General features: G+C 31.3%; 4 protein-coding genes across 12 annotated transcripts in view; 2 read left to right on the top strand and 2 right to left on the bottom strand.

The window, feature by feature from the left end:
- Window positions 1-19,741, top strand: part of LOC148619823 (FAD-dependent oxidoreductase domain-containing protein 2-like) — a 19,838-nt gene extending 97 nt beyond the window's left edge. Inside the window, exons 1-11 of one of the 3 annotated variants that reach the window (XM_088580148.1) lie at window positions 1-23; window positions 4,993-5,185; window positions 5,643-5,826; window positions 8,051-8,179; window positions 9,178-9,308; window positions 9,811-9,931; window positions 16,731-16,967; window positions 17,628-17,782; window positions 18,148-18,319; window positions 18,528-18,772; window positions 19,419-19,741. The exon at window positions 1-23 is cut by the window's left edge and continues 97 nt beyond it. In XM_088580148.1, the coding sequence (XP_088436274.1) occupies window positions 5,029-5,185; window positions 5,643-5,826; window positions 8,051-8,179; window positions 9,178-9,308; window positions 9,811-9,931; window positions 16,731-16,967; window positions 17,628-17,782; window positions 18,148-18,319; window positions 18,528-18,772; window positions 19,419-19,654 (1,767 nt within the window). In that variant the 5' untranslated portion in view covers window positions 1-23; window positions 4,993-5,028 and the 3' untranslated portion in view covers window positions 19,655-19,741. Of the gene's footprint in view, window positions 24-3,042; window positions 3,399-4,992; window positions 5,186-5,642; window positions 5,827-8,050; window positions 8,180-9,177; window positions 9,309-9,810; window positions 9,932-16,730; window positions 16,968-17,627; window positions 17,783-18,147; window positions 18,320-18,527; window positions 18,773-19,418 lie in introns of those variants that run through there. The other 2 variants (XM_088580149.1, XM_088580147.1) reach the window with 2 other exon arrangements.
- Window positions 19,742-33,929: 14,188 nt separating this feature from the next.
- LOC148619822 (bifunctional methylenetetrahydrofolate dehydrogenase/cyclohydrolase, mitochondrial-like) lies at window positions 33,930-46,663 on the bottom strand. The gene is made up of 7 exons (XM_088580146.1): window positions 46,524-46,663; window positions 42,891-43,078; window positions 40,804-41,079; window positions 39,234-39,341; window positions 38,055-38,273; window positions 37,472-37,620; window positions 33,930-36,779 (listed from the first exon to the last, which is right to left on the bottom strand). The coding sequence occupies exons 1-6, from the start codon at window positions 46,622-46,624 to the stop codon at window positions 37,502-37,504; spliced, it is 1,011 nt and encodes a 336-aa protein (XP_088436272.1). The 5' UTR covers window positions 46,625-46,663; the 3' UTR covers window positions 33,930-36,779; window positions 37,472-37,501.
- Window positions 46,664-49,996: 3,333 nt separating this feature from the next.
- Window positions 49,997-100,924, top strand: LOC148619820 (RUN and FYVE domain-containing protein 2-like). Of its 7 annotated transcripts, none has more exons than XM_088580133.1 (17): window positions 49,997-50,195; window positions 59,784-59,954; window positions 60,644-60,761; window positions 61,093-61,197; window positions 61,678-61,801; window positions 63,580-63,650; window positions 64,576-64,647; window positions 65,791-65,962; window positions 66,268-66,291; window positions 67,526-67,642; window positions 68,394-68,561; window positions 80,713-80,810; window positions 81,877-81,963; window positions 93,306-93,435; window positions 95,153-95,247; window positions 96,346-96,472; window positions 98,278-100,924. In XM_088580133.1, the coding sequence occupies exons 1-17, from the start codon at window positions 50,015-50,017 to the stop codon at window positions 98,419-98,421; spliced, it is 2,004 nt and encodes a 667-aa protein (XP_088436259.1). In that variant the 5' UTR covers window positions 49,997-50,014; the 3' UTR covers window positions 98,422-100,924. The 7 variants fall into 7 exon arrangements, with proteins under 7 accessions (XP_088436259.1, XP_088436260.1, XP_088436265.1 ...); XM_088580135.1 differs by lacking the exon at window positions 49,997-50,195 and adding an exon at window positions 56,752-56,915; XM_088580134.1 differs by lacking the exon at window positions 66,268-66,291.
- Window positions 70,574-72,380, bottom strand: LOC148619821 (prepro-gonadotropin-releasing hormone-like protein). The gene is made up of 3 exons (XM_088580145.1): window positions 71,962-72,380; window positions 71,462-71,530; window positions 70,574-70,747 (listed from the first exon to the last, which is right to left on the bottom strand). Exons 1-3 carry the CDS (start codon window positions 72,271-72,273, stop codon window positions 70,700-70,702), a joined length of 429 nt encoding a protein of 142 aa, XP_088436271.1. The 5' UTR covers window positions 72,274-72,380; the 3' UTR covers window positions 70,574-70,699.
- Window positions 100,925-102,350: the final 1,426 nt, after the last annotated feature.

Genomic DNA, 102,350 nt, shown 5'->3' with positions numbered 1-102,350 from the left:
GTTTAATCATTAAAAGTATTCAGGTAAGAAGATATATATGTGTATGTATAAATTTCCATAAGAACCAAAATATACGAGAAAAAAATAATCTAAGTCACGTGATCTAAGTATAATGCTTGAATTTTACTACCAAACTCAGGAGTGACAAATACAATACTTGTCTGCTGTAATAAACACTTTTAAGGACATGATTCTCATGAATAAATGCAAGGTTCAGCAATAAAGGCCAATTCGTCTTAATATTTTGTAGAAAAATGCAAAACTTTTGATGAATTGTGAATTGCCAATTAAAAAACTTATGTGCTTCATATGTTCAATTGCCAATCAAACAAATTCACTATAGCTACTTTCGATAACGTGGAAAGATAGATAAGTGTTTTTTTTTTTAATATAAAATACGATAGCCGGTCCGACACAATTGCTACATTGTTTCCTCTCACTTTCCTCTGATTTGAACAAAAATCGACTCTTGCACTAAAATGATTGTCTTTAGATATTGAGTTTCAACCGCGGTTATCCAATTTCCAACATCCTTTTACAGATGCAGTGTCATAATCGCAATTTCCTTTACAGCTTCATTAAATTGAATTTTACTGTATCAAAATTTCACATCCAGGCTTAATACAACTTTTAGGATTGTTTTTTTGGTAATATTCCGAATGAGAGATGAACATCTTGTTTTAAGAATAAGGCAAACCTTTGAATATAAATGCTGATATAGTAACTAAAACACATGTCAAATGAAAGTACATACTGGACTGGAAGACACAGTAGTGTTAGAACCCATTATTTACAGTTCATTGTCCGAACTAATGACCGACAACAAAGTATGTTTCCTATTTAGTAAAATATAATTAAATATACATAAAGTACCTCACTTGATGAAATCTCAAAATATGGAAACACGCCTTTCAATTTATAAATGTCTCATTAATGTCCGATTCTCAATTTATAGTTGTAATAAAAGACCAATTTCCTGTGTAATAAAGTAATGATTGACTATTAATCCAAAGGCAATATTTTCGGTTCTGGTGAATTATTCCATAATAGCATTTTTTTTTTCTTTTTTTGTTTCATTACACGAAAGATTGATTTTATCATTAGATATATGGATTTATATGACGGAATATAACGAAGTTGTTTCATAATAGGGTATGTAATTTTCGTAACGTGACTCCGTGGTTTCACGAGGGTCCAAATCTACCACTCAAATGCGCGGAAATTTGTCATTTACAGAGCATCGGGTCCATTAATAAAAATAAAACATCTTTCATTGTGAAAATAATTATAGGAAAAAAACAAAAATATATTTCTACATGATAAAAGTATTAAGCAATGAGTAAAAGACTTTGCATTGAAAACAGCATTTTGCGGTCCCGGAAGTAAATAATTAGATGCAGATTGGTCCTAAGATTTCAATACCTTTTAGATCAGAAATTCCGGTAAGTAAAATCGAACTAGAACGAACCATATGAAAAATATATATGAAGTCAGTATTAAAAATATGAAATCAAGGGTCATCACGATTAGAGCGAATTCAGATGAAAGTAGAAATTGATTCAGTTGTATCGACATGAGCTACCACTTGTAATATTTGACCAATTTTACAAAATGACAAGAGGAAATCAAGGGAAAGGACTCAAAGGGGAATAAAAAAATATTAGGGTAACGACTAGACAAGAAAAATAGGCGCACGCAATAAAGAACATGAAATAAACAAAATAACACACATAAAAACACAAGGAAGTGAACAACCCAGAATCCACCAAATAAATGGACCAGACGTCGATTTCGCAAAAAGTCGTTAGTGTGAAATCGTAAGTTATGACGTCACAAAGCTATTTTTGGTTGTGACGTCATTACTTACGATCAACTTTACACTTACGACTTTTTGTGAAATCCACGCCAGTTGCACCTGTTTGGTTCTTTTCTAAAAACACAACTTTTTGAAATTCCTGGTGTGGAATATTTTGTATGTGTTATATTTTACAAATTCTTGTAAGATAAGAAGTTCTTTGCAAGATAATGTGATAATTATCATCATCTGAGATATCTCAAAAGAATTAGTAGTAACGGAGGTGCATAGGTTAAAAATAATGAATATAATGACGCCGGATTCACATAAAAAGACAACAGACGAACAAAATCAACAACAAGCAAGATTTTAAAAGTAAACACAGAAATACAAATATAAACCAAATAATAATTAGACAGATATAGGTTCTTCTGAAAAAGTAAATATATTTGCTGTGCAAGAAACCCCGTTTTGGACATAGATTGCTTAAAAGGAGTGTAAAAAAATGATACGTATATAGAGATGCAACTTTGGTGCTCTTTGGCATGCCTTGTGACCATTGAAACGCCATCACAAAAAATCATGTCTTACAAATATAATGTCCACTTAAATATACAGCATTATAAAATTTCGTTATGTGTATGTCAAACTATCACAGAACTCTAGCGTTTTTTTTTAATATTATGATTTATTGATTTTTCAAACTTGTATTTACTTGTTTTATTATTTTATTTAGTTTTCATTTTATAACAAAAATCCAGAACTGACTGTTTAAGAAGGTAGACCCGAGTTCGAATATTAACTAAATAAGTAAACTTTAATTAAGTAGATTTATGAATTTTTTGTATTCAAAGGATTAAGCCACAAAAGACATACTGTCTTCTATTCTCCATTATTTATGAGCCATGACACAAGTAAAAATTGTCATCAGAAATGCCATTTAGAATTCACTTGACGTCTTTTCACCTATACAACTAATTTAATAATCGTATTAAGGAGAGTTATATTCTTTAATAAGGAGACAACCCGTCCTGAAATACTCAGTAAAGATTCGTCTGAGCATTACAAAACATATATTTATCAGTCTCTATAAAAGCATTATGCCAAGACAAGTACCAATTCTGTTTTTCTGAGTGTCGCTTTTTTTTCCTGAAAAAGATATTTATCATTGAAATAAAGTTCAATCGATTTGGTCCTAGACGTTTTTTTTTCAGAGAGGAATAAAATCGAATAAGTGCTGAGAATGGATTAAAATGCAAAATAGGATAGATTTGTTAATAGTATGGATATGTTCAACTTTTTCCTTCCAAATAAAACAATATTCGCACATCCCATTAGTTCGGAATCAATATCCTGATGATATTAACCTTAATTTAATTGAAAACAATATTTGGCATCCGGCTTTTGTTGTACTTCGGCAAATTAAATATACATCATAAAACTGGTTACGAAACCGAACGGAAATGAGTGTCGCAGATGGGAAATGCATCTGGTAAATAATAAATGAAGTAAGAGACTAGAGGTTATAGTTTTCATGTTTGTCCTTACCGTCATATAACTTAACAACAGGACATTACAGTTTTTGGACATAAGTTCCCTAAAGGTTAGTATTAATAACTGTGAAGATATATATCTTTTTTTATAAATACTGTATTATTTTCTCTTTTTTTACACTTTTAATTTGTCGACTGCTGCACTTAAATTTTTAGCATTTCTTTTTTCTTTTCTACGTGAATTTTTAAAAGATATATTTAGAGAAAAAAATGTTTATTTTATTATCCTTAAAGATAATTGCTTATAGAGCGTACTTCCACTATTGTTTCCAGGAAACAATCTTACGAGTTTAATTTATCATCTTGAGATAAAATGATGCCGTATATTTAGATGCCTGTCTTTGCTAAGTTTTCACCAAAGTTAATTAATCCTTTTTCTAGGTTTTACACTGATGTGGCCTTAACCCAATATTGATATTCTTTTTTTGCAGTCATGAGTATCATCTACAATTTTGTTGGTTTATTGTAAATACAAAAATACAAAAACATATACTTTCGTAAGAGCAAAAGCATTTAGATTGGTCTTCGAGTACCAATATTTACCGAACTTTTTATGTTTAAAACTTTGAAAATTAATTTACAGCATTATGTCACTATTTCGTTTACGATTACATTGTTATTATTCCAGACCATACACGTATGGTGTGAAGTTTATAACTATTTTATTTCTTTAACGATCAGATCTTATCTGTACGGCATGGCCGAACGATCTAGCGAACATTTGTGTCAAATATTAAGTAGCTTTCTTTGTAAGAGTCATGCAAAATCTGAAAAATGTGATACACCACAAAAAGGCTACATATTTTCATTTTTGTAATTAAGTTGTTTTATAGGTCTATATAATGAAATGTGTAATTATTCCTTCAAATCTGTCTGCTCTTAGGAGATAATAAAATTAAAAATCCAATAGATTATTTTGTATTTGAGTGTCATTTTCAGAGTTATCTCCCTTAATTTTGAAATCTACAGTGCATTCTATATAATTTCAATCTCCTATGAGCACGGGTTATATGAAAAACCAAATGTAAATTTCTGTTCACTAAAGCATTTTAAACGAAATATAAAAAATAAAAATTTGTAGGCTTTCCAACCATGTATTAAATTTTGCATGATTCTTAGCTGGAGTGCTACTTAACAAGAACAAAAAGGGAAGTTTTCTGTGTTTTTCACTTACTTTATAGTTGTTAATGAAGTTCTTGTACAGAAACAAACGACTATTCTCAATGCATTGATTACTGTGCTTTTAAAATATTTTCGCTATCTTTGATTCTAATTACATGAAGCTTTGTTTTTACCACGAAATTCTGAGTTTTGAATTTCAAAAATTACTTTCTTTTTAGCATGAAAGTTGCGAGTGTTAAAGTAAAAGAATTCTTGTGACAGATTATTTCTATGAAAATGAAAAAGCGATTTTTGTACAAATATCCGTGTTGTATATGTTGCAGCATACTGTTTGCTTATAAATGACCTAACCGCCGATGTACGTTCAATGTTTTGAATACATGTTATATTATCGTGAATTTTCAAGAACAAAGTATGCAACTTTTCACAAGAGAAAACAATGTAATATCAAAGAATACAAGTCTTTTATTTACCTCGAGAGGAGGTTATCGAATTAATAACATTACTTTGCTTTTATTGCAGGTAAAAAATAAAAACTGGTAAGTTTTTCCCAAGGTGATGCTCCTCTACCTTTCACAGTTCCTGTGTTTGGTTCCATTAGTTTTTTCTGTCAAGTACTGTATCATAGGAGCAGGACCGGGAGGAGTACAAATTGGTTATTTTCTTGAAAAAGCCAAACGGGATTATATTATATTTGAAAGGTCTGAACATGCAGGTAAGTATGATAAATGTTCTGAAAAAAATTACTTGAAATCTAAACGAGCACTATTATGAATATTTGAACAAATATTAGAATAAAGGTCATTGTATCAAGAAATGAAATAAACTACCACAAATACTTTTTGAACACACATTTATACCTCGTGCAGTAAAACCTGTCTTAAGTGAACCCCCTTTGAAATTTGTTCGGTTTAAGCAGGTTTTCGGTTTACAGCGGTTCAAAATACATTTAAAATGATGTAAAGGAATTTAGACAATGTCGGATTTAGACAGGTTTCCGGATTTTTCATGGTTCGGTTTAGACAGCTTGTTCTTTTTTGTCTTAACACACTTGTCTTACGAATCAATTGTCTTACGAAAAGAACAAAAGTTAAAATTAATTTAAGGTTCACAAATTTAATGACTACATTTAATCAAAATATCATATTTAAAAAAAATATTTCACTTTTAAGGTAGTTTCTATGATAAATATCCACGGCACCGCAAATTGATCAGTATAAACAAGAGATATACAGGAAGTACCAACAAAGAATTCAATCTACGCCATGACTGGAACTCGTTACTAGGAGACAGTGACAAAATGCTGTTCAAAGAATACTCTAAAGAAATGTTCCCACCAGCGGAAAGCTTTATTCAGTAAGATACATGATTTTGCTCTGTTAAATATATAATTACCAATTTTGGTGTGGTTTAAAACATGATTCAAAAAGTAACCTCCAAACTGTAGCATAAGAATCATGTTCTTAAGACATTATCCAATGCAAATATATATAGAAGAAGTACCTTACTAAAAACTAAAAATCTCGAAATAGGAAACCAAAGCCAGCAACGACAAGTTCTACCATGTATGTCAAAGGAGCTACATCATTGTAGCAGCGATGTTCATTAAAAGGTATGAAGCTTCGGTGTTTTAGGAGTTTTGTGATAATTAACATTTGCGGAATGATTTATGATATGTAGTTAATGGTTAGAAGAGTAAAATAGAATGACATTAAAACGTTATTCTGTGCATTGTATGTGTCCTACCTGCTTTTCTTATTACCGAACTCAGTAATATGTTTGCTGTTATTATTTAAGTGCCATTCTGTGTAAGAGTAATCAAGGGAACCAAGGTTATAGCGGTAATCAAAAGAATGTAATCCAGGGACAAAGACCAGACATGGAAAACAGACATACACAACAAAGAACATACAGTAACTAAAATCATACATACAAAGGAACAAAAGCAAATGAGCAACTTGGACTAAAAACTGGAAGCATGGACCAGGTGCACCAGTAGGGTAAGCGTCCTCTGCTTTTCTAGAAACACCCGCCGAGTTGCTCATAAAAAGTCAAGTCCGGGGTAGACAAACGAGGAAAGGAAAAAACTATGACCCGTTGAATAAATCAGTTTTCATGGTGCAGATGGATATACCATAACGATCCACGAGTTCATGATGACGACCATAGAACTTCTGTAGTGATGACTTCAATCTTGTAGCAATATAACCCTATTCCAGAAGCCTATTTGTTAGAGTTCTAGTGCGATGAGTTGTGATATGAACACTCCATACGCAGGTGCTGAACGGATATTGACACAGATGAAAGGAAAATTGACAATTCTGAATGAAAAGTCATCACGTTTGTCGTAAAGTTTGGTCAATAGTTTTCCTTTACCATCAAGTGTAGGTCAAGATATGAGGCTGACTTCACAGTGTCTGTAGTATCCTTTTGGGTAGATGCAATGTATCAAATCCCCGAAATTATTATTGTTTAAAGATAATACGTCATTTACATCGCGGAAACTGACATTGAAGTATCTAGCCAAACGATATTCGTTCTTTCTGATCAGATCAGCTATAAAGTCAGCCTCATAAGAGTGAAGGAATAGGTCAACAAATAAAGGAGCACAATTTGTTCCCATTGGAATGCCGACCGTTTGTTGAAAAACACGTCCACCACACTGGACAAATATGTTGTCGATTAAAAATTCCAGCATTTTGTAAACATCTTTCTCTGTATATTTGGAAGATGATTTTGAATTATTTCTTACAAAGTATGAGGAATCTCTACCAAGAGCTATATATTTGTATCTAGGTTTACCATCTTTTTTGGAGAAACAACGATGTATAATGTTTTAAGTTGGGATTGTGATTGAGTATGGGGAATAGAAGTATACAGTGTTGCAAAAATCATAGGTTTTAATGCTATTATATTCAGATAATCGTCTTGAACTAATTGTTTCCAAAAGATCTTTCGAATTTTTCAGGATCCACATTGAATTAATACCACTACGGGAGTAACAAGTGTTGTGGTAGGACTGTAGACCCTCTTTGACAGTTGTGAGTATAGAAGTTAAAAGTTTTTAAAGAGGTTTGGTGGTACATTTTGCAGATGCAGCCATGAAACGTTGTTTGTATGGATTATTGTGGAATTTAGGCAATTATTAGGAATTAGGCAATGGGTGGCACATTATTTTTAACAATTTGGTCTTTTTGCTTCAAATATACATCTAGTTTATAATCAAAAAGCTATTTAAGTTCATCCTGGAACATCTGCGACGTAGATATTTTATTCGTATTATAGGGAAAAACTGCAGGAAAATTTCCCCGCCATTTGGTACATAGTGCATTTCAACTAAATTTGACCTATCAATACCTTATAAATGCAAACTTTACAACCATTTTGATGATTATTTATGGAGATTACAAGGCATAAATATTTTAACATTGCAATAAAATCTCTGTGTTTTTCCTTCATGTGCCATAGCTTGTACACATTTTACCCGATCCTTAGACGGAAAAGTACTTAAATATCATTAAAAGCCGGTACAAACTTTCTACCATTTCCTTTAATTTGTTACTGTAATTTTATTTTTTAGGTATATCAATGCTTATGCAAAATTCTACAACCTTAATATCAAGTATAACACAGACATAAAAAGTGTTAAGAAAATATCTAGTAAATGGTTCGACCTCCAGGACCAGTTCAACGATACGCACCATTGCAAGTTAGTTAATTACATATAAAGCACAATCTTTTGTAGCCGTTCTTCCTTAGCAGTCACCTGCGCTGAATTCCAATTACTTGTGATTTAATGTCACTGATTTTATATTTATAAAAGAAATCTAAGATTGAATTTTGTGAATGTCACAGTAAAATATCTTGTTTTGTAGATTGGCAGCTTACGATTGAAATTTTGATTTTCTACATTGGAAACATATATGTCAAAATAAAGCACCCGTTTGACAAAACACTATTTAGGAATTTTGACAAAACTTCGCATTTTCTTGCATTCCTTAACCGAAACTCGAGCGAAAATCAATATTCCAAGAATAATGACTAGACAGTGAATAAAAACACACAGTTCAACGAACATAACATAACCAAAATAGCACGCGCAAAGAAAGGAAAGTAAATGTACAACCTGGACTCCACTAAAAACTGGGAGCATGGACCAGGTGCACAGATAGGGTAAGCGTTCTCTGTTTTTCTATAAAATCAAGTCGGATTTCTCATAAAATATCACGTCCAGGGTAGGCGATAGAGAAAAGGAAAACTATGACACGGCGAAAAAAATCAATTATGAGATGACTACACCATTTTAGGAATGGTCGACATATGAAACTGCCTACAAATTTAGTTCATATTTGATCCATACGTTTTTAGGTTGCCTAAGTCTTTGAATCACAAATAGAAATCACACAATCTGTGTAAAGATTACCATTTTAGATCATATAGGTTGAATTCCATTTAAGTCAAATTCGGCAATTTCTTGAATTTGGTTAAACAACATATATTCCAAAGTCTTAAAAAAAGTCCATATTTTATGCATTAAATTCTGATCTATTTACATATGGTTTGATAATGCATAGTCTATCTTTGATTCAAAATTTTAATACGTCTTACGATGAAATAAAAAAAATTATTACAAATGTATTTATTAAATAAATAACTTGTTCCTCTATTATAATTACAATTCCTGTATATATATTATATATTTTTCAGCGTCTTAATTGTAGGAACAGGTTTATCAGTACCAAAAATACCAAATGTATTAGGTATTGAACTTACAGATGGTTACGAGAGCATCTCCACTAATGGTTCGGACTACGAGGGAAAGTCTGTTCTTATTTTGGGTAAATATAGTTATATGTCAAAGTGTGTCTTTTGTCATTGACTGCTTATGAGTAAACAAAATCTGTTGTAGACACGGACGTGACATAAATGTATTTTTTTAAAAATGTGTTATCGAATAAACGATCGAAGAAATTGGGTGAGTGACATTAATATCTGTAGCATAAAAGAAAAGAAAATATGCACTGCATGTTAGAAACTAGAAAAGCGAAACAATCTAATTTCAAGTGGTACATGCTCAAAATTTTTAGTGGAGTCCGAGTTGCTCATGTACTTTTATTGCTTTGTACGTATAATTTTGGTTATTGTATGTTCTTTGTTGTGTCTGTATTGTTTTTCTTTCTGGTCTTGGTCCAAGGATTACATTCTTTTGATTTCAATCAAGTAGAATCGTGTTTCCCTTGATTACTCATTCATTTATTTTTTGTTTACGTATTGCTTAAATATGTATTGGAAATTCAAACAAATAAAACACGTCAAACATGACTGTTTCTATCTTGATAGGCCGTGGCAATTCTGCTTTTGAGACAGCCCAGGCTATATATGACAAGACAAGCTATGTACATATGATAGGACGTCACCGAATCCGTTTGGCCTGGGAGACCCATTATGTTGGTGATATTAGGTAAATAAAACAAGTACTATATAGTTTTTTTTTTCGAACGCCACTAATTTATCAGTATTTGGACAATCGGGAAACTGATATGCGATCAGGTGACTTGCGTTTCCATAGAAAAACATCTTTAAGGTCAAAGGGTAAAACGCGAAATTATACCGACTGCGTCAGAAAAAAGGAACGGATATGATGAAATGTAACAAATGTACCAGACTATAATCTTAACACAAAATAGTAAAGTCTCTAAGAGATCACCAAAAGGTATTCAAATCCAAGTCTCTCTCTCTCTCTCTCTCTCTCTCTCTGTGTGTGTGTGTGTGTTTTATTCGTGTCTGGACTTTGTCCCTGGATAGCATTCTATTGATTTCTACTAGAATCGTGGTTCCCCTGATTACTCATTAAGCTCTTGAAGGCCCAGAACAAAGTAATCAAATCCTTGGTAAATGAACGATGACAATTCTTCTAAATCACACTATAAGTAATATGACGACATATAAGTTTTATGTGTATTTCCTATACTCGTTTCGATGCGTCTAACATCTAATCACTGAGTTTGGCGTTCTATATATACCTTTTGTCAATAATAAGGAAAGAAAGCATACACATGACCAGTAGAAAATAAATAATTAACATAAAGTGTCCTCTGTTAGTAGTTTTACAGTACGTTTTAAGGGTTTTACAGTGCTGTCTCGTTCCAAGTCAACATCTTGCAATTTTAAGTTTTTCAACTATTCTTAATGAATTATTTTTATTTTTATTTTATTTTATTATTTTTTTTATCATTATTTTGCGGTTTTTCTTATTCACATGTACATCCCTTTCTTTTTCATAACTGTTTTTCGAGATTGCAAAATATCTGTATATACTAATTACGCGTATAATCATTTCAATTTTATGCGAATTTTAAGTAATTACTGTAGTGAAGCTCTATTATCACGTGACATACTTCTTCGTCTGAATAAGTATGTCACGTTTGGCGCGGCACAACACAGTCGTTTAATAGCGATGAGACTACTTATGTGACATTAAACTTTATTCAAAATTGATTCCAAATCAACAGATCTGTTTTTAAGCTTATCAATTTTACACAAAAATTCCCACAACTCGCACAACTCACACAAGTGCATATTTGCTAATCCAATATGAAACGAAATTATATGAAATACATTTTTAAAAAGATAATACATTCTTTGTGCGACTTGTCACCAGTCTCTCCTGTCTTTTAAATAAATAAATAAATTTCCTCCTGATACTTAAAACTGAATATGTTTGTTTGCATGTACATGTAGATTGTTAGAATATCTGTTTCCTGCTATTTTCAGTGAAAGTGCGACAAAACAAGTATCATGCAAAATAAAAGACATTATGTGCTTTTTATATTCCCAATCATTTTAACTGATTGTCTCCAGCGGTAATCAAAGAGTAATCAAGGGAACCAAGGTTATAGCGGTAATCAAAAGAATATAATCCAGGGACAAAGACCAGACATGGAAAACAGACATACACAACAAAGAACATAAAGTAAGTAAAATCATACATAAAAAGTATCAAAAACAAATAAGCTACTCCACTAAAAACTGGGAGCATGGTAGGGTAAGTTTATGTAAAATGCTTTAAACAAACGTTCTCTAATGATTTGTAAGAGTTTTGTCCTATACCCTAGGTCTACCTCCTTAAATGTCTAACATAAATTCAATTATCATCATTATTTCCTAATTTTATCAAATGTGGATAAAATCTACGTATTATGCAAGTGTTGTGTTGTCTTTATAAAAATCCATGTATTTTATGACATTATGAGTTGTCTTTTAAAGAAAACGAACATTACAGGTAATCATGTGAATTTATATCCCAAAATATTACTACCGTTTTTTTCCAATTTAGAAATATACTGTTATAAAAAAATATACATGTAAGAAAATTCTGGCTTGTTGTGTCCTATAACTTAATGGTTTCAGTATTATTTGATTAATTAAGATAATATATAAAATTTATCCAAATTGACTACGTATACATTTTTTCCCTTAAACTTTTACCGTAATATGTTCAAAATAAAAATAATCATTATATAAAATACATTTATTATCAAATATAGACTGCGTATTGCAATTTTTTTTAAGGTGTAGTTTGGTGTTGTTCATGTAAATCAGTGTAGAACTCCAAAGCACTTATTGTAAGTTTGCAAGCTACTTACTGCACGTTAAGACCAAAGGTCAAAGGTGAAGGACATATAAGGGGCAAATGGTAGAATTGTTTTCCCCGCATTTAAAAATGTCCGGTTATCTGGCAACATCTTTGGTGGACGTATAACGTGGACATGTTTTATGTCCTAACAAGGATTGTTCGATATACTATGAATGTATGTTTAGAAAATACGTTTTGTATGTAGAAGTATGTTAGACAAAAAGGTGTGTCATAATTGGAGCTGACAAGTCAGGCATATCCAAGAGTATAAAAATAGAAAAAAAAATAAATGTTTGTTTATTCCCTTATTAAAATTTTATCTTTACATGCGATTAAGCATAACATAAGCAGCTGCAGGTATTCGAGCATGAATCGGTCAAAAATTAAGAAATTATTTGAGATATTTTCATAGAAGCTTATAATAAACTATTTAAAGGAAAGAAATATTTTACTAATCATTCATTGACTCGATTTCAAATGCAATTATAACCATTTATTAGTAATTGCAAGATTCTTAAATATTTGACTGTTACCAATGAAAATAACCAGTGACCTTAGATAGACATCAATTATCAAGTTTGTAATTAGAGAAATCACGGAGAGATCAAAACAAGTTACATCACAGTAAATATGATGACATGATCAATATTCAATTTACAAAACAAGATGTAAATGGCTTTTCATGGAATAATTATAGAACAATTCTGAAATAATTTGCCATTAACAAACCATCAATGCTGTTATTAAAAGAAATGATCCATTTGGGCACGAAGTTGTAAGAAATATTTTTCTGTTAAATATTTATGACGGCCTTTTTATATTTCATAATAATTAACAATTATTCGTAACAGCGATAAAATCTTGCATAGAATAGAAACTGAAGATGGACTTGTTATCAGACAGAAATTGATCATTTATTGAATTTTCAGTGTCACAAATAGAGAAAATGCAAGAAAAAAAGAAGGAGAAATCTAAGTCGAAATCCTTTCTGAGTGGAATAAATCAATATGATTTTTTGATTCAAAAACATATTATTCTGCATGAAAGGTCAACGAGCTGAAGAGCCACATATAAAGACCATGACGTTGTTGAATACTTTTAGTAGTCCGTTGCTTGTATTCATTTTAGGTTGTTAATGTTTTCGTTAGGTCATGTACTTGGGTTTGGATAAATCAGAATTGTCCTATTATTGACGCTGTGGTATTATTTGGTCGATATTTCGACTGCCAATTCCCTTTCTCTGCTTTGTGTCCATTTTGATAGTTGTGGAGATTGGAATTAAATGTTGTTGGCAAATTTGCTACGCTAGAAGCGATAAATTCATTCATTCAAATATATATTATTATAATCTATAGACAAAAACGTTAAATCGGTTGATAACAATAACGTTTAGCAATACATTTAATTAAAGTCTTGTGTTTATATCTTCCTTTGTATTTGATTCTGATGCTTCTGTTGAAAGGTTACTTCTTGTAGCACATGTACAGCATATCACCATTTGCAGTACTAATATGATTGGTACTTTGGTATTTAGGGAAAAAAATTCACGATAACCTTTAATTTATCTAAATTTTTACCTTCTATTTGTCTTAACTCTTCGATTGCTGTACTTGCCAAATCATTTCCGGAGTTTTAATTATGTAACTAATGCAGCAATTTTACGTTAAAAGCAATCGGTCATTGATGGATTATATTCCAAACTTTGAATTTATACGTATTGTCTTATTACAGTATTTACATTCATAATCTAGAGATGATTTACGCTTTATCGAACTAACAAGATAAACCCTGTATCATTTCTGAAAATAATTAATGAACATTTGCAAATTCAGATTCCACTTTCCACTTTTACATCATTTGCAACAAAGAAATATTTAAACACGAAAACAGTTCAGTATCAGAAATTTTCATTTGATAATGTCTATTGCCGTTTTGTGTTGTGAGCAACAGTAATAAATTTCAATATCTTTAACAGTAGTGAAATATTTAAAACACTTTCATGTAAATATAACTACTGTAACACATGCTTATCACGTATGTGGTCAGTCAGGTTGTCAGTCATCAGTAAAATATCGGAAAAACCGTTTACAAATTCAGGCTTAGAAACACCATTGTTATTACCTACATGCTTCAATATGAATTTATCTCTGTCCAATGTGTTTAAATACTAAAATAATGTATTTAAATGTACTCGCAAAATTAGCCATTATTGTACAGTAAAACCTGTCTAAACCAAGCCCTTCTTTGGACTTTGGACTTTAAAATTGGTTCGGTTTAGACAAATCTGATTAAATTCAGCTGTTATAATGCGTTACACGGGGAGCGTATGGCAGTGTAGAGTATCAAAACAGCTGATTTTAATCAGATTGGGTTTAGACAGGTGTTTGGTTCACCAAGGTTCAAAATACATTTACAACGGTGTAAAAAAATCTTTAAAAAATGTCTATTTTAGAGAGACAAAATTGTGATTTTTACTACTTATCATAAATACTATTTTACTATTAAAAGGTCAATTGTTCCAGAACAATTGTAAGATCTTTCCCACCAGTTCTCTACTGACAACAATCATGTTCATGAGAAATGACCTTTGCCTCACGGCTAATGGCTTATTGTGTTCTAGCCTGTAGAGACTGCTCGATCGACAGTATTTATTTTTTGTGTATATTTTAAAAGGCGAGGTTTTTGACAATCATTAAATTTGCAAAATAGTTCTGATTCTTATAAGAAAGATGAATTCTGTAGTAACTGTGTTGTAATAAACAATTTTTTCTGTCAATTTCAAAAAAACATTTTTGACCCAGTTTTTTACCATTTAAACAAATGACCTTTGACCTTTGACCTTGGTATTTTTAGGTAGCATTGATGCTCCTGTTCAAGAATATATATAGTTTGGAGGTACTTTTATTGAAATCAATTGAAAAATTGACCGATTCTATCAAAATAGCATTAAAAATTAGTTTTTGGGCCATAGCTCTTACAATTTTGAAAATGTTGAATGGACACCTATACTTTTCTTGTAGAGCTAGTTATTCTGAACATTTTTGTCATTTATAGTAAAACATCTGCAAAACTTCACCAAAATACCTGTTTTGGGGCGATAACATCAAAACGTTTAGGTTTCTCATACCAAATGTAGATCTTATTTAGATACACATTTTATGTGTCCATCATTTTCTTCTATCTGTAACGGTTTCGGAGTCCATCCCATAACAAGGCCAAGGTCAAATTTCAAACAGAACTTTTACCTTTGATCTTGACATTTTTAAACATACAACATATCATCAAAGATCAAAAATGAAGGTCCCAAGTCTCTACAACTTACGGTTTTAAAGTTAGATGACCAACCGAATTATAAGTCGCGAAATCTCAGGGAAACCTCAAATCTTTACGAAACCTTGTCAAATAGTACTGCCCCTTGTTTCTGAACAATATGAATCTTTCGTTTTGTGTGTATCTAGAACGGTTTAAGAAACTTTCCCAAAATTAGTTTTTCCGCTACGGAGCAGATAACTCTGGAACGACAAATGATCACGTCTCTCGGGGTGAATTCCAAAGTCTTATCTCAGATTGCAAAAGATTGTCAAAATCTTGTCGCGATATGATTTAATGAGAAGCGGAGAAATTGGGCGGCAGAGAAAAAAAGAATAATAATAATCGGAAGAAATACAAGGTCTTCCCATTGAAATGGGAAAGACCTTAATAAGTCAACGTAATGTTAACCAAATCAACATAAACATGCAATTACTGATTTTATAAATAATATAAAAGTTTTGCAAAAAAATAAATAGCATTGCTTAATGTTTTACCAAAAAAAAACCTGATGATCCCAAATCGGTTATTTAACCTTCTTTCCATATTTCACGATGGCAATAAAATTAACCAAAGCAGATCTTTGGTCACAGCTTACAGGCATCCTAAGGAAAAATATACGGAAAAATATAAAATTTCGTTCATATGCACCATCGGCCTGTTGTAAAAAGCTTTACTATCGTACATAACAAACACCACTTAATACCTTCCAAGGCCATTCAACCACTTCCTACTGATACCATCCCCGTATCTGTGGATCCAATTTCTCATCATTTTGACGGTATGTTGTATACGTGTAAATTCGTTATAAAAATATGCCAACAAAATGCGTTGTTGTATTGCTGACTATCGGTCTTCAACACAACAATCGAATTTGGACTGTTTTCGCTTGAATTTAATAAATTAGTGGTAAAAAATTTTCGTAACCCTAATATGGATTTTTCCAACAACTTAAACTTAGCATTTCGACTGTTGTTAATTGTTTCTTAATTTATTTTTCTTCATAGATAGCAAATGGTTCTTTTCTCTGATAGAGCATCAATTGGTTTATTATCTGATTTGAAAAGCCTAACTTCATATAAAGCTATAATGGTCTACGGTATAAGCATTGTTTACCGCGATTATGGAACTTATGCCTGATCCGCTTGCGTCAATGTCCGTAAGTATGTGGTAAGCATTCCTATCTAGAAATGCGACATGTATGTACCGAATTTGTTTATGTTATCGAAACTGACATTATATAATAAAATAGAATCCTAAATCCTCCGTCCCAGTAAAAAAAATAACTTGAACAGTTTCCCTACCTATGTTTTAGGGCTGTGAACAATGAGATTCTAGACACCTATCAACTTAAATCTTTAGACGGCTTTCTGGAGGTGGGTAGTATAGAAGACTACAAGATAGTTCGGACTAGGGACGGATTATACCTGGCAGACAATGAAGAAGCTGACGGCACAGTCTGGCAGCAGATAGAAAATGACCCTTTACAGAAACCTTATGATTTGATCATCCGATGTCTTGGATTTCAGTTTGATACATCTATTTTTAACGCGTAAGGATAACGTCATTATATTTTATATACTATTTTAACAGGTTGGTAGATAATTTTAAACCATTTCATGAATTGGTTTGCGTAACAAAAATATTAATACAAACCAAAGGTCTTCTCCGCCATTTTTTAAATGTCCTATTCACATACTGTTCTAATGCAGTCATAATGATTAATTATACGTATGGCAAAAAAACTTGCAATGGGTTTGTTTTTTCAATATACGATTTTGCAAGGATACGTTTTGCTAGAGACATGTTTTTTTTATTTATTATTGAGCCTTAACAGTTTCTAGTTTGCATGAAAATAATTGGTGTTAAAAGTTGAAAGTACTTTTAATCAAATTGTTACATACATTAATTGTGATACTGTGGTACCATTCGTTACCATTTCAATGATAATTGACAGAAACGGAATGAATTATGTTTAAATAATGAAAAACCTGCGGTCTATTTCATAAAAAAATGTGAAATCAATCGTAAGTTATGACGTAACACTACTTTGATCTTTAATGAAGTCATAACTTACGACTAATTTTACACTTATGATTTTTTTTTTTTTTTTTTTGTGAAAAGGGCTGTTGATTATTGTCGATAAATAAAAAAATACAAAAGACTCATTCCTTTCTTTCTTTGTTCTTAATATAAAAGTATTTATTTGAAGTCAGATAAGAAGAAGGTACAAAAGAAAATATCCTGAAATTACTCCGGACTATCAATCTGTAGACCTACCCGGAATGTACCTTGTTGGAACTGCTACACACTCACTGGATCACAGAAGGTCGGCAGGGGGTTTTATTCATGGATTTAGGTATACAGGTTTGTGATATTTCATTATTTGAATGTTAATTTCTCATGATATGAACAAATAATAACCAGTCGGCTAATGTAAGATTAATGAATATTACAATAGAATTAACATGATGTTGCAGTCGTTTTCATGCTTAGTATACTCTCAAACTCGTACAGAGAGACGAAATCGGACAGCAAACAAATTTGCCATTTATATTAAGCCGCAATACCAAATTTTAATGAGTTTGTTCAGTAGTGGTAGATGTTTTGTAAACTTTTTGGATGATCTACAAGAGCAAGCTCTAAATTCATATCTGTAAATTTAAATCAAATCTATGCTGGATTATGTACAACGATTCTATTTTGAAATCACGTCACTTGGTATTTTTTAGCTCGTGCCTTACATAGTATCTTGTCATGGCGATATCACAAAGAGCAATGGCCGTCAGTAACACACACTGTTTCTCAACTCCTTCCCGTCACAATTAAAAGGGTCAACGAAGCATCCGGAATTTATCAAATGTTCGGACAGCTGGTTGACGTTATTTTACTGTCAAGGATAAGGTAATATTCGTTCACAGATATACATTTTTATGACTTTGGTGCTTGGTTCTTTCTTCTATTTCAAATCCTATATGCATAAGTCCTTGTGTAGTATCAAATTTGGAATTAGTGTTCATATTTATTCATTTTCTTTCAAATGTTCAAAATAATTATTTGATTTTTTGAAAAAATGCTTACATCAATTCGAATACTTCTAATTAATTTGCAGGAACACCTTCCAGTACATAGAAGAGTTCCCACTGAATTTGATTAAAGATTTTGAACCCATATCAGGAATATCTACATCCAATACAAGTATGATAGTTGTCGCCCTTGAGTACGGTGAGGATTACCATGGACCTACTGAGGATGTATTTAGAGAAGATAGAGCTGCAACAGAAGCGAGATATGCACATTTATCCAACTTCTTACATCCCGTGCTTTATTTTTACAAACAGTCACCAACTCGTAAGTGTAAGTAATATATTATTATCTTTGAACCGAATAGCTCTGAGCTTTATTTCAGCAAGCATCCATCTTTTAAGACGTATAAGTCATTGAATGCTACCACCAATGGCTTGAATACAGTGAAAACATTTGACATATTTTTAAATTAAACTGAAATACGAATGTACTAACAATTATAACCGATTGTGTGATTTATCAAGAGACAAACGAAGGGTAAAACACGGAAAGAGTAGAACAAACTACAATGGCATTTATGTAGTATTTGCTTTTAAACTAAAAGACTTGCTGTGACAACCACTGAAGGCCTTTCAAAAATTTGACAAAATATGAGCAATTATTAAACGCCCGTCCGAAGGCATTTGCCATAGCTGTTATTCATATAAAAATCCAACAGATCAAATTTCAAAACTTGTAGCAATTTAAAAGCGTCCTTAGTGACTACCCTAGCTGATGACGAAAATGTCAGATGAAGTAGATCAAAGGCAATGTCGGGAAGTATTCAGTAATGTTTCCGGAGCGATATGTAAGCATTCACTAAAGTTAGATGCACGAATTGCTCAGTCTTGAATATGTGAATTCAAGTGTTTATTTTTACTATAACTTTCCTTAAATACACTTAAAGTTATGTTAAAACCACTTTATTGTGTTTTAGACCTTGATGGTAACTCTGAAAGATCTCTACCACGCCCAGACAGACTCTTACACTTAGTTGAGGATTTCCATACCAACTGGCATCACAATGAAACCCATGTTCAGCACCTGAAAGCCTTCTTTCAGCATTGTGTTTCACAATCTCTTGACCAATATACAGATACTAATTGTTTAGCATTTACATTGTCAAAACAAACAGTGCCTTTATCGTGTCTTAGCTATTTAGAATCTTCCTGACTTAAATTCTAAAATATTGATCTCGTTCATGCTGTGTAACCTGGTATATTTACAACATTTTATGCTAATAAATTAGCGCTTAACACAGCACTTCTTTCATTGGACTTTCTATCAATGCTTGGCTATGTTTAAGAGGAGAAAACATTTCAATGAAATGAATCAAAATTAACGCCTGGTTTTATCTATTACTCATATGACGTAAAATGTGTTGTTTTTTTGTAAAGTGACGGCTGTTTGCAATAGTAATCAAGGAACCAATATTATAGCGATAATCAAAAGAATTTAATCCAGGGACAAATACTAGACATGGAAAACAGACATACACAAAAAAGAACATAAAGCAGCAAAAATCATACATACATAGTAACAAAAGCAAATGAGCAACTCGGACTCAACTAAAAACTGGGAGCATGGACCAGTTGTACCGGTAGGGTAAGCGTCCTCTGCTTTTAGCGTGTTGTTTATTTAAGTTTAAGATTTTAAAGTTGTTGTGGCCGCAGCTGTCTTGTGTCTGGGAAATATCAACTGTATTTAGTATTGACCTATCGAATTTGTTTTGGATGATACTGTAATGTTCTTATGGATTAAAACAACATTATCATCATTGTGTTTTTCCTGTCTAATACGAACTTTGTAATATGTATAATGATGTTAGGAGAAATCTGTTTTCAGCAGCATCGGGACCAAATACATAGGAAGTCTAGATTAAAAAGTTAATATTCTACAAGACAAACCCATAACTGAACAAATTGAAATAGAAAGCCTAATACAGTATTAAATTAATCTACAATGTGCAATACAATAAGTATAGCTAAGTTTCGTTATTTTGTTTTATCGTCATGTTTTAATGCGTTTGAATTGTCCAATTGAGGTCGGAGATAACGTAAGAAATCTCCGTACAATAAACAACACGCTACAAATTCACCTACACTTCAAGTAAATTAAATTTCAATATGTAAATTAGCTAAATTTCGTTTTGCCAAATAAATTCACAAATATCATTTTTTTACAACGGCGATATTGCTTTTTCTTTTAATGTTTGTAATATTACATTAAATCTTGTGAAATATCATAAATACTTTCCCGAGTTTTTAAACATATTGGAACACAACTACCGCATTTTTATCACTTGATTAATATGGCGAAGACACATGTATATAAGTTGGACCTTAGGTTCTACATTAAACGTGTTATCGGAATATTAGAACCCCACATTAAGTAGCTCTCTTTGAAACAATCATGTAAAATCAATCTGAGAAATGTGATACACCCCCCAAAAAGGCTACATATTGTTATTTTTTGTAATTTAGTTGATTTATGGGTCTATATTATGAAATATGTAATTATTCATTCAAATCTGTCTGCTCTTAGGAGATAATCAAATTTAAAATCCAATAGATTATTTTGTATTTGAGTGTCATTTGCAGAGTTATCTTCCTTAATTTTGAATTCTACAGCGCATTCTATACAATTGTTATTTCCTATGAGCTCGGGTTATATGAAAAACCAAATGTTTAATAACTAAAGCATTTTAAACGAAATATCAAAAATAAAAATATGTAGGCTTTCCAACCATGTATCACATTATGCATGATTCTTAGCTGGAGTGCTACTTAACGTTTAACATCTTCAATGCGCTGTAAGCACTTGAAATGTTTTATCAATCCGTAGATACTATTGTGGATCACTGAAAGCTATTCTTTTATCGCATGTCTGCATTTAAATATGAGCTAAAAATCCACTAGTAATGGACACGGTGCACTTGTTATTTCCTATAACATAAACGAATGAACGACTCTTTCACCAAATTATTTTGTTCTCTATTTCACCGTAGGTAATTTTGATTTAAATAAAATTATAAAGTTTTTGCAAAATTTTCCGAATTAGCCGTAATTATCCATCAGAATTGAGTTATTTTTAAAGATGTTACGTTATCCTATTTTAGTATTGTTTTGTATTCAAAATTCCACATTGTATCTACTTTCGCATTGTCTTTTATTGATAGAGATATAACTAATTTAATGAACGGACGTAATGTGAATAGTAATAAAAATATATTCCAGTTATCTTTCTTTTCATAGAAATGTCCTGAAGTAGACAAGTTCTAGATTAGGATACGAACCTTCTTGACGCAACAAGTCCCAAATTTACGTTCGATTTATTACCATTTTGTTAGTTTTTTTCAAATAAGTTAGTTTGCAGATTGCGTACATTCCGAGTACAATGCAAAGGTAATCAAGGGAACCAAGGTTATAGCGGTAATCAAAAGAATGTAATCCAGGGACAAACATGAGACATGGAAAACAGGCATATACAACAAAGAACATAAAGTATCTAAAATCATACATAAAAAGTAACAAAAGCAAATGATATGTGATTTGCATGCAAATAAAGGGTTCAAACTATGGTGAATAATTCAAAGGGATAAAATTTTGAATGAGTTTGATTTTTCTCAGAAATCTGTTTACAGGGAACACCTTTTTCAGAAATGGGAAGGGGTAATTAAAAAGAAACACCAACTATTCAGGATTGGAAAGTGTCTCAAATTTCTAATTTCTTGACTACAAACCTTACGAATGGTTTGTAGTGGTAAGGGCTGGGATTCATTTAAAAGAAATTGGTCAAGTTGTAAATGTACTTTAAATGGGGAAGGGTGGGGAGGTTTTGTAAAAAAAAAAAAAAAAAACAACAATGATTTATGGCTTGTCACCTAGTTGGTGCCTCTCTTCTTTAATGGATTCCATTCAAACCATGCTGAATATTTAATAGCAATCAAAACTTATTTATTCATAAAGGTAATAACGAAATTGCAGCATGCATTGGTTTGAGGGGTTGGCATTTTGTATCTGGTAGTAAGTAATGAAGTGATAACGTGATATGAGCAACCAATATACCAAAAGTAATAAAAAAACATTACATAAAACATAATAAAACTAACAAAGCTAATCATAGTGGTACACTTTACAATTCTCTACATGGTAAAAAAGCATTTGCAATGACATTGCAATTAAGCTCACTCTCGGTGACATAACAAAACAAAACATAACAAAAACATTTAAAGCATATAAACCTGTAAAAGCAAGGGGTATGTCCGTTACCGCATCATGCTGTCCAGAGATGTTTTTTTAAGTAATGAACCTCCATATATCGGGTAAATAGCGAAGTTATATGATGTTACTCCATCTTTTTCCCCCGTCCTGATCGTTTCTTCCGAATACAAACTAATGCAAGGTCAACACAAGAATTTAAAAAAAAAACTCCTGTACACTTCTATATATGGCATCAAAACATACAAGTTGAAAAAGGAAATACATTTTAGAAGGGAAACTTTTATTTAGGTAATTTTATTTTAAGATCTATGTATTGCAGTTTGTGTTTAACTAGTTCGCGATGTATGCTTGCAAATATATTGATTTAAGGTTTCTAAACATCAAATTTCCGGTCACAAGAGACTGTCTTGTCCTTTAACATTAATTGATAACCACGTGTTATATTTCTTTGGCTTTAATCTATTACCAAAGTAAAAAATTCCTACACATGAATCAAATTATATTTAAACTCTTAAACCTAATATTGATATGAATTATTGTTAATCAATTTCTCATGTTTAACTTTTGTTTTCCAAAATGAAACTCTTACCAACCTTGTACACAATTTTACTACATGTACTCATTCTATTTATAATTTATTGTATTCTCTAACTCTTAGTGGATTCGATGTGATATGCGGTTTTGTTTTGCATTGGAAACATTCTTTTGGTTGCAAGTATATATCCATATGATATCGCTCAGTCATAATGGGTAATTGTTTGGAGGCAGTTTTTTACAGAGCAGCTATAAGAATGTTTTGTCACACGGATCGGAAATCAAAAAAGGAGTTATCTATAAGCATACAGATATATATTACCAATTATAGACTAACCTACGTTGTTCTGATTTATCTCGCTATTGGCGCTTGCAGGTATGAAGTCCAAAGTAAATTCCGTATTTCTTTTATATGTACTACACTTTATTCTTCTTATTGGAAATATTGAATTAAATCCTGGTCCCGATTTTGCTGATGCTCACAATATTTTATTTCAAAGTAAAGATTCGTTAACCGACAAATCCACCTACATTTGTAACCTCAATGTAAGAAGTATCAGCAATAACACGGCATTTCTAGAAATTGTTGGTGATGAGTTTGATATTCTTGTAATTACAGAAAGTCATCTTGATAGCTTGATAAAAAACGATGACATGAATCTAGATTTTTTTAATCCGATTCCACTGCGGAAAGATCGAATTATGAGGCTGACTTTATAGCTGATCTGATCAGAAAGAAAAAAATATCCTTTGGCTGGATTCTTTAATCTCAGTTTTCGCTATATATATTACGTATTATCTTTAAACAATCCTAATTTCTGGGATTTGGAACATGGCATCTACCCCCAGACACTGTGAAGTCAGCCTCATACCTTGACCTACGCTTAGAAATCGATGGTAAAGGAAAAATAGTGACCAAACTTTACGACAAATCTGATGACTTTTCATTCAGAATGTTCCTTTCATCTGTGGCAACATCCCTTCAGCAACTACGTATGGAGTGTTCACATCATAACTCGTACGTTATGCCAGAGCTTGCCGAAACTACGCAGACTTTTTGTATCGCGCTAGAATTCTAACAAATAGGCTTCTGGAACAGGGTTATGTTGTTAAAAGATTGAAGTTATTACTACATAGGTTTTATGTTCGTTATCATGAAATCGTGGATCGCTATGGTTTATCCATCTGCACCATGAAAACTGATTTATTCAACGTGTCATAGTTTTTCTTTCCTCGTTTGTCTACCCCGGACTTGACTTTTTATGAGCAACTCGGCGGGTGTTTCTAGAAAAGCAGAGGACGCTTATCCTACCGGTGCATCCGATCCATGTTCCCAGTTGTCAGTGTAGTCCGAGTTGCTCATTTGCTTTTGTTATTTTGCATGCATGATTTTAATTACTTGGTGTTTCTTTGATATGTGTCTCTGTTTTCCATGTCCGGTTATTTCCCTGAATTACATTCTTTTGATTGCCGCTATAACCTTGGTTTTCTTGATTATTCATTACTGTTACGGTCTATCACAAAAGGGAGATAAGGGAGATAAGTATAATTTAAAATACTAACTTTTCTGAGATTTTTTTCGTTGGTAAAAACGTTAGGGACATACGTTAGTTAATTATCTGATTATCTCTATAAGTCGGTTTCATTTTGTCCCAATTTGATTTTACTGGGATTGTTAAAAAAAAACATATTCATTATGCCGTGTAGAAAACAAAGGTAGGCACAAAATATGGGATTTATACAAAGTAATTAGTCATCCAAAAATATTTTAAAAGACAGGCAAATGCAGAAATTTCGATTGGGATGGATAAAACCAACAGCAAAGTTACGGACCCAGCAAAAGATCTATTTTGTAAAGTTTGCGGATGCTGGCGGATCCCAGATTGTTGGTGCCGTAAACTGAACATGTAATTACCGAACGGAGAAAAGGCCAGACATTGGTACCCTTGTTTCGGATATTTAGGTAGTTCTAAATGGTTTGGTCTCATTTTGTTGCAATTTTGTTGCAATAAAGCGGTTTAAGGCAGTCCACACAGACATTTTAAGTGTTTTGTTCATATGAAGTACATATTTTTCTTATCCTTTGTGTGGAGTTTCAAGTAAATTTGTGATTATTGCCATAAATTCAGTAGCCACTGAAAAAAATATGACTGACTTTTAATACAAGTCATTGGTTCCTTTCCAAAACAAACAGATAAATATTATGTTTTATAGTATCTATACACAATTTAAATAATTTCATGTTCATTTTATCATCCACTTCATGTTCATCGCCTGAATATAGCTGAAATATTGTTGATCGGGCGATAACCCCCAAGAAACAAACAAACACACAATTTAAATTAATCATAATCATATGTTTATTTATGCTTGACATACATCCATATTAAAAAATCAAAGCATCGACATTTTTGACAGTAAATTTCACCAATACTTCTTAAATTAAAAATCAATATGGTCTTATATACAATGCAAACGTCTTCCCTAATATAATAAATGATTATTGACGGAGCTTTTGACTTTTGTTAATGTTTAAATGAACTGTTCGATCGAACAAATTTCAAACCATGTGGTCAACTTTTAGTACCGTTATAGAATTTATAAGTTTCATTTTTCTCACCGGAATTTTCGATGTAAAATGTATTGAAATCCAAAGACCGATCAGCATTTTATTGGTTACTTCCGGTATCTCTGAATGTTGCATTAAAATTTTTTTTCTTTCCTTTTTATTACTTTCCTCAACAATTTCATCATATAAATATATATTCGTCATTTTTATCGGTAATTTTGCACAGATAGATGCTTTACGTTTGATTTACTCATTGTTCTGTTAATGTATTTGAATGATAGATTAGGACCCATTTTCCTTGAAGCACGGAGTCACATGACGAGACTTACATACCCCATAATATTTTCTGCTTTCTCTTGAAACGAGAATATCTTACATGAATAGCTTTGATCTGTCTTAATTTTCATTCAAACTTTTTTTTAAATTTTAAGATCCTAACACTGTTTAGGAGAAATGTAGGGAACCACAGTTAAAACGTGGATAAAAGCAAAACTCAGGGAGCAACGGAAAGACATAAAAAAATTATCTTAAATTCTTTAGATATTACGCCAGTCTGGACCGTTAGGGACAATAAAAATGATGTCCTGTGTTTATATGCAAGAAAAAAATGTCAACAGTTATCTTTAGTTGTGACCTTTTCTATTGTTGTGATTAAAAACAAATATGGTATTAATGTATTTTGAGTGGTTGTTTTTAAGTACCACTCTGTGAACGAATCAGGCAATGGGTGGCACATCATAATTCTCAATTTGGTCTTTTTTGCCTCAAATATATTGAATACATATAGAAAGCAAATGAAATACTATTTAAATTTATTCTGAACCTTCTGTGACCTAGAAATTTTTTCACTGCTTATATAAGGAAAACGTGTGGGAAATTTCCCACCATTTTTCCATAGTGCATTTCAATTTAACTGATCAATATCTTAAAAAGGCAAAATTACAAACACTTAGATGGTTATTTCTGGAGGTCATCAGAAATAAATACCTGTAGTTGGTTAATGCAATAAAATCTCCTCGTTTTTTTCCTTCATGTGCCACACCTTAAACACATTTTGTCTAATTCTTAGACGGAGAAGTACTTAATACTTCCAAGTCGTCTTTGAAGCTTCAAAGACCGTTATTAGCCTAAGAATTCGACCTGACGTCATATGTGATCGTTATGCAGCACCAAGAAATATGTCATAGCTTTCCCTCTCTCTCTCCAAATAATGACTCATTATAATTGAAACAAACTAAGAAGGAACTTATAATTTGAAGAAATAAAAATAGAATTGAAGCATTTAATAAACAATCGTTTAATACTTTTGTGCCTTTTTTTAAATAGAGATCTTTTTATCCGTTCTTTAGTTCGCCAAAAAAATTCATGTTTTCTTTTTTGTTTTGACTCTGCATAAGAACATCGATTTGACAAAATATGCTTTTATAGATCTACGGAAAAAAACTACATATTTGTCATCCGTTTTATCCTTATTTACATTTGTAAATAATATTGTCTATTTGGTTTAATATGAAAAAATGCATTTCCGTGGAAGTGTCCTATGTTGAAATTGAATTCAAGGAAACAAGAAATGGAACGGTAATCAAAACATAATTCAGGAAATAGAACACACGCAACAAAAAAACATGAAATAACCAAAATATCACGCGCATAGAAACAAAAGTAAACGAGTAACCCGGATTACATCAAAGTCTGCGAGCATAGTCTAAAAGCATCAGAAGAGTAAGCGTTCTCATATAATTTCTAGAAACAACCACCGTCGAGTTCAAAATTTTTACGCTCACTGGCTACTTTTAAGGAAAATTGCGGACAAAACAGAGGCTAAATATGTAGATATGCAGTTAAAATAAATACAATTGATGTCATCATTTCTAAGCTTCTAATATTTTGATTTTCAAAAGTTAAAAAACAAAAGTTTATGTCCAAGCGTTTCAAATTTGACAGAGTTGCATTTTTTTTTTATCGTCGATACGCGCTTCGAGCAAATGATATGACAATGATATTTTAAACTAGCAAAATTTGATTCATTACAAAAATGCTTTACTGTAGATTAACATCATTATCTTAAACTTTCAAACAACAAAGTTCTGCATTTTATCTTTAAACCGTTATAGATAAGAAAACTATTTACATAAATATTTAAATATAATACACATAAGATATTATGCCAAATTACCTCTCCTTCCTTTACATTTAGGTGGTTCCCTTTCAAGATCCCAACATCATCTCTGAGAAAATAAAGACTCGTTACAATGACCTGTCACTACATTCAGTTGCACACAACAAATAACGCTCATAAAATCTCATTTTTAATACAGACTTCCAAAACAAAAATGACTATATATAAAATATAACGGCTGACTATGGATAACTTGTTCAACTAATGTTATAAAAGTAAGACAGTATTCTAAAAATAGTAACAAAACCATTTAGAATTATAAGAATTGGTAGAAACTGCAAGGCTTATATGTTAAAAGGTAATAGACCTATTTCCTGCAGATCCATCTTTTATTTTTTTTATTAAAAGCCAAGGGATTTGTTAAGCCACCCATAAAGTAGGGAAATTTCCTTCTATTTACGAGTAAAACGTGTTTTAATGTACATGAAGTTAACAAAATACAATCTTTTTTCCAGAAAGTAGATTTTAAAGAAGACAGTATGATAAAGGGTCTCATTGGCCTCCAATTTTGGATATAAAAATGTCAAAAAAAAAACCAACAGATTTACGATTCTCAGCAGTTAAATGACGTATAATTGTGGCACTATTATGATATCATTACAATGAGTTAAAGCCATTATACATTATTTTCCTTAATATTTGTATATTTTACTATGTTATGAACAATTTTTTATGCTATTACAACAAAGCTGAAATTTTGGAGCAATATTCATAGCCTAATGCCCCTATACATTTATCTTAATTCTTAAACACCAATCTATAGGTCTAATGCAGATTATTACTTATGACCCTGAAAGCATATTGAGATAAAGATCGTCATATGAAAATTTCAATTCATAAAAAATACTGGTAATGCTGAAGTGTAATACGTTACTGCCATTAGAGATCAATGATTCTTATTACAAATATACAACAAAAAATATTTAAATGATGTCAAAAAAGTTCAGATACGACCTAAAATTAGAGATCATCAGTTCTTTTTTTATGCTTGATATTATGTTCCTAAATCTCTTATGGTGAAAGTTACATACATGTATAACAAAGCTAGCCAATTCAAGTCAAATGCGATTCTCTAAGATAAAAACCATAAAATACATTTTGAAATAGAAGAAAATTTAAATGAATACCTACAATATTCCATCAATTAAGAATGTGAACCAGAGAAATATTTCATAATTCAAAAAAATATTAGTAAATTGTCTCCGACATGTGATTTGGAATTCACAATGTTTCCTACGCTGCTGATTAGAAGTAACTTCTTGAAACATGTAAACAACATATCAAAATATTTTTTTCTCAGTAAGTTATCCCTTAAAGGAAATTCTATTCAGAGACAATTTGTTAATAGGTAAGAAATTACCAAAAACCCATCATAATAGTAAAGATACAAAAGCCTGGGTAAATATATTGAACATAAGCAGATACAATAACATGATTCCATTGTTTATAATGGAAAAGAAATCAAAAATAAATATCAAACAAACAACCCATTAAGTACTTCTCCGTCTAAGAATCAGGCAAAATGTGTATAAGGTGTGGCACATAAAGGAAAAAACACAGAGATTTTATATCATTAATCAAGTATTTATACCCGATAACCTCGAGAAATTAGCATCAAAGTGTTTGTAAAATTTGCCTTTTTAAGATATTGATAGGTCAAATTTAGTTGAAATGCACTATGGAAAAATGGCGGGAAAATTTTTCTACACTTTTTCCTTATATAAGCAGTCAAAAAATATTTACGTCCCAGATGCCTCAGGATAAATTTAAATAGCTATTCAGTTGTTTTCTAGATGTATCGAATATATATGCGGCAAAAAAAGATCAAATTGAGAAATATGATGTGCCATCTATTGCCTGATTCTTACACAGAATGGTACGTAAGTACTAGTCCACATAAAATTCTGACATTACCAATGGGTAAGCGATTCATGGTGTAGAAAAACCTACTAAACAAACGATGCTTTTTCAGTCTACAATTGCTATACAAACACATAACGAAAATCATTTCTACATTCAGGTTTGCACTTTTTATCATTAATCTCTCACTAACATCAACCAAATTAAGAACAATAACTCTTGCAAAATGCCAATTTCATGTGCAATCTATATAATTTTTATATCAAAACCGCAACTCCCAAATGAAAAACTACAACTGTTTAGGTGGTCACACACTGTTTCTGAACAAAAAATAAAACTGAAGTCTGTGGGTATTTGATATGCATGACTCACCTTCTGTCTGAACATTATAAAGACTGCTACTTAAAAATATCAAATGTATATTAATTAACAAAAACAAATAACTCTTCAAATAGGATTCATTTGAATTTCGTAGTGATATAGAATAACTCCAACATTACAAAATAGCTAAAGTTATTCATACATTGGGCAAATTATCCAGCAAAAAATTAGAACAATTACATTTCAAAATAAGACAAAATGTATTCTTTATACAAAAGTATCTTTTCCAGATAAATATACTTAAGAAGCAACCTGAATGTTTCAGGTGATCAACTAAATCATATTTTCATATCAATATTACCAAATTACATACTGTCAAAGAACTTTTATTCATGGGTACCAATTTTTGTGGTTAAGGAAAAATAATTAGTTCATAGCTTCTTGAATTCATGGCTTTCTTTATTTCTGTTTTAACAAGGGACTCAGACCTTTTCGAACTGATTTAAGGTTTAATTGTGCTATATTTTTCCACAGTGGGTCAGATTTAAAAGGAGGAGGGTTGTGATAACGCCAAATTACTTTAACCCTGCCCCATTTTTGCGCCTGTCCCAGATCAAGAATTTCTGGACTCTGTATTATTTCATATTCACTTACAGTTTATTTTTCATGTTGCTGGAGTATATAGGGGCAATAATTTCCGTGTACTTGTGTATAATGTTTGTTTTGGGGAGCGCTGCAACCTGCCCTGTGGTAAGAGGGTTTCCTCGTCGTTCATTGGAGACCCATGGGTGGCCTTCAGCTGACATTTCGACATATTCACAATTTCCATTTTCGTTATTACAAAACGGCACCACAGTTTAAGCTTGAATTATCTATGTTAACATTCATGGATTTATTGAATTATATTTAGTGAGCTTGTACATCTCATATGCTCATGTGATGTAAAAAAATGTATCTTTAATTAATTTTAAAGTACCTTTTTTTATCATAAACCTACATCGTAACCTTACAAACATTTTCCTACCCTTTTGATAGGTAGATGAGATAGAAATTCCGAAGTATGCTCATCCAACATTATCCCTCAGGAAAATGCAGACAGCTGGTCTTACTTGCATCCACAAGTATATGCCAAAGACGGACAAATAGGTTTATTAATGCAGCAAACTTGTTACTATGTACCGTCACTATATTCAGTCGCACACAACAGATAACACTTATAAAATCTCATTTTTAATACAGACCTCCAAAACAAAAAAACATGACTATATATAAAACATAACAGCTGACTATGGATAATTTGTTCAACTAAATATTATAAAAGTTTGACATAATATTCTAAAACAGTAATATATCCATTTAAAACTACAAAAAAAAATAGTAGAAACTGCAAGATTTATATGTTACAAGGTGAATAGATCTATTTCCGGCAGATCTTATCTTTTATTTTTTAAAGAAACCCACGGTTTCGTTTAGCCATCAATGGGAGTAGGGATATTCCCTCCTATTTACAAGTTTAATGTGTTTAAACGTGAATGAAGTAAACCAAAATCATAGTCCTTTTCCGGTCAGTTCACTTTAATATAAATTCATTGTAATTCTTTATCGCCAATCTATAGGTCCACCTCATTCACACTCCCAATAAAGATACCCTACTTATGACTCTGACAACATATTGATGATAAATATCATTGTCTAAAAATTTCATTTTATAACAAATACTGGTAATGTAGAAATGTCATACAACTTAGTTACTGTCATTATAGATAAATGATTCTTATTTCAAATATACAAAAAAATATATGTATTTAAATGATGTAAAAAAATTCAGTGTACCTAAATCTCTTATAGTAAAAACTACATCTTTAACAAAGATTACCAATTCCAGTAAAATGAGATTCTTTAACCTAAAAACCATACATGCTAAGAAAATACGCTACCTGGCTCACTGTTGTAATATCATTATATCTTTTCATGGATCAAAAACAATTGTGAGGAGTAAATTATAAAAAAAATACTCGAAACCTTATATTAATTTACTTAGTACCCTTAATATTTGTCAAACCACAAAATCCTGCAAACTGTCCACCAGTAATTTATTCATAAAAACCAATTGGCATCAATATGTGAAATAGAAGGAAATTTACATGAATAACTACAATATTCCATCAATTAAGAATGTGAACCAGAGAAATATTTCCAAAATATTATAGTAAATTGTCTCTGAGGTTTAATCAGGGTTTGCCCACGTTTAATTACACCAATTACCAATTAGTTAAATAAACAAAAAAGACAAAGGGTTAACTGACCATGAAGTTGTACAATCTGCCTTTTCCAAATATATAGGTGTCATATTTGTATGTTTCTGTGTATATAGAAGACTTTGTTTTCACTGAGTAGTTTCTTTTTAATATATAAATGTGAAAAAAGATGAATAATATATCTTTACTGTTCACATTATGTCACTTATAAGCTTGCATACTGAACAGTTTTATTTTTAAGATAAAATATGAAATAAATAATAATTACGCAAATAAAAAATTGTACCAGTTTAGTTTGAAATTAAGCATATTTTATTAGAAGATATTTCACCAAAAGCATAGGGTATTTTGGCAAAAAAAAGTTTTATTTAAAATAAAGCTTATTTTGTAAAACATGTTAAAGATATTTCACCAAAACCATACATATTATAGCAAAGTTGTAAGGTTTTTGTCAAAATTGTATAAGTGTTATTCAACATTAAGCATATTTTATTTAATATTTTAAAAAAATTTCTCCAAAATCATACATATTTTAGCAAATTTGTAAAGTATTTTGTCAAAATTGTATAAATTTTACAAATTTTGTTGTTAAAATTATGCTTAATGTTTACAGTTTGTGAAAGATTACTGTTAACATGTGCATATTTCACTTTATTCAATGATAAATTATAGAATTCTTTATAGGTAAAATATGTAGGTACATTTCAGAAACAAACTTTAATCGTTAAACCAACATAACCCCTTTTATTTAATTATACCTGTAATTGAAAGTGGGCACCGTCTCTGACATGTGATTTGGAATTCACAATTTTTCCTACGCTGCTGATTAGAAGTAACTCCTTGAAACATGTAAACGGCATATCAAAATATTTTTGTATTCAGTGTGTTATCCCTTAAAAGAAATTCTATTCAGAGACAATTTGTTAATAGGTAAGAAATTACCAAAAACCCATCATAATAGTAAAGATACAAAAGCCTGGGTAAATATATTGAACATAAGCAGAGATAATAACATTATTCAATTGTTTAAAATGGAAAAGAACTCAAAAATTAATATCTAAAAACCAACCTATTAAAAATCTCAATTGTAAATTAATTGACGAAAACAAATAACCCTTCAAATAGGATTCATTTTAATTCTGTAATGGTATAGGAAAACTCCAACATTAAAAAAATAGCTTGAGTTATTTATACATTTGGCAAATTATCAAATTATCCAGCAAAAAAGAACAATTACATTTCAAAAGAAGACACAAATACATTTTTTTATACAAAAGTATCTTTTCCAGATAAAAATACTTAAAAAGTAACCTGAATGTTCTGGACGATCAACTACATCATACTTTCATCTGCAATAAATAAATGAGAAATTTCCTTTCCGTTGGGACCCAAATTTTGTGGTTTACCAAACCCACGAAAACCATGAAAATTGGTACCCCACAAACAATAATACTTTCACAGTATGTCAAAAATATAAAGTGTGTTTCTTATTACACAATAGATATTTCTTTTTTAATTTTGAACAACCAAATAGTTTACATTGGCACTATTTAGTTAATGCACACAATATTGGCACTAGTGAATATACCAAAACACATGATAAATAGAGTATCATTATTTACAGTCAGATCTGTCTACTATAGGTAAAATCTTGAATTAATTTGTAACAGCACACAGGTATATATGTACATTTACTAGAATTAGGAGAAACTGATTTATGATGTTCACTGTTCTGTTCAAGAATAAAAAGGATTGTTAAGGATAAATCAAGAGAACCAAGATTCTAGCAGAAATGAAAAGAATGTAATCAAGGGACAAAAACCAGACATGGAAAACAGACACAGACAACAAAGACCATAAGGGTTGTGTAATCTTTTAAGATCTTTCACGCTAGAACAACATAAGTTGAAAAAATTGATGGTTCTGTATGCTTCTTTTTTGAGATATAAGAATTTGAAATTTTAGCGAGAAAAGAATTTCTCTTGATTTTTCATAGGTTTAGTCTTATTAGGTTTTATCTTTCAAAAACAAGGGTTTCATTAAAATTTCTCAAATGACATTTTTAAGATGTATTAAATGAAATTATGAAAAGAAAAGTGGGGGTCACTGAACAAATATTGCTATGGAATAGATAAAACCAGAGGAGTCTGAAAATCTGACAAAATAAGTCCTTAAATAGTTAAAGATGATTTTAGAAATACTTTGAAAATTTACATTACTTTTTCATAAATAACATCAAACAAATCTTCAATACTCTGCAAGTTAGTTTTTAAGAAATCATTATTACACATATGTTATACACAACAAATAAAATAGATAAATCTTACAATCCATATACCAAAACATGTACTTAAAAGAAAAATTCAACGATTTACTCTTTTTTAACCATTAAAATAAGTATGACTATTCTAAATACAAAATAAATCGTATATCTTATAACATACAATGCAAAACCTAACAAAATATTAAAATCGAGGACATTATGTCACTGAACAATGTACATCATAAATGTTTTATTTGGTTTCATTATTTTAATGCTGTACTGAGGTATCGAGGTTTATAAACATAAGTGAGAAAAGGGAAGTCTACAATAGGAAAACTTTTCTGAACTCATCAAAAACTTTTCAGTCTTAAATGGCAAAAATTTTGCATTTACGGTCTGAAGTAGCTATTGATACTTCTAAAAAGACTATACTCTTATTCCTTTAATGGTGCAAACTACTTTGCACCATTTTATATCTTAATGGCACTTCAATTGCAAAGATGAGGTTTTTTTTCAAATATATTTTGATATAAAGAAAACAAAGAAATTCCTAAATCATTTCCAATATCAATGCAGTTTTACTATATCATTGATCGAACAAGTCACTTGGGAACAGGGTGAGGGTTGTTCGATTTTAACAGACTATAAGATAGATAAAAGAGACACAAAATGTACACATTCTTATGTCATTTTAACACAAGAGGGGAATACAAGTTATATTTTTATAAACAGAATTTTCAGTGAAAACTTAAGGTACATTTTAAGTACTTTTCCTGGCAATCCACAACAATAAATGACACACTTAATAGATAAAATAAATAAAAAAGGTAAGTTTATGTTTAACCAACACTTTTACAAAAATTGAACAGAATTCATTGTAAAAATGTTTTTATTTTGGTATTTATCTAGATCCCGAATCCATCATATTTTACATTTACCCTTTTTGAGAAACTTTCATTTTCTTCCTGTGGACCATTCATTTAGGATGCAAATAAAAAATACAAGACCTTTCACCCTGGAAAGTGAACTTGAATCCCTGAAGTTCTTAATCCCCAAAAGGCACTTAAGAATAAATGATACAATTTCTTTAAATTGATGGTTTTGTCTAACTCAGGGTAATCTCAACTCTGAGTGTGAAAAACTGAATTCCTGCTATTTTTTTTTTTGAATACCTCAACTAATGCAACAAAAGACTAAAAAAAAGCTCCTGCACATACATAACTAAAACTTAACCAGAAAATATAAACAATTCCATAAAACTGCCATTGAGGTAATTAGATATGTGCAATACAAAAACAAAACAGTATACACACCAATCTCACTGGCAATCATACCACATCTTCTATTCTTTGTTTATTTTCATTGAGATACTCTTTAACTTAGTTCTGAACAAATTTGAACAGCATGTTGTGTTGATAACTTGATGCCATATGGAATGTTGGATCACTTTTAGTTTGACATACAGCCAAATTTTGTTTCATAATTGTTCATGTTTCTGAGATGACAAAATGAGTCAGTGAAAACTGTGATACATCTGGGATAGTAACTGATGGTGGATGAAAATATATTTTAGTGGTTGTGACTCACCAAAACTAGGTCAGATGGCAGGAATGACACAGGCATACTCATAATCAGCAAATACAACAATTTCTAACATAATAAAATGGTACTGTATAGCAAAACATGTCTAAAATTGTTTCTGAAAAATTAACAGTTTTTGACATTATTTCATTATCATTGAAATGATTAAAAATCAATCAAAATATTCTTCTTGTCAGCTAAATTATTCAGCAATAAAGACATGATTGTATTCCTTAAATCATTCAATAAGTAAAAGTATCAGAACTCCATTGTTAATTAATTTACATGTGTTAAAACATAGGAAAATAAATCATAAAAACTCCTTTTCCCTAAGCAATATTGATAGCAAATATAACAGACAGTAAAAACTAAGACAAAACAAAAAAAACTGATGTTCAAAAATCAAAAACCCAAGTTAAAAAGACATAACAAATTTTTGCTGACAAAAAGTCCAATCTCAAAGAATCTTTAACAAACATGACTCATCACTTCAGGATAGCTGCCATTAATCTGAAAAGAAAAACCACATTCATAATCATGTGACTTCAACTGACTGAAAGAAAACAATAGTAGAACATGAAATGCAAATCCCTGGGGTTATAGTTCTAAATGTAACAAGGATAAGCTAACGAAAAAACCAATAGAATTTTTAAGGTAATCCTATAAACACAGTTTTATAAAGGGAGATAATTTGACTTAAAGCCAATTGGAAAATGTTTGTGTATTCATAACTCTGTGTTATCACTGTTCAAAACTTAATTCAAAAACCATTTTCATTTAAAGAAACTAGTGTTTTCTACCAAATACAAACAAAAAATATGAAGTTTTATGGACAGAATTTTTTTCCTGAAAATTTAAATATCGTTTCTTCTTATTCATTATATAACAAGCAAATCCAACTAAACAAAGCTAGTAATCTAATTTTAAAAATGAATCAGTTAAATGGTTATAACATAGACAAATCTCACAAATTTGAAGGAAATTCAGAGACAAATATTTTCTTTGAAGGGCCTGTCTCTCCTTAATCCTTTTTAAATTTGCTGAAAAGACAAGAAAACCTGACAAGCATAATACTCAGCAACATATTGAGTGCAAAACTACAAAGTAATTTTGATTTTTCCCAAATCAAAGCAAACATAGAAAAAAGATTGATATACTTTTTGTACTGATAATAATAAAGTTAATAAAAATATTAAACATACCAATAAAAGCACCTAAAACAAGAGTCAGCATCAATCAAAATCAATCTCCTTTTTGTATGCCATCATTGTGTTCTTTATCAACATGGCAACAGTCATTGGTCCCATACCACCAGGTACTGGGGTAATGTAACTGGCTTTCTTGGCTACCTCTGTAAAAATTTAGGAACTCTTTATAGCTTCTATTCTAAATATATATATATATATATCCTTGAGGCTATTTTGATGATAATGTAACATAACTGTGTTGTATATTAATTCAAGTCTACATATCTACATTCAAACTTGCTTTTAATAAATATCAATGTCTATATTCATAGAAAATTTATTTTTTCACAACAATTAACATATCAATTGTCTTCTTCTTTTAAAATGGGCAGAGAATAGACACATTAGTTATTTGTGAGGTAAACGTAATCAATTTTTATTTAAAGTCTGGTTGATGAGTACGTTTAACAAATAACTTAAGCTTTTAGGAGCTTTTATATTGCAGTGAATTTGTATTAAATTCTTACACATTGGTGCAAATGAAAAATTTTAAAAAATCATCATATCAGTATTTTCAATGAGTTAATTAGCACTTTACCTTCAAAATCAACATCTCCGACAAGTTTTGCCTTGCCTGTTTTCTCATCTACAATTCTGTTAATGCCAATATCTATAACAGCAGCCCCCTCCTTTACCATGTCAGCAGTAATTAGCTTAGGTATCCCAGTGGCAACTACTAAAATATCAGCAGTCTTTGTAAACTTGGGGAGTTGATCTGGAGGGGTGTATCTGTGACATATTGTTACTGTGGCATCACCTAAAACAACACAAAATGTGCATGTATTTATAATTTATGTATTACTAATGGTATTTCAAAGATAGAATAACTTTTTTAAAAAAAAATTGCATTCACAAGACTTATTATTTGCAAAATAGAATTTTAATTATTATTGGAGTGTGATTTTAAACAATGTCATGTATCAGGTGTGGATTTCTTTTTAAAAAATCTCAAAACCTTGATTTTCTTCACAACTCTTCAATGACAGGTTTTGTTAAAACTATGAGTAAAAGAAAAATTTTTATTTTAATTTTATTTACCAAGCCAATCAATTACGATTTGTTAGTTTTCATTGGAAATTACTAATCCAAAATACTACAGAAAAAAACATATTTAACACTAGTTCTATAGTCTCATATTACTTTTATGCCAGTGTTTGCAATAAGACTTTCCTTCATAATCTTCTTTAAAGCCCTGTATCCAGTGCTATGAATATCTTTTTGACTCAGATGCCAAGTTATTTTCAACTTGCTTCTAATTTTATGTAGTCTTCCCTTCATGTTGGTTCTCGTGAAAAATTTTGATAAATTGACTTTTTCTAAGGGCAATTTACTCCAGTGATCTAGTTATATCACTTAAGGGGATAGACCTGGGGTAAGTGACATAAATCAGTGATAAGTTTGTATCATATTCAATTTCATCAAAGTCTTTCAAGCGAATGAAACCATTCCAAGTTACTTTGATGCTTACATGGTAAATGCTGAATACAAACTTTCTTATGATTTGTAAGAGTTGAGTCCCTTACTATAGGTCTACCTCCTTAACTTAAACAAGGATGTGGCATTTATTTCCAACACTATGTCATCTACAGTAAGACTTCAGTGCTTAAAAATACATGTATTTACGATTTTGTATAAATGTTATACACATTTGTTGCATTCACCACATCTGTTCCTTTTTCAATTAATACCTACATTGTATCATATGAAAGGAACTTACCTGCATTTGTTTCATATTTCCCATCTGCATGTAACAACATGGCAGCTGGCATGCCAACATTTTTGGACCTGCCACAAACTACAGCATTTTTACCAAAAGTTGGAATTCCTGGAAAATAAATAAGTAAGTAGATGATGAATAAATTTTTGCATTTATGCATTAAAGTTCTACAAAACATATATTGAAGATCCAATTACAGCACTGAGGTATTTCCAAAACAAGCATTATAATAAGCAAGAATTTAAACATTATCAAAATATTCATTTTGGAGAAGTCAAACATGTGACAAAACAAAAGACAAACAAGTGTTCTAAAATATGAATTTTAGAAGAATTTACTTGAAAAAAAAACAAAAAAAAACCAGAGGTTGCATGCAAATGTTGTGCTAGAAATTTCTCCACAGGAAGTTGTGCTAAGGTGTAACTCAAACCAGAATTGATTAATGAATTGCATTTCTATGTTCTATGACAGATATTTCATACATTTCACAACAAGAGCTTTTGATCAAACAAAACAAACCATGCTTTGTATTAGTTTTACATGCTTAGACAGACTACCCATTTTGAAGGTTTCCCATGATAACCAATGACCTCTTACACTCAAGCTATCATGTTGCCACTGAACTACTAAAGTAGCTAACCCAACAACTAATTATGTCAAAACAGTACCAGATCAGAGACGATTAACAACTTATTATGTCAAAGAGTAATCAAGGGTATCAAGGTTATAGCGGTAATCAAAAGAATGTAATCCAGGGACAAAGACCAGACATGGAAAACAGACATACACAACAAAGAACATAAAGTAACTAAAATCATACATATAAAGTAACAAAAGCAAATGAACAACTTGGACTCCACTAAAAACTGGGAGCATGGACCAGGAGCACCGGTAGGTTAAGCGTCCTCTGCTCTTCTAGAAACACCCACCGAGTTGCTCATAAAAAGTCATGTCCATGGTAGAAGAAAGAAGAAAGGAAAACTATGCTATATTGAACAAATCAGTTTTCATGGTGCAGATGGATACACCATAGTGATCCATGAGTTCATAATGACGACCATAAAACTTCTGTAGTGATAACTTCAACCTTGTAGCAACATAACCCTGTTCCAGAAGCCCATTTGTTAGAATTCTAGCGTGATACAAAAAATCTGCGTAGATTCGGCAAGCTCTGGCATAACGTATGAGCTGTGATATGTGTACCAAATTTGAAATAACTCTGCCTTATAATCATTACAGTAAGAAGTTGAAAAAATAGGACCGATTTCTTTAAGAAAAACATGACTGAAGAACAGACAGCCCCTCTCAAGAATGATGGTTAAAATAACTGAATATTTTAGCAATAGAGTAGACTTTTGTTTTAAATTAAGTAGTGCAAAATAAAGAGAATTCTAACCAATGGATTTTAATCTCTTTCACATAATAGCCATTAAGTACTCTAGGTTGGTATGGTTACCAGTAACACCAAATTATCCAAGTAGGAAATAACAATTGCTTTCAATGGTTTATCTACGAGAATTTTAATGTAAAAATACAAAGTATTTTTAAAGGTTAAAGAATAAACAGGTACCTGTTCTACGAATGACCTCCATCACGCCAGCTGGGGTCGCAGGTATAAATGTCATCTGATCTGAACAAAATCTCCCAACATTTATCACATTGAAGCCATCAACATCTTTACTTGGAGTTACAGCATTACACACTTTTCTTTCAGTGATATGTTCAGGAACAGGAAGCTGAACAAGTATACCATCAATACTATCATCCTTATTTTGTTTATCGATAATACTTAAAAGTTCTGCCTCACTTACATTCACAGGTAAAATAATGCTGTCACTTTCTATGCCTGGAATATGGATCAGAAAGATATACAATTTCTAAATTTTATTTCACAAATACAATTTTTGACAATGTGTTTATTGAATGTACAATGTACTTATAAATACATGGTGTTATATCATGCTAAAATTTATTTTGTGAAGCTTAAAATTTAAATACCAGTCCATCTTAAGAATCACGCAGAGGGTGAGTAGTCCATATTTTTTGTCAACTTCCTAAATTGTACCCATTATGTCTCATTAGTGATTTGAGAACCATTCAACATAATGAAGGAGATTGGGAAAGTGAAGGAAATAATTGACAGGTTACTCTATGTAATGAACTGTAGTAAAAAATGGTTGAAATTATTTTTCAATGGGCAGATTGAGAGATGGTAGACAGGAAGGAGGGGAATTCGAGTAAAACAACTGAACCACCTCCAATCCTCTGCCTTGCAAAAAAGGGAAAGTTGCATTTGTTTAACTTGCAGATGAGGGCATGATATGCTAGTTGGCTGATATACCAAACATTCATCATTTCTATTAACGCACGAAAATCCTTTAGTTTGGTGGTATATGCTGAAAGCCTTTTTCAGTAAGAACATGAAAACAAAAAACCATCCCCCTTCTTTTATATAAAAAAAAATGCTACAAATTAAAAACATGATATTAAAATTTTATAGAAATTAGAAAACAAAAGGAAGTCTGTGACCATGGGTACAAATAATATCTCAAAGTTTAGTGACCTTGGCTTAAAGCATTTTTCAGTCAAAGCCCAAAAATGGAAAAAAATAAACACCCCTTTTTCAACATGCAAAAAGTCCTATAACTCCAAAAAATTAAAAGAAGCTTACTTTCATCAATATAAATAAGCGACCAAAGTTTCATTGAAATGGCTTAAAGCATTTTGGAGTTATATTACAAAGTCTTGACGACAGATTGACGGACAAAATTGACAGACTTATAAAAGATTTTTAATTTAACACAGCTACATATGCCCACAGGAGTCATACCCTGAACAGATACGGCAAATATGAACACAAAATTCAAGCTTGAAATAGCTCTAAATTTTGATTGTGATTTAAAAATGTAAAACACAGATAATAATTTGACCAGAATGGAAGCAGCCAAATAATTTAAAAATTAGCAGTAAGAATTTTAAAATATAACACAAACACACAAACAGACGGACGGACAAAATACCTTTTATAAATCCGAGAATTTGTTTCTGTAGGGTATGATAAATGAAAATCAAAACCCTAGGTCAAAAGAAATAAACAATTCACAATAATGTTATGGCATTTCGTGAAAGTTTTTTTGAAATAGAAGTCCAAAAATGAAAATGGGAAATCCACCCATATTTGAAATAAAAAAGTCCCAAAACTCAAAAATGTAATTTAAAAAAAAACATATAGCAAAAACAGGAAATCCCCCCTTTTTTAACAAATAAAGTTTCAAAACTGAAAAATTAAAAAATATAGATATTATAATAATCAAAAGGGAGCTCACATCAACCAAACTAAACAATTCCAGTTTCATGAAAATAGGTGCAACCACTATTGACTTCCAGTTTGACAACTGCGAAATTACCCACTTATTATGAATTAAGTCCCATAACTCTAAATCGTTAAATTACAAATTTCCAAAAAACTGAAAGGGAACTTTCTTCAGTATAAATAAATAATTCACCAATAAAGGAAAAGGCAAAACAATTGAACATCATAATTTTAGATCTAACTCAGAAAAAAATCAAAAACAGATAATTCGAAGTTAGATCTAAGCAAGATATTTTTGTGTAGCAGTTCTTAATGTTTGCATGGTATACAACTGTTAACTTTACCTGTATATTCACAAGCCTTAATTTTGTTTCTCACGTAAGTTTTACTGGCAGGGTCTTCCCCTACTCGTATAACAACAAGCTTTGGTCGACGCCCACCTCCAGCAACTATTTCATCTATTTCAGCCTTGACTTCATCTTTTATTTCTTTGGCTAAAGCAACACCATCTATGATTTTTGCAGACAGAAGTCTATAAAAGAAACATCATGTTAAAAATTGATATTAATTTTACTTAATTAAGCTCAGAACAAAATTTCTCATTACTTTGTCTTTAAAAAGTTCATATTGCAAATTGAATATCCATCAATTATCAATCCGCTAACCTTATCCATGTGTTGTGAAACTTAATAAAAAAAACTTTGGCAATTCAGCTTACTTGTGATTTATTTCAAAACAATTTCCACATGTATGCCAAACAATATAGTTGAGGGCTAATAACTAACCCACTTTTCACAGTTTTCGGTAGCCTCATTAAACATTTGGTCACATCTGACAATTGGTTGAGTGGCTGTGTCCAACACTTGTTTAAATATAAAATATTTCCTTTATCTAAGGAAAACTACACTACACTCAGAGTGGAATGGTTCTCTAACACTCAAACATACAAGTCCGACCTGAGTGAAACTGTGTTACATCAACATATTGAGTGTTTAAACACCCAGATTCCACCTAGCCAACAACGATCGTTTGTATATTGTAATAGTCATAAAATTCAATCAGGCATAACAGGGAATTCATTGTAAAATACATTGTATATTCTGTTTCTGTTTCTCAGGTAATTCAGAACACTCCAGTGAAGATAAAAATTAAGTCATGTCATCAAAAATTCGGCATCATCTATTTTTTTATATTTTGTACATATTTATCATTTGCTGATGTGTAATTTTTATATTTACAGCTACGTCCAATGAGTGGGAGATTTCATGTAGAAATATCACTTCGTATTTTCATCAAGTAATAATGCAGTCTTTTGATATTTTTAATTTTCGCACTTTTAAATTGATAATTACTATTAATGATTATAAATAAAATACTTTGAAAGTATTGATTGTTGTAATTTGATTCGAGTGATAGACTTGTAAAAACAGTCCAATGATGCTTTAGTTTCTAAAAGTTTTAATAATTGAACAATTTTTTCAGAAATAAAAAAAAATTAATAGCACATCCCAAGACCAAGGGTCCGGAAATTATGACAGCCCATGCTGGACATTTTATCAAACTTCAGCTGACGTTTTTGTCAGTCTTTTACATGCTCAGATCGAAAATAAACTTTAAAAAATTGTTTGTATGTAGTTATTTTAAGATAAATATTGGAAAGTGTGTTATTTCAACACATACTCTGTCTTTTACAAAATATCAAAGCGAGTGAAGGCTACAAACCACTAATTCAGATTCCCATTACTCTCTATGTTAATTTGCTCATTTTCAGGGGATCCTCAGTAGTTTAGCTTAAGTTCAACCTAACCAAAACCATATATCACCTGAAACATACACATGTACTGCTATGTCACACAAAATTTCACAAGGGGTTTACTACCTTGCAGTGCAGCACTGACACTCGAAACTCATCTACCCTAAAAATAACCTGGGGAATCCTAAAAATTCTTTATTAAGACCATCTATATTTATAGTTCTACCAAATTAGTTTATTTAATTTTGAGGCAGCATACTTTGGGCTCAAAATTATTTCAATAAAATTCCCTTTTTGAAAAAAGTTCATTCATTCAAAAAATATTGTCAACTTCTTTTATAATGGCATGCTAAAGGGACTACCTTGTACCTTGGCATAGGATTTTTTTTGCATAAGTTCCAAACTGATGATGCAATTGGTGGTATGTAACCTGAACAAGTTCTGTTTCGATATGTGGAAATTCTACCATGTAAACAAAACATCGTATCTCTCGGACTTTCTCATCACATAGGCAAAGAGCCGAAAACTTCCAAGTGATGAAAAAAAATGTTGATTATTTAGAAAGAAAAACACGAACATATTTTGTATATTGATTTAAATGGTATGTTGACTTCTGTGTTAAAATGATTCAATTGAAGAATTAATAATTACAAACTACATGTACAACAGATTCGTAGTTCCAATTCCATGTGCTTTCGTTACCTCAGAAAGATTAGCAGGAAAATGGTGGACTTGTCAATCTTTTTTCTTAATTAATAAAATGTATGAAGATTCTCTGAGTTACATCAATTAATTTGTATAGGCAATGGGGCTGCATGTGTACCGTTAATTCAATTATGCAATCAACTAATCTGTTACAGGTAAATCACAGTCACAGGTGGCTGCACATCAGCTAAAATTGACACACACCTGTCAATTAATTTCCAATAAACAATCAGGAGACTGGTAAACAGAATGTTTATACACTAATAAAACCTCGCAGACTGTAATTTATAAGGGTTGAAAATTTTTTTATGTCCGATATTGGAAAACTGTCGTCGGTCATTTGCAAAATTTGTTGGTCAATGACCGGCATTTTTTACCGTTTCCAGATCCATGCCCAAGACATCTATAAAATGTGTACATAAGAATTGTAAAGTAGAAGCCCTTGATCAGGACTGAGAACATTGTCAGTAATAATTATAAGTCACAATATGTTGTCTAAACAAGGACGAGTCGTTTTTGACCACTAAAAATGCTTCAAGTTAACTCTGAGACATTTCTGATTTAAAGTACATTTCAAATACAACCTACATATATCTTTATTTTAATGACAAGTTTTGTTAAACGATTTTGAACTTCCATTGATGCCGACCGATCTAAATAAAATACATTTTTAGTAGTATAAATACTTCCTACATCATTAAAATGTATATTAAATAAGTTTTTTCATGACCAAAGTTGTTTTCATGCATATTTCAACACTTAATAACTACCCAACGAAAGTCTGTAATAATTAATATGGCATTGGAAAGACAAATGACTAATTTCAAAGTACTGGCCCAAGCAAAGTTTTGGAATATACATTAAAAAATTATTTTTTTCATGAAACACTTACTTCAAGTATATTTAGTTAGCTTAACGAACAATTAAAACACCCAAAAATGTATTTTATTGAGGTTTTCGGATATATGCACCAGGTTTTTGGTTAACACTTTTCGGTTAACGAACTACCCTGGTGAAGCTCACAGTGCTCACTTAAATAGGCAATAATCTATATATGGATTTTTAACATTGTTACTTTTAAGTACAATGGACTAAGCTGAGAAAAAAAAATTACAGAACATCATTTATTTCTTTAAAAAAAAATTGTTACAAATAGTTCTCTAGTCATCATGTTCAATAACTGTAACCAACAGCATTTCCCAGGGACTGGAAAGGAAATTTTGAGAAGGGACCATTTTCAGGTTTTTTTTCAAAATTTGAAGGGGCCATTTAGGCATTTATGAAAAATAACTAATGTAAAATTTCTTTAATGGGAAGGGGCCATTTTTCAGCCAGAAAGGACAATGGTCCATGGCCCCTAGTATTTCCAACCCCTGAATTTTCGAAAAAACTATCTTAGGAAACTTTTTCCACTTACTGTGATTACTTCATGAATATGCAATTCGGAAAGTATGAGTGGAAAGTTTGCAATATTTTTCGAGTTACAAACAGTTTTTCTATCAAGTCATATCTTTTTTACCTGTTACATGTCTGGAAATGTCTTTTGTGCAACACAGCTCGGTGACTTTTTGTAACAGATTGCAAGAATTTTACAGAAAACGTCAAAGCTTTTCCAGACATGTTGTTACCGTAGCAGACTTCAAAAGGTCACGATGTGGGTCAATGAACATGACAGATTGTATAAAAAGAAAGTCTTAGCCGGGATAAAAACGTGAAATTTCCGGAAACAAAAAGAAGCCAATTACTATCATGTAAAGACAAATCGTCAATAACCATATAATCGTCAATATTCAATAAATCCTGAGAGATAAATGAACTATTTCATGTTTTTAATGTAGATGTGTTTTCATGTGTTTAACCAATTTCCAAGGAGGATTTATCTATATTCAACTTGCAATTACACAGTAATTTTTCGGTCAACCGATATCTTGCGTGTTCATATGGAATATGTATTTTGAATGAAAATTACAATTGTATTTGTTATGGTATGAACAATTTATCTTTTAATTAAAAAATATTCAAATGAACTGTATTGCAAACTTTCAAGGGTGAATTCGCTAACTCATGCCAAGAACTACCCCAAAAAATTTCTGGTCTGCCCCCTACAGGCACTTATTATCTTTGGTAACGTGATAGAACAGATGTGGTCATTATCTATTATCTCAGCAGGGTCTAAAGTTGGATTTTGGAGCGGTTTGTCTTGGCATGTAATGTTTCTTCAACCCCCCACCCCCTCCCTGGATAAATTATGTCGTAATTAGACGTGGCACATAAATATTAAATTTTATATATAAAAACTTTCGTATATTTACCCATGCAGGGATTTGAAAATCATTATACTATTGGTGTATAAATGGGTTATACATCTACATCTCTGATTATACTACAAATAGTTAAACCATATTGCAAAATTATTTGTAATGTAACGAAATGGATTGGTCATGAGAAAAATCCAACGGAAGTCCTTTCCGCCAAACCAGTTATACATATCAGAACATGACAAGAACGTGCAGAAAAATTCAATATACGTTAAATGTACAAGAAAAAGAAAAAATAATAAATTTCTCAATAATTGCTGAAAGAGTAATAAAGGGAACCAAGATTCTGACGAAATCAAAAGAATGTAATCCAGGGACAAAGCCCAGATATGGAAAACAGACCCACACAACAAAGAACATAAAATAACCATAATAATACGTACAAAGTAATAAAAGTAAATGAGCAACTCGGACTCAACTAAAAACTGGAATGTCTCTCGTGACCATGCTAACCACGTGTGGTTTTAAGTAATTAAGTAATTGAAAATCTTTTAGATCTCTTGATAAAGTCAAATACAACAAACAGTAAAAAAATACATTCCAAGTGCAAATCCATGAACAGGAGTGTCGGGCGTACGCCCTCCCCTGAAATTGGGGGAAAATTATGGCCAAGTTCTTTGCATGGAATCCTGATTTTTCACAAATTTTACTTCTCAAAATGTTCATGCCGCGCTCTGCTCGGAATTCTTACAACACCTCTAACCTAAAATCCTATATCCGCAACTGCATTATGTTATGTGTTATAATTAGTTTGACATTTCCTCGTGTAAATGTTTTTAAGTCTATGTTTATCACATTAGGTACCCAGCTACTCCTACAACGTAAGCGGTTGGAATTCCGTTCCTCCACATCACAGTTTTGGACGGCATCAAGTCAGAAAATAGCTTGCATGCCAGACAAACTCGAGCATTGTTGGAGTATGTACCCAGTCATTGTTACTCGTAGCTTTGTAGTTTGTAATGAAAACTATTTTCTGATGAGACCGCATCAACATGATAGATATAAAAAAGGATATTTGCTCTAGAGAGACATCGACCTGTAATATAATTTATTTATTATATTAATGAATATTAATGATATACTATGATCGTAGAAACAAAATCAATAAAATAGGCTTGTATATATGACACTGGAAATTTCTTACGAGTGGTAACACCAATTTCCTCCCCATCACAATGACGCAATTGTTTCTTTTGTTTTATTTTAATTTATTTTTATTTGTTTTGCTTTTTGCTAATAAGAAATTTATGGGTGTCACTGCCATAACCTTGGTCCCCTTGATTACTTTTATTAAATGAGTACTTAAATGGTCTTTTGTGTTACATAATATTAAAGTAGTTAATATATCGCGTTGATGACGAATACACTAAAATTTATGCATCTAAGCAGGAAAAGCATGCCCATGGGCTATACTCTATAGCCCATCACGTACAGTGATATATAGGGAGTTTACGTTAGGACACCCTCTAATAAGACAGACTTCATCCAAAACTTACGTACTACAGCAAAAATAAACCGAAGTTACAGCCTCGGCTATGATGGTATAAATTATTATCACTGATCATACCTAATATTTCTAGTAGATAAATTTTCTTTTTTTATTTCAAAGATGACCCTGAATGGACATACTTTAGCATTTTAATATATAAAAAAAAAAACATAGATCACCGAATTAATATTGAGATAATTGAGCCTTATCAAAGCCACTATTTTACTACATCTTATATATGGATTCTGTAGGGAATTTTCGATATTTCGAAAACTTCTAAAAACTGGTCAATAAAATTTCTTATAACTTTATATAAACACTGAACTGGCATTCTTTCACTATTCTAATCGAATATTGGAGGTCACCGGACTCTTTTTCTTGCAATATGACAAAAAAAAAATTTCTATGCATTTTCCCGCCAATTATCTCCCCTTGAAAGAGGCCCTTTAAAAATAATGTTTTTAATTTTACCATTCTAATTTTTCATGTAAAAAATCATTTAATATAATTTAAATATGTTATTTTTACATAATTTCAAACACTATTACTTTATAGTAAATATACATGTCTGTATTTTGCAAGATGACAGAAAAGAATGCTCCGTGTAATAAATGTGATCTACCTAGAAAGCGTATATAAAGTCTCCAGATCTACTTTATATTAATAATCTTCGAATTTGGTACGTGTATAGGGTACATTTCAAAGAAATCTAACTCATCAACATATTCATTGACTTTAATTTTCTCATTGTCATGCAGCTATAATCGTTTCCAACATGTATGCACTAGTTCCAGCTGCTCCAGTGTATGGAGTATTTTTTGTCTCCCAATTCATGAATATCGTTTTGATAGAAATTTAAAAAAAACTACATCGACAAGGAAGTTTCCGTTTTTAAATTACTCTTCATAACTAATACACAGAATATGTTACACCTTAGACCCATAGATTTCTATAAAAAATTTCAAAATTGCTTAAAATTAATTGTACTCCGGGAAAAATGCTGAAAAAACTGACATGTGTAAATCATATACTTGTCACGATTTATGAAAGGGACCAGTTTTTGCCATGATTAATCAGGTACTTTATTTTACAAATATTTTATAGCCCGTGCATAAACATAGAAATTCATGAATGCAAGATAGATACAGCATAAATCGAAATCAACACTTTACCTCCGATGACTGGAGCTCCTCCTACCAAAACATGGCGGAAGCTGAACCAAAACAAACTTCTTTGCAAGATGAGTTAGCGGCTGCAGAGAAGCGACCCAGACCTGGATCAACAGATTCTGACTGGCCACAGCCAATTTTGGCCTCTATCAAAGCTGTCACGTCGGTTTTATCTGCTCCAAAACAGCCAGTATTGAAGAAAAAATTAAGGCAAAGTAAGACTTTAATACAAAAGGCCATAGACCACACGACATACATGCACTTGTATGATGAATGTAGATAATATTTCTGCAGAGGTTAATTGTTATGCATACATTGGAATCTCCTTTGTTCAGAGGTTATCTCCTGTTGATCCACTCAGGAGATGAAACTGCCCTTTAAAATGTAAATCATAAGAAAAAATAAAATATTTTATTTTTTTTCCAAATCTTTGGGCACTTCAAATTCTAGGAGTTGTAGCCAGTTGGTGCTTTAGTAAAAGTCATCAGAACCTTGGAATTTCATTTAAAATCTGTTGCAGCCATATTTTTTTTTACATAAATCTAAATAATTAAACTTAAAAAAATATGTAAAAATAAATGATATATTCTACTGGTGAAGTAGTATTTCTCACCAGCAAGTAATTCTTGCCAACCATTTTTTGTCCCCTCCTGTGAAACCAGTTCATGACCAAAATTAAAGAAAAAATTGTCTAACAGATTGTTGATGTTTTGCTTTTAAATTAAATTTCATACAACAATTTTCATGGAGGAATGTAATTTTGGTGACCAGATTGGAGAGAATTACTTCTATCTTGAAATTAACATGATCTTATATGGGTAGGCATTGCCTAAATCAGTGAGCACTGTGAGCTTTACCATACATGTACCGTCTGTGCAAGACTCATAAAAATAATAAAGGACATTACAAGAAGGGTGGTCAACCTGGATGAAAATATTTACTTCGCAAGTACAATATTTTTATTTATATTTAAGCAGCAAGCATAATCAATATTTCTATTTGAAAATCAGTCTTGTTAATTAACGGTGGAGTTTTTTTTTCAATAAATGAATAAATTGAAAATTTATTTTTTCCAAAATTCCATCCCTCCTTTCCCCTCACTCTCAAAATGGTTGATAACTTTATAGCACTTCCCAATACTTTACATTTTCTAACCTTTAAGGGCATCTCTAGCAACATCCATTTCAGTTTTGACCAGTCAGGTAAATCTGTACAGATACCGGAAATATAACAGTTCTCCACGGATGGTGGGAATATTTTACACATATCATGTGACGTAAACAAAATTCAGACGACAGCTGCAAATTCCAAACAAGAAAATGATTGCCTTTCCTATCTAAGAAAAGCTATTGTTCGATTTTGATAATGTAATCGAGTTATATTTGTTTCCAAGGCGGGTTAGGTTCTTGACAACAGCGACAGTGGAACAGATGAGATATACGTACATTCATGTGTTTCCCAAACTTTTTCTAAAAACATCATAATCACTTCTTTTTATAAGTAATAAAAATAGAGAAAGACTCGAAAACTATCAGAAAACATAATCTAAACCTATGTATTTTTATTTGTTTGGTTTAAGGAAGCAATGAATTTTCTCGGTAAGGACTGTCACTTTTGGTTACTTCCGGGACATTACTTTTTTTTCGTTAGTACATGTATTTTAGGGAACCTTAAGGGAAATTTAGATAGTACATGTAATAGCTGTATAGCTAACACTACTTCGTGGTGCTCGCTTTAAAAATGTACATTCTGATCAGTATATAGAAATTTCTATATTTACATTTGAAAAAGAAGGATGTGGCCATCTCAGCATATCAACTTGCTATTTCCAAATGTCTTCTGGTTCATTTGGGTTCATTTGATTAACCAATTATTTAATGTGTGATGTGACATAAAATTTTGAATGTCAAACAATTGATATTTGGGATTCGAGTGGTGTCAGTAGATATTAATTACTTGCTCATCTTTTGATGGCTATTCCATTTTCAAAAATAAGTGAACTCTTGCAAGTTTTCATCAGTCTGCCTGCAACTTTTTCTTTTTTTCCCTGCTACTTAAAATACTACTGATACCATATCCCTGTGTTCATTATCGTCATTCGTAACACAAACCAGGTATATTAGGCTTCTTTAAGGTCATTTAACAAATTAACTGTTTTTAGGGGCCTACAACATGTATAGTATATGGCCACATGGGGAATCATCCGTTTGCACCAATCAAATAAAAAAATTGTAGTATAATTGTGCCAAAATTATTTCTACCCCATAATTAAATTGTGCAAAAAAAATGTCTACCAATTGCACCAGTTTACCTGTAAAATATCTTTATTAGAGGTGGTGATATCGAATATTTCACAAAAAATATTAACATAAAATACAAGTTTAGAATATATCTAAAAATGCCTAAAAGATGTTATACCCACTTGACAAGATACATTTAGATCTCCAATTAGTATTAGTTTGACTCCATTGCACTGATCTATATACGAACAGTGTACCAGTATGTGGTCCCAAGCCCTAATAAAACAAGGAGGGTGTATGTTCATATGTTTCAATATTTGTATGTTTCCTGATATGTTATCAATTCACATGTGTGGGTTGTTAGTTTTCCAAGGTAGCCTCTGTTATGATATTCTCAATATATTGAGGATAAGGTGGATTAAAGATTAATAATGGGAACCAAGATTATAGCTGAAGTCAAAAGAATGTAATCCAGGGACAATAACAAAGAACATAAAGTAAATGAAATAATACATATTCAGTAACAAAAGTCAATGAGCAACTCGGACTCCCCTAAAAACTGGGAACATGAACTAGGTGCACCGTTAGGGTAAGCGCTTCTTGCTTTTCTAGAAACACCATGTTGCTCATATAAAGTCAAGTCCTTGGTAGACAAAAGAGGAAAGCAAGATACAGTCTGTATTGACAAAGATATTGAGAGAGTTTAATTTTATTGTCAAAATTTGTCATAATGTTTTCATGCAGAAAATACAGTTTTTGTGAATGAAACAGTTGATTAAAGATTATGGCTTCATCTCTAGTTGAACAATATGTGCTATTTGGTTCCAGAGCTGACTAAAAAAGAATTTAAACAAAGTTATTGTCTGCAAAGACACCAACAACAAACTGAAAACAAAACACTAAACAATGTACAGAAACTGACTTATATAATGGCACAGGCATGGTACAGGAAAAGGAACATTCAACATTTTTATCAGAATATTAAAGTGCAACTAACTAAAAATATCCTTTTTAAAATCTCTGGTTCTGAGATTTGAAATTCCGAACAGAATCAAGAAATCTCTTTTCTGAGCGGGAGGGGGGACATATGTTTTTGCACACGCAAACAAACTTTAATTGAGTTATGATTTCATTGAAATGCACTGAAAATGAACATTTCATGGGGAGATAACTCTGTCAAAAATCTTATTTTTCTTACATTCTATTGCAAAAATTGTGAGCAAATCTAGTAATGCAGAAATCAAATAATGGTCTTTCGGAATAGAGAAAGCATCATTGAATGAAATTATATTGTCAGATAAGTGGGTTTTTGACACAAATATTTCTGATTTTTCACATTTTGCCCGATTCTTTCAAATACTTACATTTAAAACAATGTAACGTGATACTAATAAATATTGTGATTCAAATATTGCCACCAGATTTTTTTGTCATCATTTAACATATACATGTAAGTGATATTATGCTCTCAAAACATGCAAAACCTTGGTATTTAACACATTAGTTTTCAATCAGAAATATCCTAAGGTTTTTATGAGTACTTGATCAAGAATTGCTTCTGTTAGGCCCATAAAATAATATCGTACCTACCCATAACATTTTATAGCCATTTTAGCTAAAGCACCGTTAAATCTAGATTTTCCCCGTTAGCTCAATGTAAAATGCTTTTGAAAAAGAAAATAATGTCCTTACCAATATTTTGTACCTTCCCTATTTTTTTCTTGCTCATTGCAGGAAACAAGACTACATGTATTATTTTTTGTTTGCCCTATAAAAGTAGTGTGATTAACTCTCTGACCCAGAGATCTGTTGTCATGGGATAAAAAAATGTGTGACTAAAAAAGTTGAAATTTTTAGGGTATGCTATGGACCACACTTATCTGCATGTATCCCTCTACACCATGAAAACTGATTTGTTCAACATATCATAGTTTTCCTTTTCTCTTTCGTCTACCTCAGACTTGACTTTTTATGAGCAACTCAGTGGGTGTTTCTAGAAAAGCAGAGGATGCTAACCCTACCGGTGCACCTGGTCCATGCTCCCAGTTTTTAGTGTAGTTCGAGGTGCTCATTTGCTTTTGTTGCTTTGTATGTATGATTTTAGTTACTTTATGTTCTTTGTTGTGAGTGTCTGTTTTCCATGTCTGGTCTTTGTCCCTGGATTACATTTGTTTCATTACCGCTATAACCATGGTTCTCTTGATTACTCTTCCATCACTTCTTAGGTCTACTTTCTTAAAATTTAGGAAAATAAGAATATGAAATATCTTGTCTTAGTGCAGAGGACCTTGAGGCAGTGAAGACCTTGATGTACAACATGTAATTCCACATTTGTATCATGTTATCGAAAATAGTTTCAGTAATTATACTCTCACTCAAAGATGGTATACTGGAATTACCTAATGTAAGAAACCTATTTTCAAATGCCCTTTACTTGAGTCTGCTGTTACAGTAGAATAGATTTTTCTTTTGTCCACAAACTGTATGTACATGTGTACTTAGCACTGGCATATGAAAATTAACTTTATTGACATCATTAACTCACCTGGCAAAAAGGCCATGTGTGCTATTGCCATCACAATGTTTTTTTTGTTGTTATCCTTTAACTCTCAAACATCTTTTTTTCTGAAACTTCTGGACAGATTGTAACAAAACTTTGCATGAATTTTCTGTAGGGTATTTTTAACAATCTTTGAGTAACGGTTTTTGTTCTGGCAAAAAACATGGCCACTGTTACTAGAAATAGACCATAGTGGTCATATCGCATAATTTTGCACATAACTCAAAAACAGTTGAGTTAAGCTGAAGTCTGGCAGGGATTAAAATTGTTCAGCATGATGAGTTTGACCTATGCCGAAATTTTCAGCAGAAAGATCCTTTGAATGAGTTAAATATGGGTCCAGAAATGGATTTTTTTCCTGAATTTTATATTTCTAACTTTGAAAGTCTTTTTTTTCTGAAACCATGGCATGGATTGAAACAAAACTTCAAGTGAATGTTATGTAGAACATCTTTAACAATCTCTATGTGGGGATTTCTGATCTTTGGAAAAACATAAACCATAGGGGTCAAACTGCATAATTATGCAAATAACTTTTAAAAAGAAACAGTCGGGTATAGCTAAAATCTGGTTAGGTGCAAAATTGTTCAGCATGATAAGCTGGACATATGCTGAAATTTTCAGAAAGATCCATTGACAGGTGAATGAGTTATGGATCCGGAAATGGACTTCTTTCCTGAATTTTACGTTTTCAACTTTGAAAATTTTCTTTTTGAAACTACTAGTAGGATGGAATGTAATCAAGCATGACATGAATGTTTGTTAGGATATCCTTAACAATCTTTCTGTGGAAATTTTTGATCTGTTGAAAAACATGGCCAACATTACAAAAAATTATTATACAAATGTATGGGGAAATAACTTGTTAAACCAATAGGTTTAACAAATTTTTTAGGGGGGGGGGTAGAATTGATCAGCATGGGGAGATGGACCTATGCCGAAAATTTATAGATATTTGTTGAGGTCTCACTATCCACTTCTAACGTTTCCATTAATTTACATGCTAAACGAGTGATTTTTCAATGTTTCACTGTGAATTCCCAGGACAAATGACACCTTAAAGTTGCATACCATTGCAAAGCTTGGAAAATAAGGCTTTCAAAATCATTACTCTAACGGTACGATGTTGGTAGAAATTCTTCACCGAATTTACTTGAATAAAAAATACTGAAAATCAACATTTTTACCTTTTCTGCTAACTGACAGCATGGAGGCAAATTACACATGTAAACATTATTCATACACTTTTGTTGTAAATTACATATATGATTTTAAATACACATTCTCAGCTTTATTTTGACTACTTTTAATCAGAATACACACGAATAATGCACTTACAATGCATAGGTCTAGATTCAGTGTGTTTTTTGGTACTACATAGGGGGTGGCCATTTGACTCGGAAATGGTTAGTGAGACCTGATTGATGTTGGGAGTTATTGCCCTGGAAGAGTAAATAAAATGACTATCAGAGATTTATTTTATAATATGAAAACTAGTGGATAACTAAGATGCTCTCTATTGATTCTTGTGACAGTAGTCCAGTATCAGGTCTAAAGTCCAGCTTTAAAAGTCTTAAAAGACTTCTTTTGACCAGATGAGCAATTTATACTCTCTTGTAAAAACAAATTTCTGTGCAGTGTTGTAGCTTGTTCTGTTTTCTATGTACATTTTGCATGTAAGTAATTGTTATCACCAGAATGGCCGATTTAATCTGCTTTGATTCAATGAGTTTCATTATTAAGAAAAATCAATATTTAATATAATTTGATATGCTAGTTCATTAATGAAAATTAAACTAAGTATGCTAGAATTATCATGTATTAATATGTTTCAAGTTCACAAATTAATTCTTTTCCATTGATTAAATATTTCTGAAATCAGTCTATTATTTATTGCATCTTTGAAACTTATAGTTGTTTGAGAGAATATTGGAAAAACGCCACTGATACTAAACTAAGCACTGGCTGTCTCTATTGATTTTCTACCAAGAGAACTTTTAACATGGCCGAGGAGACAATTTATCTGTGTAACTTTCGAGTTAGTGTTGATGGGGACTGGCTATGCCTGAAGGAGCTAAGTGACATGCAATTGGAGGTTGAGGAGGGGTCCATTCTGTCCCCTGATACTGATGATGGTAAGGGATTAGGTTGGAATGCTGTGACGAGAAAAAAAGGGGGAGGTTGATAAATATGTCTAGCATGCTGATTAGTTATGCAATGTTTATGTCTGTGTTGGAATGTAAACATTGAATTAGGGTGATTTAAAACATGATTCAATATAATCATGATAATGATTGAAATTCCTTCCACAGATGTTGGAATGTTAATAGCCATCTGTTGTTGATTTATGTGATTAATCATATGACATGTTGATTACCCTGATTATGCAGCTGCTGTTGTTTTCAACATCAATTGTGTTAACATTGAACTTAGAATTGTGTTACGTTTTTTGGCCAACATTATTTTTGTTTTTTTATTTTTTATAATTGCATTATTTTGTTGTCATGACATTTAAGTGCTGTTCTGTTTGATAGGATGGAGATGATGGTGGTTGGAAGGGAGTGGGGTTGTGTGAAGATTAGGGGGTGTGCACAATAAGACTTTTTTAAGCATTTAACCTGTATTTCAAGAATGAGAATAAAAAGTCCATGAATTTTCATTTTTTCTTTATTATACTTATATTTTCAAATTTGAATTTCCAGTAGGTTCTTTGAAACAAAATTTTTACCCCAGAATTATTTTTGGTCCTCATATCCCCACAAAGATGGTTTACTCCATGTACAAAATTGGACATTTCTACCATGATAATTTATTACAGCATCAAGCAATGTACAAAAATGTATTAACCCCAATCACAACATCCACACCTTATACTTAGCTGAATAGGAAGTCATTTAATCATTAATTATTATAGATGAAATATCTTCTAAAGATTAATTAGAGATATTTTGTCACATTGTGGCTGCTGTGCGTGTTCTTAGTTTCCTGCAATAATATTTTTCAATTTCTAGTCAGTAGATATAAAGGAAACTTTACAAAAATGCTTTCAGCTTGATAAAACCTCCTAAAGGTTACTAAAAAAAACCAAAGTATTTGTATGCATTTGCTGATGGTTGACATTTATATTCAACGGTACCTATTTTCTAAAGATCAAAATGACAGATAAATAGCCTACAGTAGGTAGACTACTGAAAGAAATACTTTTATGAATTGTTAATACACTCTGAAAATTCATGCAATATAGAACAAAGTCCTCATAATGGTTATCAATACAAATTTGACCTATGACCTAAGATGCACTGCGAACCCAATATCAGTCTGACAGGAAGTTTACTTGTGATATATACATTGAGTAAGTCTTTACCAATTTTGTATCTTTAACAAAATCAATGTTCAAGGCTCACATCATAAGTACCAGTCCATATAAAATTCAGGCACTTTCCATAATAAAATGATTCATGGTGAAGAAAAATTCACCGAACAAACAATGCTTAATCAATCTACATATGCTATATTTTTACTTAACAGTTGTCCTTTTCATATTCAGATCTGTACTTTTGAGAAAATCATACTTTTATATCCTACCAAAATCAACCAAATCAAACCAAATCAAGAACCATAACTCTTGCAGAGTGCTTATTTCATGTACAATCTATATACATTTTATCTCAAAAGTGCAATATTCAAATGAAAAACCAAGACTGATATGGTCTGTAACTGATTCAGATTAGGAAAAAGTAATCAAGGGAACCAAGGTTATAGCGGTAATCAAAAGAATGTAATCCAGGGACAAAGACCAGACATGGAAAACAAAGAACATAAAGTAACTAAAATCATAAATACAAAGTAACAAAAGTAAATGAGCAACTCGGACTCCACTAAAAACTGGGAGCATGGACCAGGTGCACCAGTAGGGTAAGTGTCCTCTGCTTTTCTAGAAACACCCGCCGAGTTGCTCATAAAAAGTCAAGTCCGGGGTAGACAAACGAGGAAAGGAAAACTATGACCCATTGAATAAATCAGGTTTCATGGTGCTGATGGCTACACCATAACGATCCACGAGTTCATGATGACGACCATAAAACTTCTGTAGTGATGACTTCAATCTTGTAGCAACATCACCCTGTTCCAGAAGCCTATTTGTCAGAGTTCTAGCGCGATACAAAAAGTCTGCGTAGTCCCGGCATGCTCTGGCATAACGTATGAGTTGTGATATGAACACTCCATACGAAGGAGCCGAAGGGATGTTGCCACAGATGAAAGGAAAGTTGACAATTCTGAATGAAAAGTCATCACGTTTGTAGTAAAGTTTGGTCAATAGTTTTCCTTTACCATCGATTTCTAAGTGTAGGTCAAGATATGAGGCTGACTTCACAGTGTCTGTAGTATCTTTTATCTCAAGTTCTTTTGGGTAGATGCGATGTATCAAATTCCCGAAATTAGGATTGTTTAAAGATAACACGTCATCTATATAGCAGAAACTGAGATTGAAGGATCTAGCCAAACAATATTCTTTCTTTCTGATCAGATCAGCTATAAAGTCAGCCTCGGAAACTGAGATTGAAGGATCTAGCCAAACAATGTTCTTTCTTTCTGATCAGATCAGCTATAAAGTCAGCCTATAAAAGTAAATGTGGTGGGTTTTTGACATGCATGAATCACCTCCTGTCTGATTTTTATAAAGACCACTACTTAAAATTTTGTTAAATTATGACACAAGGTAAATTCAAATGGATTTAAAACTAAAAGCTTTGTTATTATTTAAAAACATCAATATATTCAACTTCATCCTCCTATAAGTTACATCTGCGTCGAATTAAAACCTTGTTGGGCATTTTTTTATATATGTATTAACAAGGATTTTGCAGAACACTGTTTCTTTATTGGTTGATTAATAATGTAGAAATATATTCATGCTAACTCTTTACATGAACTGAAGAAGGTTTTGCAAAAAAAAACCCCACTGAAATCAGATCATTAAAAATTAATTTTTTATATTTTAGGAAGAGATCCAAAGGCTATAGAGAGAGCAAATCTCCTTAATATATCCAAGTTGATCATCAAAGAGCTGATTGATTCTTCAATGTCACATGGCCGTATGTTGGACGATAATCATGTACCTCTACAGCAGTTCTTTGTTGTATTAGAACACGTCCTACGACATGGGCTAAAACGTTAGTTCTTGTTATACTGTGGATATGATTGCCAGCATAAATAAATTGGAATTATAGTACCGGTGTTATACCATATTTTGACCTCCTTGAAATATTGACCCAGGAGCTAAAATATCATAGGGAAATTTTGGCCTCCCTTATGTATCCCCTCTCCATGTACAAATATATGATGTTTTAACCTCCTGAAATATTTTGACCCCTCTGCAGGGGTTAAAATACTCTAGCAGGGGGGTCCATTTTAACCTCTCTCTTAACCCCCTTCTGCAATATCTAAACCTCCCCTTACGATAAATAACCCCCCACCCCTTTATATGACTTCAGTAGTTATAAAGACATTAGAATTATTATTCTTACTTGAACTACAGGGTAGAGTATTTCCTAAGCAGCAGTAACATTGGCTTTACGGGAATGTAGCTGGGTTTAAGACAGTGATTTTGGATTTAAAGTAAAACTTCACCAAGATATAGTAAAAATAGATGAATTTACCATATTAAGTACTGTTTTCCTTGTTTGAAAATGATGTATATGGTTTGATCATGGTGATTTTTTAGGAAATTAATTGACATTTTCTGTATTATTACCAGGCATCTTGTTCTTTTAAATAGGTATGGTTATCACTGGCTTTATCTTTTACCTTGAATATGAAAATTTAAAAAAAAATATATTTCAAAAAACTTTTATTTTTAAAGCTAAGAAAGGAATACTACGAGACAAGAGGGACTTCTGGTCTGTGCTAGAGTCTGTTGAGAAACTGATACCAGAAGCAGGGGAAATCACCACAAGTGTTCGGGAAATGAATCACATCAAGTAAGTCATGTGTCTTTTAGTTACTGGCACCTGGTAGGTCAAGTGGATTGCCATTTCCACATTTTTAAAATGATACCTATAAAGAGAAAATACATCAAATTGTCCAGATTACATTTGCTGGCAAATGGAAAAGCTGTCAATTTCTATTATAATTTGGAACTGGAAACTGTAGGGAATTATATTTTAAGATGATCAGTTATTATATTGTGTCAGTAATTTAATTTTTCAAATATTTTTATCAGGTTGTTAAAGAAATGTAAAGAAGTAAAATGGTGACTTGACTAGATCAATGATTACAAATTGCAATTAAATGACACTACATATTTTTTAGAACCCCATTAGGTAGAGCTAGAGCCTGGCTAAGACTTGCCCTGATGCAGAAAACTTTAGCTGATTATTTTAAAGTTCTCATTGAAAAGAAAGATGAAGTACTAAAGTGAGTTTTAGTAGATACATGTAGTCAATTAGGAAATTTTGTGATACTTTCATATTTTTTGCTGTTAGGTAGTATGGTTAAATGTCATATTTGATTCTTAGACTTTAAGAAAGTATGAAAGGTTAAAGTTCATGTTTACAAACTATTAATGATTATTTTAGAAAAGTGTTAGTTTGACAGAGTTCTTGGTTTTGAAGTGGGTGACTTATGTTTAATGTAGTTATTTTTTTAAGAGGAGATTACTGTGTTGATTTATGCTGAAGGGAAAATGATTTTTGGTTTTTCAGTGAAGGTGAAAGGTTGCAGTTCATGAGGTTATTTTGCTGTAAGTTTTTTTGGAGGCTGCTTTGTTGTTACAGGATGAATCAATGGTTGATTTATTTTAATGTTTCTGTGTTATTAAAAGGTGAAGCAATGCATGGTAATTTCTGTGTCTTTTAATAAAGGTGAAAGGTTAAAGTTTAAATGTTTTATTTGTAGTGAGTACTATGAAGAAGGTGCTATGCTGATCGAAGATGAAGGTATGGTGATCCCAGGACTGTTAGTTGGTCTGAATGTTATTGACTGTAATATGTGTATCAAAGAGGAAGATTTAGATCAACCTGTAAGTCGAAATACAATGTTTATTTATAATTAAGTAGTTCTTCAGGTAAGAATCATGCAAATGCTGTAATATGTGATACACCCCCCAAAAAAGGCTACACATTTTTGTTTTTGTTATTAAGTTGCATTGTAGGTCTATATGACAAAATGTATAATTATTCATTCTTATCTGTCTGCTCTTAGGAGATAATCCACATTGAAAATCCAACTGTTTCTATTGTAATTTCATTTTCAGAGTTATCTCTCGTAATTTTGAATTCTACAGTACATATTCTGTATGATTTTATAAGAGCAAGGGCTGTTACTTTAAATAAAATATCAAAAATAGAAATATGTAGGCTTTCAAACCATGTATCACATTTTGCATGATTCTTAACTGGAGTGCTACTTATATCATTATAACGGTATCAATATAATGTTGAATTCAGTAATCAGGTGAACCAAGTGTACGTTTCTTCCTGTGAAAATTAAAATGGATTGGCTACATCAAGATTGAAAACAGAACAATAAAAATACTTAAAATCAACATGTTTATTGTACAGTTAGGCCAAATATAAAAAAGATGTGTGTTATTACCCTACCTACCTTCAGTCTAAAATATTGTACTCTAAATTTATTTTGGTCATTTTTTTAATAAGGGTTGGCTGTAATGGCTGTTAAAGTGAGGTATTAGACAGTGTTAATATACTTTCTGTTGAAAATAGAGTGAAACAGCTTAGAGTTATCCATGTTTTAATATTTTTCAAGGCAATGCTCCTAGTTATTTGTCAGAAGGTTTTCATCTGCATCATACTAACACAAGAAGCACAACTCATATGAACTTTCTTGTTCCTAGCACAGATATATAAATTAATTTGAGATAAATACTGTAATCTGATTGATTAAAATAATTTTGTTATACATCAATGGATAAAAAATATTGACATGCCCCTATACAGTTAAATTCAGAGCTACTTTTCTCATGTTTAAAGATAAAAATATGTTTTAAAATTAATTTATAAGAATTGGCTATGATAAAAATTTTGTCTATTGAAAAATAACATAAATTTTCCATTTGCATATTTAGTTTATTGCACTTCGTGCAATAATCATAGCCAATTCTTAAATATATTTATGGCAATTTTTTTTAAATGCCACTATAGATTGGAAATTTGGAATAATTTGCCAATTTCCTGTCTATTAAAAATATTTCTGTGAAGGCCTCATGGGAAAACAGCAGTAAAACAAGATTTGCAATTGGTGACATGTAACAATGAGGTTGATGAATTCATTTATTGTTATTCAGAGTGTATTAGGAATTACATTCATTTTCTTTTTTTAAATTTCTATTTTTATGATAATAGAATTGAAATTTACATTTATATATACATACTTATACTATGCGACTTTTTTAAATAGAGGGACTCCTTTGGAGCTTATACTGCTTTGTGAGTTATCCCAGGCAACCAGTTATCTTTTGAAGAGTTAATTAAAAATAAATATATGTATATTTTTATATATGATAATGTGTATTGCATATATATAGTTTTAAATTGCTGATATCTGTTTTATATTGTAATTATGATTGATGTTGCCTAAATAAATTTAATTTGATTGGAAAGTCAAAATGTTTCTCCTGTAGACTCAATGTAAAAAAAAAACAATTAATAAAAAAAGTGCCTACTTACCAACCCTTCTTTTTTTCAAAGGTATAATACGAAATACATTTATTTTGGCCTTAGTGCAGAATAGACTTTTATGTGCTTTATTGATTTTATATTTTTCAACTGTCTTTTATAGATAGGAGTAATAGATTTTAGTTTATACCTCAAGGACAGCAGATTACAGGATGATTCTCCACTTACAAGAAGGTAATGCATTGGTTTTAAAAACAAAGAGAAATACAAAATATAATATATTTTGTGATGGATGCAATTAGTGGGTGGTGTATTAGAATCACTTTGACTATCCCTCATTCTGTCCTTCCATCTGTCAAAATTCAGTCTGAGTTTTCTGTCTGCTAATTATCATATTAATTTCAAATTTAGTAGCAATATAATGATTTTAGTGGTTTATTGTCAACTTTCTATTTAACGGAACTTGTAATTTCAGGGCATGTGATGTTATCCAAAATTTTCATCCCTCAAATCTAAGCTTCCTATGATGTAACTATATTGAAATTTAGTATGTGGCTTCCCTTCAATGATTTGTACATTGTAAGCAACTTTGGTTACTGTCTGATCAATTTTCTGTTAAAGGAGTTAAAGTATGCATGTCATAGGAATATTCAAGGGTGCCCATTTGGTCCATCCTATCCCCCTATTTATGGTTGAAAATTTAGATTATGTAGAAAAAAATGGAAATCAAGGGACTGCATCCCTTTAACCCAGTCAGCCACCCATTCCCTTTTCTGATTTTCTCAATTTATTACTGCATCTTGTTCAAATAGGTATCAAATTTCAATTTAATTGAATTGTAAACCATACAGATGATTTAGGTAGGTAGCCTCTATCTACAAGCCTTTGGTAATATGGTTGCTCAAAACTTCCTCTGTGATGAATTATTGATATTAAAATAAAGTAAAAGTACATGGGATAAATACCAAAAAGACTACAGCCCACATCTTTTCACTTCTATCAAGTGTGAAATGGTTAACTATTTTGTTATTCTTGAAATTTCTATATATTTAAGAGAAATACATTTCATCTATAAAGATACAGTTATAGGAATTTAAAAAATTTGTAGTTGCTTAGTTGTGTGAAAGATTTGTAATATTTTTTAAATAAATATTTTTAGTGAAAATGACTCAAAGATGGCCACAATATTAGATCAAAAGAACTACTTGGAAGAACTGAATAGACATCTGAAGTAAGTATTACATGGAAATTTGTGTTTGAAGTAAAAATACCATAATTTCTCTATTTTTAGAAACAATTTACTACTGTGAAAGTACTATTATTCGTAGGGTACCAATTTTTTCATGGGTAGGCCACACCACGGAATTTGGTTCCCATTGAAAAGAAGATTTCCGTTGATGCGTAAACTGAAAACCTCAAAACCATAAGTTCAAGAATCCACGAATATGTGTTTCCTCACAAAATTGGTATCAACAAATTAAAGTACTTTCTCAGTACATGTATTTCAATTGCAAAATGATTATGGGTTGTTTAAAAAAGGTATTTTAAAATGTGAAATTTTCATGGCAAGTCATCTTAGTTTTGATTTTTTCCTTTTTTTAATTGCAAAATGATTAGTTTAAAAAGTGAACTTCAAAATGTAAAAATTTCTGTCACTGTCCAATGACCTTAAATGCAAAAATTTAACTAAATATTTTTCAGTTTACAGATCTCAAAGGGTTGTTATAGTGGTACTGGAATGAAGGGTCCGGGTCCCATTGTGCAATTGTTTTTTTTTTAGTGAATATATCCGGGACGGAGCATTAGTGACATCCTGTGTATGTAAGGGGACTGAAATATGAATTGCTTATAATCTTTCTGTTGAAATTACGTATGTTATTCAAAAGTGATTGTCTGAACTTTTAACACAGGCCCCAAGCAAGGGTTCTTGGAAGTCTTGCATATTCCAACTGGTCAAGACATCACTAGTTTAATACTATAGTACATGTAGTGGTGCATTATCAAAAGTTGTTATCTGAGTGCAAATAGTTCCGTCCATCATAGATCAAGAAAATTTCCTGTTTGTTTCTGTGATAGAATTGTCAAATCATCAAATTCAAGAATCTACCCACTGACGTTTTTTCACTTAACCACAAAAAATTGGTACCACAACAGGTGCGGATCCAGGATTTGAGTTTAGTGGGGGGCGTTAATTGAATTAAATGCTGTGCAAAGCAAGGCGAAAATATTATGGGGTGAAACTTGTGGTGGAATTTATTTTTCTTACCGATTTAGGGAGGGGGTGTACACCTGGTACGCCAGTCCTTAGATCCGCGCCTGCACAAATAAAAGTGCTTTGATAGTATTTGGCTACCTATGTATAATTATTTTTCAGTGCCACAGTGACCAACCTCCAACAGAAGTTACAGGAGGCCACTACAACTAATGCTTTGATGAAAGAAGACTTGGCTCTGTCTAAAAACACAATCATAGCATTACAAGAGGAGAATGAACAACTCAAAAGTGAAAGAGAAAATATTACAGAGGAACACAGTAAACAATTAGAGGTGTGACAATGTGTCTTTAGGATTAAAATGATATAAAAAAAAAATAAGCCCTAAATGTGAAGAACCAGATTGAATGGTGGCATTTTCCTTAAAAATGTGGATCTAGATATATATATTTTAATAGTACTAATGTCATGTTTTTAGTTAATATGATAAAAATAAAAATAGTAATGCTTGGTTCCCAATAACCAATTCCATTTGTACAGTTTTCTTATATAAGGTTCATAGAAATGTCAAATGATCACCAGAAAAAAATGATTAGATCTACAAATTAACAAAGCAAACAATTTTTTTTTATCTGCCAGCAAGCATCTACTAAAAATATTAGTGTGAGTATTTCATGTCATCATTGATGTTCATGCTTTTGCACATCATATGTTTATGAGTTGCCTTTTTTGCTACAAAGGATTTTTTTTCTCAACAGTTTAGAAATAAAACAAAATTCCTATATTAATATATTAATGAAGCAAAATTTATCGCAACTTTCTACAATGTTTCAAATTCAAAGTTCCATAGGACTATTCCTGGAAAAAAATGTATGTGGGTTTTGGAAACCCCTTGTTATATATGGTGCGGTTGGGGGTATTTCAAAGCATGCACAGGGATACACTGATATGAAAATTTATTTGAATTCTATGTTGGAGTATAACCAATTGTGCTGTCCAACCCTCCCAACTTTTTCCTGGAATAGCTATTAGTCCATGTAGAATTACACTTGCTGCGGTACATGTCGCTACACTTAGTCTGAGAAATAATTTTTTTTTTTTTTTTTTTTTTTTTTATGAAGAAAAGATTTCATTTATTGATTTAAGCACTAGTTTCTTGTATGCATTTTACAGAAAGATGAGCTGATACTCTTCAAAAAGGAGATTTATTATTGAAATCATTTTTATTTGTTGAAAATTTTATTAATATGTGAGGATTGTAAGGACTGATTAGAAGAATTAAAATGTTAAATGTTTGCTTGTTTTTAGTTATTAAATAAGATAAATACAAATACTGTTTTCAAGTATGGATATATCAGTTTTTGCTTGCTCTACTTTCCTTGACATCTCATGTTGTTTTTTTTTAACACTGCACTTCATCTTTCAAATTTAAGTAATCGTTCAATTCTGTGTACAAATTTTATCTTCATTAAAGAGAACATTGTGTAGGGTAAATCTGTTTTTATTTTGTATAAGTTAGCAGAAAAGGCATCTTTACACACAACTCATCATTTATGTTGTGAATAAATGTATATATGTATGTGTGTTGTATGGTAATTCACCTTTTTATATCCCCTTGTGCAAAGTGGGGGGGTTTATAATGACAGCATTTTATTTAGATTGCAAAATCGTTGTTTTTATTATGTCAATTAGATTAAACTCATTTCTTGAAAAGTAACGAAAACGTTTTAAGCTTTTTGATGTATCAATATAAATGTGATAGTTTAATAAAATCTGAGAAAGGAAGTTAGTGAATCAATATAAACAAAAAATGGTGAATTACAATTTTTTTTCTTTTTGTTGTTTGCAAAATGTATTTTTGAATTTCTGATGAAACATCAATATTCTGTGTCATTAGGCTACAAAGCAGGATATTGAAGTTGAAAGAGAGACATATAAAACATCAACAAGTGGCTTAGACTCAATGTATGGTGATATCAAATCTAGACTTGATGAAGAAACCAAAATGAGGCTGGTGAGGTTATCTCCCCTTAACTTGCTTTAGCTGTTGTACTATGTATTTACCTTTGTTTCCTATGTGTTAAAATAATGAGATATTTGTGAGCACTAATTTGTGTGGTTTAACAGAATTTCTCCAGTATGTGGTAATTAATTAACTGATTCTTGATTTCATGAGAAACATTAATTTTTCACAAGTACCCATCATTATGATGGAATTACCCATTAAAACCCTGAACAAGTACTCATCTTAATGATGAAATTGCCCAATAAAACCCTGAAAATGTACCTATCTTTATGGTAGAATTACCCACTAAAACAATGAACAAGTACCTATCTTCATGGTTGAATTACCCACTGAAACCCTGAACAAGTACCCATCTTCATGGTGGAGTTATCCACTAAATCCCTGAACATGTACCCATCTTTATGGTAGAATAACCCACTAAAATCCTGAATAAGTACCCGTCTTTATAATAGAATTACCAACTTAAACCCTGTACAGGTACCCATCTTTATGGTAGAATTACCCACTAAAACCCTGATGAAGGAATTCATGATGGAATTTCAGATATTACTGCATACATTGATAATAGTGAATTTATTATGTACCAGTAAGGCCAAAATACATTTTTACTTTTGTTAGATTAAGATAAATACTTTGAGTATCCAGGATTGAATTGTGGTTTGTGTACCAATGCAAACATTGCTGCTGTTTCGGGAAAATTTAGAAATTTCAAAATTAATTTAAACTTTTTTCTTATTAGGATGTTGAAAAGGAGTTAGAACTACAGATTGGAATGAAACAAGAAATGGAAATGGCCATGAGAATGCTAGAGAAAGACATCCATGAAAAACAGGATACAATGATCTCATTACGGAAACAGTTGGAGGAAATCAAAGCTATAAATCTTGAAATGTTCCACAAATTACAGGTAAATTACAATTTCCATTAATGGCCTCCTTTCTTTCTCGACATTTTATCTTGTTCACAAGAGAGTGAAAGACTAATGCATGCCTTCATTATTGCAGTTTTATCATTTTGAGCAAAAGTTGCAATTATGGTTTATCGTAATACAGTGAAACCTGTCTAAACTGAACCCAGAAAATTGAAAATTTTTCTAAAGTATACACTTTTTGAAGTCCCTTTATGTTAGTTAAAATGTTTTTTTTAATATGTGTAAACCAAACACCTGTCTAAACTGAACACTTGTCTAAACCAAACACCTGTCTTAACTGAACACCTGTTTAAACTGAACACCTGTCTAAACCTAACACCTGTCTAAACCAAACATATGCCTTAACTGAACACTTGTCTAAACCAAACACCGGTCTTAATTGAACACATGTCTAAACCAAACACCTGTTTTTACTGAACATCTGTCTAAACCAACACCTGTGTAAACTGAACAGCTGTCTAAACCAAACACCTGTCTAAACTGAACACCTTCTAAACCAAACACCTGTCTAAACCAAACACCTGTCTTTACTGAATGCCTGTCTAAATCAAACACCTGTCTAAACCAAACACCTGTCTAAACCAAACACATTTTAGAGTCAAACAAGCATTTTATAAAACTTAGCTATGTAATAGTGTATTTATCTTGTACTGCGCAATGTTCTATATCACACAAGTCAAACTTGGACTGGTTTTGGGGAAATAGCGCCATTTTTTGGTCCCTAATTCTGAAAAGTCAAAAATAGGAAATTGTTTCCAAGCAATAGCTTGAATAAAGAGGTATAAATCTTTATGAAACCCATTCCACAAAACAAAGGTTTTGAATGATTTTGTTGGGTTATGATTAGAGCTATTTAGGAATTGGTGTCAAAAGGGGAATGAAGTAAGCATGTTATGAAATTTTACTGTCTAACATAAGTATAAGTATATGGATTACTATTAAACTGAATCACAAGGTTCCATATCATCAAGGTCAGGCTTAGAGTAGTTTTTGGTGTGATTACCATATGAAGAAATAAGGGGCCAAAAGTGGAAAAGATTTCTCATTTTTTTTGGTTTTCAGGGAAAATATTTTCAATACGACAAAAAGAAGATTTTGATTAATTTCAAGAGTTGCTGCCCTTACCTATTAGAAATTAAGGGCCATAAAAGAATCAGTTGTAGGTATTTTCTTCACATTTGTTTAACTTGCATATTTCTTAAATATAACTCCAAAGTTCTTCGACCACTTTCACTCAGGCAATGTGTTAACCCTCCCGATTTCTGCAGGAGACTCCTGCAAAACAGACCCATCTCCTGCAATTAGTCAGTCAATCAACTAGTATACACAAAACTCCTGTTATTGTGGACATCTACCACAAGACCTCCGGTGGCTGTATTTTTTTAATTTTTAATGGGTGCCAGTTTTGTTTTCTTGCAAAGAGGATCCAAAAGGTTAAGAGGTATGACTCAGGTCAGATGTGTCAAAATTTTAATCACAATCTAAATTAATAGCTGTATTGCTTCAATATTTGTCCCAACTGTTCAGGGTTTGAGATCTGTGACATTTTAAGCTGCACCTGTTAAGGGATTTTTTTTATATTTTTGTCCATCCATGTTGAAGATGTTAAGTACAGCTTCTGTTTGTGTACTACTAAGAAGTTATAATCAATTAAAGTAAGGGATCTTTTGGAAATGAAAATTTGGGTCATGACCTTTATTGAGGTCTTTGTGATTTGTATGTTTACTTACATATAATGGTTTGAGCTGCCAGATTTTTAAAAATAGCTGTTTTTTAAATTTATTGTACCGGTAAATGAAACCTAACATGACTTGTTTTCAACAATTTATTTGTTGATATATTTTACATCAAATTGCAGTGTAGTCAGAAAATTACATGAAAATCACCATATTCTTTAATTAAACACAAATTACAACTCTCTTTTGCAATAGGTGTATGATTGTGATGATGTGTTTTGATCCACACATGACATTTATGACAGTTGTTTATGGTGACATGATTAAAAAGGTATAGGCACATATGTAACAGGAAGTATCACATGACCAAAATAGATGATCACATGATTAAATATATGATCACACAAGCAAAATCAAAGGGGGTTGATATTTTTCATTCTAATTCATCACTCTTGATATTGGTACTGCTAATTCTTCATCTTTTTCCTGAAACAAGATAGATGAAACTTGTACAGTCAAAGGACTACTTACTTAAAATGAGAGGGAAAATTCAAGTATAAAGAGGCAAATATAGAAAGTGGAAACTAACAATATATGTAACTAGTCTGCTCCAAAAATACCAGTATTTACAAATAAAGTATTAAGAAAAGTTACTGCAAATTTTAAAGTACGGTAATAAAAAAAAAATGAAACAGGGTTGTTATCCTTATAATTAGTTGCATTTGAATAGTTTTGGGATTAGCATTAGTCCAGATATCACAAAAATTCAGGTCACAGTTTAGACTAAAATAACCTAATGAATGCAGTATTTTCTGAATGAACAGTATTCTGCAGTAGAAAATATCACATGTTTTTGAGAATGTGGTGTTACATTCAAAATTTAAAAAAACAAAATGTCCTCCTTCTGTCAATCATTTAATCTAATGATCTTTTAGGGGCTGGGTTAAGTTTAACTGTACAGTGTTTTTTTTTCTATTGTAAATTGGTAGTGAAAACTGTAATGGCTGTGCAGTTTCATAATTGATGGAGAAGGAAAGGGATCAGAACAATTTTTTTTCTATTTAAACTTTTTCTTTACTTTATTAAAACTCCCCGTTTCTATTTGTTTGTTTATTTGTATTTTTTATTGTAGCTAGAGAAATCCTTATGACTACATTGTAGAGTCTTTTGTTCACATAAAGTTTAAATTAACTGTCTTACCAAAGGGAAGTAATCCACTGATTCAGGTATAGATGATGTGGAACATTTCTGTAATCTTTGTACTTCATTCTGAAAATTTAAATAAAATAAGTAAGGAATATATGATAGATTGAAGGTTTTCCAAAATGAAGTATTTACGTAAGTCTTAATTATATTCTTGTAGAAGAAAGGAAATGAAAATAATTTTTTAGCTGGACTACTATGATTATTTAGGACTGTCTTATATATTTTGTATCCTTGTGTATTTTCAGTATGGTTCAGTCGGTTTTGGTTATTTACACACCTTGGAAATCTTTCAATTTTAATAATGTAATAGGTACAGTCTACCTTAAATATAACATATTTTGTTGTTGATTTTTATTTTGCATTGTGCAATTAAAAATTTTAGAAATTGATAAGTAATGCTGAGAGACAAAAAAAATTCTGTTACAGTTTTTACATCACAATGCACTTCACCATGAAAAAAAAATACATATAAGATATACAATAATTCTACTCACTGAAATAAGTTTATAGACCATTGATTTCACATAAGGGCTAAATGTACAGGTATTTTGCATGACTGCCCTCTTCCCTGGATTCCAGCCATTACTAAAGTGGTAGCTCTGTTGAGCAGTGTAACATACAAGGCAGGTCAATGTCAGGAAAACTGTAGCTTTCATGTTTGATCTTGAATAAAGAAAAGAACTTAAAAGACAGCAATTTGTGTTCAATGTGTGTCCTGAGCTACAAATATTAGCCCTTTTAGAGAAGTAGTTTTTTAAATACTTGTGCAGTGCTTTAAATGAGAAAAACAGTGCTTTTAAGAACATTTTACCCAGTATATAGTTTTACCTTTTATCGGATCTAGTATTAAAATATCTTTTAAAAGCCAGGGTAACCAGCCTATCCCAAGCCCTGATAAAAGGAGGATCTTTAATGTTAATATGAACCAATTCTCCAGCTGAAAAATGACAAATCTCAAGTTTTGAAGGAATGACTTTATCTCATGTATGTTCATATATTTTTCAGTATTTGTATGGTACAACATATATTATATTAAGTAATTTAGATACTCACAATATATATTATCATATATTTTTTTACTACATATACTGGCAAAAAAAAAATACTGAAGCATCAGTAGTAGGATGATTCAAATACGTCAAGATCCCAAAACATGGCCTAAACATGAACACATTAAACAGAGATGATCTACATACACAGTGTAGCGATCCAAATATAAAAGATGACCGGTGCACATAAAAGCTGGCGATGAAGCAAGCAAGATGTCACCCAAACAACAAAAGCACAAGCAGTAACAAAACAGGGAGTGATACAAGGGGCTCCAGAATACATGTAATATTTAGATAATTGCAAATCTACCTGTATTTTGGTGCAAAATGATTCTTTTTTTTTTTTTGGGCACAAATCAACTATGAAATTTGAAAAATAAACTGGTTCAAAAGGATTACTGGTGCAAGTGAGGAGATGGCCCCTTCCTGTAATTTTTTAGCCTTAGACAGTATTGGATGAGTGTTGGTGTCAAACAGACAATAAAAACCTTCTATCTAGCAACTGATGAAGCAATGGATGGGCCTAATGCATCCCTTAAATTCTGAAACTACTTAATATTTATAAAATTTATTGATTTAAAAAGAAGATATTTGAGTTATATCCCTTTATGAAATTTTCTAGTGACAGAGGATGAAACTAGTGTCAGTGAATGAACTCCTTTAATCAGATCAAAATTATTGAGAGGGCATTGTCTAATCTTTAATCACTAATTAGTTAGTTTTTATGGATTTTTTTTTTTTAATTGTACAAATCATCCATTTTTCTACAGCTATTCAGTTACAAAAAAATCAAAAGGAAGAGAAAGTGAGAAGTCAGCATATAACTCGAGACAATTTACATTGTATAGCAAAGTAACAAAAACTTGCATTTTACCTACCAATATATTATTAAAAATCTTTATTTTTTAATTTGATAAGTATTTTATGAACTACAGTGAATAATATAGATAACTTCAGAGAATATAGTTTGCATTCCCTTGACTGAATGGCCATCACCTATGAAATATCTGTCAGATAAATGAACAATTAACAGGGAGATATGAACTTTCTATCATTTCATAAATATTTTAATCTGAGTTGCTAGAAAGTTTAAATTAAATCCCTTTGTCAACTGAAGGTTTAAATGTCTTCATCAAATGTCAATCTAATTATGTAAGGAGGGAAGATCAACTCTATTCCCTGAAGATAACTATATTATTCGCTGTAAAATTGCAAAATAGATTTAATATGTTTATCATTTGTGCAATTTTTTTTTAGATATTTTGAATAGATTTAGTCTTATACTTTTGAGATTATCAAGATCTTTTGAACTGGTGATACAAAAATGTGATTTATTTTGTATTTTTTGAAAAAGTAAAATTGCATAATTGCATTCAGCTGTAGCAAAACAGAAAAATAAATTTTTATGTTAAAGGTGGATTTGATTTGCTTTAGTCTTGTCATTATTATTATTATTGCATATGGGAGATAGAGATTTTTGTTCTCTAAATGCATTTAACTTTTACTGATAATGCACCGTAATGTTGTTAACTTGCTGATGCCTCGACTAGAGATAATATGCACGACATGATGTGCATCTGAGTTTTAGGAGTCTAGCATATTCCTTTTAGTTGAGACTCCTAAAACACATGATGTGCATATTCATTGAAAGATCAAACAATAACGTTCTTATTGCATACGTCACTTTCATAATACATTACTTTCAAAAGGAAGAATTTCAGCCATCCACGCTTTGACAGAGAATCTTCATATGTAGGACGTCACTGATGCTTCGTCCATAAGAATGAATGATGATAGGTTGTAACCATGTATAAATGGCCACAATTAATTCCTAGTGGACAGTTTTCAGTTGCATCCTAATTTTAAAACGTGAAAAGTTACTAATTGGTTATTTTAGTCTTTTTAGAAGGATCACTTGGAACAAATGGAAGTAAATATGATAAGATGACAGTCCTCATTCTTGTTCAGGTCTTCTTACATTAACTCAGAGTTCAGTTAGGCATGTAATTTATACTTTTAAAAACTACTTCCAGAAATGTTAGGTATCACTTACTTATGACTTATTGTTGAATGTAGGATCAATATCAAAGCTGCCCTTTACAACTTTAATGATAGTTTTTTTATTTGTGTAAAAGAATACAAGTAAAAAAAGTGTAAAGTTTTTAATTTGTACGAATGAGTGCAAGCACTCAAGGATACACCACTTTTCAAAAAGAAAACTATGAAAGGTATAGGGGCATTAGGCTATGATTATGGCCCCCAAAATGTCAACAAAACATAGAAATATATATATATATATCAGAATATCAGAATTTGGTAAACTTCAAGCAACTATTGTACCCTCATACATGTAATTCATGAATATTCAGATGTCCTTATGTTTTCTCTGATTCAAGTCTAAAAATTCACAATTATACGCTTTGACACCTGAGGATTAATTTCAGTTGTAATTCATGCCAATGAGAGCATTCTCCTTTGACAAAAAAAAAATGAATTTCTTATATCATGAACAGAGAAGTAAAGCTGTACTGCAATTTATTTTTCACGAAAACTGTTAAATGTGCATATTTACTAGTACAGTGAACATGTTTAAGGCTGAATATACATATATGTGTGGTCTCCCAACTGACCTAGTTTTTAATGCCGGTCCTAGACTTTTTTTCCCCAAGGTGAAAAATAAAATGATTATAAAACCAACTGAATGTAGTTTTCTATTCACTTCCAGTCACTACTTCTACTATTACTTGGATCAGTCATTGAGGTAAAAGGAGGATAAGGTATTGAAACACTGAATTCGAATTCATATTGAGGTTTAAGGCAGTATCAGTTATTGAAAATGACTGAAACTTGTGTAGTGAACTTAAAAGAAAAGAAAAAGAAAAAAAAAGCCTCAACTACAAACCCTGTTTTTCTCTATGAGGTGACTGGAACCATTCATATTTTTTATATGGCCCAAGCCAAACCCCTATTTGTTTGGTAAAGACAGGTGGTTGGTTTACCAAGGTTCAAAATACATATATATAAATTGGTATTAAGGGACTTCGAAAACTGTCTGGTTTAGATAGTTTTCAGATTTTTCAGAGTTTGGTTTAGACAGGTTTCTCCGTCTTAATTTCATCAATAAAAGGTTTTTCATACAGTTACTTTTGTAGATCTTGTCTATATTTTTTACTTAGAAAATAGCATAGATTAAGGAGTTAGACCTAGGGTAAGGTACACAACTCTTGAAATCAGTGATATGTTTGTATCATATTCAATTTCACCAAAGCCTATCAAGCTTTTTCATTTGAAGCAGAATGAAATCAATCCATGTTACTTTGATACTTACATGAGGTTGATGTCAAATGCTGAATACAAACCTTCCAATGATATGTAAGAGTTGTGTCCCAGACCTTAGGTCTACTGCCTTAATACACAATAAACAAGGTACAATTGGAATTTGGAATTTAGAAAAAGATAGATAATAAATAATATGTAAAACTTACCCCTACTAAGGGGTATGGCTAAGGGGTAAGGTTAGTCGGATAGCAAAAGGCAAGGAAAATTTATAACCCCCTTAATCATGATGGCATGACCAATTCCCTTAGTTGGGATAAGTTTTATAAATAACTTATTACTTATTTTCTTAAATCTAAAATAATTCCAAATTTAAATAATACTTTGTTCCTACACACTTGTTTTCAGAATTTCATTGTAGAATAAAAAAAATATTTCTTTATATCAATGATAAAAAAAATGTGTAAACCAAACCTGTGTGAAACATTGCAGTACATGTATTACAATGGTATAAGTAAACAGTTTCTTGGAACTAAAACTTTCAATGAGATAAAAAACACCTAAAAATTCCCCAAAATATCTTATATCTATTGTATAATTTGTAGCAATTTTGTGAAGTAAAGAAGTAAAAAATGAGGTAAAAAAAAACAGCATCTTTTTTTTCCATTTCTGGAACAATTTTCTTTTCTTGTCAAAATGTCAACAGTTTTTAACATTTAGTATTCACATGAAGTATACCAAAATTTGCAAATTATCTCTCTTCTAGTGGCTTGAGAAAATCAACCCAATGCATTTAAATTTCCCATTAGGGGAAACAATTCCTTTATTTTCAACTTTAATATCTTTTACAGGAAGGTTTTATAGAAGGATCATTTTTTATTTCATTCATGAATTTCTTAAAAGCTAGCTGATTTCTGGAATAAAAATATTCAAAGATTTTTGGAATGATACACGTCTTATTTTGCAGGATTTTTATAATTACAGCTACTTAAAGCATTTGATTATTAAGTTGAACTATCCCCTAAAATGCCTGAAAATAGATTATCCAAAAGCAATAAAATTAAGTAAAGCTAAGCCATGTATGCACTTCTTTTTATGATACTGATTGTTTTAAATAAGCCCCTTACTTAATAAAGCAAAATCTTTCCTTTACTGTCCATGAGATTAAATTTCTTTCTTTTATCCCTCAACCATGAAAATGTTCAAAGTAAATAAAACTTGTCTTACCTCTTATCTCAGCAGTCACAAAACAATAGAGACTGTTTCCAATGAATCATGTTTATTTTATATCATTAATTATTCGTAGGCCTTTCAAACACCTGCTCGATGTGTTGATAGATCTTCCTGTATGGTATTGGAGACCCAGCCTTTGGCCAATACAATTAAATATTTATCGTTATTATTGTTTGTCAATTTACTCCATTCTTACATGCCTACAATTTTTCTAGACATTTGTTTCTTCAGGACTTAATTTCTTGGTAAATATACATCACTATTCTTGTTCCCACAGGGTTAAAAATCTGGTTATCAATTACGCAGTCTCTCCCCCTCACAGTAATTAATCAAATATTCATGCATTTATGACATTTGTCCACATATTACTATACTTTCATATTTCCCTGTTTGGTAAAATTTGAACTGTGCATTTTTTTTATAGAAGTTTTCAATCATCAGCATTTTACCAAATGACTTTTGATCTTTTGCTTTTGATTCTAGACAAACATATCCCACTCTTGGATATTGCTTGCTTACAATCTCAAATCAGAAATGGAACATTTGTTGAATAAGCAAACAAAGAATGAAGTTCTTGTTATTTGCATAAAAAACAAGCAAAAATCTCCATTTTGAGACAAAAGAAATATTTATTCCTATTTTTAGCCATGTGAGATTTCCTTATCTAACTCATGGGTGAGATAGTCTTTCAATGGATGTGATCTAGTTCACATTTCGTTACTAAAAAAAGGTAAACAACAGATACTTTTTCATACAGTGCAAACTCAGCATAGTGTTGTTAGAGACCTTGGAATGTTTGATATTTCCCTGTCTTGCACACTCATCAGTGTTAGATTCTTGTTTTTGTTATACTAGATTCAGTGGATACTATAATTATAAAGATACATACATTGTATGCATTTTACATATGTTATTCTGAGAGGCATAAAAATGGTCTTTAAATGTTGCACTAAAGCTACAGAAATTACTTACAAAATAATTCTACCCCATTATATACAGTAAGAACCCCTTTTGGACTATATCACCAGGTATATGGCAGGTACTGCTGGACCAGTACCAATAATTTTTATGGATATGTCATGCTATACCTAAATTTCTTGTCAAAAGTTTTTTTTTAAAAATAACAGGGTATTTTACTAGGTGACTAATTAAAACAAATTTAAACGTGTGTTTGAGATGTGGGGGCTACGCCTCTGAAATTTGTCCATTTTCAACAGGTGTTTGGATTTCCAAGGTTCCAAATAGTTTTGAATTTATATAAGTGTCTTGTGGAGACAGGTATTCCAAAAATTATTCAGGGTTTAGTTTCACTGTATTTAAGTAGTAGTAGTCTTTGTAAGAATCATGTAAATTCTGTAATTTGTGATACACCCCAAAAAAAGCTGCACATTTTATTTTTGTTATTAAGTTGCTTTATATGATGAAATGTACAATTATTCATTCCAATCTGTCTGCTCTTAGGAGATTATCAACATTGAAAATCCAAAGTTTCTATTGGATTTTAGTGTCATTTACAGAGTTATTTCCCTTAATTTTCAATTCTACAATACATCCTATATAATTTTTATCTCCTGAGAACAACAGTTATGTGAAAAGCCACATGTTAATTTGTGTTTACAATAACAATTTAAACAAAATTTCAAATAGAAATATGTAGACATCACATATTGCATGATTCTTACCTGGAGTACTACTCAAATTCTGATGGAATTATACTGTGTCTTGATATTTGTAGATTTTGTTGAAAGTTTATTTTACTATTTAATGTTGATAAATAACTAGTGAATAAAAGGCATTTCAGCATCATGGAATAGTTCAAAAATGTAGAATATCTTAATATGACAATGCCTTAAGAGCATGGGGAAAAGACAATTGTATTTTTTGCTGATGGAAAGTCTGATAAAAATAAGATCTAGAAAAAATCCAATTAAAACAGAACGGCCCTTCACCTCTATTATGATAAGGTTTGGTAAATGTTGTCATGACCATGTATCTGTTGGTGTCATACTAAATATATGTCCTTGTAAAAATCAGGCTGGTGGTATTTATATTTTATACATGTGTTTTTCCGATACATTCAATAGTTTGCATTTTACCTGTTGACCTTCAAGATACTCTTTTATGGAATGCAAGTCACCTGATCATAATTCGGTTTCCTGACTGATCAAATACTGATAACTTAGTGGCTTTCCAAAAATGTATTGAAAATTGAAATGGACTCTTAAGTGCTATTATTTAATATCGTAAAAAAATATGTATTGGTCAAAAACAAATTTTACAGCTTTGTCTATCCTTTTTTGACGGTAGTTATTGTAATATAATTTATGATATATCGCTACAATTTTTTGTTTTGCCTGAATCTTATGAAGATCTGTACTTGAATCTTTGATTTTCCCTTTATCACTTATTATTATATTATCATAAATGCCTAAGAGTGTGTAGATTTAATGGGTGCTGAAAACTTGGAAAGTGCTCAAGTTCAATTTACTCAATTTCTGTGGTATTTTCTCACATTGAAATTAGAGAGGAAAAAATATTCAACAGGGTCTTGTCGACATATGTTTTCTATTTTGAGTTTTACTTCTAAGAAATAAAGATGCTGATCTATTTCAATAATGGTAACAACAAAATTACCGAACACTAATCCAATTTATAATCAAGTCAAGTCAAAAATAAATGTGGCAGAACAGATATAACACCACCGGAGTAGCTAGTACCGCAATAGTCCTAAATTGGCGGAGGCATTTCAAACGAAATGGTGGGTTAAGTCTACGTTTTGCTGCTTGCTAAAACCTCTTTTCCATTGCATCCCCAAAGCTTATTTAGGGGAAATATTACATGTGTGTGAATCCTTATTGAGAAAATATACCTACAATTAGATATTCATTTTTGAAAATTTTGATGAATTAATTTGATATTGTTTTAAAATTTCTAAGGGAATGTTTCTGTTGTAAATTGTCTGGTTCAACTTAAGAAAAAATATTTAACTGTAAGCCTTCTTCAGTTTCCTCTCCAGTTTATTCTCTACTTCTTTCAGTTGATGTTTCTTCAGTTGTTTACATTGTTGTTTATTAATTTACATTAATTTAATTTAATATATTAATTGGAAAAAGAAACCATGCATTCCTGTTTAAATTCAACAGTGACAGAACTTCAAATGCACTTAAAATCTTTAAAATTGCAGATATTGAAATGACTTTTTGTTACAAGGTAATAGGATAGAAAAATTGTTGGTAAAAAATAAAAAATATGTGAACCCCAGTTTCTGAGATTGAAAAAAAAAACACTTTTGTACCTAAGAAATGAAAAAAGAGATTAAAAAAAAACACTTTTGTACCTAAGAAATGAAAAAGGGCATTTTATTGCAAAATTCATAGTGTAAACATTGCAAAAATGATGATTATATGTTTTTGTGAATTCACTTTTTGTACCACTTGTCTTTTTTTGTTCCGATTCCCAGTCATGAAAATTTGAATTTGAATGTTAAGGAAAAGGGAATAAAACAAAAAATGTGTCAAAATTTTGAAGTAAATGCTTTCATCTTGAAATGATTTAACTCCAAAGATGTGCACAGTTTCTTTTTTCCATTAGTATATAAATTAATTTGAAACCATTACTGTAAAATGATACTTTTAAGTGTTAATGCAACTTTTAAAATGCTTTAGTGTTGAATATTATCTTTTGTAGAATTGTGATCAGTCCCTTAAACACAAGACAGAAATGGTGACAAGACTTGAAGAAAAAACCAACCAACTCATACAGTCTTTAAAAGATAATGAAAAGAGGTGTGTTTTCAATACAAGTTCTTGCTATTGAAACTTAAATAAACATACTTTACCAATAAATTTTGCCGCAGTATTTCTTCTTCTAGTTGCTAGCTGTCACATAAAATATAGTAAACACCCAGATTTAAGCAGTGTTTAACTTACTATTGTATTGTAGCCTAGTTGCCCATGGGACAAGAATTTGGAGTAATCCATATTTCTGGCCTTACCATTAATACTTTATACATTAGTTGCCTATACACAGTTGAATGTGGTAATTTGTGTATCTTGGCCTTTTATCCTCAGTATGATGATGAAATGACCCAATTCAGAGTATTATAAAAGGATAAGTACACTACATTGTGGCTTAATTTTACTCTTATATCATGTCATTGTTAAAGATATTATATATATTTAGGAAATATTGTGTGGAAATGCTTGTGTAGATATTTAGGCAGCTTTTGTAACCTGATCGATGTATACCATGATTTAATACATATGTGTTAACCCTCCTGTATTCTGTGGGAGACACTCATACTCCTGCAAAATAGATCATTCTCTTGAAAAAAAGTTTTCTCCTGTGAAGGAGACACAATTCTATGCATATGAAATTCCCTCCTTTTGAATTTAAATACAAAGTGTTTTATACAGTTAACTCTCACAATCTTGATGTCATTCAAGACATTTTTACTGCTTTTGCAATAAACCCAGTCATATTTTTCTTCAAAACAACTGAAGCTTTGTGTTATTCTATTACAACTAAACAGAATCAATGTACATTTAAATGTTTTGTTATGGAACATAATTTAGGATCAGATAAAATCTGAGTTTCTAGTTATCCAAGTTTTAAGACAGTGAGAATCAACAGTCTATTTAAACGTATGCTCAAGACACAACTATTCACCATGGTGGAGTGGAAATATATAAATCCACATATAATGTACTGTATTTTTTTGCTTTGCCTTCTGTTATATACACTTAGTGATGTATGCTTTTGTTGTTTATATAATTTTTGCTTTATTTAAATGATTTGGTTTTTTTTCTTTTCTTTTGCATGTTGTGTGTGTTAATGTTGCTATGGATACAGATTAAAGGCGTGTGAATCTGACAAATCAGCCGCTGAAGAAACAGCTAGAAAATTAGGTCAAATTATAGCAGAAAAAGATGCAAAACGGTAAGATAAGTGTGTATTGTGAGGTTGTGTTGTTGTCTCTTTATTTTATTTCACATAGTTCACTATTTTCATGAACAGAAAACAGAACCAACTTGAAGTAGTCCTATATTCAATATTGTTTATCGGTAATCTGTACTTTTTTCTTTTGATCTTGTTGACAGATATTTTTCATACTTGACTTTTATTTCCTGAACTCTTGGATGTGACAAGATATTCGAATATATCCATCAAAACATTGAGAGTGATTATGACTTCACATCAGATCTGCTTTAGAGTTTTGAATGAATATGATATCATTCACCAACATTGTGTACTTGCATGAAAGTATTTCAAGAATAAGTGTATGTTAAAATGATTAAAAATGCAATAACTGGGTTATCGATAAACGAATTATTAGTTACAATATCAGTGTTCTAGGATTCCTATCTCCCGTTACCCAGGGACAAGTGAAATTTGGGTCAGGGAAAGTTAGGTACTTAGTTGCACTTTCCCGTGGCAATTTGAAAACTTAATATGCTGAAAGGGTTGGTTTTGTTAGAATAGCAGTCATTGACTGTGGGAAAGTTGATTTTATATGGATTTTTCCAGAGGAAACCTCAATTTATGAAAAATCCTAGAACACTGAATATATTCTGACAATATCATGTAGAATATCTCAACTCACGCTCTCAGAATCGTCATGATATCATCAGTATCAATACCAAAAGTAATTATTATTCTATAAATTTCAGCATACATGTTTACCTTTAGAAGGGGCATTAATATCTAAATTTTGACCTTATATTATACATGTACCCCTATTTAACCAGTGGATGTTATATTGGAATCAACTTGTCCATTAGTCATTTATTTGACTGTCTTTAATACCAGTTTACCCTCCATCTTTAGGAGGGAGACTCCCTCTTTTTGGGTCAATCTATCTCTTTGAGAAAGTCTCCCACACGGGTGACTCAGATCTCCCTCTTTCACAAAAATCTCCCCCTAAAATCTACCTCTTAACAGAAATATTGCATAAATTATTTTCTAAATGACTTATTAAATTGATATAAATACAATGTTTATGTAACATAATAATCATTGAGAAACATTCAACAAATGGTTAATCCTTTTCTTGTACAAATTTTAATTAGAAACCTTTAGTAGATTAACAAGATTATCATAGATTATATATTTTTGTGTTATCTTTTACTTTGATTTCTAGCAAAATTATCCTTCTTTTTCCACAAAAAAGATCATCACGCTAGATCTCCCTCTTTGAGCATTCAAAAGGTTAACAGGTATGGTCTGTCCAAATATCATCACAGTTATCTAAACTCCAAATGGATGAATTGATTTCAAATTTGATGTGTGGATTATATAGATGGGGCATACATTGTAAGGAATTTTGGGTGCTGTCTGATATCAACTTCCTGTTTCATGGGACTTTTCAATTTTTCTCTTTATGGATTGATAGAGAAAATTTTTGTGAAGAAAATTGTGGCTGCCAATGGATGGATTGGTTTCAAATTAAAAATTGGTGCTTGATATTGATGGCACATACATTGTAAACTACTTTTGGTGCTTTCCAATATCAACTTCCTGTACCCATGGGGTATCCCAAGCATTACAATATTTTGTTTCTTCATGGAACCTTGGATCTTCATGTTTTAAATATATGAATTGAAAATACAGATTTATGCTTAACTTTCATGGCAAATAGCAGTTTTTCAATCAGTCTAACTAAGAGTAGACCTATCATTTATCCCATTCAGTCCCTGCATGTAGGATCTAACAACACACCATTCTACTTTCTGTTCAGATGACCATTTCAGAATCCTCTGGTTTTTCCCTTTAGATAATGCTTTCAAATTCATGAAAGATGAATTCTGATTGGCTGATCAATTCTGAAGTTTTCTGTTATGTTGCTTTGATTTGTTGCAATTTTAGCTGGTTTCATGAGGTCCTCATGAGGTTAAAACTTAAATCATCACATAAATTTCATACTTACATTTGGAACCATGTCTGTTTGTCTGTAACCCAGTGGTTTCTGGATGATAATTTAAAACTGATCAGAGGATTTGTTTCAATATTTGAATATTTAAATAATTGTTTTGTTTAAGTTTATCAACCCAAGATCAATTTTTTGCAAACTTTGTTTGTCGTTTTCTAATTACATGTATGCTGTTTTGAACATTTGTGATTCTCCTATTTATGGATTTTATTCCAACATCATAAAATTGTACATGTATAATACTATAAGATACATATCAAGTTTGATCTTTTTTAGCTCCATCCTATTTGTAGATCTTGAGTAAAGCTGTTTTGAACATTTGACAACGACCACTTGTATAGTTTTCATTTTAATTTGAAAAAATATTTCCTAACTTTATGACAAGAGGTATCATGCAAGGAACAACTTGCAGCTTTATTTTTACTTAATTTATCTTATTGGCAGCAGAGATAGTCTCATTCAGATATAAGTGTAAATTTCTATTAATTCAGCTGGAGTTGTTTTACTGGAATGTGATTATTTTGTCCAAGAAGACATGTCTGAATAAAGTGTAATATAGATTAAACATCCTGTTGTGGGTGTATAGTTATGGTCATGTATAAGTAGTTTTCTGTCTTTATCTGTCTGGGGTTACTGTGTGAAAAACACTTTGTGTGGTTATGCCAATATTTACTGTAAGACCTGTCTAAATGAAACCCTGAATTAACTGAAAACCTATCCATACCAGACACTTATTAAAGTCCAGTTACATCAGTTCTGATGTATTTTGAAACTAGGCAAGCAAGCATCAGTCTAAATCAAATAAAAGTCCAAAAAGGGTTCAGTTAGGACAGATTTTACTGTACTGAAATGTGATATAGGGGTAAACTGAGTAAACAAAATTTTACAATGTCAAAATTATGAGATAAGTGTAAGGTTAAAATGAATCAGTTATGTAAGACAAATTACACTCCCCCCCCCATTTTCATCAAGTGCTGTCAGTTTAAATACTATTTGTTGATATAATCTCACTGACAGACTGATTCTCCTTCAACCAAGTCTCAATTTAAATTATCTTTTATTCTCTGTGGTAAAATTTAGATTTCTATATATTGCTGAAAGTTCCAATGCTAAATTTTGACTATCTGTGATGGAGAAATAATTTAAACAACTGCCACTTGTAGATATAATTTAAACAACTGCTACCTGTAGATATAATTTAAACAACTGCTACTTGTAGATACTTAAGAAATAAATCACGGAAACTTCATTTTATCATTGTTTTACCACAGACTGGCCATTTATGTTGCATTGTTTTACCCTGAGCAATGGTGAGGGGTTAAATAACGACATAAATGGCCAGCCCGTGGTAAAACAATGATAAAATGGAGTTTACATGATTTATTTCAATTCCAATAGGACTGGTTTCTTCATATTTATTAACTGATGCAGCGGATGTGTTGCACGAAATGTTGGTCATGTGTTTATCACTTTTTTACCATGGCTATAGATCATTTGGCAAAATTAGATAGATTCTGTATTTGATACAATCATACATGTACCAACTTCATGTTTGCCCAGGTAATACACAAGATTATCAAAATTTTCGAACAAAGGGGGAAGAGGTATCAACCTCCAGGACTCCCTCCCACCGTGGACCATCCAATGGGGTGTATTTTTAGATTTAATACATTGAACTATCTTGTATCTTTTCTTATCCCTAGTTATGTCCATTCTGAGCCCAGTTTCCTAAAATATTTCCTCAAATGCTTCCTCAACTCAATTTTTGACCAATTAAACCACTTGAATATGAATACTTGAGGAAAAACTAGAGAAATTGAAGAAAATCTCAATTTAAGATTTTTATTAATAAAACCAAGGCCTAATCCAGATAATAGCACATTTCAGAAGCAAGTACAATGAGAATATGCATCATGATAGGTGTGATCTACAATACCTAAAGGGTTAAATTGAAGATTCTTAGTGCAATGTTAAGATCAATACAATCTTAGCTGAATTATATGGTTATTCTTGTATCATTGGATAACTTTGATTCTTATCAGATATTTATTACTGTACTCATCAATAACAATAGACAAATGAACATAATGCTATATTCCTGATTGTAATTATACCCCGGCTCCAGAGAAGAGGGGCTAATTTACCCTTGCCTGTGTGTCTGTATGGAACAATTTTTTCTGTTGCATTTTTCTCAGCAACTAATCATCACAGCGTTTTGAATTTTTTTTTAATATTCTTTCCGTAGGTATGCCATGTGGTGGGATTTGTTTTCGAAAAAATTTGTCAACAACTTCTTGTTTACCAAGGACTTTGTTTATTTTCCATATAACATGATTGAAAGGGGGTATCACTAGTGAACCAGTTGTTCTTAGATTTATTGTTTTATTTCCTTTTTAAATTATTTATTTTACAGCGAATTACATAGTTAACTTCGAGTCATCAAGGAATAGATCAAGAGTAGGTCTTCTTTTGATTGAATGATCATTACCTGGTGTGTTGACAAAGAGATTTAAGATTTCTATCAGACACAGATTTAAATACCTATGAAATAATGCTGTGAAAGTACTATTTTTCATTGGGTACCAATTTTCGTGGTTTTTGTGGGTAGGCTAAACCATGAAATTTGATTTCCAATAAAAAGGAGATTTCCATTGATGTTTATACTGAAAACTTTAAAACCACTAATTCAAGAATCCACAAGCTTGTGTTTCTTCCCTAATCAATGGAAATTGGTATCCATGAATTGAAGTACCTTAGCAGTAATAGAAAGTTTAATCTCCTAGTCAACTATCCAGAAGTTCATCACATAATAGGGTAATTCAATCAAGGGAAGACAAACTCTATGACCTCAAATTCACTATAGTACTCGCTGTAATTATTATCATGAAATACAGAATAACTGTAATTTTGAAACTAAGACAAAATGTATTACAGCAACTGTAGTATACTATTGAGACTGTCATTCAAAACTGGTCTTACTATGTTTATCAGTCATGTTAATTAATTTAACATTATGATGTCATTGGGAAACAAAGCCTTTCACATGTAAAAAATGTTTTCATTTCCTGGCCATAGAACTTGTTACGTGATATAGAGACACCAGATGTTGAAAATCTTAATGGTAATTTTGGTCATCTTTAAGGACAAATTGGATTTGATTTAACTCCTACATGACCCACTTGAGTTAATAGTTCCTCATGCCTATCTTACGCCAGATTTTTAATGAATTTCCTCACTTGTACAATGGTAAGACAACCACAATGGTTTTAAGGAAGTCCTTAAGATATTTCTTCCAAAACTTCAAAACTCAAAAAAATATATACAGTGAGACCTGTGTATACTGAGCCCTGATTATTATAAATGCATCAATTTTCATGGTTGTAAATTTTTGTAGAATCTGTACAGTGACATATTCATGAGTATAAAATTTTGTGGTTAAAACAAATGAGTACTGTTACATAGGATTAAAAATAAAATTCGCAGGTACTATTTTTCGGCTTTTTCAGTCCACTGCAAAAATTAATATTTTATTGATCTGAAGAACTGTCTAAACCAAACATTTTAGAAAGTCCCTTTACATGAATTTGAATGTATTTTGAACGTTGGTAAGCCAAAAATCTGTCTAAACTGAACAGAGTACAAAGATCAAAAAGGATTTGAATTAGGAAAATTTCACAATATTGCATAATTCCTACATTAACACTAGATTAAATTTTGGAAATATTTCCTTTGGTCAAAGTAGAATTTTACATTTTTATATCTTGGATTATAAATTTTCTGTTCATTTTGGCTGTAGGATTTTATTACATGTCATCATGTCATGGAGCAAAATTTTTTTAGAGATTTATATGATTTTTTTTTTATTTTTGCCAAAGATATTCAGTTTCTTGAAGGATTTCACTCAAAAACCTTTCAATTCACATAGTTAAAATGATTGACATGTTATTACATTATCAAATATATTTTTGCCTGATCCTGTTTTCCATTTATGTTTTTTGTTAGCGGAGTACATATAACTTCCATATTGTTTATAGAATATGTCATCTACAGAAAGCACCCTGTAAACTAGAGATATATCCAGGACTATTTTGTTTTCATCCTAATAGTTATTTGGCAAAAAACAGCAGTTATGAATTGGAACAACTCGGTCAAACAAATTTTATTTTGAAATTTTCAGAATTTTACTGCATTAAAACATAGTTTTCTGCATAAGCTGGGCAAAAAAGATACATGTATATCAGACAATTACTAATTTTATAGAGTGTCTGTTCACTGGGGGACTCAAGGTTCAGCCCTGTCCCCCCTTTTTTGTTGGAAAATTTTGTTGATTTTTACAAAGTTTTGGGGAAAAGGAGCAAATAAAAGCCTGGATTATTCACCCCCTTTTTTTTGAGACTCTCCTTTTCCAAAATTAATTGATCCATTGCATTTATAAATCAGTAGATACTATCATAGAAAGAAAATTAAGTCCCATATTCCTGTCTGTCTGTCTGTAACCTGCCTTATCTTATATGTAATTGTCAGATAAGAACAAAACTTCACACAGTTGTTTAGTGTGATTTTCATAAGTTGTAAGGTTGCTACTTTTTCAACAATTTCAGCAAATCTGCAACTTTTGCAAACAAATCAAGGATGTCTGTCAAAGTGATAACAATTTACTAAGGATAAGCATCTTTCATATCAATTTTTTTTCAGACAATGCTAGAGGTGAAATTTTGCCATATACATGTACATTGTAGCATGCTGATAAATGTATCAAAATTTCAATTTTTCCTTTTTTTGGCCAGTTCATGAATTACTCTCTATTTTATGTTGATTTATAACATTGAATATGTAATATTTTTAGTTATCAATGGGTTATTGAAGGTGTATACTTGTTAGAAAACAGTTAGAAAACATAGAGCTAAATGTTGTTTTTTGCATTTTCTAAAAAGTGGATTATCATAATAAGAAAAACATTATTACATATCCTTTGCAAATGGTAATCAATTCATTGTTTGTAAAAATTGCAGTCTTGCTGAAATTATCAAAAAAGTGACAAATTTTTTGTTCGTTATCTCTGACTTCATCCATTCACTATCAAACTGAAGCATTTGTGACAAATACTGTCAGTCCATCAACAATCAATTCTCTTCCTTGCCAGTGTCACATGGTTGATGATGTTGTGGTGGATAGAATAGATTGTACTTTTTTAAATCAATAAGATTTTACAATATTTTTTCTATATAAAAATAAATTTATTGCTACAGGAAATGTTGCATTATTCCTCCTAAAATTTTCATCTTACTCATTCATTTTAGCAGGTATTGTGTAATTGGTGTGTGTTTTTTGTAGTATTTTTAGTGTAGTTATGTGCTGTTCCAGGTCTAGAGTCTAGAAAGGAAGCATTAATCTGAGTGAAGACAACTAATATTATTATGTCAATCACTGTTTTGCCTAAAGCAGAAAGACAATGGCATGTGCTTCATTTAATTTTATGACTAATTTCCTATCTAACTCTAGTGCACTGAGAAAGGAAATCATCAGTTCCTTTGGCATGGTCATTTACAAGATAATGTTTTTTTGTTTTTTGTTTTCAGAAGGAGCCAAAAGATCTGTTATTTTATATAAGTGAAACCATAAAGTATTGAGTTTGTCAATAGTCATGTTAATTATACCATTAATTTCAATATAAAATTTAGAGAACCTATGGCAGTTATAGGTAGCTTTAGAACAAATAAGTCATATCTTAATAATCTACCATGTGACAGGACAGTACCATGTGACAGGAGAGTACCACATAATATGTGATTTTTAGGGGAAAAAGAAAACCAGAAATTTGGCATTTTCTAATTTTGGCAGATGCTAAGGGGTGCACTAAATACTTATGCTCAGACAATTATTTTGCGGAATATATCTTAGTGCTTTTAGACAGACTTATTAGCACCCTTTAAAATTACACTTTATACAGTGTATTAAAAGAGTAATCAAGGGAATCAAAATTCTAGAAGAAATAAAAAAAAATCAGATATGGAAAACAGACAAACACAACAAAGAACATAACGTAATTAAAATAATACTTACAAAGTAACAAAAGTAAATGAGCAACTGGGACCCCACTAAAAACTGGGAGCATGGACCAGGCGCACTTGTAGAGTAAGCACCCTCTGCTTTTCTAGAAACACCTGCTGAGTTGCTTATGGAAAGTCAAGTCTGGGGTATATGAAAGAGGAAAGAAAAACTATGACACGTTGAACAAATCAGTTTTAAAGAGGGTAAATGAATAGAGATAAATGTATTTGGAAACTCACCCATAACAGCTAGTAAGAACAAAGAAAAAATTGACAAAAATTAAGTGATAAATACAGAATAATGAGAGATTGAAGTTGAGATAGAAAAAAATCACAGTGAACTTCATAAGACTAGATGTGGTGTTTTGTGGAGGCATTGAAAACAGACATTGTTCTGTGTATCTGTGATATCACAGTCAATTAGACAATTTAAATAGCCAGTATTTTAAAATATCACAGCAGCAGCCTGAGAAAGTAAATATTAGGCAATAACAACAATGAATAGTGGGGTAATGTTATTAATATATATAATTAGAAGATTTATTGTGGTTTAAAAATCCAGAAATTTCATCCCAGCTTCACTACTTGTCTCTGATACTTGGTAGAGAAGCAGCAACTACCAATTTAAAGTGGCTGGCTAACGTCTGCTGGTATTTTGACCTTATGACCTTCTGCACTTCAAAATAGCAGCAACTACTAATTTAGAGTAGCTGGCAGGACTCTGCTGGTAATTTGACCTCATGAACTCCTGCACTCCAAAGAAGCACACTGCCTGAAAAAAAAAAACAAGAAATGCTATAGGTCAAAGAACTGATAATATATACAAAAGCAATAATTGTCTTTCAAAAATTATGTCTGACAAATAAATATTAAAAAATGGGGATTAAATTTAGTGGAAAGAGGAAGACTTTTGTAGAATCTTGTTTTAATTTATGCTGTTCTAAAATAACCACTGGTTGTCAATTTGACTAAAGGGAGATAATTCTAAAACTATCACAGACATTTCAAAGACACATTGATCAATCAAAGAAGAAAAGTTCAAAGTTCATCTCCCCTGAGCTTGAAAGATTTGATGAATAACAGCAAAAATTTGTTAGAATCTGACATAAAAAAATATTCAAGCTGGAAGACAACATTTGACGAAGATTAAGTGTTAGGTTTTGAACAATGCTGGGTTGTAAATAATTTTTAATTACTTGTTTTAGACTCAGTTTTTTTAATTGTTTTTGCCTTTCTTTTATAGAAAAGTTTCATCCAATAGCAATTTTGGATGTTTAGATAATTAAAACTTGGGAGAGAGAGTAGCAGATGAAAGATTCATTCAAGCTACAAGTCATATGTCAGTGACAAGATAATATCTTTCTAAAATTGTATGTTGAGGTTATTTTGGCAGGTGTAAAATTGCCCATTTGAGGCAAAATGGCATATGAAAATTTTTGTTGTTTCCTTATTTTAGTGAATGCTGAGTTAGTGCACTAAGTATTTAAGCCCAGAATAAATATTTTGCGGAATTTATTTTGGCATTTTCAGACAGACTGCTGAGATACACCAAAATTAGCACCCTTAAAAAAATTCCCACCACACTGTATGTTCTGTGTAAATAGAAGGTGCTTAGATTTGATTTCTATCTGTTTCATCAAAACTTCATTTTGACAATATTTCTTTGTTATTTCTGTCCTTGAGTCATTGGCCTGCCTAGCATTCTGGTCCACATTCTGATAAGAGGTCATGGCCATTAAGGCTTGCAGGATTTTATTTTGATCTTGAAAAAAAGAGAAAGAAAAAAATTTTGATTCTTTCAAATCACTCTAATCCTAGCATTATACATTTACAATGTACATATATGAAAATAAATAATTTGATTTGGTGTCTGTGTGAAAAATAAATTTTTTAACCATTCATATAAAAAAAAATATTTTGATCCGAGGAAATCTTCCAGCCTTTCCATCAATATTGAGTGGTTGTCCCTCAACAGAATGAGACAAGTACAATGTGTGTGCCTCTTTATGACTTCAGCTTTACTAGAGTTGTCTTTCTATTCTGTATTTTATATTTAAAATCTCCCAGTTTGATATCTGTTGGTTGTAAGCTGCAAATAAATACTTTGATATTTATTGTAGAAGAATACATGTTAATGTACTTGTCACCAGACATGGGAAATACTTGGCGAAGCCTTTCATGTTGCCCTGACTTTAACCCTCATACACTTACAAGGCTGTATTTTTCAACAATACCCTTATATTATACATGTATATGCATCCCAAGTACCAAATGATGATGGGAGTTTTGAACTTCTGTGCCCTGCACAGATAGTACATGCACTGAGTCTGTTTAATTACATCACTGCAACTAGTTTCTTTCTTTTCTATCAGTTTATACTCCATTGCTTTTTTCATTAATTTCATTTTACTTAGAAGGTGTTGCCCCCCCCCCCCCCCCAACAAATTTTGAAATTTCTCTGTCTTTAAACATACGGTGACTTGCTGTTAATGAACTTTCTTTGGTGGTTTTACTTATTGTAGCTATTTTCATGGTTGTTAAATAAGTGCAAAAAAGTATCCTGAAATAAAAAATCTGTTGATTGTTGATGAGCTATTGCCAGACTTTGCATTGTATCTGTCATCGTTATGGGTGTCGTCTTGTGTGTAAACTCTTCTTTAAAATCTTCTTCTCTCAGACTACTTGACAGATTTTAATGAATGTTCCTTAAGGCATGGTGCACAAAATTTGATCCATTGAAAAACATGCCTGCCATGTCCTTAAATAGAACATAGGAGTAAAGCCACTTATTTCAAGGTAAATCTCAAAAACTATGTTGGAAAGAGAAAAATGAAGATGACCTTCCTCTTTGGCTTGAAGAGCTCTACAATAGTCTTCGCAGGATTAAAGTTGTAGGACAACTTCTTGTTAGAGTTATTGCCCATGAAAGGTGAAAAATGACATATTTTACAGTTTTCAGCCAATATCTTCGTGATAGAAAAAAACTTCAAATTGATGAAATCATCCTTATGATAAAGCCAACAAAGGCCATGCCATGTCAAAGTTGTTTGGTGACTCCCTGTTAGAGTTATTGTCCTTAAAAGGATGAAAAATGAATTAGTTGAGCAATTTGGGCTCCTTGGAGCCTCTAGTTGCATTATGAAACCATTTATTTATTCAAACCTGCAGAATTTAATTCTTGCAATTTGTTCATAATTGAAATGTTGCTACTGTGAAAATTGGATATTTACAGTACTACAAATATATTTTTATTCATCTTACATCATGTAAAAAAGGTTACCTATTTTTGTTTTTTATTACAGCACAGCATTGGAAACAGACTTACGTATAGAAAAAGAATGGCGAGCCACTCTACAGAAAACTCTTGAAATGGAGAAGACAACCTCTGCTGAAATACAAACTGAATTACAACAGTTAAAACATTTAGAAAAAGTATGTTCAAGTGTACATCAGGTTATAGAAAATTATGGAACTGTTAGAATAATACAGTAAAAAAAATTCTAACAGCTGTAAAAGCAAGAGATTTGACAAATATAACAAGTTACCGCAACTTGAGATAGCTTGAGTGTTGTTGTCATTATAATTTTAAATATAACATCTAAAATAGAAAAAAAAGGGTTGCAGTTGATGTTGTGTTGGTGTCTGTCGAAGGCATGCAGATGTACATGTTTCCTTTTACCTTTGTCACCAACAGTGAAGCAATATTATTATATAGACAGCAGTGTTTTATCTAATGTTCCCAGTGTAATTAAATTTGATAATTCGCACTGTGAAATTAATTTGGTAATACTCTCGGACTTTCTCCTACCAAAACTTCACAACTTTGATATCGATTCGCCAATCACAGATTTAAAATTCATGTTGAAAATATTGTTAAACTATGAAGAAAATCTTTATAATAAATAGGATAATCGGTAGTTTATTGTGAATAACCAAAAAATGATCATTCGTGCCAAGAACACTTGAGGATTTAAATCTAAGTGTTCTTCGGCATTCGTTATATTATTTTGGTTATTCACTCTTTTCAATTAATTATCCTATTACTGTTAGTCACTCGACTCTGTCCCTAAAAGAAATCTCAGACACCCAAGGGTAAGATTTCAAGTTCTCTAACAAGGCTCTTGTCTTGCAGTCTCAGTCCTGTAAGATTTAGTTTTCATCTTATTTTTATCATTAACTTTGGTTAATTCAGAACACTTTGCCTGTCATTAGTATTCCTTCATAATAAGAGAACATCATAAATAAGTTTTATTGTGTTGTTATAAACATTGAGTGTTTTATCTCATGTATGGGTAAAACTAGAAATACCATTGCATGTCTCTAGTGTGAAAAACATAATCCCAGAAATTTTCAGTGATTCCCAGTATACAAAATACATAATAAGTCAAATTCCCTGTAACTCACATATAGTGTAACAGGGTGTTATCATGGTCTTCTGATTAGTCAACCTGTGCAGGTCCTGGTGTTAAAAGAATAGGCCTGCAGCAGCGCTAAGCTTGTCGTAAAAGGCGACTAAATAGTGCTCAGAAACCTAGCCGGGGGCTAGGCGCTCTGCCCACAGAGCAACTGGGATGTGTGCCCCAGGTGGTGGAATGGGGTACCCCTGGCATGTTACATGCTGGGGTTGTCAGGCTATAATACGGAAATCCTGACCGCAAACCATAGTGGTGCACCGTGTTGGGAAAGATGCCACGTTCCTCGCACGTTAAAGAACCCTGCTGTGGTATTCGATAGGAGTAGGAACCTTTGCGCTCCGCCACAGGAGGCTAAATTGCCCGACCTTACCCATCCTTCCCTTTTGCTAGTGGCAATCAAAATTTGTCGACCCTACTGTCCTTGTGTCCCATCCCGTTTTTCATTTCATCATCATTTCATGTTCATTTTATCATCCGTTCATGTTCATTGTCTGAATATAGCTGAAATATTGCTGCTCGGACGTTAAACCCCAACAATCAATCAATCAATCTGATTAGTCAGAATATACAAACTTTCACAATTTCGAAGTATGTACTTGTTGCTGCTCTAAATCCAAACTTAAAAAAAATTAGACAATTAAATAAAGACAGAAGAAACTAAAGATTTCAATGTTTGCAATTAGTGTGATATATCAACCCAATTTAGTATTTTACAGTATGATTTTTTTTCCTAGGACTATGACGAATTGCAGAAGGGTCACTTGAGTTTACAGAAAACATGTGAAGAACAGGAAAGAGCATTAGCAGAGTTAGGGTCACATCTTAGTGAGTAAGTATATTTAGTAAGCAGTGTCAATATAGTATAGATAAAGTTAACATTTTATCTTTTACTTCATACATTTATATTGGTGAGCAATGTCAAATTATTAGGACTTAATTTTAATGAGAAAGTACTTTTACATGAGTGAAGAACCAAATATAGAAGGGATGCACCTTATGATACTTTAAAAGGTGACATCAAATCATTGATATAGAATCAGGCAGCAGGTGAAACATGGTATGAAAAAACCCACTGTTTTGAAAGTTTAATTTGGCTGTTTGCACCATCGGAATCAATTAAAAAAGACAAGATTTTCCATATCATTTTGGTAGAATGAAATAAAATTTCATTGAAATGCACAGAAAAAAACATTTCAAAGGCATATAACTCAGTTAAAACTTATATTTTTTCTAACATTTTATTTAAAAATATTAGAGCAAATCCAATGGTGCAGAGGTCAAATATTGGTCTTTTCAAAAAGACTAACCATCCTTGAGTGAGATTAAATAGTCAGGTCAGTGGGTTTTTGACATGCATGTTTCTGATTTTTCCCATTTTGCCTGATTCTTACAAATACTTACACTTAATAGTGAGTTAGTACACCTTAGTAACATCAATTACATTGTTGTTGAACATCAACTGAGTTTAAGTAGAGGAAGTGTCTTATCTTAGTGAGAAATTTGCTTGTGTTGATGGGTAGAATTACATTAGTAAGTGCGCTGTAGTAGACTTGACTATATGGTGAGCAATTTCAAATGCATTTTATTTATGTTAATGAGTAACATCTTATTTAGGTGTATTTTTTTAATGAATTTGCTTAATCACTGTTTAAAGTAAGGAAAATACTGGGTAACTAAAAAGACCTGGCCTGGGTTTCATAAAAAAGAAGTCTCAGATTGAGGATTTTTTCAAATTCTTCATCAGTTTAAGTTGAAAGCAGCCTGTTTGAACTATGGTACTTGAAGAAAAACCTGAAGAAATTGAGAAAAATCTCAATTTGAGATTTTTTTTTTGAACTTGATTCAAAAGTAATGGTACTATTTGTTTTTGCCCAAAATATTGTATGAACAAAAGAAACAGCTTTGTTAAACTTCTTATGTGTTGCAGATCAAAACTACGGGTAGAAGATATGAAAGAAGCACAGTTGCAGATAAAGGACCAAGTTTGGAAAGGGGACAAAGATGCAACACATTGTAAAGCATGTACGAAAGAGTTTTCAATATCTCGAAGAAAAGTAAGTCTAATTACCAAAAACAAATTGAGGATTGAGATATATCAGTTGCCATGCATGGTCTCCATATGAGTTTAGGATAAGGTAGGTTATGAACTACCAATAGATATGGTAAGAGGTTAAAATTATACTATAACATATACAGGAAGTCTAGAGGGGTAAGTCTAGATACCATTGTAAAGTTTTTTTGAACCATGAAAAGATTTCTAAATGACAAAGTACATTGATAAATCAAGAAGGAAGAAGGTATAAACCTTTAAAGTAGATAAAAATTAACAATTTAAACATTTTTATTATTATTACATCTCAGTGGGTAGTTGATTACTTATCCCGTAGTTTTTGTTTATATTTTTCTGCTTCAATCCATGTAGGGTCCAATTATGATTTGGTACTATGATCGATTTCACAAAAAAAAAAAAAAAAAAAATGCATGTGTAAAATTCATTGTTAGTTATGATATCATTAAATAAAATAACACTGAAATTATTACTTATAATCAGCTCAACACTTGGTGAAATCCTTTACTGGTATTTTAATCTCATTCACAATGTTTGGCACTGCTGCAGGTTGAAGCCAAGCAAGTGACAAGATTTCTAGCCACCTGCATGTATCCCATGCACTTCTTCAAATCTGTACTTCACGGTTTACCCTCCCCCTTCCCCTTTAAAAAAGAAAGAAAATCTGCTGACCATGTAAGGGCTCTTTGTCTTATGAGGTCAATCAAAAAACACCCCTACTACTATTACTTAGTAATTATACATTCATTTGCATTTTCAATAATCAATATAAAGAGAAAAGTCTACGGTGTATATGTCAAAGAGACAACAACCCCACCCTGATGAAAATGTCAGCCAAGTATATGTAATTTTCAGTTTAGTTAAATGCTTTTTCTTCATATTCATAAAATATTTTAAACATTTGGGTTTCAAAATCTTTAATTTCCATAGATAAACCTCCAAAGATCAGAGACTTTCATATTATTCAGTTTTAAAGTGCCAATATGTTCAGAATTAGGAATAATCTAAAAAGTTTAAATCTAAATATCATCTACATAAAAGGCTGCCACATTGAACACCACGTGCCAGGAAGTTTGTTAGGTCGAGGAGAACCCTTGGTAATAAACATGTTAAATATACACACTATAAATCTTAAAGTAAGAAAAAATTTCTAAAATTAGTTTCTTGAGGGATGCATATATTGAAAATGCTGAGCTACAGACAAAATTTTATAAATTATTAAAAAGTTATAGCCTAAGGACAGATGAATTTTGTTTATGATTCCCGTAAGTTCTTCATAGTATGATTTGCCATTTTCTTTGTATCTATGGCATTAAAAAACTAATTTGTATTTATTCTTTTGTTTCTCTTTTGTAAACATTGTCAAAAATTTGCTGTTTTATGGTAAATGAAAGATGTTAGGGTTTCTTAAGCACCAAAAAATATTTAAATATCAACTTCGAGGGAAGTGTTATGGTGATGAAAATTCTGCACCCTAACTGAAAAAAAAATAGATCCTTTAAATTTAAAATAATCCATGTAATAGTTATTTGATTCTCATGCCAATATTTTTGGTATCAACATTATAAATGTACTGATTCTCATGTTCAAATATGAAAATTTATATTTGCAAATATGTTCACTTGACAGAACCAGTGAAAATTAGCAACCGAAACAATTTATCCAAAACATTTTGGTTCTGTCAAGTGAACAAATTTTGCTTTTTTTTTGTTTCTTGTAATGAAAATAAAAACTGCACAATTTTCAATTGTTTATGAACTTCCACTAATTTATGTTTCTTTATTTTTACAGCACCATTGTAGACATTGTGGAGATATTTTTTGTAATGAGTGTTCAGACAATAAAATGCCTCTTCCATCATCTGCAAAACCAGTTCGTGTATGTGATGACTGTCAAACAGTACTGCTACAAAGATACTCCTCGGCCAGCAATTGACCTTCGACCTTTTCTAATCAAGTAATGATTGGATGTTAACTAATGATGTGACCTTTATTAATATGGTCAAACTATAACAGCAAACAGCTGTTAAAAATAGATGTTATTATTGCTTTGACCTATTAACTTGTTAGGTCACCACATGACATCTGATGGTCAAGATATAGTTGACCTCCCAGTTGACCTCCAGCTTTGAGGTCATTTTGAAATCGTAACACTGCCATTTTTATGATTGTAATTCCAGCTGTATATTTAAATTTGCACAATATTAGTTACATGTTAAAATTATAAAATACAGAGATAAATTAAGGATGGTTGTATCTAGCCTCCCTTTTTTTTTACTTTGTAATCTGTTTAACATCAAATCTTGCTTTAAGGTAAATCTATTCACACCTACCAGTACATTTTATGCAACTCAGACTATTTCTGTAATGATTGACAGAAAATTACAAGAGTTCCAAAATGAAGCTTGTTTAATGCTGGGAAATTCTCAATTTGTTAACTTTAAATAATTTAATGTCAATATATGGTGAATGTAAATGCTAAAAAAGATACTGATTATTTCCATTTAAAGTTCCAGAGATATTTTTATTGGTTCATCTATTTACAACAGTGGCAGATCTAGTAATTTTGAAAAAAGGGGGAGGGTTGGGGGCTGACTTGCCTAATGGCCTGCTTTATTTATTTTTCAATTTTTACTATATAATCCTCCAAACTTTTTTAGCCTTAGAGGATCTGCCTATTTACCATTTTCTTATACAGAATATTCATGCTTCTAATGTGAGTCTTTGTCAAATGATGGTATTCAAATTATAAAATGTGAAAAAAAAATCAATCAGTGTAAATTTAGTTCTTTAAAACAGCAGATGTATATGTGCTTGTGTTTTGAACAGCTGTGTACCATGTAAATATGGCAGTACTTCAATATGGTCCAAATAAATATTGTCTTGGTCCTGATTTGGCCCAAATATACATTGCCCTGTAAATATGACAGCATTGGAGCTAGACCTGCCTACTGATTTGTGGCAAAATTGGTTTTTTCAGAATTTTGTACTAGGTTGATATTTTTAAAGCTATGTTATATTTATCTTTAAATAAGCTGTCCATATGTCATTGTTTGCTCAAGTCTTTCTCAAACAGACATTTGTTACCATACATGCATTCCATATTTGTACAATTTTAGTAACTGAGGAAAAAAAGTTACAACCAAGACTATATATTATGCTTGTGAAACTTAATCACTGCTTAAATAACATTGAAAGTAACAATGAAAATTCTAATTATCTTTGAAATGAAATTTTCAAGGGTTTTCTCCCTTTTTTCATTTCCTCTTGAAGAAAATATATTGACATCCTTTTTTGTGTTTCTTGTTAGTGGTCAATGAATTCATAACATCATGATATATTAATAAGTTGGAAATCTTGAAGATGTGAGTATTTTATTTTTTATTTTTTTGTTCATATCAAATTTAAACATGTCATTGTTGTATACTCAGCTAATTTTCAGTGTAACTTGGTTGGACTTACCACAAACAAAGCAGAAAACTGACAGAGCCTTCTATTTTTAAACAGGTAGCTGAAAAACTGTAATTATGATGCTATGATGCAATCATTGTTTCCTGATGTTGTTGTTGACTTTTTATTTTTTCTTTGAACAATATCAACGGCTATTTAATAAAGTAATGAAAATTTACTGGTATATATCATAGAAAAATATGCGTAGACTTTAGACTTGTTTCCATGACATAAATTGTATCTTTTGTTATTTTCAATGTCTTATACCACAACTACATCAATTTGTACCAAAAATGACCTAACTACTATTACAATTTGAAAAGAAGATAGAGTCGTGAAGTGATGATCCACATCTTTATTTTTCTTAACTAAATTATGATGTCACACCTTTCAAAATAGTATGTTTTCTGTTTTTTATCTGTTCAAACTTCACCATAGTCAGACAGACTTCGGCATAGAACTACAGACATGCATCCACTTTATCAATAGCCTTCTAAATCTTTAAGGTAAAAATTTGAATAATTTTATAATATGGTCTATAGTCCCTTCACGGTAGCTTTGGAAAGCCTACCATGTAAATAGTCCTTGATCTGCCTCCAGTAGCTTCATATGTACTTCTATTCTGGTCTTCATTGATTGATAAGAAAACAGCTTTTTCACCCTGACTTGTCAAGTATATACTTAACAAAGACATTTTTACATTTATTATACTACGATATTGTTATAGTATATTGTAGGTTATTAGATTGTACATTTAATAATACTACATTCTGTCCATGTACCTAGATAACCAAAGCTACAAAATGTTTCATTTGATTTTTTATTTATCTATTTGTTGACTTTTTTTTATTAGTGCTATCTCGTTGATTTTTAATCATTTTGTAGCTTGGAATACTCAGTTAGTTCATACAGTAGAACCTGTCCTATCCAATACCTCATGCATTCAGAGAGATAGGCTTGAAGAAAAGTGACTGTATTGATTCTTGGAGCCCCAAATAGAACATGTTTCAGCAGTTAATTTTTTAAAAAATATGTGAAGTTTGTCGTAAGTTATGACATCACAATGCTATTTTCTATTATGATGTCATAACATGTGACAACCTTTTACACTGTAGACTCTGAAGTTTAGTTTTTCATCAAATCTTCAATTTCTAGTGATCTGATTGGTCAAAGTTTGAGTTGAGGAAGGATTTTAGGAAAATTTTATTTTGAGGTATGTTATGAAATTGGCCACAGGTATCAGAGAGGTGTATTTTTCTATCTTTTGATGTCATGTGTCATTATCATTCCACACAGAGAGTAAGTTATTGTTATCCACAAATAAATGCTATTGCTTTTATTTCGTAGTATAGAGCATATGTTTTGTGACATTATCTAGAAAAAAGCTCTATTACGTGGCTATATGTTAAATAAATATCCATACCATTTTACCAATTTGATTCAATTATAGAAATTGAAATTGGTAATTTCAAGCATTTATTAAAGATCTCATTCTTTAAATCAGAATATCAACATTGTAGACCAGTTCATTTCTGGGTTCTCAGGCAATTGTTTCATTATACAAAAAGATATTTTTTTCATTTTTAATTGTCCCTCCCACAAAAAAAAAAGTAGCATGGGTGATCATTATTTCATAACAAATGGTTATTTTTTGTTTCTGCATTTTTGTATTTTTTAATATGACTTTAAATGGATACTCTGTTAAGATTTAAGCACCTTTAAACCACTCAACGAGTGGTTGGTAAATTGGAATCACCTTCCTTGTCCATCTGTCTGTCTGTCTGTCCATCATTCTATCTGCAAATATCTTAGCTGATTGATTTATAATTTTGTAATTTAGCAAGACAAGGTGTGTGACTTTATTTTTTAATTAGTTCTATATTTGTTGACACTAAATCTTTTACAGCGCAGAAATTCCTAAATAGGAAAATGCACAAGGATTCCTTCAAAGCATTTTAGGTATCTTTCATGTTCAAAGATGAATTATTCATATATCAAAAAAGAAAAATTATTTGCCAAGAATCTGTAAATTATTTCCCGGTAAATTCAATGTAAATGGCATATGTGCAATTGTCTGTGAACTCGGTCTGAAAGAACTTTGATCAGTATTATTTTGAAAACATTATCTAGATATATAGGGCTTGTGGATAAAGAAATCATATTATATTATAAATATTATTAATTAGTTATCAATATTTGTGAATGAAATTATGATTCTTGAAATGTACATGTGAAGTACCAGTATATTTGTTGAACTGTATGATCATTTTCAGTGTACTCAGTGTTATACTGCAATATTTATTTTGGTGCAAAGAAATTGAAAGAAATTCAATAAAAAATGTTAAAAAAAAATACCATAAGAACTGCTTTTATTTTCATGTCAATATTTACCTGGAGTGGATAATTTTTTTTTAT

This window comes from Perna viridis, chromosome 4 (assembly GCF_037379345.1).
Source record: "Perna viridis isolate PV_CMFRI_1.1 ecotype Kerala chromosome 4, ASM3737934v1, whole genome shotgun sequence".
Classification (NCBI taxonomy): Eukaryota; Metazoa; Mollusca; class Bivalvia; order Mytilida; family Mytilidae; genus Perna; species Perna viridis.
The sequence above is the reverse complement of the archived record's forward strand: the minus strand, read 5'-3'. Positions and strand labels throughout refer to the sequence as shown.

Bases quoted from the DNA above. Each gene is read 5' to 3' on its own strand.
- LOC148619822 (XM_088580146.1), bottom strand. From the start codon at position 46,624: ATGTCTGGAAAAGCTTTGACGTTTTCTGTAAAATTCTTGCAATCTGTT. The intron at 43,079-46,523 runs GTAAAAAAGATA...TTTCTTTTATAG, and splicing joins CATTTCCAGACATGTAACAG to ACTTCTGTCTGCAAAAATCA. The intron at 38,274-39,233 runs GTAAGTTCCTTT...GTGTTGTTTTAG, and splicing joins GAAATATGAAACAAATGCAG to GTGATGCCACAGTAACAATA.
- LOC148619820 (XM_088580133.1), top strand. From the start codon at position 50,015: ATGGCGGAAGCTGAACCAAAACAAACTTCTTTGCAAGATGAGTTAGCG. The intron at 59,955-60,643 runs GTTAGTTCTTGT...TTATTTTTAAAG, and splicing joins CCTACGACATGGGCTAAAAC to CTAAGAAAGGAATACTACGA. The intron at 60,762-61,092 runs GTAAGTCATGTG...CATATTTTTTAG, and splicing joins CGGGAAATGAATCACATCAA to AACCCCATTAGGTAGAGCTA.
- LOC148619821 (XM_088580145.1), bottom strand. From the start codon at position 72,273: ATGTTCTTAAAAGCACTGTTTTTCTCATTTAAAGCACTGCACAAGTAT. The intron at 71,531-71,961 runs GTGAGTAGAATT...TTAAATTTTCAG, and splicing joins TGGTCTATAAACTTATTTCA to AATGAAGTACAAAGATTACA. The intron at 70,748-71,461 runs GTAAGACAGTTA...ATCTTGTTTCAG, and splicing joins CAGTGGATTACTTCCCTTTG to GAAAAAGATGAAGAATTAGC.